We start from the raw sequence: 143,493 nt of genomic DNA on the forward strand, positions 1-143,493 counted from the left end.
AAATTAGGATTCAGATTGATAATTTTCAGGGCAGGACTCATGTGGTGGCTCATGCCTGTAATCCCAGCAATTTGGGTGGCTAAGGCAGGAGGATCGCTTGAGAACAGGAGTTCCAGATCAGCCTGGGCAACATAGTGAGAACCCCATCCGTACAAAAAAATTAAAAAAATTAGCCGGGTGTGGTGGTGTGCACCTGTAGTCTCAGCTACTGGGGAGGCTGAGGCAGCAGGACTACTTTCAGTGCAATTCACAGGCTACCAGGTCAGTTACCTAGAGTTCACCTGCCTTGGCCCCACAGCACTTCGCGCCAGGCTTCAACCTCGGGACCCCGGAGTCCTGAGGTCCACAGGGCAGTAGCGAGGGGTACGCGCCCCCTGCTCCTCACGCATGCGCCCTAGCTCCGCAGGGCCCCGAGCTCCTACCCCTGCTCCCAGCGTACCCCGCGGAAACCAGATCCGCAATTCACTTTCCCCTCATTCCCAATTCGGCTTTGCCTGGAGGCGGAAGTGAGTGGGAGGGGCCTGTGGCACGCACCGCCCCGGAAGTGGGCGTGCCCACGGGGCCCCACAATTGCTTCGCCACCTCCCAGTCGGGTTGCAGCCGAGGCCGGTCCTGGCTTTGTAGCTTGCTCAAGATGGCGGCGCAGTCACCCAGCGGGATCCGCCTCAGCGCGGTGAGCAGCCGCGAGGGGTGGAGCGGGCCGTGTCCCAGGAGGGCGGGCAGGCGGGCAAGTGAGGGGGGGCTGGCAGTGGGCGGTGGCGACTCGTGGGCCCGGCACGGCGGCGGGGACCGCAGCGGGGCCCGGGGAGGGGGCCGCCATCTCGCTCCTGTCGGCGGAACGGCTCGGCGGCGGGCAGGGCCAGGGTAGCGCGGGCCGGGCCGCGTTCCGTTGCTTCCGCGTTGGGTTTCTGTTTTGCTCCGGTGGCTTCAGGGCGGGCCGGGGCTGCGGCCCCTCCTCCTATCTCCTTCCTCGCTGCCGGGCGGCTGTAGTCCGAGGGCGAGGCCTCAGCGTTCAGCCCTCCGGCCCCCGGTGCCGCGGGACGGCTGACCCTTGGCTGCCTGCGGGCCAGGAGAGGGAGGGAGCGAGGGTTTCGGGGCCAGGAGTGCCGGCGGCCTTGATCTGCTAGCTGCAGGACTGGTCTCCGGGCTGCCCGTGGCGCGAGCCTGGCCGGGATGAGTCTGTCTGTTTTAGTTTATGCGGCTCGCCTCGCAGGGGAAGCCGTCAGGCTCAAATCACTAGATCACCAAGCTCTGCTCTTCCCCTTCCTTGCGTCTGTTTCAGTGCGTTTCAAGTTCTTGGAAACCCTTCAGGCATATCACGTATCTTAAATCGTAGGGAGCGGTCGCATAATATGACAGAATTTCAATTCCTAAAAATGTGGGCGTGTCTTCCTCACCTGATTATCCTAAAAAAGTTTTATTCTTTGTGAGAGCAGTTGGTATTGTTATGCAACAGTAGTCCTCTCTTGAGGTTGCTGACTCTTGGCAAAGAATGGCTAGCGCAGTGTCTTTAATTTTGTTATTCGAATGGTAACGACTGCTTGTGATCACACCTCTAAGGGTACAGACTATACTTAATTGGTGCATTACTCTCTGACTACACTCATTCCTTTATTTAGCCAGATTCTTATTAATACTAACACCTGGTGTTGTCCGACTTTAACATTTTTACAGTCTGATCTGTGTGAATTGATACTTGGTTTTGTTTGCATTTCCTTGACTATTTGTGAAGTTGAGTGTTTTTTACATGTATTAATCTTTTTTGGTTTTTAGGGGTTTTTTTGTTGCCTATTCATATCCTTTGCCCATTTTCTATTTTCTTTTGAGAGAATCTTTATTTGTTTTTAAGTGTTCTTTAGGTATTCTGGATAAAGGTCCTTGGTTATGTAACTGGTTTATTGAATGAGATAGTCTTTAGTAGTTTGAAAATAGAGAGCAACTTTATTCTTTTTTAACATTGGCTTTAAACACTTATTCTTTGCAACACCTGTGTGAATCAGGGCTGATGCTTTCCAGTTAGCTTCAGGAAATGTAAAAAATGTGGCCTCATCTAATTTAAAATCTCTATTCCATTTAAAGCCCTGTCCCTTCCCCTCAACCTACCCCCTCCCCCCCACCTTTCCTGTCTGCCTGGGGCAAGTTCACACCAGTAGTGGAGAAAAGCGAGTTGCTTTCTTAACTGTTTCTGCCACTTGATTCTCTTCTCCCTTCCCCAACCCTATCCCTTATTATAGTCTTTGGCTCCTCTAGATTGAGGGGAGAAAGGGAGCAGAGATAAGAGTCAAAACAGTCTTAGGGACTAGTGTTGTTAGCTGGCTCTCTGGGAGTAGCAGCTGTCCATGTGCTTGGGCTTTCTTTTGTGGGTAATATGGGCTGTTGGGAACCCCACTGACAGAAATCTCCCATCTGCAGCCTCTTTGCTTTTGCTTTAGGACAGGAGTGGACAAACTACAGCTCATGGGCCAAATCCAGCCTGGCACCTGTTTTTGTATGTCCTGCAAGCTAAGAGTGATTTATGCATTTGTAAATGAAAAAAAAAATCAGAGAAGAATGTTTCCTAACAAAATTATGTAAACTACAAATTTTAGTTTCCATAACATTTTATTGGAATATAGCCATCTGAATTCATTTGCGTATAGCTCTCAAATACTTGCATTAGGAGAGGGTCTAAAAATTAATGAGCTTATGTATTTGTTGAAAGTCATAAAACTTAAGGTACAGAGAGTGTATGCAATTAAAAAAAATCATTTAGGAGATCGGGAGATACCAGGATGGAATGCAGAGTGACAAAAACTTTTTACTCCTATATTTCTAATGAAGTAAGATTCTTATATCATTTTTTTGTTGAGAGAGATGTATATATACATTAGAAATCTTGCTGTGGATTTAGCTAAACATACACACTTTTCACGACCTCCTATCCTTCCAATGTTTATATCACTTTTTTTGGTTGAATTACTATACAGTTTGTTATTACTCTTAACCTTTATTCACAAATGAGCCAACCAGTGTACTATGATTGCATTTTCTTTTGTATAAACTTTTATTTTCCCTAAAGTTAATAATTGATGTATTTTTTGTTTGCTTAGTTTTTCTCTGTACTATTTACTAGTTCATCCAAACGTCTAGAGAACTGTGAAATCTTTTCCAGATGTATTCAGACACACCCAATATTTTGTGAGTTGGGAATCTGTTGGGAGTCATTGTTGGCTCAGCTGTGATTTGGGACTTCCTTTTAACATTTTCTGGTAATTTCCTTCCCCTTTTTGTGTGTCTCAATTCCACATATTTCTCTTTCTGGATATATTCCCTTGGCACACATTATAGCTTAGTGACGGACAGCATGGGCTCTGAAGCCCACCTCGGTTCCAATTCTAACTGATAACTGGATGTGTGACCTTGGCCAAGTCATTTAACCTCTTTGTATGAGAGTTTCCAATCTGAATGGTGAGAATAATAATCTCACCTACCTCAAAGGGTTGTTCTAAAAATTAGATCAGCAAACACATACAAAAGTCCTGTGCATTCTGTAGGTGCTCGATAATATTTGCTGTTTTTGTTACTGTTAGTGGTGGAGCATATATCTACCCTTCCAGAAACAGGTGTAGCCTCCTGGAAAAGGGGTACTTGGGAAGAAAAATTTACGTCATTTCTTGAAAATATGTTCATGCTACCCCTGCTTTCTTGCTTTATAATTTGGCTGGGTTTGAATTCTAGATTAGAAATTATTTCTCTCAGAATTTTAGTAGAGTCTATGCATTGTATCGGGCACCTCGCCTGGAAACTCAAGTCTTTTTAAGATCTGGAAAATGTTTTTATTTATATGACAAGCTTCTTCCCTCTATTTTTTCTATTCTCTTTTGTTTTCCTGTTTTCCTTGTTGTTTTTTTTCCCCACTTGTAGGCGATTTCCTCCACTTTATCTCCTACCTTTCTTTTTGCTCTATTGCCTAGGCTAAAGTGTAGTGGCATCATCAAACCTCACTGTAACCTCAAATTCCTGGGCTCAAACAACCCTTCCTCCTGAGCCTCCTGAGTAGCTGGGATTACAGGTCCACACCACCACACCCAACTAATTTTTCTATTTTTTGTAAAGATGGGGATCTCACTCTGTTGTTCAGGCTGGTCTTGAACTCCTGGCCATAAGCTATGCTCCTACCTCAGCTTCCCAAAGTGCTGGGGTTACAGGCATGAGACATTGCACCCGGTCACTTTATTCCTACTTTTTACCATATTTTTAGCTTATAAACACTGTCTTATGTTTTTAATGTCTTTTTGAAATCTCTTGGGACAAAATGTTCTTATTGCTAGATATGTTAACCACAGTAATTTCGAAGTTTTCTTTTGTTCACTGCATTGTCTCTATGTTCTTTATATTTCCTTTCCTGTGTGTTATTTTTGGTTTCTAATTTTAGACATTCCCAAACGTCTGGAGATGGTTAGCCTTCTGCTCCCATTTTCTAGTAAGACGCTAAAAGCTGCCTGGGAGATTTTCATACATGAATACAGCTACTTGACCTTTGGTGGGCTTCACTGTTAGGTGATCAGTTAGGAAGGAGCTATTTTGGGAGGCACCCTATGTCCATATCTATAGGTAGACGCTAAAGAATGGGAAGTGTTTAGCAATAAGATAAATATGTTTTTAAAAACTGAAAAATTTTAAAGAGTAATTTTTTAAAAATGAGAATAACAAAAGTAAGGTGCTATCCAGAAAGGCTAGGTAGAATTGTAAAAGAACCAAACAGAACTTTTTAGAAATCACAGTTTTCCAGGGAGGAATTCTCTATCTAGTCTCCTGCCATGGCATAATCCTGGCTGCTTGCTCTTGGAACTTGGCATGAGAAGGGAGAGAGGAGTGTCACATTGTTCAGTTTGCTGACCTGCTGTTTGTTCGGTTATTTGTTTATTACTTTGGTAAAATACACATAACATAAAATTTATCATCCTAACCGTTTTTAAATTTCAGTATAGTAGTGTTAAGTACATTCACATTGTTGGGCAACCAATCTCCAGAACGTTTTTCCTGTTGCAAAACTAAAATTCTGTATACCCATTAAACGGTAACTCCCCTGTCCTCCCTTCCCCAGCCCCTGACAAACGCTATTCTACTTTCTGTCTAGGAATTTCACTACGGTAGTCTCCTTTTATCTGCAGTTTTGCTTTCCTGAGTTTCTCTTACTGAGGTCAACCATGGTCCGGAAATACTAAATGGAAAATAAAAGAAATAAACAATTTGTAAGTTTTAAATTGAGTGCTGTTCTTGGTAGCCCCAGGAATCTGAATCATTTCTTTGTCTAGTGTATCTGTAACAGAAGGAATGGCCTAGGGGGGGAAATATTTTCTGTCTCTTAAAAATTTCCCCCACTCTTTTTGGAAACTGCGGACTGTATCCCTGTCTCAGGGGCAGGTGGTCCAGAGGGGCAGGGGAATGTCTTTTGTTCTTTGTGTTACGGAAGATAGTTCAGCTGAGCTGTCGGCTGGTGGAGGTCTGGAGGACTGGGCAGGCTTCCCACATTGGGTGGAGGGCGCAGGCTTTGTCTTCATTAGAGATGGGACCATTAGAATCCTTAACTACAGGGCCATACCAGCCTGAGCTGAATGTTGTTTGATCTCAGAAGCTAAGCAGGGTTGGGGCCTGGTTAGTGCTTGGATGGGAGAATCGTTAACTACTATAGCCTAGAACTGAGGGCCCTCCCTTTAAAAGCTCCGTGTTTTTGGTTATGTTCAGGAAATTTGGATTTTGAGACGAGAGTCTGTCATTTTCCCTTCTTTGCCGGCAAAGTAATAAACTTCTCTTTTCTTTTCAACCACTTGTCCTTGTTCTTCTGATGTGGCCTCATGGACAAGTGCTGAGCTTTCAGTAACATGTCCAAGCTGTACATACATGATACCTGCCTCTTCGTCACTTAGTAGCCATGGAGTTGTCAAATTCATTGTTGTAGAGGCTAAGAGGATCGCTTGGCCCTCTGAAGGTTCACTGAAAAATCAACTCATGAAAGATAGACTAATTGGAAAAAAGTCATACAAATATTTTTAACGTTTATATATGGGAGGCTTTAGAATGAAGACCCAACTCCCCAGTGGGGTACAGAAGCTTATATGCCATCTTGAGGTTACAGAAAGATTGGAGGCTTGGATCTTGGCAAAACAGGCAATGGGAGGGGGGACAAGAGGAATTCTGTTGAGGGGCAATAAATGAATTACTGGGGAGAATTTAGTGAGCTTAAAGAACATGCAGTGGTCTGGGGCAAAGTATGGTGGGCCTGCAGACCAGACAGTGGTTCATGACCAAGTTTGTTAACGTTTGTTGATAGACTTTGGTCTTCTGTGATATGGGTTCAGTTCATGAAAACTCAGGGAAGGGACTAGAGGTAATTGTTTTCTACTTTGTTGGGTCTGGACTTTAGGCAGATAAGAAGGACTTTCAGAGAATCTTACGTTTTGGAAGAGATAGGGGATGGTGGTGTCAGAGAGACTTTGAGGCTCCTTCAGTTCAGCATGTCAAATGCCATATTTTGGTGTATCAGTTTGTGAGCCCCAGTATTGTCAACGTATCATTCTATTTTATTATTAAGTTATGGTTGCTAATCTCTTACTGTGCCTCACTTATCAATTGAACTTTGTCATAAGTACATATGTATAGGAAAAAACGTAGCATATATAGGGTTCAATACCGTCTGCAGTTTCAGGCATCCGCTGGGGGTCTTGGAATGTATCTCCTGAGGATATAGGGGGACTTCTGTGCTGGTATCAGTGGACCTGTGCAGTATTTGACATTTTGTGACTGGCTTATTTCACTTAATGTCTTCAAGGTTCATCCATGTTGTAGCATGTATCATAATTTCCTTGTTTAAGACTAATAATTCAACTGTATGTGTCAAAAAGCAAAATTGGCCAACACGGTGGCTCATGCCTGCAATCTCAGCACCTTGGGAGGTCAAGGTGTGGGAGGATCACTTGAGGACAGGAATTTGAGACCAGCCTAGGCAATGTAGTGAGACCCTGAGACCCCGTCTCCACAAAAAATGAAAAAATTAGCCAGGCATGGTGGCGTGTGCTTTAGTCCCAGCTACTTGGGAGACTAAGCCAGGAGGACTACTTGAGCTCGGGAATTCAAAGTTACAATAAGATATGATCGGGCCGCTGCACTCCAGCCTCAGTGACAGAGAGAGACCTTGTCTCTAAGGGGAAAAAAAGACAAAATTACAGCAATTTAAAGATCTTTATTGGCTTTATTTGTGACTGTAGAATCAGGCAACATTTCTTCCATAAAATGTAATAAGTATTCCAATGAGCTGAGCACAGGAGCTTGGTTTTATAGACAGAAAGGGACTGGAGAAAGCAGAAACAAAGAACAAAAAGAGGATCGGTTATTTCAAAATTAAGAACAATAGAAAAATAGCTGGTTAACTTCTGTTACTTCTTATTGTAAAGTAATAAAACAGAGGGAACTATAAAACAGGGGACTTCAATATCATGAAGAGTAAAACTGACCTATTTGGAAAGTTGGCTGTTACCTTTCTCTTCCGGTTTCTCTAAAGATCAGAAAGATGATAACTTAGTTTTAGTTTGGTGACGAATTTTTGCAGGGATGATTCCATTTTGATTTTTAGTCTGGTCTTTTGGGGCCTAGTGCAGGGGCTTAGTCCAAAACAATGGTTTCCTATAATTTTTATTTAATGTGTGTATATACCTGTGATACAATAAGAAAGATATGTTTGTCCGGTTCTTAGCACTATAGTTCCTGAAATCCTTGAAATTCAGGGTGAGGGGAGTATCTTTTCTTATTCATAGTAGCCCCTTTCAACCCTACCAGACTTTATGCTGATGAGGTGATTCTTGATGGGGCTCCTTATATAGCTTCATGTTGGGGGCTGGTTGCCAGAGTTACCAACCAAGTGATCAGATGGTTGGAACTTTCAGTCTTAGCTCCTCCTGCCACCTTCAGGGAGAGGACGGGGCTCGTGATTGAGTTCAGTCACCTATGACCAATGATTTAATACACCATGCCTATATAATGGAAGCTCCATAAAAACCCTAAGTGATGGAGCTGAAAGAGCTTTGAGATTAGTGAACACAGGTGCTAAGAGGGTGGTGCATCCATAGAAGGCATGGAAGCTCCAGGCCCCTCACCTTGCCTTGTGTACCTCTTCATCTGGCTGTTCATCTTTGTAATATCTTTTACAGTGAACCAGTAAATGCAAGTAAATATTTCCTTGAGTTTTGTGAGTGTTATAGCAAATTATCAAACATGAGGAAGGGATCACACGAACTCTCAATTTATAATTGGTCTGTCAGAAGTACCAGAGGTCTAGACTTGCAGTTGGCATTTGAAGCGGGGCAGTCTTATGGAACTTAGCCCTTAACTTGTGAGATCTGCACTAACTCTGGATAGTTAGTGCTAGGATTGAATTGAATCATTCGACACCCAGTTGGTGTCCAGAGAGTTGGAGAATTGGTTGTCAGTGTGTGTGTGTGTGGGGGGGAGCCACACATGTCAGAAATGTTTTTAAAGGGATAGAATATAATTTTTTTCCCCAAAATACCACATTTTGTTTATCCATTAATCCATTGGTGGACATTTGGATTCCTTCCACCCTTTAGTTATTGTGAATAATGCTGCTGTGAACATGGATATACAGATATCTTTTTGAGACCCTGTTTTCAGTTCTTTCCAGTATATACCCAGAAGTGGAACTGCTGGATAGTATAGTGATTCTATTTTTAACTTTTTGAGGAACTACCGTACTGTTTTCTAAAGCTTCTGCTCCATTTTACATTGCTTCTAACAGAGTATAAGAGTTCCAGTCTCTCCACATTCTGAACATCACTTGTTGTTTTCTGGGGGTTTTTGATAGTAGCCATCCTAAATGAGCTGGTATCTCATTGTGGTTTTGATTTGTATTTCCCGTATGGTTAGTGATGAACATCTTTTCTGGTGCTTAGTGGCCATTTGTATGTTTTCTTGGAGAAATATCTATTCAAGTTCTTTGCCCATTTTTTAATCCAGTTGTTTCTTGGTTGTTGAATTGTTTGAGTTCTTTATATATTCTGGATATTGACCCTTTATCAGACATTTGGTTTATAAATATTTTCTCCCATTCTGTAGGTTACCATTTCACTCTGTTGATTGCTCTTTGATGCATAGTTTTAAATTTTGATATAGTTGGATTTATCTATATTCTCTTTTATTATATCTAAGAAGTCATTCCCAAATCCAGTGTTATGGAGTTTTTCTTTTCCTCTGTGCTTTCTTCTAAGAGTTTTATAGTTTTAGCTTTTATGTTTAGGTCTTTGATCCATTTTGAGTTAATTTTTGTATGTGGTATAAGATAAGGGTCCAATTTTATTCTTTTGCACGTGAGTATTCAGTTTTTCCAGCATCATTTGTTGGAAAGACTGTCTTTTTGTCAGATTGTGGTCTGAAATGTTGGCTCTGGGTTCTCTCTTGGCGGAAGAATGACCAGACACACTGAAAGCAAGGTGAGCACAAAAATGAGGTTTATTGAGGAAAGAAAGGAATATAGAGCAAGAGCAAGATAGAGGCTTACAGAGTGAGAGCAAGATACATTTGCCACAGATGACTAACGGACCGTTGTCTTGACAAAAAAGCCTTGATTATGGTCTGGGTTTTGTCTTGCAGTGTCTGGATTGGACCCTCCTGGTGACTCAGATGTCACTATGGAACCACTTTGGACAGTTGGAAGTTATATGAGCTGAGTCTTACTATGTTTGTGGATCTCCCGTGAGCCTCTCTGAAAGTTGGTTGTTCTAGGATACTTTCCAGACTGTATTGTACTATGCTGCTTGGCCGGTGGGCTAGAGTGTCCTCTGCATTCTTTTGCAGTTGGCATACTAAATTCTGACTGGCAGATTCGTGGGGTGTTCCCTTCTCCCCCAGGTATGACTAGCCTTATCCCAGGAGGGGCCAGAGGTCCCTAGTTGTCTACCTAGCAGTTTCTCCCATTGAATGATCTTGGCTCACTTGTGGGAAATCATTTGACCATGTACACAAGTGTTTATTTGTGGGCTCTCTGCTTGCTTTTAACCTGCCTGTTTTCACTTGTCCCTGGAGTTCATAGCCTGCCATCATCAATTTCTGAAAGGAATAGTCTTCTAGTCTTCTGTTGGGTTGATTGCCCAGGGCAATCTGGGGGAGCCTTAACTGCTTCTTTAAAAACTTGCAGCCTATCTTATTTTCATGCATTCTGTTACGTTTAAGTTCAAGGGCACAGAACTCTTAATTCCCAAAAGCCTTCCTGGGGTTCTGCCTGTGTTCTTGTTGGGCTACCCATCTCCTGCAGGCTATGGATTTAACTCTTTCCAGGGTATTAAATCAGTTATCACTATCTGTGCTTTCCAGTTTCCATATGACTTACTACTTTGTTTACTGTTACCCATCACTTCTGTAATACCTTTTTGTTCTTTGGGGTTTATGCCTTTTCCCCCCTTCATCTTAGAGCAGTTTTGGGAGGGAGCAGAGGTACACGCTCTCCTATGTGTTCCATGTTTTAAAAGTTTTATATTTAAACAATTTTTAAAATTTTGTGACTTTGCCTATTGATTTTTTAAAAAATCTGTGTGGACATCATAGCATCTCACTTGTGTGTGTGTTTTGGTAAATTACTTTTAAATGTCTATTTCAAGTATGTCTATTTTGTAAGGTGATTATTTGTTTTACCCCATGTTCTGGAAGAGTATTCCATAATACTAGTATCTTATCCTGTGGTCCTCAAACCCCCCAGATGCTGGGTCCAAGACTCTGTGCCCCCATCCGTGGAAAAATTGTCTTCCATGAAACTTGGGGCGGGCACACAGCAGGAGGTGAGCTTCAGGCAAGCAGGTGAAGCTATCTGTATTCACAGCCGCCTGCATTTAGCTCCCCTCCCCATGGCTCACCAGTCCCTGGGAAAATTGTCTTCCATGAAACTGGGCCCTGGTGCCAAAAACATTGGGGACCCCTGATCTTATCTGTTATCTGTTAGCATTTTCTCCTAGTGGATTGTTTCCTTAAATGTCTTGTTATTTTGGATTGTGTACTCAGATTATTTCCCAAGTAATTACCTGGGGGAATCCTCTGCTGTCTGGTTGAAGCTATGTCTTTATAGTGGTTTTGTAAGTCGTATAATTGAAACCCTTAACCCAAATGAAGATATGCCTCTTTTTACAGAGCTTAATGTTATGCATTTTTGTTTTGGATCTGAATCCAGACCAAAACATATAAACTTCACTTTAGGCAGATCCCTCCTACTCTTAAGTCTACTCTTATTGGGGGTGGGCAATTACTTTCATCCAAGTAAGTGCATGCTTTTCTTCTGCCAAACCTCCTATCTCCAAGTCACCATTAAAGCCAGAACTTTTTTATGGCTGGTTAAATAACCCTATTCTAATCTCTAGTGCATCCCTATTTTCAAATTTTATTTTGGTTTTTAGTTTTTCTTTACCTGAGGCCCTTGAGAATTTTCCTTATTTTGTATAAGCTCAGTCTGCCTTTAAAGACATAACTTTTTAAAAGATAACAAACACTTGTAATGCTTATTATGTTCCAGGCATTCTTCTAAGCACTTAAAAATATTAAGTCATGTAATTCTCTTACCCAGGTAAGCTGATGATGTTATCTCGATTTTTACATATGACAAAACTTGGGACACAGAGTTAAGCTTCTTGCCCAAGATCACATACCATCTAAGTCAATATGTTCCATAGCCTGTCTGGTTCACATGTGTATGTATGTATTACACTACCGTGGCTGTTCAAGAATATTTTTCTTTCTAGCTAAGGACACGTTCTAAGGATGAGTATTAAGAATAGCTTAAAATAATTGCTTGTGTTTAAATACCTGAAAAGCCATTCTTCAGCATTCATTGTTTTCTACTAATGCCCTCTTTGCTTTGCTCTTATTGGTGGGATCAGTGTATCATTAAATGAAAATTGACATTTGTACCAATACACCCTACCTCACATCTAACTTCAGAGCATCCCAATATGGACCAAATATTCCATTTCTAACTCAAAACTTCATCCCTAACAGAAATGCATAAAATGGAGCAAAGGTGGAAGCTCTAAGGGTTTATGGTAGTTGACTAGTCATTTTCTCTTTGTTTGGTAGGCAGAGGTTTTATACCCTACGGCTTTTTGCCTCATAGTAAGATGTAGAATGCTGGAGGAGCATACCATTCTTTTATAAATGGTAGAATTTATAAAAATTTGTTACTAGTCTGTGGGACTAGGGGAGGTGGTGGAACAGGAAGATCTTCCTGATGGCTAGTTTCAAAGGTTTCTTGTACAAGATGAAAATCTGGAAATTGATTTTCATTAAGGACTGTTTGTGATATATGGTTTAGAAAGTCTGAATTACCTATACTCCATATTTCATGGATGTATGCCATATTATGTGATGCACACTATAGAAAGTCCGAATTGTATATACACCAGTTGGAAGACAGTTTTCACAGTGTACTTCAACCTAATGGTAAATGAAGGCTTGGGGATTATCTAAAAGCAAGTGTGGACGGAAGAAAAGCAGACCTTTCTGACACCTTGTGGCAGTAGCTGAGCACTACAAATGCAGTTAGCTTGACTTAGAATCTAATCTTGTTTTTAGGGCTCTTCACACTAAACAATTAATGAAGTGCCCCGCTTTCTTTTTTGTTTCCTTTGAATACGAGAGAATTTGTTCAAAATGAACACCAAAAAAATGCATGCAAATTCTCTTCACATTGAAATTTTTAAGCCTCAGCCTTTTAAAACCATTTCTATATCTTTATATAACATTTGATGTCTGTATCACTCAGGAATTTGGAGAGTTCCTTATAACATGAGGTTGATTGGCATACTCTTCCATACTGTATTTACTGTGAGTAAAATCAGACATAAAAGCCTTGGAAATTAAGGTGGTTTGTTGCATTGTGGTAAAAGGAAAAACGTTGGACAAGTTAAACTTAATAAAGTTTAACTGAGCCAAGAGTGATTCAAGAATTGTACAGCCCTTGGAACTGGAAGAGGTTTTCAGAACTCCGGTCTGCAACGTGGTCAGGCAGTATTTATGGACAAAACCAAATGAGGTACAAAGACAGTTTGGTTATAACCAGGCATTTTGCCTTATTTGAATCAGTTGACAGCCTGCAATTGACTGAGACTCAGCTATTTGTTACTGGAGTGTGCTTATGCTTGTACACTACTCCTCAATTAAGTTTTCAGTTAGTTTTTGTACTAAGTTAGTTTGTAGTTCCTTATGTAAGTACGGGATTATGGAGGCATCCCCAGGCCAAATTTAGCTTAACAATTGGAACTATTATTTGATGTTCTTTGAAGACTTTAGAGATGGATAGTACTCCACTACCACAAGTTCAACTGTGATGAACTTGGAATGAGTTTAGTACAATCAAGTCTAAGTGTCACATACCCAGAAAAGCCTGCCGATCAACCAAAGCTAAGTATTTATTAGGCCTAACACACTAAAGAGAAAACATCTCCTTGACAACGTCTTAGTTGTGTCTCAAATTAGGGAGATTAGGAATTGGTATTTATAGGATTTTAGGGCCTTGCCTGGGTCATTTCAGGGTAGGTCTGGCAAAGCAGACAACTGTTTGGGATTGAGCAGTTTATGATACTGTGGACACAAGGAGGAAAAGGTTTTGAAACACGTCTTGATGAGTATGCCATTTAGTTGGTTCCCAGCCTTATCTTCCAGGAATCTTATGGTTGGTTATATCTTCCAGGTGTATCCTTTTATCCTGGAGCAAGCAGCTAAGTCATTTTTGTGGCTTAATGTTATTTAATACAGGGACAAAAATATTTTATTGGTTTCTGTTCTCAAAAGTAAGACCTGAATTAACTTACATGCATCATTTGTTTCAGCTTTGCCCGAAGTTTTTACATACAAATTCTACTAGTCACACTTGGCCATTCAGTGCAGTTGCTGAATTAATAGGTATGTAAATTGAGATTTCATATACCATCTGTTGCTTGCAATTATAGTTTTAAATACTTTTTATTGAAAATAATATACAAATATACTTAAAAAAAAACAGATGTATCTTGAATGATAACATTAGTGGTAAAGGTTACCTAGCATAAAAACTATTCAAATGGACATCAAATTAATCACTGCTCAACCTTACCCATAATACTACCTAAGTATTTCAAAGTGTTTAGGATTTCATTTGCTAAATTAATAAAGCATTTGTATTGAAAATATTTTTCTTTTCTTTTCTTTTCTTTTTCTTTTTTTTTGAGACCGGGTCTCACTGTGTTGCCCAGGGTGGTTTCAAACACTTGGGCTTACGTGATCCTCTCACTTTAGCCTCCCAAGTGGTTGAGATTACAAACTCAAACCACTGCACCCGGTGGAATTATGTTTTTCAGTAGTGCAAAAGTATGTGTGTAACGTAGAGTAGATTCATTTTTCTGATACTGGTAGGATTAATACTATGTTAGATTAGTGATAACAAATTCTTCTTCCACTAGATAGAATAATCAAAGTTTAAGTTTGTATTTTTGTTGTTGTTGTTGTTGAGACAGAGTCTCACTCTGTTTCCCAGGCTAGAGTGCCATGATGTCAGCCTAGCTCATAGCAACCTCAAACCCCTGGGCTCAAGGGATCCTCCTGCCTCAGCCTCCCGAGTAGCTGGAACTACAGGCATGTGCCACCATGCCCGGCTAGTTTTTTTCTCTATATATTTTTAGTTGTCCATATAATTTCTTTCTATTTTTAGTTAGAGATGAGGTCTTGTTCTTGCTCAGGCTGGTCTCGAACTCCTGAGCTCAAACGATCCTCCCGCCTCGGCCTCCTAGAGTGCTAGGATTACAGGTGTGAGCCACGGTGCCCGGCCTAAGTTTGTATTTTAATAGTGTTTTAATGAACATGAAAAAAGAGGCAAGGTTGTGGTCAGATTTACCTTATGGGTCATGATTTTGTTGTTGTTTTGTTTGGGGATTTTTTTGTTTGTTTTTGAGACAGTCTTGCTCTGTCACGCCAGCCAGAGTGCGGTGGCATAATCATAGCTCACTGCAACCTCAAATTCCTGACCTCAAGCAGTCTTCCCGCCTCAGCCTCCCAAGCAGCTGGGACTACAGGCACGCGCCAGTATGCCTGCCTGTTTTTTCTATTTTTCTATTTTTTGTAGAGACAGGGTCTCATTCTTGCTCAGGCTGGTCTCAAACTCCTGGCCTCAAGTGATCCTCCTGCCTTGGCCTCCCAAAGTGCTAGGATACAGGCATGAGCCAGTATACCCAGCCAAGGGTCATGATTTTTTATGAGAAAATTTATGCATGTGAATATTTTAAAAGTTCAGGCAAATGTGTGAGAAATACCTTAGATTCTTTATCAAGAAAGGGTTCTAAGATGTGAAAGAAAAAAGAAAGAACTTTTGAGGAACCTTCTTTGCTTTAGTATAGTTAGATTTTCCAAAGCATTCCAGCTAACATATGCTATACAGGTGTTATTTTAAACCCCAGAGTAGATGTGCTGTAGCAAACCTAGAAGAACGACCCATGACTTTCATGGTGCTCTTCATGGTATGTCAAATTTTAAGTTTTTTCAAAATGCCATCTTTCCTGAAATGGTTGAAAAAAAAGATTCTTTAATTACAGGCTGCCTTATGGAAGGATAGTTTGAAAAACAATTTTTATATTAATACTATAATAAGGACTTAAATATATCTCAAGGTATTGTCATTCCATTAGGGAATATTCAGATGGATCTTAGATAATTCACAAAGTTGATTTTATTATTGCCACTGTTCAAATATTTTTCATTTTTTAATTTATTTCTACATACTTAACCTATTCTGAGAGAAATGAGTATGCTATATAAGAATGCTGAATGGGGAGGTATACAGAGATAGAAGTGTAAAAGCCACCAGAAACTTCGATTAAATTGAAAAGGGCCACAATTTGAAGAAATAGGTAGAAGGTAAATTTTGCATCTATGTATGCAGCTTAGCAGAAAATGATAGTACCTTCTCGTTTATTCACTAATGTGTACCTTCTGTTTCAACTTGCAGTGCTAGTTGACACTCAACTCTCAGTTTCCCTTATAGTCACACTAGTCTTTTCTCTTAATTATCTCTATAGCATAGTGATATTTTTCTTTTACTTCTTCAGTATGGTGAGGACCAGTCTTTGCTCTCTGTTTAACATGTAAGGCTTTGGAAAGTGTTAATTTTGTAATAGTCAGTTAATACATAGAGGATGCAGTTTAGTTTCGTGTTTTCAAATCTTAGGAATTCCTAGCAATTGCAGCTTTTAAAGTTGTCTTAAAATATGATAGTCTATTGCTTGATACAGGATTGTTCTGAACTAGTTGCTCTTCTTTAAAATGCACGATCAGAATTTCTCAAAACTTTTGTTTCCCAGATAATGCTTACGATCCTGATGTGAATGCTAAACAGATGTGGATTGACAAAACAGTGATAAATGACCATATATGCTTAACATTCACCGATAATGGAAATGGTATGACTTCAGATAAATTACATAAAATGCTAAGGTATGTAAAAATGTGCCATACTTCTTACAATCATTGCCTTTACCTAGTTGAAGGGTTTCATGTGTGATACTTGTTGTTTTTAGTTTTTCTTTTTTAAACGTGAAATGCTGTCCCTTACAGTGTTATCTGTTCTTGAAGAGTCTTCCCATCATTTTCTACTTCTAGATTATTGGACAACCCCCACCATTCTCATTGCCCCCTCCCCATGTCTGACTTACCTAAAATTCTATCACACCTTTAGAGTTGTAGCACATTAATATTAGTGATTTAAACTTTAGTGTAAATTAGTTTTAACATTTCTAAGTAAGTATTTCTAATAAAATTTACCATTTTTTGTGGGGGAGAGGATACTTTAAGAGATTGAGAAAATGAGGAAGCATCATAAAATAGTCATAAGGCCTGAGGCTCCAGGATCACAGAACAGGATGTCGATATGAATTCAAATGTGCCTGAATGGATGCTGAGATAATACACAAGTGCAGGGTAAAGGAAGAATTTAGAGGCAGAGGCTTTTCTACTGTTCTGTAAATATTCTTTATGCTGCCATAAAAAGTCGGTTGACCCCATCATTAATCATACTACAGTAGGCTAGCTGAGAACAAGAGAATCACTCACACTTAGAGGAGGAGATTCACGGGGTGAAATCTGAAGGTCCCAGGAACCTAGATTATAATGCAGTCATTTAGCCAGAGTGTGCCAGGCAGTGAGCTCCTGTGTTAATACATGTGATCCTTATGACCCCATAATGCAGGTTTGGTTTCCTTCATTTCAAAGATTATACAGCTAGGAAGAGAGGCCAGCATCCAAACCTAGGCTTTTTACTTCGTGTTCTACTTGTTGAATGTAAAGGAAAAAAATGAAGATTATAGGTATTTACTTTTGAAATCTTTTCTTTTTAGCTTTGGCTTCAGCGACAAAGTTACCATGAATGGTCATGTACCAGTTGGATTGTATGGAAATGGCTTCAAGTCAGGTTCTATGCGTTTGGGTAAAGATGCAATCGTTTTTACCAAAAATGGAGAAAGCATGAGCGTGGGCTTCTTGTCTCAAACCTACTTGGAAGTCATAAAAGCAGAACATGTTGTTGTCCCAATAGTGTCATTCAACAAGCACCATATCCTTTTGATTGTGAAATGGAGGCTGTGGAACAACTGAGGAAGTATTCTAAACATTCTATCCTTTTGCCTCCCTCCAGATTCTTCTTTTTGAATCACTTGTGTTCTAGTTTTGCCTCTGTCCACTGCCTTTACCCTGCATGTGAGGCTAAGGGTTTGTCCCTTTTTCTATTGGAATTGCACCAGGGGACTCTTCAACATAAAGTGCTTACTTACACTTTATGTTAAGCTTCCCATAGCTCTTCTGTTTATTTCAGGCTTATTCTGAACTAATAAGACTTTGTGATGTGGTTTGAAAATTTTGCTAATAACCATGAAAAGTAGGATAACTTTAGGAAAATGGCTTCTGTATAAATACATTGAAATACTGGAAAGCATTTGATCCTTCTTGAAAGGATCAAACTGTTTACTTGAAATCAAACTGCCATACACACACACACATACACACATACACACACACATTTTTTTTTTTTTTTTAATATGCAGTGGGGAGTGAGGAGGAGGGAAGTGTGGGGTTAAATTTTCTTTTTTTGTTGTTTTTGAGACAGTCTCCTCTGTCACCCTGAGTAGAGTGCAGTGGTGTCATTGTAGCTCACTGCAACCTCAAACTCCTGGGCTCAAGCTATCCTCCTGCCTCAGCCTCCCAAGTGGCTGGGACTACAGGATTGCACCATGACACCTGGCTAATTTTTCTGTTTTTATACAGACTGGGTCTCACTCTCAGGCTGGTCTCAACATCCTGAGCTCAAGCAATCCTCCCATCGAGGCCTCCCAGAGTGCTAGAATTATAGATGTGAGCCACCTTGCCTGGGCCAAACTGCCATTTTAAAACTTAGAAAATAATTTAGAAAGAATTCTTTGTTTTTGGAGAGCGGGTCTTGCTTTGTCACCCAGGCTGGAGTGCAGGGGTGTCATCATAGCTTACTGCAACCTCCAGCACTGAGGCTCAAGGATCCTCTTAGTTCAGCCTCCCAAGTAGCTAGGACTACAGCTGTATGCCACCACACTCAGCTAATTTTTAAGTTTTTTGTGGAGATGGGGTCTCGCTATGTTGCCCAGGCTGGTCTTGAACGCCTGGCCTCAAGTGATCCTCCCACCTCAGCCTTCCACTGTGTTGGGATTATAGAGTGAGCCACTGCACTTGGCCAAGAAATAGTTTTTCTGTTATTTAAGTTTATAGAGTTGGTTTCCATATTGTAATTGTGAAAAACATATTGGCAATCTAAGTCTTTAACTTATAATATACGACAGATGATTAATTTAGCAGAATCAAAAGCCAGTCTTGCTGCAATTCTGGAGCATTCTCTGTTTCCTACGGAACAGGAGTTACTGGCAGAACTTGATGCTATCATGGGTAAGAAGGGGACAAGGATCATCATTTGGAACCTTAGAAGGTAAATAAATATACACCTCAGCTAGATGTTGAACGTTTGGGAAGTAAAGTGCATGTGCAGTGTTGGTTTCATTATGTTCTTCCCTTGTTACACAGAGTAGAAGTATGTGGAAAGGTACTTATTTTTTGGCATAGTTAATGATTTGTCTTTTCCAAGTATATTTTATTGAGGCCATTTTGGCTTCAATTTGAACATTTAATATTGCTAAAAAAAAGTTTTCATCCCTGCCATTCAGTTTCCATTAGCACTCTCTGAATTATTTTACCTGCCATCTCAAAAATAAAAAAATTAAAAAAAATGAAAAAAAGAAATGAAAAGACAAGAGCTGAACTAACAAGTCCAGCTTGTGAAAGTTAGGAAGAAGAATCGTTGTCCATTATGTCTTTTACTTAAAGCTGAGAGTGATGTAGCATCTGGTGAGAAAAGTAATATAGATGGGATTTTTGTGTTGCTAAAATTTACAGTCCTTTATCTTTGTGAGAATAAAATCCTTTGTAAATAAATATTTTAAAATTTAGGATTAATGTGTAATATTGAAAGATTTGAGACATAGTGAAATAAAGGAATAAAGTACAAGTAGTGATAAACCTAAGGAACTTCAAAACTTGTGCTTTTCTGACCTCCTGAATTCCCTTTTTCTTTATTTTTCTTTTCCTTGCTTTCACCTCCCTGCCCCTCCTCCTCCTGGAGGGTTTTTTGTTTTTTCGCTTATGCTTTTTATCTTGAGGTAATTGTAGTTGTAAGAAATAATACAGAGATCTCATGGACTCTTTACTCAATTTCCCCCAATGGTGTAACATCTTAAAAAACTGAACTACAGTAGTACTATTGATACTGACAGCATTTCGACATTGATGTAGTCAAGATACAGGACACTTTTAATCATCACAAGAATCCCTCATGTTGCCCTTTTGTAGCCATACCCACTTCCCTCATACTCCTACTCCCTCTTTAATTACTGGCAATCTCTAATCTGTTCTCTATTTCAATAATTTTGTCATTTTGAGAATGTTATATAAATGGAATCATATTGTGTGAAACCTTTTGGGACTGGCTTTCCTTCCCACTCAGAATAATTCTCTGGTGTTCATCCAGGTTCTCATGTGTATGAGTAGTTTGCTCCTTTTTCTTGCCGAGTAGTATTGCCTCGTATGTATGGACCACAGTGTGTTTAACCATTCACCTGTTAAAGGATATCTAGTTTGTTGTTCATTTTGGGGGGTTTATTACAAATAAAACTATAAACGTTCATCTACAGGTTATCGTGGGAATATAGGCTCATTTTTCTGAAATACACAGGAGTGTGCTTACTGTGTCATATAGTAGTTGCATTTTTAGTTTTTTTTAAGAAACTACCAGACTGTATTCCAGAGTGGTTGTATCATTTTCCATCAGCAATGTATGAGGGATAGGCGTTCTCTGCACCTTCTGAATTCCTTTTCTTTTTTTTTTTCCCCCTTGCTTTTACACCCTATGAGGATGTCATAGGGAGGGGTTTATTTGCTTTTTTTGTTTGAGACAAGGTCTCGCTCTGTAACCTGGGCTAGAGTGCAGTGGCATCATCATAGCTCACTGTAGCATCAAACTCCTGGGCTCAAGCAATTCTCCTGCCTCATCCTCCTGAGTGGCTAGGACTATAGGCGTGTGCCACCACGCCCAGCTAATTTTTTTTACTTTTAGTAGAGACAGGGTCTTGCTTTTGCTCTTGCTCAGGCTGGCCTCACTCCTGACCCCAAGCGATCCTCCCACCTTGGCCTCCCAGAGTGCTAGGATTACAGGCGTGACATCACCTGTCATTTATTTACTTTTTAACAACTTAAAGTAGTATTTGCTTGCTTATCTTGCTGTGAAGTTAAATTTTGGTTCTTTTTAAAAATTATATTTACAGCTACAAAAATTCAACAGAGTTCGACTTTGAAAAGGATAAATATGACATCAGAATTCCTGAGGATTTAGATGAGACAACAGGGAAGAAAGGGTACAAGAAGCAAGAAAGGATGGATCAAATTGCCCCTGAGAGTGACTATTCCCTGAGGGTCTGTATTCACCTCTGTTTTTGGAGATGAGAAAATCATCAAATAATAGCGGTATTAGGAGAGCTTGTGTTACAAGGGCTGCCAGTGATCTCAGAATCAAAGTATCTCAGACATGAACCAACTTACTAATATGTTATTAGTTCACTGGTGATTTTATTTGCTTAAAAACCTTTTTTATTAATAAATTGTGAAGTCATCAGATTTGACAGCGCGTGTAGTTCTTTTACTATGTGCTTAGATTATTTGAATTGATAATGCTGAAATCTGTGTATTGTATGATGGCTATACTAATTAATTCAGCCACAAAACACCAAATTTAAAGTGTCTTTTTAAATTTTAAAATATTCTAGAACACACATACACCTTAATTGTCCTCCTAAAGTAATAAATTATAGACTGTAGATAATGTATATTAATATAATTTTGTGGTAAACATCTCTGAGAAATGGATTGTTTTTAAGATTGAAGAAATTAATATCTTGATATAACAGTGATGATATGCTAATGTCGACTTTTGTATTTGATAAGACATGATACTAACTTTTTGCTTTTATTTTTTCTGCTAGAATTATTCCATAACTGTAAGCTGAGGATATATTTGACATTTACAAATGTATTTGTCACGTAACTTTTTCTGATGTCCTAGCAACTACAATGGCAAATACTATTCCTTTACTTATCCCTAGTATGTTTTGGGGGTATGTGCTAGCACCTAGCTATTAAGAAAATCTTGCTCAAGTATGAAACAGGTCCACAGACAGAGCAAATGGTGTGGTTTTAGTACACTTCAAAAGTACCACTTTTGAAATCAGGAAAAAATGTAAGAGACGTATGCAAATTTTAGTTTTGTGTTGAACCTTTCATCTATCCTTGTTATTGAATGCATTTCCTTCAGAGATTTCTGATAGCTTAGGGGCAGGCCCAGAACAACATGTGATATTTTAGAATGTTTTAGGGTACAAAGTTCAGTCAATTTTCCAAAGTATTAGTATCTCAAGTTTCAATCTATTAAGAAATGAAAACAAGCTGGTCCAAGTGCAGTGGTGTTTGCAATATCACAACCAGTTACAGGTTTCTTTGTTCCTTTTCCACTCCCACTGCTGCACTTGACTAGCTTAAATTTTTTTTTTAAATAAAAAGAAATGAAAACATTTTAATGACTGCAGATTGTTACAGCTCAATTTTGAAAAAGCATTGTTTGTCTACTTTAAATTTTGATGCATAATTTAGAATTTTTTTACTTGTCAAGCTTATATATTCTGTTTATATTAGATCTTGTTCATTATTTTTGCCTAAATGAAATTTATTTCTGCTTTTTAAATTATAATAGCAGTATATGTACTTGACAGAAAAGTCAGAAAATTTCTTTTTGTACATATATACAGTTTTTAAAAATTAAAATGAGATCATACTGTACATACTGCTTTGTAACTTCTATGTATTCAATAATACATTAGCATCTATATATAGGTCAGTAGATTGTATTCTGCAAATCATTTTTACTGGCTATAGTATATTGAATTTATTTTTAATGAAAAATAGAATAACTAATACAGCTCTCCTATAGTCTATATTATTTTATTGAAGTGTCTTCTATCAAAACAAGGTATTAGATTTCTATTTAAATCCACATCTTAATTTTGAGCAAACCTGTCGATAATTATTTAAGAAGGACAAATATTGTTATGTTTCTTTGTAGGCTTACTGCAGTATATTATACCTAAAACCAAGAATGCAGATCATCTTACGTGGACAGAAAGTGAAGACACAGCTTGTTTCGAAGAGTCTTGCCTACATTGAACGTGATGTTTATCGACCCAAATTTTTAGTATCCTTTCATTTCATTTTTATAATTCTGTAGTATAGAGATATGTCAATCAAATGTATCTCCTTTGCCCTTTTCCCCCTTTATCCTAGTATGGATTCTCATCCTCTCAAGCTTTGCCCTTCATTGGGTATCTTTGTATTTACTAAATAATGAAATAGAAAGTATGACTTGAAGTAAGTGAGGTATTATGTTCAGAATTTTCCTTAACATTTTAAGACTAAAACAGTGAGAATTACTTTTGGATTCAACTGCAGAAATAAAGATCATTATGGGATAATGATGTATCACAGAAATAGACTCATCAAAGCTTATGAAAAAGTTGGATGTCAGTTAAGGGTAAGCTTTATATTCGAAAAGAAGATGTCTTTTTTTCTTTTTTACAAAAGTTAGAATAATAAATGCTATTGGGTCAAATATGAAATAATTTTACTGTGCTTTTTTTACCTATGACTTTTAAATGTCAGTCTTTTAAAAATAACTTTAGTATGGCATTTGAACTTTTACATTAATTTTTCAATTGATCCTGGATAATCCCATGGGGTGGGGGCAGAATGTTTCTTTTATCCCCATTTTACAGATAAGGCAATTGAGGCTAATAAATAGGTTAAGCAACTTGCATAAGACCCAACAGTGAGTCTGGATCACAGACACATCTTTTGACTACATTTGGATATGGATCTAGTGATTCATTCAGTGATAATTCTGAGTATCAACTTCGTTTAAATGTTTAAAGGCTAGGCATACTTTTGTTTTACAATTCTGTGGTTTTTATTTTCTATTTGTCTTACTTCATTTTAAATTTTTTATAGAATGATGTGAGCTCTATGCAGTATAATAGTGTGAATTTATCTTGAACACTATTCAACAAAGGTTGTAACTCTGCTTCCCTTATTCTATTAATAGATGGCATGAGCCAGGTGTGGTGGCTCATGCCTATAATCCTAGTACTTTGAGAGGAGGAAGTGGGAGGATCACTTGAGCTCTGGAGTTCAAGATCACCCTGAGCAAGAGTGAGACCCCTGTCTCTACAAAAAAAATAGAAAAATTAGCTGGGCACAGTGGTGTGTGCCTGTAGTTCCAGCTACTTGGGAGGTTGAGGCAGGAGGATTGCCTCAGCCCAGGAGTTTAAAGTTGCAGTGAGCTAGGATGGCACCACTGCACTGTAGCTTGAGCAACAGAGGTGAGACTTTATCTCAATCAATCAATCAATAAATATTTTAAAAAAATACATGGCTTGAGCCCAGAATATGGCATTTTTTGCAAAAGTAAATGAATTTTGTTGGGCTCTTTTTTGCAACCACTAATTTCACTTAGAAAATAAATTTAAAAATCTGACAACCATGATATGAGGTACAATGACATTTATTTTAAATGATATTTTTCATTTATGAATACTAATTTGTGCCAGAAATATTATGTGATGTGCTGTTAAAGTTAATGAATTTCACTGGCAATTAGAAATGCAATTTTGGTAATAGGACTTCTTCAGTGTTTTAGGATTCAAAAGAAACAATGTATCTGCTACAGAATGTAAGTGTTTTTTTTGTTATTTTATGAATCTGACTTAACTGAGATATATAGCCCATTTTTTCAATCCAGTTAAATTTGCATTGTGTACAATTTCTGATTAAGTTCCACCTTATAAAAATAGGCTGTTATAGTAAACTTGTAATACTTGACTTTACCACATGGTGGACTAGGCCTAATATTTGCATTCTGTGGATTCAGTGAGCATTAAATAGTCGTAGATATGATTTGCCATGCTAGATGTTCAGTATAAAAATATGATAAGATACAGAGCATACCATCAGAGCTTAGTTTGGTGAGGGGACTATGGAACATCCTTGGAAGCTTCAGAAAAGCTTTCTTAAAGAAAGTGTTGATTGAGATGAGTGTCAGTTGACTTCACTGTGTTGGAAAGTCTGGAAGGGGCTCTTTCTAGGGAGAGAAAACATCTGCAAAGGAAGGGAAAGAAGCTTCTGAGAGTATATTACAAAGGGAGTAATTTGCTGTGGGTGAACCATATTTTAAGAGGAGAACAGAGGAATGAGAGAGAGGAAGATGAGGTTGGAAAAAAGATGGACAAGAACTACAAATTGAGGGATCTTGTTATTAGCATGGTTTATAAATGGTATGAGGTGAGGAACTACTGATGGTCTTTAAGACAGCAGGATTACAGTTAGATTTGTATGGTTTGGTCTATAGTGTTAATGAAAATTTTCATTTTATAGTTACATATTATTTTCTTTGTATGCAGACTCAGAAGTAAGCTATAGTCATGAATAAAATATACTTGTTAATCACATGAAGATAACCAGAGTATGACTCATATACTTTGAGTTCAATATTTTAGCTAGCAGGGTTTAAAAATAATTAATTCAACTGACCTAGGTTTTAATTTCATCATCATTAGCAACTGGATATGTAACTTTAGATAAACTACTAACTTCTATCTAGGAAACTTAGGGAATATTATGTGCCAGAGCCTTTGCTAGTTACTACGGATATCCAGATGAATTATTTGTGGTTACTACTCTTGAAGAAGTTGTATCCTAGTGGAGGTAGTCCTTTTTCCCTTGTGTAACATTGGGGATGATAATACTGTCTAAATGGATACTTGTCAAGTGTGGTAATGGTTTTGAAGGAAGGCTCTAATGTATTTAGGAATTAACTCAGAAAAATACATCACTTACCAGTGGTTTTTTTCAGTCTAAATTTCATGAGAATCATAATATTTTATACAAATTGTAAGTCTTTAAGGGTGATTATGTCAAGCATCATGTCTTATGCTTAAAATGCTGATTTCATTTTATTTTTTCAGGCCAACAACATGGGTGTTGGAGTAGTTGGAATTATAGAGTGTAATTTCCTTAAGCCAACTCATAATAAACAAGATTTCGACTATACTAATGAGTACAGGTATGTTACCTATTTAAATTATTGACTGAGATTCCTTGGAAATGGATTACCAAGAAAGCAGGAACATACCTTATTTTCTCTGAATCTCAGAAATACCTCATCAGTAAAGATAGGTTAGAATATGCTACTTGTGATGGAGTAGATTACAACTCCTAGAATGGATGAAGACGGTAAAATTAGTTTGCTGTGTAAGGCCCTCACCCACCCATTTTCTTAAAGTTCTATAATGTAATTATACTTTCATAATTAAATATAAAAGTATCCACACAATTGCAAAAAAAAATTAGCTTAGAAAAAGTTATGAGAGTATTCCCAAAATAAACTTTAAAAAGAAGTCAATAATTTAAATAGGTAAATAAAAGGCCTGCCCAGTTCTGGTCTGTAGACATAGCCTACCATTGCCAGAGGGCACGGGAGCTGGTCTGTAGAAAGTGCCCTGTGTTGCTTGAGGTTGTGAGCTTATGGAACCAGCAGAAGAAGACTGCTAGTGGGCAGAGGGTGGCCTGGGGCACAGCTGGGGCTCCTTTGGGAGGTTACTGTGCTCTAGCCAAATAGTAATAGAGTACCAGAACCTGGACTGGATTTGGAGCCAAGAGACAATAAATTAATAACTGACATGATCAAAAAACCAAAAGATTCTTTTATAAGATTCATCAGGAAAAAAAGGAGAAAACACAAATCATCAATATTAGAAATGAAAAGGAGATTACTACAGATCCTACAGAAACTAAAAACATAAGGTGGTAGCGTGAACAATTTTTCACCATTTTAGATGACATGGACACATGCCTTTGAAACTGAATAAATTCAAAACTTCTCACATTAAATTCAAGCATTTAAGGAAGTGGCATTCTTTTTTTAAGTTTTAAATTAAAATTTTTGTGGGTTACATAATGGTTGTACATATTTATGGAGTACATGTACTATTTTTATACAAGGATACAATGTGTAATAATCAAATCAGGGTCATTGGGAAATCCATCACCTCAAGCATTTATCACTTTTTTGTGTTAGGAACATTCCAGTCCCACTCTTCTAATTATTTTGAAATATACAATAAATTACTGTTAATTATAGTTGCCCTATTGTGCTACCGAACAGTAGATCTTATTCCTTCTAACAGTATTTTTGTGCTCACTAACCAACCTCTCTTTATCCCCCTCTCCCTACTACCCTCCCTGGCCTCTGGTAGCCATCATTCTACTCTCTATCTCCATGAGCTCAGTTTTTGTTGCTGTTGTTTTTTTTTTTTTTTTTAATCTCCCACATACAAGTGAGAACATGTGGTATTTGTCTTTCTTCGCCTGGCTTATTTCACTTAAAATAATGTACTCTAGTTCCATCCGTGTTGTTGCAAGTGACAGGGTTTCATTCTTTTTTATGGCTGAAAAATATTCCATGTGTATATATACCATATTTATCTGTTACTGGGTGCTGGCGAGGATATAGAGAAATGGGAACCCTTGCACACCAATGATGGGAATGTAAATTAGTACATCCAGTATGGAGAACAGTATGGAGGTTCCTCAAAAAAACTAAAAATGGAACTACTGTATGATCCAGCAATCCCACTGCTGAGTCTATATTAAAAAGAAAATATAATCAGTATATTAAAGATGTATCTGCATTCCCTATGTTTATTGCAGCACTATTCACAATAGCTAAGGCATCTGTGTTACACAAAACTCTTTTAAAGGTTTTTTGAGGCTACATAACCTTGACAGTAAGCTCAAGAGTGCATTACAAAACAGGAAATTTATGTCAGTCTCTCTCATGATTAGAGATATAAAAGTCTTATTTATTTATTTATTTATTTATTTATTTATTTATTTATTTATTTATTTATTTATTTATTTATTTATTTATTTATTTATTTATGAGATAGAGTCTCACTCTGTTGCCCAGGCTAGAGTGCCGTGGTGTCAGCCTAGCTCACAGCAACCTCAAACTCTTGGGCTCAAGCAATCCTTCTGCCTCAGCCTCCCGAGTAGCTGGGACTACAGGCATGCGCCACCATGCCCGGCTAATTTTTTCTATATATATTTTTAGTTGTTTATATAATTTTTTTCTATTTTTAGTAGAGATGGGGTCTTGCTCTTGCTCAGGCTGGTCTCGAACTCCTGACCTCGAGCGATCCACCCACCTCGGCCTCCCAGAGTGCTAGGATTACAAGCGTGAGCCACCATGCCTGGCCAGATATAAAAGTCTTAATTAAAATAGTATCATCCAGTGACATGTTAAAAGGATAATACCATTAAAGCCAGGTGGGCTGTATTCCAAGATAGCATGTGTAGTTTCAATATTCAAAAATCAGTGTAATCCATCATATTGATGTTAAAATGAAAACTCTTATGGTCGTCTTTATAGACACAGAAAAAGAACTTGATAAATTTCTATACCAATTTGTGATTTTTTTTAAAGAAAAGGAACACTTGGAAAATCATGAATCAAAGGGCATAATTAAACATAGTATTTATAAACAGCAGACATAATTCCTAATGGTGAATTATTGATAGCTTTCCTCCTAAGAGTAGGAATGAGATTAGGATATCAGCTATTCATTATTATTCTTGAGGAAGTAACTAGTACAATAGGGCAAGAAAAAGAAATGAAAATTAAAATGGTTTGAAAGAAAGAAAACTATTACAGAATGAGTATCCCTTATCTGAAATGTGTGGGACTAGAAGTGTTTGGGATTTCGGGTATTTTTGTATTTTGGAATATTTGCATTGTACTTACTGGTCAAACAGCCCAAATCCAAAAATCTGATATCTGAAATGCTTTGATGTGCATTTCCTTTGAGCATCATGTCAGCACTCAAAAAGGTTTGGAGCATTTCAGATTTTTGGATTTGAGATGCTCAGCCTGTACCTGTAGTTGACAATATTAAATTGACCCTTGAACAACACAAAAGTTAGGAGCACTGCCTGTCCCCACCACCACATAGTTGAAAATCAGCATTTAACTAAACTCCCCCCAAATTTAACTACTAATAACGTACTGTTGACCAGAAGCCTTATGACTTACCAATGATATAAACAGTCAATTAACACGTATGTTATATGTATCATATTACTGTATTCTTACAGTAAAGCAAGCTAGACTGTAGGGGGCCCAGACCTATGGTGACTTGCATAATTAATTATTTCATTATATGTTACAATGTAATAATAATAGAGATAAAGTGCACAATAAATGTAATGTGCTTGAACCCCCCCCCCCCCCCCCCGCCTCCATGGAAAAATTATCTTCCATGCAAACAGTCGCTGGTGCCAGAAAGGCTGGGGACCACTAAAGGGAAATGTTAAGAAAATCATAAAGAAGAGAAAATATATTTACTATTCATTAAGTGGAAGTGGATTATCATAAGGTCATCGTCATCATCATCACATTGAGTAGGTGGAGGAGGAGGGGTTGGTCTTGCTTTCTTGGATGGCAGAGGCTTAAGAGGTATAGGATATGGAAGGAAAGGCAGCACACATAGTGCAACTGTATTGAAATAGATGGTAAATTTCTGTCTGACCTTTTTACCTTTTCATTCTCTAAAAATGTTTCTGTCTGGTACCAGTCCATCTTCACCATTTGCTTTAGTCTCCATGCCTGTATCACAGAAGGGTCCATATCATAAAAGGAGTCAAAAGCAGTATTAAATAAATGGAACCCTTCTGCCAGATTTTCTAATGTCAGTTTCTTTTCTGACACTGCTGCTTTTTTGTCGTCTTCCTCATTGTCTGGCACTGCTTTAGAAGCACTCAGCTCCGTCAGGTCATCTCGTTAATTTCTCTGGTGTGGCATCTATTAGCTCTTGAATTTCTGCAAGATTCATTTTGAAACCTTTCACCTCCCACTTTTTTTTTTTCTTCTTCTTTTGGCCATACCCACAATCTCTTGCATGGTTTCTTTAATTGGCTCTGTTGTAAATCCTGTGAAGTCATGCATAATATCTGGACACTAGGCATTTATTGTTTTGGGCTTGATGGCTTTTACAGCTTCTTCTATAACAACAATGGCATCTTCAATGGTGCAGTCCTTCCACACTTTGATGATGTTCTATCGGGGTTCTATTCTCTCCTCCACAGCATTGATGATCCCTTCCATGGAGGGGAATGTGTAATGAGCCTTAAATGTCTTGTGACGCCCCTGGTCTAAAGGCTGAATTAGAAACATGTTTAGGGGCAAGTACCACTTGGATACCTTTGGTGTTGAACTCATGGGGTTCTGGGTCCCAAGGGTATTGTCCAATATTTAAAGAACTTTAAAAGGCAGTCCCTTACTGGCCAGGTACTTCCTGACTTCAGAGACAAAGCATGATGGAACCAGAAAAAGGGTTCTCACTGGGTGCACCAGGGCACATGCCTCCGAGGTGGAAGGATCGCTTGAGGCCAGGAGTTTGTGACTGGGCAATACAGTGAGACCCTGTCCCTATAATAAAACAAAGAAAGAAAAAGGGTTCTTGGGGTCCAGGCCTCCTCTCCATCCACCCCCTTTTTTTTTTTACCATTTAACATAAATTGCTCAGACACAACAACTGGTCTTACTGTACAACCAGAAGACTGGCAGCTGGTGTTTCTTTTCCCTTCAAGGCTATGGTTAGCATCTTTATAGATTAAGATCAGTCCTGATCATAAACCTGACTGCATTTGCACAAAGCAGCAGGGTTAGCCTATCCCTTCCTGGCTTAAATCCTGGCATGCGCTTTTCTTCCTTATTAATGTCCTTTGTAGCTTTTTTTCCCTCCAGGAATAGGGCACTTTCTTCTGCATTAAAAACCCGGTCAGGCACATATCCTTTCTCCTTAATGATTTTCTTATTGGCATCTGGGAACTCCTGCAGAAACTACTATTTTGTTATTGTGACTTTTTTTTTTTTTTTTAAGCCAAACCTGTTTCTAAAATTATTAAAGCATCCTTTACTGGCATAAACTCCCCAGCTTTAGATCCTTCACCTTTCTTTTGCTTGAAGTTGTCATATAATGACTTTCCTTTTTATTGAATCATATCAGAGTCTGTAGGTATGTCTTTCTTATAGTAATCCTGCACGCACAATAAAAGCTGCATTTTCAGTACAAGATAAAAAGGTATTTCAGACAAAGTGCAAGGTTTTTGCACCTGTGCTGGTGTAGCTACAGCAACAACTTCGTGAATTTCCTTTTGGGGTTTTTTTTTTACAATGGTCCGTAATGCTGGATTCATTTATCTTGAAGTGGTGGGCAACCACAACTGCAGACCTCAGTCTACAGCCTTTCCTTGTAATGTCATGATTTTTCTCTGCTTCCTAGGAGCACTTACAGCATCACTAGTGGCATTTTGTGTGGGTCCCATGGTAGTGTTCAAGGTTTACAGTATTGCACAAAACACGATGAAAAATATGTGAGAACTGAGGGAGTTCACGTTTTACTATTTTGAAATTTCCTGAAGAGACAAACGTGGAGGTGATTAGCATCACTTACTAATAAATGTCCTTTGTAGCATTTTTTTCCCCCAGGATGGGGCACTTTCTTCTTAAACCTGGTCAGGCACGTATCCTTTCTCCTTAGTGATTTTCTTAATGGCATCTGGGAACTCCTGCCTCCTGGAGATGATTACTGTCACTTCGTGTTTTAACACATTGATTGCCTCACTAGGAAAAAAAAATGTTTTTTCCTTGGGGCCACGGTGTTTTATTACAAAAATAGAATAAAAACATCGAAAACAAAATGATCCTTTCTAATTTAATGAAAAATTTATTATTTTTTATTGTTTTCTGTGCATGAGTTACGTGCAACTTGAAAAATAGTTCACAAGGCTCCTAGGCAAAGAGATGTGTGAATTACATATGCTTCACAAGGCTCCAGGCTCAAAACTATTAGTAGCATGAGTTAAATACAACTCACATGACAATGTGTTAAGCCACTACTTGAAACACTTGAGCTCACCACAATAGGAGGTGGCTATAAAATTATTACAGTAGTACAGTATGTACTACAGTTAACTTTATGTAGTTATAATTTAATACTGCATCTTTACATTTGTTTGCATTTCTCTCGACTGCGAATGATGCTATGTACAGTTTGTGTACGTTTTGATAAATTTTAACTTTATTGTAGACTTGTGTATACTTACATAAATGATAAGAGAGACTAATATCTGCATATATTGCACATTCATGACACCTTTTTATAATTTTTTTTTTCAATATTTCTAGGCTGTACGGTTCATCTGCAGTTTTTTTTTTCAAATTGTTTTAAATCTCTAAAAAATTTTTCAGTATGTTTATTGAAAAAAATCTGCTTATAAGTGGACCCTTGTAGTTCAAGCCCATATTGTTCAAGGGTCAGTTATACTTTGGATGTTCTTTATTAACTGTACATGTTGGAGTTTTTCCTCCTCACAGTGTCCATCTAATTGTTACTAGATTATTTATGATTTCTCTTGTGCTTGAAAAGATTTAATCATTATTATTGTTTTGAATTTATAATGTACTTTTTTAAGGCTTACAATAGCAGCACTAGGAGAAAAGCTGAATGATTACTGGAATGAAATGAAAGTGAAGAAAAATGCAGAATATCCTCTAAATTTGCCAGTTGAAGATATACAGTAAGTACATTTTAAAAAAAAAGTCAACTCAGAAAGCCAGATGTGGTATTGGAGAGTATAGTGATTTTACAGTGTTACATAAATTTACAACTCTAACTCGTAGTAAGAAATAAATTCTGCAACATGAATCAGCATGCTGCAAAATCTGTGAATGAATATATACATATATACATACACAAAGGATTCATGAAACATTCATTTTAAAAATGGTAATCATGACCTTTTAAATTGATTTCATGATCACTAATGGATTGTATCTCATAGTTTGAAAAACACTGGTTATAATGTAATATTTGTTAGGACTGGGTCTAAAGCCAAACTTGAGTTCAGATTCTAGTTCTGATTAAATACCCATGTGACATTGAACATGTTACTTGGCCTCTTGTGAGCTTGTATAATGAGAACATTAATAACACTTACCTCCTAGAGTTGTAAGAATTTAAACAATATGATGTCTGACAAGCACTTGGTAACACACCTAGCACATAGGGACAATCCTATAAATGAGTGAATGAGTAATATCTGTGTGTACCAATGGAAAAATATCCAAGATATATAATGAAAACAAAAAATGCGACTGATTGTATAAATTTCATGTTTTTTTTACTTATCCATATACATATGCATACTTTTATAAGTAGAAAATTTCTTCCAGGATTCAAGAAATTAACAGTTTTAATTTCCTGAAACAAGGGGTTTATTTTTACTTTATGAACTTCTGGATTGTTAAGTTTTATATAAATGTCTAAATGATTTTTTAAAAACTAGATTTTTAAAGTTATTGGCATTAAGGTGAAGTTTTCATATGTAAAATGGTGTATATAAGTTCTTTATAGGAATCATAATTTTCAAATGAGCAAAATATGAAAGCATTTTATAAACTAAATGTATACAAATTTTAGTTATTCAGAAATATGCTAAAATAGAGGATAAAAATGTAATTATACAATTAAAATTATTTAAATTATAGTAATATAACATTTTCTGTACTTCAGTGGTTTATTGTGCTAGTAAATACACTGCAGATTTGGCATTACAGATGCTAATTTAATATAAATTTCAGGGACAGACATTTGAAATTCTAAGTTGTCATTACAATAGAACAAATTTAACTATTTGCTATTAAACAAGACATTTAAATCACTTTGTTTAAATTGGACTGCAGCCTTTAAACTTTTGAAGGTAACCAGAGTGGTTGTTTTTAAAAATTTAAATTGCTGTACAACAAAAATACTTATGTTACAGAATTTTTAAGAAAGGACTTAAATAATAGAGTGTTTTGTGATAGAAAATCTAATGACGTATTTAGAGTCTGTAATTCCATGTCAATATTTTGTTCTTGTTTTGTTACAGGAAACGTCCTGATCAGACATGGGTTCAATGTGATTCCTGTCTAAAGTGGCGAAAATTACCAGATGGGATAGATCAACTTCCAGAAAAATGGTATTGCTCCAATAACCCTGACCCACAGTTCAGGTATCACATAGTTGATAGTACCCTTTTTGGAAAGGCAGAAAATACTGTTCAAAATGTATGACTAGGCACTAGTGATATGTTAATCCTATGTGGTTTTTCTGACTAGAAATTGCGAGGTTCCAGAAGAACCTGAAGATGAGGATTTGGTGCATCCCACTTATGAAAAAACCTACAAAAAGAAGTAAGTGTTGTATTAATGTATAGTGAGGGAATAGTGCCCAAATTATGAACAGTGATGTGTTGGCAACATTAGTTGATGCTTCTCTGGAGGTAAAGCTAGTGTAACAAGAAAGATTATGACATAGAGTACAAAATATCAAGTATTTTAAAAAAAGATTTATGCTGTGGATACCTGCTGTTTATTTACCTTTTATTTACTGCTGTCCTAGATGTAAGATACTTTGCATAAGAGTATCTTTTCTGAGTTGCATACAGATGAATCATTAGTAAATACTCCCCTTTACAAGCTTTTAAAGAAGGTATAACAGAGAAGGTGAGACACGTATATTACCAATTAGAAGCTGTGAGTGCTGGAGAAGCTACGATCCAGTGCCATAAGGAAGCTCATAAGGGGAGATTTTTTCTGGCTGGGAAGGGGTGGGCAGAAATGGATCAGGAAACTTTATGAAAGATGTCATTTCTGTAATAGGCCTTTGAGGGCCTATTACAAAAGACAAGAGTGTACGGGAAACAGATCATTTGTTTAGCTTAACTAGAGTAAGTATGTGAATGAGAATAATGGGAAATGGAAATGGGATAGATAACCTGGGTAATAATAGCCAGGGTGACTTTAGGCTAATGTACTCTACACAGAAGACCAAGTTCACTAAGAATCTTTCAGATGGCTTTGATTTGTAGTGTACTAAATTTAGTCACAGTATTGGAGGGGAGGAAACCAGTTAGAATCCTACGTGATATTCCGTTCAGTGGTCTGCGATTCATGCCTGCGGGGATGAAAAACTTCAGGCAGACATTAGGGTGCTACTGAGATAAAAGGCAGAAAGCATTCCCCTAAGAGCTTACTACTGATAATAATGCAATTGAAGCACAGTTCAGTGCACAGCTCACAGTAACTCAATAGTGAAATGGCAGGTATGTCGTTGGGAAATGGAATTGAGACATAGTGAAGTAAATATGTTAATTTTTCATCTTTATTTTAAAGCAACAAGGAAAAATACAGGATCAGACCACCAGAAGTGATCACTCGGGTAATTAAGCCTTTCATTTTATAGCTGTGTCTTATATTGGGTAGTACTTAGTTTAACCAATGCTGAATATTGATGTTAAGGGCTTATATAACATATCGAAGGGATCTGGTTTATTCAGTTCCTTGCCCTCCATTCCAACTTTAACTTCTTAACACAACAATGTCATTCAAACTGTTCATTTTTATTGTTTAGTTGGGTATCTTCTGAGGAAAGAGAAACACTCTATTGAAAATCTTATTGTTAGGTAGGCAGTTAAGGAAAAAGTCACAAAGGAATACCCCGGAAGCCATGTGTTAATGCTAACCTGGACAAAAACAACAATGTTTTTCTTCCTCTTTGTTGACTACTCTGTCAGGCCTTTCCATTTCTTTCTTAATGCCTACTAGTGTTAAAGAGCCTTGGTCAAGTATACATGCGCCTTGACTTATGATGGGGTTACAGCCCAATAAGCCCAACATAAGTTGAAAATACTGTTAAGCTGAAAACGCATTTAAAACACCTCACCTACCAAACATCATAGCTTGCCCTAGCCTACCTTCAGGGTGCCCAGAACACTTACATTAGTCTACAGTTGGGCAAAATAATCTAAAACAGTCTATTTTATGATAAAGTGTTGAATATCTCATGTAATTTATTGAATGCTATACTGAAAGTGAAAACCGGAATGGTTATGTGGGTACTCAAAGTTTGGTTTCTGCTGAATGGGTATCGCTTTCTTCACCATCATAAAGTTGAACAGTCATAAGTTGTGGACTGTCTGTGCATTGAGTGGGTAGTTGTGTACTTCTTAAGTAAGAAGTTTTGGTCTGCTGCAGATGTGTTTGTTTGTTTATAATTTCACTGAAGTGTTTTCTAGAATAATGCTGATGGTTTGAGGGTGAGAATAGAACTAGAGGAAAAGAACAGTAGGCTTTGGTTTTTATAGGCAGTGTCTCTGGTTATACTCAATTTCCTTGTCTTAGAAAAATAAGTTTATTATATCTTGATAAGTCCTATAGTTATAGGGATCACAGCATAGTAAATCTTTTTGGTTTAGTGGGCCACACAGTCTCTGTTGCATATTCTTTGCTTTGTTGTTTTGTTTAGTTCACAGCCTTTAAAAATGTAAAACCATTCTTAGCGTACCTGCAGGCTGGATTTGGCTCATTGGTCTATTTGTCAATCCATGGGGGTGTAGTTCAAGGAGTTGACATGTTTAGGATGGTTCTCAGTGTCTTCTGGGATAAGAGGGAGAAGGAAGATTATATCTTCTGTTTGGGTATGTAGAATTAAAATAATTCCTTTAAGTTTTATTCCCCTCTAGCAGATTAATCCTGAACTGTTGTTTCGGACAACCCCTGTTTCAAGTCAGAGCTTTTCTCCTGCAAGGGAAAGTGTTTCAAGAGGACATCTTTCAGAAACAGCAAATTCTTACACAACGAGACTTATAAATAATCATCGAGTTTCATCCCAGTCTGAACCTGAGAGCAACAGGTCAGTAGCTAAGATGTGTTTTTCCATTTGGGGAATATTAAAAAGAGCCTTTACTTGACACTTCTATGGCAGTAATGCAGTTCTAGGGATTTGTAGGTTATGCGAATATAAAAAGTCTTAAGGACAATTTACTTCACTTTTAGGGTCTAAACTTACTCCCACCCCACTTCTGCCACCTATTTAAATTAGCTAAAAAAATAATTGTATTCATGGGAGCTTGATCAGATTTCACCTCTTTGAGCTTCTATATAGTATGAAAATTCCTTTTTTTAAGATGATCAGTATCTAAGTAAAGAAAAAGTTGGCTCACGCCTGTAGTCCTAACACTCTAGGAGGCTGAGGCAGCAAGATTGCTTGAGCTCAGAAGTCTGATACCAGCCTAAGCAAGAGTGAGACCCTGTCTCTACTAAAAATAGAAAAATTTAGCCGGGCGTGGTGGTGCATGCTTGTAGTCCCAGCTACTGGGGAGGCTGAAGTAGGAGGACCACTTGAGCCCAGGAATTTTAGGCACTCTAGCTGGGCAACAGAACAAGACTCCATCTCAAAAAAGAAAAAGTTGAAGCAATTAACAGTACAACACTGTAATGTCAGTTGTGACCCAAAAGTTCTTAGTGTAGGCATACTGTATTTGGTTTGGAGAAGGAAGGGAGAAGGAATGGTATAAGTGACACATATGAATGAATAGTTATCCATCTTGAATGGTCAGGAAAGGCTTTGTGATGAAGCATTACTTAGGTCGGTGCCTGAAGTTCTCAAAACAGTACAGTTCTCTGCATAGGTGGCCTATTCCAAGGTAATAGAATGAACAAACGTAAAGAAGAAGAATGAGCATGATGTCTAGGAACTAGTAGACCAGACCAACCACATCTGATGTTATTGAAAGAGGAACACTGATACAAGGTTCTTTGAGATAGTGGGGTCAGATTTTCATAGAGGTTTTATAATCTTCATCAAATTCTCACAGGAATTTTTGACCTCAAGGAAGATTATAAATAACTAACTGCCTTTATGCATATATAAATGAAGGAACGCATAATCTAAAATAGTTTACTCTTTATAGCCTGTGTATTGGTGACTCATTTTGGAGCTGGATTGATTCTTTTTTTTTTTTTCTTTGAGACAGAGTCTCACTCTGTTGCCCAGGCTAGAGTGTCGTGGCGTCAGCCTAGCTCGCAGCAACCTCAAACTTCTGGGCTCAAGCGATCCTTCTGCCTCAGCCTCCCAAGTAGCTGGGACTACAGGCATGCGCCACCATACCTGATTTTTTTCTATATATATTTTTAGTTGTCCAGATCATTTCTTTCTATTTTTAGTAGAGATGGGGTCTCGCTCTTGCTCAGGCTGGTTTCGAACTCCTGAGCTCAAACGATCCGCCCGCCTCCGCCTCCCAGAGTGCTAGGATTACAGGCGTGAGCCACTGCGCCTGGCCTGGATTGATTCTTAATTAAGAACTTGTGTGATTTTTTTTTTTAATTGGTCTGCATAATCTTGGATTTTCATTTTAAAGATGGTTCTGTAGTTTACAGACAAGAGAAAATATTTTAAAATTTGGCTTCCATCAAAATGGAAGAAGAGAATAAAGAGGGAAATTTTTCCTTAAACAATTTGTAAAGCCTGTATTTATTGTTAAATTTATAAAGCCAAAGTTTGTGGAAAGATGGTACCTAAATTCAGCCTTAGGAAAGACAAATAGGAATTAGCCTGGTAAGAAAAATAATAGGCAAATTAAACGGGGCAGAGTAAATGAGATAACTGATAAAGCAAACCAGAGAAATCTGAAACCTAAGCCCGCTGGACGAGGGTAGAAATACGACAAGAAGCAAACTGATTTACTCCACAGATCCCTAGAAAGTCTCAGAACTTGGAAACATTGGGTACTGCTGCAGGTAGAAGATAGGGGTGAAAACAAGAGGCTTGCTTTGGAAGTTTAAGGAAAAGTTGTTCTCTAGACCTGTGGTCCGTGGCCACCAGGAACCAGGCCGCACAGCAGGAGGACAGCGAGCAGAGCCCCACCTGCGTCCACAGCTGATCCCCATCACCCGAGCCCTGCCCTCCGTCAGATCCGTGGCGACAGCAGACCCTTATAGGAGCACGAACCCCTCCTAAACTGCACATGCAAGGGTTCCCGATTTTGCGCACTCTCTGTGAGAATCCAATGCCTGATGATCTGAGGTGGAGACTAGGCAATGACACTCCCCCTTGGAAAAATTGTCTTTCACAAAACCAGTCCCTGGTGTCATAAAGGTTGGGGACCGCTGCTTAGACCTCTTGCCAGCCTGCAGAGTCTTATACTTCTGCTTTTCTTCCTCTCTTGGAAGATAGGAAATTTCCTTTCTGAAGTAGTTTTTATTGCTGAAGATGTAGGTGAGCCATTGTTTTGGAAAATGGGAGTAAGGGGAAATTTGAATACTGAGTGGTAAGCAATCTACCGTCCCTCTCTTCTTTCAATAGGCTCTCCCTACCAGCCCCACAAAAAGCCCTAGATAATGCAGTTTGAGCACCCTTTCACTCACAGGCTCAGCCCTCACTGCTGCTAGTCAGTTTCACTCTTAAACAGCCGGGGATCACCAGATGTCTGATCTCCAACATGGGACAACAAACTGAAACAAAGGGAGTAGGAGAAAATAATGGGAAATGTATTGGGGGGAAGTGGGGTAGATGTTGGACAAATCTCTTAGAACAAGAAGATAAACAGGCAAGGCGAGGTGGCTCACATCTGTAATCCTAGCACTCTGGGAGGCCGAGGCCGGTGGATCGTTTGAGCTCAGGAGTTCGAGACCAGCCTGAGCAAGAGCAAGACCCCGTCTCTACTAAAAATAGAAAGAAATTAGCCAGGCAACTAAAAAATATATACAGAACAAATTAGCTGGGCATGGTGGCACATGCCTGTAGTCCCAGCTACTTGGGAGGCTGAGGCAGGAGGATTGCTTGAGCCCAGGAGTTGGAGGTTGCTGTGAGCTGGGCTGACGCCACGGCACTCTAGCCTGGGGAGCAGAGTGAGACTCTGTCTCAAAAAAATAAATAAATAAAAGATAAACAGTTGGAAGATAAAGACAAAGTATCAGTACAAGAGGGCCAACATTTGAATAAGGGAGTTAAGAATGGGAAATCAGAAAAAAAGGGAGGGGGAGGAAATCATACCAGAAATACTTAATTTCCCTTAAATACAGAGCATAATGTCTGGAAAAAGATCCATCTCAAGGCCTATCGTCATGATATTTTATTTATTTATTTATTTTGAGACAGAGTCTTGCTCTTTTGCCCTGGCTAGAATGTCGTGGCATCAGCCTAGCTCACAGCAACCTCAAACTCCTGGGTTCAAGCAATCCTTCTGCCTCAGCCTCTCGAGTAGCTGGAACTACAGGCATGTGCCACCATGCCCGGCTAATTTTTTCTATATATTTTTAGCTGTCCAGATCATTTCTTTCTATTTTTAGTAGAGACGGGGTCTCGCTCTTGCTCAGGCTAGTCTCGAACTCCTGACCTCAAGCAATCCACTCGCCTCGGCCTCTCAGAGTGTTAGGATTACAGGCGTGAGCCACCGCGCCAGGCGCGTCATGATATTTTAAAACACAAGGGCAAAGGAAGATTGTTTTCAGAGAGGAAGAACACAGATTACCAGCAAAAGATCAAAAATTAGAATGGCAGAAACACTGAATGATAAATGAAAGTGGAGTGATGCTTTTAAATTTTTGAGAAAATAATTTTCAACTTGGAAGTCCATCTGAAAGCCAAGCCAGCAATAAACTTGAAAGGAGAGTAAGAATGCTTTTCACATTTGTTATGTCCCACGTACCTTTTCTCAAGATGCTATTGGAGGTTGTGCTCCCTCAGTATGAGAGAGTAATTGCAAGAAAGAGGATTGAGATCTTGGAGGAGGCCTCCAAGTATGGACAAACGTAATCCAGTGGTGATAGATAAATTTACAGGAAACTATGCAAATGAAGCAAATGAGACAATTTTTACTTTAGGGAAAATTGTTTTATATAAAAAGGATAGGGAATACTGGTTTGCTTTATGGCTTATCTTTGATCACTGGATATGATGAGCAAATAAAGATGGCAATGCCATTCCCAAAGCTTGAGAATACAAAGAATGGTCCTAGGGTAGGTAATGTTCTTCTTTGGATATGTATACATTGAAATGCCTAGAGGACATCAGATGAAGAAATGTTTAGCAGTTTACAGATCTGGTACTTCAAAGAGATCTCAGTAGTCAATTGATTCTTCATCTGTAAAAGGAGAAAAATCTCTATTTCATTAAATCAATGGTCAGTACTGTACAATGTGTCATTTAAAAAAATGAGCCTGGGCATTTCTTAGAATTTCAAAATAGTTATAAAACTGTTATAATACCTCATTCATTAGAATGATTACTTAAAGGTCTTCTATTTTGTTCATATTCATGTTTTATAACCTTACATATAAAATTTTTTCCAGCCTCAAACGCAGACTTTCTACTCGTTCCTCAATTTTGAATGCTGCAAAGAATCGGAGATTGAGTAATCAAGCATTTGAAAATTCAGTTTATAAAAATGACGATGATGATGAAGATGTCATCATCTTAGAAGAAAACAGTACCCCCAAACCTGCAGTAGATCAAGATGTTGACACGAAATCGGAACAGAGTCACATTGAGCAAAGTAATGTTCAGGTCGAGTTGGTGGGTGATAGTGAACCTTGTGGCCAGGCTAGTTCAACAAGCACTTCGTCATACAAGTGTGATCAGGGAAATACTGCAGCCACCCAGACTGAAGTACCAAATTTAGTTGTTAAAAAGGAAGAAACTATTGAAGATGAGATAGACAGAAGAAATGATACAGTAACACTGCCCTCCTGTGTAGAAGCCGAAGCAAAGATACCTGAAACCCAAGAAACCTTTGATAAATCTGCAGATGATGTTGGGTGCCAATTACAAGAACTGAGAAATGAGCTACTTCTAGTCACCCAAGAAAAAGAAAATTATAAAAGACAGTGTCATATGTTTACTGACCAAATCAATGTGTTACAACAGAGGATACTAGAAATGAATGACAAATATGTGAAGAAGGAAACTTGCCATCAATCTACTGAGACTGATGCTGTATTTTTACTTGAAAGTATTAATGGCAAATCTGAAAGTCCAGACCATATGGCGTATCAGTATCAGCAAGCTTTGGAAGAAATAGAAAGGCTGAAAAAACAATGTAGTGCTTTGCAACATGTAAAGGCTGAGTGTGGTCAGTGTTCCAATAGTGAGAGTAAAAGTGAAATGGATGAAATGGCTGTGCAGCTTGATGATGTATTTAGACAACTGGACAAATGCACTGTTGAGAGGGACCAGTATAAAAGCGAGGTGAGTTATATCATCCTAACATATAGTCATGGGAATCCAGGGTCATTTAAACCTTAAAGAACTGCCAAATGCTAGATTAGAATACTTTCACTTAATAATAATTCTGTTTATTGTTTGTTACTCTACTGGTTCTCAACTGAAGAGTGGGCCTCCTGGGGCCATATGGAAATCTGTAAGGACAGTTTGGGTTCTTTCAGTGTCTTGAGGAAATGTGCATTGCTGGAAAATAATGAGTGGTGGTCAAGTACGGTAAATGGCCCATAGCACACAGAACATTGATATACAATGAAGAATTATCCTGCTTAGAATACCAGTATCCCCATTAAGATAGTTAATATAGTAGGAACTTTACATTCATCATTATTATTATTGTTATTTTAGAGACAAGGTCTTGCTATGTTGCCCAGGCTGGTCTTGAACTCAGCCTCAGCCTCCCAAAGTTCTGGGAACAGGCATGAGCCACTGTGCCCAGCCTATGTTCATTATTAACATGCCTTAAAATAACCATTCGAGGTAGATGGTGGTATCCTCATTTTTTTTTTTTTTTGAGACAGAGTCTCACTCTGTCGCCCTGGGTAGAGTGCCATGGTGTCAGCCTAGCTCACAGCAACCTCAAACTCCTGGGCTCAAGCGATCCTCTTGCCTCAGACTCCCAAGTAGCTGGGACTACAGGCATGTGCCACCACGTCCAGCTAATTTTTGTTTTTCTGTTTTTAGTTGCCCAGCTAATTTCTTTCTATTTTTAGTAGAGATGGGGTCTCACTCTTGCTCAGGCTGGTCTTGAACTCCTGAGCTCAAATGATCCTCCCGCCTCAGCCTCCCAGAGTGCTAGGATTACAGGCGTGAGCCACCATGCCTGGCGTATCCTCATTTTAATCATGCACTCTGTGTTAGGATTAGGTTTGTGTGCAAGTGGCATGATACCCAAATAAAGTGGTAGCTTCCATGGTTATCAGAGATGTAGGACCTTCTGCATTATTGCTTTGCTTCTCAACATGCAGTTGTGGTATGAGATGGCTCTTCAGGTCCAGCCATCATATCTACATTCCAGGCAGCAGGAAAGAGAAGGGGGTGGGGTTTTTGGAAGTTTCTTATATTCCATCTGTCACAAGTTAGTCACCTGGCTAATGGTTGCCTGGAAAATGTAGTCTTTATTCAAGAGTTCTTTTACTGAGGAAGAAGGAGAAAAACAATATCAGGAGATAAGTAACAGGCTCTTCATATGCCCCCACTTCAAATTCAAGTAGCTCCTTTTTTATCTGTTTTATGTATTTTGTATGTGTGTGTGGCCTTTGAAAGAGTTTCCTGCTGAAAGGAGTTTTTTGGAAACCAACAGTGTGGTGTTGTACTCACTCTTCCTGAAAATATAGTGATGTAACTGCTTATTCAAACACAGATTTTGATGTGTTCACTCAGAAGCTAATTCGTAAAATAGAGAGGCTCCTTGACTTACCATGGGGTTACCTCCCAGTAAACCATTGTAAGCTGAAAATATTAAGTCAAAAATGCATTTTATACACATCACCTACCTGACATCATAGCTTAGCTGCAGTGTGCTTGGAACACTGGGATTAGCCTATAGTTGGGCAAAATCATCTAACACAAAATCTATTTTATATAATGTTGAATATCTCATGTAATTTATTGAATACTGTAATAAAAGTGAAAAACAGAATGGTTATATGGGTACTCAAGGTGTGGTTTCTACTGAATGGATATTGCTTCTGCACCATAGTAAAGTTGAATCCTAAGTCAGGGATTGTATATAAAAGTCAGTATAAAGTCACTGTTGTAACTTATAGCTGGTGAGTGTGTAAGACATGAAAGCCACTGTGACATTAACATAATTTGGACATTAGTATCTTGGTTTTTCAGTTTCTAGGTACCACTTATTTTTAGTGAAGTGGTAATTAATATTTTGTGTTCTCTCAGTGTAAAAAGATACAGAAGTAAAACTATAAAGAAAGGAAGCTTTAGGCCGGGCGCGGTGGCTCACACCTGTAATCCTAGCACTCTGGGAGGCCGAGGCAGGTGGATCGCTCGAGGTCAGGAGTTCGAGACCAGCCTGAGCAAGAGTGAGACCCCGTCTCTACTAAAAAAATAGAAAGAAATTATCTGGCCAACTAAAAATATATATAGAAAAAATTAGCTGGGCATGGTGGCGCATGCCTGTAGTCCCAGCTACTCGGGAGGCTGAGGCAGTAGGATCGCTTAAGCCCAGGAGTCTGAGGTTGCTGTGAGCTAGGCTGATGCCATGGCACTCACTCTAGCCCGGGCAACAGAGCGAGACTCTGTCTCAAAAAAAAAAGAAAAGAAAAGAAAGGAAGCTTTGTTTATAGAAAATTATTGACTTTTATGTGTGTTTTAATATGTTTCGATAGTTGGTAATTTTATCAGTCAGGTTCTCTACATTTCTTAGCTTAAATTTGCACTTTGACATTAGTATTTTCAAATTTACAGTTATAAAATTCATTTATATTTTTTGTCAGGTTGAATTATTAGAAGTGGAAAAATCACAAATCCGTTCACAGTGTGAAGAACTCAAAACACAAATTGAACAATTAAAATCTACAAGTCAGCAGACAGCAACAGATGTTTCAACTTCAAGTAACATTGAGGAGTCTGTAAATTACATGGATGGGGAAAGGTAATATGTGAGGCATTTTGCTGGGGCTGCAGTTATGGTTAGCATACTAATTTTATGTGCTAGCACATATCACACAGATAATTTTCTGTCAAAAGAAGTTGTTGATTGTCCACTGTGACCTCAACATTATGAGAGAGGTACAAAAGAAGTAACATGTCACCATCCTTCCCTTCAAGTTGCTGACTGTTTAGGTTCTTAATTAAGTGGAGTGGAAATTTAGAAGGAAATAAGCATTTGATTGGTCAGAGTGGTTTGGAAAGTTTTTGGGGGAAAAGTGAAAATTGAGCTTGGTCTTGAAGAATGGGGTGAATTTGGCCATGACTAGCAGATGGGACTGTTACTGAAACTTACTTTTTCAACTTGATTTGTTTTTTCTTTTGATTTCATACTTGGCACCATTTCTTTATAGATTGCTATCCTTATTTCACTGTTTGTCCTCCCTAATCTTAACTTTTAGGAAACCATAAAATTATTAAAAATTGCCACAATTTAGGTAATATTAGGAGGAAATCCTACTAAAACAAGTCGACAGCAAATGAATGATTATCCTATTTCAGTAAGATATAAAATGGGCCTGGGGTTCTGTTTAGATTCATTTTTAATAGTGGAGGAAGCAGAGGTTCAGGGAATGGCAGTGTGAGTGGCGTGTTGATGGCATACCATTCAAAAATAGTTATTAAAGGCTAAAATTGTGCAGCTCTACCTGCTTATATCATCATATGACTTGAGACCTAAAAGGTCTGTTGCTTAGAAATATCTCCTTGCCACCCTCACTTGACAGTACTCATGTTACTTTGTCTTTTCACTTAACTTTTTCAAGGATTTCGTTAAATCTGTTCATGGAAACAGAAGAGCAGTGCATATAAGCATGGAGGCAAGGGGTAAAAAAAAAAAAAAGAGTCTTGATCAGTGTTTCTGAAAATGAGGACCACAAGCATCTATGGTGCTTATAGAAATGGGTCCTACTGCAATTTATTGAATTAGAAACTGCTTTAAACAAGTTCCCAGATGATTCTCTTGCACACTAAACTCTGAGTAACTAGTAGTCTTTGAGTCCTATATTTTCCAATATGGTAGACAGTAGCCACATGATGCTGTTGACACTTGAAATGTGGCTAGTTTGAATTAGGGTATGCTTTAAGTATAAAACACACACTGGCTTTTGCAGGCCTGGTATGAAAGATGTAAAATACCTTATTAATAAAGTTTATTGTGAGTACATGATGAAATGACAATACTTTGGCTACATTAGGCTAAATAAAATACAGTACTAAAATTCACTTTTTCCTTTTGCTTTTTAATTGGTTGTTAGAATGTTTAAAATTGAATATGGAACTGGCATTATTTCTCCTGGATGGTGCTGATCTAGACATTAAAAATAGGAATCCATGACACGTCCATTAGACAGCAGGAAGCAGCCAGGGACAAAGACTTAAGGGAAAGGATGGGTAAGAGGGTTATACTAGTCATTTGTCTGCTTTTCACGTAGGTAAAAAGTTTTGGTTATAACAGAGGATATTCTTGATAGGACATAGAATGGCTCGTAACTTCTGGAAAGCAAAGCAGAAAGGAATTTGAATCATAGGCCCTTGGTTGAAGATGATTGGAAAGCTTGGATAATAAATGGTTGGCATGGGGAATGATGTAAAGTTTTATCAAAGGCCCAATGGAATCAATCTTACCATGAAAGCTCAAAAAACTAACATGCTCAAAATCACATTTTTCTGCATTGTCAACCAAGGATAAGCATCATGACCCCTTCAGAGATTTATACCCTAGAAAAATAATCAGGATCTGAATTAAATATGGACTTGCAGTATTGTGGGGGGCAGGGAAGAACCACTGTAACACTCATTCCATGTGTCTAACACAATCTTAAAGGCAAAGGCTGCCATATAGTTCAGGTATTTATTGCTTAAGTGCTTTTTGGCAATTTTTTTTTAAAGTATAGAATGTTGACATTCATAGACTTGGAATGAATGTTAATGATCATCTTAGTTTAAGGTTTCCCAGTGTTTTCAACAAAACAGTGTTCTTTGTAAATACAGAATAAAATAGATTGTCAGGAACTTGAGCACATAATAGGTTCAGAGAAGTCCTACAATATAAAAAAGCTTATCTACCATTATTCAACCCAATGTTTTGTAAGCTTATTTGACTACAGAACCATTTTTTTCCTCTTATACAATTATGGATGTTTTATAGAACTGTGGTCCCAAACCCCAGGGTCACAGAGCTCTGCCACCCACACCACTGCCACCTGCACACACACACAACCCACACCACCCCCTCCAGTGGAAAAATTGTCTTCCGTGAAACTTAGGAATGGAGGGGTAGCGGCTGGCATCACTGCTGCCGTGGCACACTGCCCCCCGAAAATGGAAGAATTGTCTTCCATGAAACCAGTCCCTGGCGCCAAAAAGGTTGGGGACCACTTGCTATTCTAGAGGAAGTTTTGCTTTTCTTTTTGTGTAATTGTTTCTCATTCTAAAGAGATTTGATTTTAATATTTCACTTTTAATTTTTAAGTTTTACATGAATATTTACCTGTATTATAATACTCATCTAATATAAATCTAATTTAATATTTGTATTTGCAGCATCAAACTTCGATCTCTTCGAGTTAATGTAGGACAACTGCTGGCTATGATTGTGCCTGATCTTGATCTTCAGCAAGTGAATTATGATGTTGATGTAGTTGATGAGATTTTAGGACAAGTTGTTGAGCAAATGACTGAAATCAGTAGTACTTAAGGTATATTTCATGTAAGATAATAAAATATTTGCTCAGTTCTTTTGATCATACAGCTTTCAAATGGTAAACAATTTTGTTTTTGTAAATATGATAGGTAACAGACTGAAGAACCATAATCTTCCCTGTAATCTATGCATTCAAGTGTGGACACACACACTGTGGACACATTATCATACCTTTTGAAATACCTGTGAATTGTTGGTATTGAGCAGCTGCCGCTAACTCATGATTCTGTTTTGAATGTAAATATTTGTAATTAAGTCTGCACATATTTTTTTATTGCCCTAGAGTACATAAGTGTTTTTCACGAAGAGCTTTTCAGGTTGCCCCTAAGCTTTGTGCAATTTTTTCTGGTACCCCAAAGCGTATTTTTCTCTGAATCGAGAGGGCTGTGCCATAATACAGATGGAAATGTTACCTTTGATTTTCTTATAAAGGAGTTTAAATAGGATTTTTAAATAATGTAATAACACTCCTGATAAGACTCTGTGGTTGTAAGTGAATTGAGCATTAATTTTATTTTCTATAAATTCTTATCTCTTGAAATATTTTATTCATGAAAATAAGGTAAGCAAAAGCCAACTCCATTTTGCCAGGATTTTCTTGTGCTGAGATTTGCAATCATGGCTAAACAACTGTTTTTATAGAACAAAGAAATGGTCTTTAATATAAAAATATTGAAAATATTAAATGACCATCAAGTTTACTTTGAAGCCCATTTTTGGCTGTTTAGTCAGCATGAAGTGGGTGCAATAATTATTTAATATTTCTTTTTGTGAAATTTTCTGTACAGCCTTTTATAGGATTACTACAGGTTAATGTGAGGTGAGGAAGACAGTCTTTCTCGAACAATACTACATTACCTTTTATTATATTACAGACCTAAGTGTTTTATATCCTGGAGTTAAGGAACAAACTTCCTCCCTAGGAATATAGTATTATATGCCATAAAATATTATACTTTATTGGTATCATGTTTTGTGCAATTTTAAAGATGGCTTTCTATTAAGTATAACTGTGTATATATAAGAGTCATATTTTCCACAACTAAAACGTGCATTATTTTTTCCAAAGTTTTATCATTGCTATTTATTTTTACTTTTGTTTTTGAACATTCTGTACGTGTTCATTTTGTATGTATGCTTAATCACATGTCTGTCCTTATATTAAATTTTTATTGTACAATAACTTCTGGAAAGAGCAAATAAATGAAGATTGTTTTTATTTGCTTGATGAAGTAATTGAAAGTGTATTTTTGGTATGAAGCTGGTTTTCTGTCACGATTGTAATTACCCAAATTTTAAGATATCTTGTAATAAAATAAAAATATATGATGGTTAACTCTTCAGATATTACTTTTAAAGAATTCAATATTAATCTCAAATTCTTTTAAAACTAAGAAAGTACCTATTATATCCTCAAGTTGAGCTTATTTTACTATGTTAATTACAAGTTATGTTTCGAAGACTAAGACTTAAGACTCTAAGGCTGAGCTTGTCTTTCTCAAGAGGGAGTATGTGTGTGTTCTGTATTCAAGAAGATATTTCTTTGCATAAATCATTTAATCTAGAGAAACCTTGCCTAAATAGTAATAGCAACTATGTAAGGTATGTACAAGTTTGTTCATATTTAAGTTTAATGGTTCTTTTTAGAATTTTCTATTTTTCCCTTCCTTTTGGTCAGCTTCTATATTCTTGCAAAAATGTATTTTTATGGCTGTTATCTGGCTTGATGGAAATTTTAATCATAGGAGTAGTAAGAGGAACTTGCTTGCTGAATTGATTCTTTGCAAGTACTTACAAATTTTTCACCTTTTAAAAAATATTGAAATAGTCCCAAAATATGAGACTTTGAAAAAGTGGTTAACAATTTCAGACATAGCAACTTTTGTTTAACAGAACAAGAACATGGGCTCTCATGGTATATAAACCTATCTTTGTTGTTAAATTTGTAAAAGGCCAGTGTGGGGACAGTATGGGCGATGTTGCTTAAAGTAACATTTACTACTTTAAAGCAAAAAACATACGAGGAAGTATGCTAAAACAGTCCACGGTCTCTACAAACAGGACTTGCTTTAGTCAGCTAAGGCTACAAAATTAGTGGAAGCCAAGTGAGTGCACGGAGCAGGAGTGGTGTGGCCTGTTCTTCCTTTGGACTTAATTCCTTATGTGGCAGGTCCTGCTGTTGACACTACCCATGGTCTCAGACGCTTGATTCTTGCTATCACACAGCCCCCTTACACTTGGATCATGACATTGAGGAATCATTTAAGTGATCTATACTGCTGATTCCCACCACTGGCTGCATGTTAGAATCACCTGAGGAGTTTTTAGACCTCCCAAAGTGAGGCTGCCCCCATACTATATAAGTCAGTGTTTTTGAGGGTTGGATCCAGATAACAGTATTTTTTAAGGCTTCCCTGGTTAATTCCAGTGTGTCATCCAAGCTGAGAACCATAGATCTGTTTCTTCTGTTGGTGAGTATTTAGAGGCAGTGAATTCAGGTTCATGAGACAAACTCAGGATGGCCCATTTCTCATTTGGACAAGCAGAGATGAGGGGCAGGAAGCAGAGTAGTTCTCCAGTTAGAAATGTCAGTGGAACTATATAAAAGACTGTTCTCCATCACCTCTCTAAGGTTACCTACCACTATTGGTTTTTGTATGTCCTCCCAGAAAATACCGAATCAATATTTACACAAAGATGTTATACCATATATGATTGCTAACTTGACATTTCCATATCATTCTTTCAAAAAGCTTCATAACATTCCATGGTATGAATGTGCTCCTAATCCTCATTTATTTCTAATCTTTTGGCATTATAAAACTATACTGTGGAAATTAATAAATACACACCACACCTACTTTTTCAGATGTATCCACAGTGTAAATTCTTTGCAGTGAGTATTGATAGGTCAAAAGAGTGTATGTTATGTACATTTTAATAAATGTTGCCATCCAAGAAAAGTTGGAGGAATTTATACTGCTATGAGTAATAAAAATATGAGTGTTTTTTTCCTTCAAGATCCCCATCAAATTTATTTTTGCTAATGTAGTATGTGAAAAAATGAAAGCTTGCATTTTTAAAATTTTTATTTATTTTTTGTTTTGTGCTTCAGGTTGACATGTTTTCATATGCTTTTTATTGGTCATTTTAGTTTTTTTCTGAGCCAGGTGCAGGCTTATGCCTGTAATCCCAGCACTTTGGGAGGCGGAGGCAGGAGGATTGCTTGAGGTCAGGACTTTGAGACTGGCCTGGGCAACATAGCAAGACCCTGTCTCTACAAAAAAACAAAAAAAATTAGCCAGGCATGATGATGCACACCTGTAATCCCAGCTACTTGGGAGGCTGAGCTGGAAGGATTGTTTGAGCCCAGGATTTCAAGGTTACAGCAAGCTGGGCTCCAGCCTGGGCAACAGAGCAAAACCCTGTCAAAAAAAAAATTTCTTGGCATACTATATCATATTTTTTGCATATTTTCTGTTGGGTTCTTTGTCTTATTGCTGTAAAGAAGCTAAAAGCTTGTGTTAATTTGGCCACAAACACTACCCAAACAACTCCTATTCATTTTTTGGACATTACCCACAACTCACAAAAGGAGTGCCAGTAATATCTGGTTTACATAGAGGAAAAAATATATATTAATTTTCAGAATTAAATTTATTGGTCACAAAATTAATTTTCATACACTAGCCTGTAAGAAGAAAGTCAAAGCCCAAGGAGACAGAATCTTAGTAAAGTCATTAAAACACAGGTGAAATTATTAAATGAGTAGGTTCATAGAGAATGAATTAACCATTACAAAACTAGAGTGTGAGTTACAACTTAATTTTCTACAACACATTCTGATAAGAATGAGTTGTGAGTAAATGCAGTTTCCCATCTAAAAAGGTAGAACTAGTATAGCCTCAAGGTTCAGTGTTTTCCTTCTGTATTAATTAAAAAGGAACCTTTTGGAGCCATAGAATTCCTTGCAAAGTAGTCAGGACTGTATCATGGTAACAATATACAGTAGAAATTTAAACTTTAAAGAGGACTTTTACCTCAACCTGGCTAATGTTTAGGTTTTGAATGTCTTCAGTATGTAAACATCCAGAATTTGTCTATATCTTCATGACAAATGAAATGGTGCTTTATATTCACAAAGTACTTGAAACAACAGTCTTCCCTAGTCTCCAATGGGATTCCTGTTACATGCTGTTGGAAGTGTGGCCCTTGCTTAGTACTGTGATTTGAACCAAGGCTAAATTGAAGTAATTCAGGTTTATATTTTTCTGTATAGGCAATTGTCCCTTGTTTTTGCGACCCCCCTTGAAGTGGAATATTTCTCAAAATGTTTCGTTCTTGGAGGCAGTTAAGATACTGTAGAGCATTGTTCTCAGGTTGCTGTATGACAGATCAATTCTAGGGGAGAAGTGTTTACAGACTGCAGAATGAAAACTCTGTGAGATATGCCCAGTTTGGAGTTCAGGGAGTAGTGTGAGTTGTCTAACCAGCTGACAGCAAAAGTGACAGAGTCTGACATAACCATACCTCTTCCCTCTTTTTCAAGGTTGAGATACAGGGGCCTAGGACAAGAATAAGTTATATATAATTTTAAATTATATAGTGATATGTAATTATGTTATCTAAAGTATATAATAGAATTACTATACATTGTATTCATTATAATAGTCTTATCTAGTAGTTCATCATTTCCCTTTAGTTGACTATGTTTTTAAGTTGATTTTTTTTCAATATCAGATATTTTAAACATTTTGGGAATTTTCAAACATATATAAAAATAGAGAAATGATTATAATGAACTCCTGTGTACCCATTTTAACAATTTTCAAGTCATGATCAATCTTATTTTATCTACACCCCTATTTATTTACCCCTTCCCATAATATTTTTGTGTGTGTTAAAATCTTTTTTTTTTTGTCATGGTGGTAAAATATACATAAGGAAATGTACCATTTAATCATTTTTAAGTCACAAGTCAGCAGCGTTACGTACAATTCACATTGTTGTGCAGCCATCACCACTGTCCATTTCCAGAACTTTTTCAACATCCCAAAGAGAAATTCTACCCATTAAACAATAACTTCCCGTTTTCCCCTCCCCCCCAGTAACCTTTACTGTCAGTATCTATGCATTTGTTTATTCTAGGTACCTCATATAAATGGAATCACATAATAACCTTTACTGTCAGTGTCTGAATTTGTTTATTCTAGGTACCTCGTATAAATGGAATCACATAATATTTGGCCTTTTGTATCTGGCTTATATCCTTTTGCATGTTTTTAAGTTTCATCCAAGTTGTAGCATGTATCAGAATTTCATTCCTTTTTAGGGCTGAATGATATTCCATTGGTACAACATTTTTATTTATCCATTCATCTGTCCATGGACATTGGGGTTGATTCCATCTTTTGGCAATTATGAAAAATGCTGCTGTGATGGCCAAGCATGGTGGCTCACACCTGTAATCCCAGCACTTTGAGAAGCTGAGGTGGGAGGATCGCTTGAGCCCATGAATTTGAGACCAGCCTGGCAACATAACAAGACCCTATCTCTATAAAAAGCCAGGCATGGTGTGTTGTGCACCTGTAGTCCTAGCTACTCAGGAGGCTGAGTTGGGAGGAATACTTGCACTCACAAGTTCAGGGTAACAGCTATGATCACTCTTTAGCCTGAGTGACAGAGCAAGACCCTGTCTCTTAAAAAAAAAAAAAAATTACAAAAAATTCTGCTGTGAGCATTGTTGTATAAGTATCTGTTCGAGTTCCTGCTTTCAATTCTTATGGGTATATACCTAGAGGCAGAATTGCTGAATTATATGGTAATTCTGTGTTCAATTTTTTGAGGAATCTCTAAACCTTTCCACAGAGGCTACACTATTTTACATACCCACTAGCAATGCAGAAGGATTTCAGCTTCTTCACATTTCCAACACTGTTAACTTCTCTTTATTGATGATAATCCTAAGGGGTGTGAAGTGGTATCTCATTATGGTTTTGATGTGCATTTCTCTAACAGCTACTGATGGTGATCATATTTTAATGTGCTTATTAGCCATTTGTGTATCTTCTTTGGAGAAATATGTATTCAAGTTCTTTGCCCATTTTTGATTTGGGTTGGGTTTTTTTTGTTGAGTTGTAGGAGTTTTAAAAATACATATTCTGGATAAAAATCCCTTATCAGATACATGCTTTGCAAATCTTTTCTCCCGTTTTGTGGATTGGTTTTTTTTTTTTGTTTGTTTGTTTGTTTTTGTTTTTGAGATAGCGTCTCACTCTGTTGCCCAGGCTAGAATGAGTGCCCTTGTGTCAGCCTAGCTCACAGCAACCTCAAACTCCCGGGCTCAAGCAATCCTTCTGCCTCAGCCTCCTGAGTAGCTGGGACTGCAGGCATGCACCACCGTGCCCGGCTAATTTTTTCTATATATATTTTTAGTTGTCCAGATAATTTCTTTCTATTTTTAGTAGAGACGGAGTCTCACTCTTGCTCAGGTTGGTCTCCAACTCCTGACCTTGATCAATCCTCCCACCTCGGCCTCCCAGAGTGCTAGGATTACAGGTGTGAGCCACCACGCCCGGCCCATTTTGTGGGTTGAGTTTGCACTCTTGATAGTGTCCTTTGATACACAATAGTTTTTAGTTTTTGTGAAGTCCTATTTTTTGTTGTTACTGCTTGGGCTTTTGGTGTCATATCCAAGAAGTCATTAACTAATTCAGTGCCATGAAGTGTTTCTCCTGTTTTCTTCTTAAGAGTTTTATAGTTTAGCTCTTATGGTTAGGTCTTTGATCCATTTTGAGTTAATTTTTGTATATGGAGTAAGGTAATATTCCAGCGTCTATTCTGGGAATAAATCCCACTTGGTCATGGTATATAGTCCTTTTAATATGTTACTGAATTCAGTTTGCTAGTATTTTGTTGAGGGTTTTTGCATCAATGTTCAAAAGGGATATTGGTCTTTAGTTTTCTTGTAGTGGCTTTTTGTATGACATTGGTATCAGGATAATGCTGGCCTCATAGAATGAGTTAGGAAGTGTTTTGTCTTAAATTTTTTGGAAGAGTTTTAGAAGCATTGTGGTGTTGATTCTTTTTTAAATGTTTGGTAGAATTTACCAGTGAAGCCAGGGATTTTCTTTGTTGGGAGGTTTTTTTGTTTTGTTTTGTTTTTTGAGACAGAGTCTCGCTCTGTTTCCGGGCTAGAGTGAGTGCCATGGCATCAGCCTAGCTCACAGCAACCTCAAACTCCTGGGCTTAAAACGATGCTACTGTCTCAGCCTCCCGAGTAGCTGGGACTACAGGCATGCCTGGCTAATTTTTTCTATATATATTTTTAGTTGTCCAGATAATTTCTTTCTATTTTTAGTAGAGACGGGGTCTCGCTCTTGCTCAGGCTGGTCTCGAACTCCTGACCTCGAGCGATCCTCCCGCCTCGGCCTCCCAGAGTGCTGGGATTATAGGCTTGAGCCACCGCGCCCGGCCCTCTTATGTTCTTATTACATAATCCTAGTTTTCTTTGATGGTTTTCTTGCTTTCTGGTATAACAAGGTATTTCAGGATTATCTAATAAATTTCCTGTTCTAGACCTGGAGACAGCCATTTCTTCAAGGATCTCTGGTTCTTTCTGTGGGAAATATTTAGGGATAATAATCTAGGCACAGATATATTTACTTACTTTAGTTTGGGCATTTCTTCTAGGCCTTTTTAGTGGACTGAACTGGGAATCTTTCCTTTTTGTTTTTAAAGAGAGAATGTATATTCCTGTCTTTTGCTGAAAATATTGATTCCTAATCACATTATTTGCTCTTCCCAATATATGCATATATACATACATATACATATATGTGTAATAATACCAATATCATTTCTAGCCATAGAGTGACTGAAAACGTAAGCTTTCTTTGGTGTATTATCAAATTTCTGTGTTTGCCAATCACTTGAAACAGTTCCTCCTTGTGCTCATTACAATATTTCTTCATCCATGTTGTTGCATGTGTCAGTGTGTTAGAGTTCTCCAGAAAAACAGAACCAATACAATATATACCACAATATATGAGAAGATTTATTATGGGAAGTGGCTCACATGGTTATGAAAGCTGAGAAGTCCCATGATGTGCCAACGCCATCTGCAAGACAGAGACCCGGGAAAGGCAAGGGTGTCCTACAGTCTAAGTCCAAAGGCCTGAGAACTAGGAGCTCTGATGCCTGAAGGCAGGAGCAGATGGATGCCACAGTTCATGAAGAGAAAGACTCCACCCTTCCTTCCACCCATGTTCTATTCAGGCCCTCAGTGGATTGGATGGAGGCCATGATTCTTGCCCACGTGGGTGAGGGCAGGTATTCTTTACTCAGTCTACGAATTTGTTTACCAGCTGCTGGGCATCCCTTAGCCCACTCAAGCTGACACATAAAATTAACCATCACAGTCAGTATTTCTTTTGGATTGCTGAATACAATTCCATGGTATGAATATACCACATTTTGGTTTACCTTTTCTTCTATTTGATGGGCATTTGGTGTCTTTCTAGTTTGTGCTATTATGAATAAAGCTGCTATAAACATTCCTGTACAAGTTTGTTTTCGTTTTTCTCACATACACACCAAGGAGTGGAATTGCTGGGTCATACGGTAGGTATATTTTGGACTTTATTAGACACTGCTGAACAGTTTCCTAAAGTATTTGCATCATTTTGCACTTTTACCAGCAGTCTACCAAGGGTCCTCTTGTTCCCATTCTCCTATACTGATTTCTCACTGTCATTTTTTCCTATTTTTCTTATTCTGATAAAATTTGGCCAACAGTTTTCCAACCCTGTATTGAATGTTTTATTTCTGTTGTCCAATTTTTTTTGTGTTCTCCTATTTCCTATTCTTTAGTAATATTCTGTTAGCACATATTCTAATTTCAGATTTTGATTTGAGAATTTCCACACTTAGAAAACTTTATAAAGTGGGTTCAGAGATGTCTTACATTTGTTGTTTTTGAAGCCAAATTAAGATTTGTTCCCTTTATATTAATTTTTATTATTAAAAAGTCCTCAGGAACCACATAACATTGGTCCCTTTAAATTGAGGCAGCTGTACTCAAAACTGATGCCTGGGGCCCAAACTGCAGTTCACTGGGTGTTGAGGAATCTAGTTAGATTGACTCCTGTAGGATTTCTTTAGTCTAACATTTGTGGTGCAAACTGAGGTTTCAACCAAATACCTTTTTTTTTTTTTTTTTTTTAATAGAGGAGGCCTCATTACATTGCCCAGGCTGGTCTCAAACTCCTGGCCTCAAGCAATCCCCCTCAGCCTCCTGAGTCACTGGGATTACAGGCATGAGCCACCACGCCCAGCTCTTTTTTTTTTTTTTTTCTTTTTTGAGAAAACATTTAACAGCCCAGGGTCTCACTCTTACTCTGGCCCACCAAATCCTGTATGTGATGGCCCACGAGGCAGCCTTTAAAGTCAGGTCTCTCAAATTTTCCCCAAGAATACCAACTCTTTCATGTACTTTTAGTACCTAAAGTATGTGTTTTATCTTTCTAAACCACAGTCCAGAATCCTGGCACTTCAGGAGGTACACAGAGGATTCATTTGTGAATCAACAGCATTTATCAGAAATTTGGAGAAACCTGGCTCACGCCTGTAATCCTAGCACTCTGGGAGGCCGAGGAGGGCGGATTGTTTGAGCTCAGGAGTTCGAGACCAGCCTGAGCAAGAGTGAGACCCGTCTCTACTAAAAATAGAAAGAAATTATATGGATACCTAAAAATATATATAGAAAAAATTATCCGGGCATGGTGGTGCATGCCTGTAGTCCCAACTACTCAGGAGGCTGAGGCAGAAGGATTGCTTGAGCCCAGGAGTTTGAGGTTGCTATGAGCTAGGCTAACACCACGGCACTCTAGCCTGGGCAACAGAGTAGACTCTGTCTCAAAAAGAAAAGAAAAGAAAAGAAATTTGGAGAAATCTGATGTTTAAGAGAGACAAATGGCCAGGCACTGTTGCTCACGCCTGTAATCCTAGCACTCTGGGAGGCTGAGGTAGGAGGATTGCTTGAGCTCAGGATTTCAAGACCAGCCTGAGCAAGAGCAAGACCCTGTCTCTACTAAAAATAGAAAAATTAGCTGGGGCTGGTGGTGTAAGCCTGTTATCCCAGCTACTTGGGAGGCTGAAGCAGGAGGATAGCTTGAGCCTAGGAGTTTGAGGTTGCATTGAGTTAGGCTGATGCCACTGCACTCTAGCCTGGGCAACAGAGTGAGTCTCTGACTCAAAAAAAAAAAAAAAGACAATCCCATGCTTTCTAAAACAGACTGATTATCAGACTTACCAGGGAGCTTATGAAAATGTAGGCCTATGGACCCCTCTGCTGGGTATTTTGAATCAGGGGGCCAGGATAGAGCCAGGAATCTGTACTTTTAAAACAGCCAGCTTATCTAAAGTATATAGTCATTCCCCAACCAAAGTTCCCTACATCCTAGCCATGACTTAAAAGAAAAGATCTAAAAGCTACATATCCAGATTACATTATTCTAGTTTCCCATAGAAACCGGGCTTCAAGGAGCATACAGCCATTTTTGTCAACATGACACACTGACCTGTAGACAATGTCTATACCTTTGATAAAAACTGGCTGAAAGCATCAACCAGTATTTACATAAGAATCCATGTCCATTTGTTCCAAAAATGCCTGGAAAAGTTGGCTCCTAGAGGAACTTGTGTGTTCCTTTCTGTCAAGCAAAAGCTGTGCATCCTGAGGTATTTGTTTCCTGGCCTTCTTGGAAGTTCACAGATAAATTAGGTGTCATTTGGAAGCTTACCCCATTTAAAAAGGCCTGCTGTATCTCTCTCTGCCGATACTTTAAAATGGCCAATTCTGTTTTTAAAAAGTGTTTATAACCACATCTAGGAATAGAGTTATAATGTAAGCAATCCTGCTTTAGGTCCTGAACAGTTCCACAGCTTTGAACTCTCCAAATGTTCTGGAAGCCAATATATGACAAGCCAATATATGAAAAACAAATCTCAGTTTTTATTTGCAGAAGGAGAAAGAGACCTGGTTGGGTTCGCTCTCCCCTAAGTATCCAGCGCCAGCATAGGGCCTAACATAGAGCAGATGCTCAGCAAATGCTTGCTGAAAAAGAACGAATCAACAAGGGAATGAGTGATTGAAGTAGTGAATCGAAGAACTCGCCCATTCTTGTACCGGGCGCGGGTCTGGCAGGAATCCGTGAGCCGGCGGGAGGCGGCCCGGATTGCACCCGTCGGGGGGCGGGGCGCCCCTGGAACCCCGCCCACACGGGGGCGGGGCCTGCGGCGCGCGGGAAGCTGCGCGCGGGGCGGCCGGAGGTGACGGCGCCGCGGACTGACCGCGTCCCCTCAGGTACGTCTTCCCAGGGATGGCCCCGGCGGCCCCGCGGTTTGCCCAGCTCGGGCGGGAGGGAAAAATAAGGTCTGGCCGCTGAGGCCTGGGACAGCTCCAGAGCGGCGTGGTCCTGGCATCCCGGCAGCCGGCCCCGGCGCGGCCCCGGCCCTGCGCGGCCTCCTCCCGCCAGCTCTTGGCCGGCTTCCTGGGCCCACGCCTAGTCCCTGGGAAGTGGGGCGTCCTTCCCCGCGCGGCTCCCTCCCCCGTGAGACCCCCTCTTCCGGAAGACCCCTCCCGGGGCTGCCCCTCCCCCAGGCGACCCCGCCGTTGGGTACCCCCTCCCTCGGTCAACCGCCTCTTCCGGCTCTCCCCCAACCCCCATTAAGCTGGGGCGGGTCGCACAGCCCGCGGGGGCCCCAGAGTGGTCTCTACCTGGGTGCTTCCTTTGGCCCTTCGGATGTAGCCGGAGAATCATGAAGTCGTGGGAGCCGCTGCTCAACGAGCATTTTAGGTGGAGTTTGCGAGGTGTTCGTGTCAGGTGGCATCATTATCATCCTTTCCCAATGCAGCGTGCATTTTAATGGTTAGCAGGGTTCCTAGCTCATAGTAAGCGCTCAATAACCCTTTGCTGCTGTAATACTGTTATTTAATTCATTACCAGCATTTTGCAGCTTTCCTCTGTCTTTGGAAAAAGAACGCTGCCCGAGGAAATTTTTGCCCCCCTCAAGACTCAGGAGCATGAAAGTCATCACGTGCGAAATAGCCTGGCACAACAAGGAGCCGGTGTACAGCCTGGACTTCCAGCATGGGACCGCCGGGAGGATCCACAGACTGGCGTCTGCAGGCGTGGACACCGCTGTCAGGGTAAATGGGAGCTGAGATAGGCGCCAGGAAGCACTGCCTGAAGCGATACTTCTCATTCCTTTATTTAAAACCGTCAGCAAACTCAAACTACTTTGTCATCTAGCCCAGAATGCTAAATTCTCAGGGCCTCAGGTGAACAGTGAAAGTGAAAGAGAGCCACTTGCTTACTTGACTAATATTCCGGACATTGTCCTAATGGGGTGCCCATTGTTTTAGAATCCTGATCTAGATTCCTACTGGGTAACAGTTTGCTCTAGAAAGAGGTAGGGAGGACAGCAGACAGTGGGACTGTATCGATTTATGTTTGAGATAGGAGAGGTTCCTTCATTTTACATTTCAAAAGAAAAACTAAATTATTTTCCTGAAAATGAGCATGGTGTTATTTTAGTAGGAACAAGATAGTAGATGCTATGTGTTTTTTGAGTGGATGTTTTGGTATCAACAGATCTGGAAGGTAGAAAAAGGACCAGATGGAAAAGCCATAGTGGAATTTTTGTCCAATCTTGTTCGTCATACTAAAGCCGTCAATGTCGTGCGTTTTTCTCCAGCTGGGGACATTTTAGCATCAGGAGGAGATGGTGAGTGTTGCTGTACTTCAGAAATTTTCTAGAAACCACACACCTGTGTGTCTCATGTCAAATTGTGAGACATGATTTGAGCCTGTGCCTTTTATTTTAGGTGTGGCTGACCCTTTCACTCTGTCCTTTAAATAGTTTGGTAAAATACTGTTCTGGGGAGTGTCTCAGAATGAGGGGATGGAGGGCAGAAGATTAAACTGAGAAGACCTGTTTGAAAATAGCTCCTTTCCCACCAGGCTGGTTTGGAGACAAGTAGGAAAGGTGCTTGCCATTCTGTCAGGGTCCCAAAGCAACTGTTCCAGCCTTGTTTGGTTGTTAGTTTAATATCTGTGGTGATCAGAGTTAGTAGCATGTCTCTGTGTAATTAGGTAATGAGTTGGCTTTGGGAGTATCTTTAATGAATGGCCTTGTAATTTATGCTTTGTTTGGTGGGAGTAGATTGATTCATATTTTCTGCCTGTGCTTAAATGGGACAAAACTATATATCCATAAAAAGTAAACCTTTTTACTATACTTTAAAACAGTCTAGAAACCAGTAAATCTCAGTTTCTGTTTGCACGAGGAGAAAGAGACCTGGTTGAGTTCAGTGCCATGATACCTGGGGTGTGTGTGTACATGTGTGTAGAGGGAAAGGTGGGGAGTGGGAGAGTCGCCCAGGGCTGGCCACAAACTGTCTCATATAAGGTAGCAAGTGGCAGCCCTCATTTACAAAGTCCTTTGGCCTTGGAGGCCCAGAAACCATAGAGTGTTCACCTGTCAGAGCCAATCTCATCTTAACCCAGCTCCCATGTTAATATGTGCAGCCAGGACTCTGGTTAATTTAGAATTGAAACACATATGTCCATACAGCCTGTTCATTCACTCTCCTGTGGACATTCCTAAAAGGGAAGCCAAGTCATGGTCAGAAGGCTACATGGTAAGCATGGAGCCAGAATGTGGGGAGTTAGCAGACTCAGACAATTGCTGACATCAGGCTAAAGTATCTAATGTGTCCATAATGATATTAATAGCTAATATTGACATGAGCTTACTGTGTTGTAAGTGCTTTCTGCATATTGATGCACTTAAGCTTCACAACAGCGCTATGAGGAAGTGAGGAAATTGAGGCATCAAGATGTTAAGTGACTTGCTGAAGGTTAGTCAGCTAGAAACAGTTTCCCAACCCTTGCACTGGTGGCTCTTTGCTGTTTTGGGTTTTTTTTCTTTTATTTAGTTATTTTTATGTTATGCCTTTATATTTGTTAATACAGCCAGTCACTTTGCAGTGGTGTTTTGATGGCCTGAGAACCCTTCTGTTCAAGATAACTTTGTGTAGCTCTGATCTGTTACGATTTTGATTTTGGAATTTTAGTTCAGAAGGCCAACCTACTTTTCCCGTTCAAATTCATAGAAGTAAATCATTGTGGCTGTTGTGTCCATTGAACAACATAAATGTTATTTAAAACCCTAAAAATTCAGAAATGATGGGGCATGCAGTGAAGCATGGCTCATTTTTAATTGGGTCACTCCACAGATGCTGTCATCCTATTGTGGAAGGTGAATGACAACAAGGAACCAGAGCAGATTGCCTTTCAGGACGAAGACGAGGCTCAGATGAATAAGGAGAATTGGGCTGTTGTAAAAACTCTGAGGTAACTGGGGGACCATGGGAATGATTTCTTTTTATGGTCGGAATGTGCCCTTTTTCTTGAGACAGAGTCTTGATGTGTTGCCCAGATTGGTCGTGGACTCCTGGTCTCAAGCAATCCTCCTGCCTCAGCCTCCCAAAGTACTGGGATTACAGGAGAGAGCCAACGTGCCCAGTCTGCCTTTTGACTTTTATATCTAACTTAAAACTTTTACTTCTTATGACTGTCAGACAGTCATAAGACAATAGTTAAAAAATTAAAAAATAATGAAAATGGATTTTTTTAGTTTCTGCTATAAAATTTTCCTTAGTAAAAATGAACCAATTTTAAAGATACAGATACCCTTGAGAGTACTTGTTTGTAGCTACAGCTATAGTTCCAGTGGAAATTTCTGTAGTACTATTTAAATGCATGGTCCCTGAGTTTGCCCTTAAATTTTGGGTAATTTTTCCACGTTTGAGTCAATAACTGCTTTTTTCTCCTTTTTCTTTGGATTCTAGGGGCCACTTAGAAGATGTGTATGATATTTGCTGGGCAACTGATGGGAATTTAATGGCTTCTGCCTCTGTGGATAACACAGCCATCATATGGGATGTCAGTAAAGGTAAATGATATGTTTTTGTTATTATCAGCAGGAAGGAATATTCTAAGTATCTAAAAAAGCCTAACCTGCTTTAACTTTAAAAGCAACACAAAAAATTTCTTCAGTGAGCTAAAATAAAATAGGTGGTTGGCTCTACAGGATAGAGATTAGTCCCATATGCCATGGATCCAACTCAGTTTTTAGGGCCTCAGTAGGAATGTAAAAGGCTTAGCAGTGGTGTTGTGAGTTAGTGGTGCTGAGGCAGGCAGATCTCATGTGGGTGGGGATGCAGACGTGGTGACAGGCCTGGTCCCTGCCTTCATGGAGCTTAGGATCTCGGAAAGATTAGCAAGCCGTTTATAATTAATAGGTCATTGTGTGCTAGCTGATGGGGTAGGTGGATCAGGTTTCCATTTTAGGAGACCAAGGAAAGCCAAGGACATTCTGCTGCTAGAACATTCTGTTCTCTAGTTGGGGAGACAGTAGACATATGAGAAGTTAAAGTGATATAAAAATAGCAGCAAAATGCCAAAAGCCAGTAGTGGCTAATTCCTGGCTATTTTTATCCCCTGCAGTCCGTTACTCAAAAATTTTTTCCCCCAAACCAAACCTCTTGCTAATTCCACAACCCAAGTGCCTTGGCTAGGGAGTTGCAGCCAATGTGGTACTGCACTGATCCTATTTCCATTCTCTCTGAAAGTCTCTGTTCTTATTAGTTTCATGCCATCCAGCTAACCTCCCTCTGTCCTGCCTTATCTCTGCCATACTGTTTCTATTCAGTCCCCAGCTTTCCAGCAAGTTGGAGGACCAGTGTCACTGTTTTTCTGTCTATCCCAGATCTGGCTATTGTCCTGGATAATTTCAGTGTCTGTATGGACAGTCCATCCAACACCCCCTTAAACCCCTTGTAACCAACCTTGAACACAGCCAGCGGCCAGCGGGCTGGGTGCTGCTGTGGTGCTGGAAACAACAGGAACAAAATGGTTACATTGTAGTGGGGCCTGCAGACAAAACACCATGGCTGTAACATCAAGTGGGCACTGTGAAGGGGCTCTCAGGGAAAGCTCTGAGCATTTGGTGTTTGAGCAGAGACACAAATGAAGTCAGGGAACAAGCCATGGGTGTTACTCAGGAAGTAGGTTCTGGCCTGTGGGAACAGCAGGTGCAGAGCTCCTGTGGCAGGAGTCGCTTGTGCATCCAAGGATGAGAATGGAATGGAATAAACGAGGGTGGCTGGGAGCACTGAGGTTGGGAGGAGGTGAGGGGCCAGGTCACGCAGGCTGTGGGCCATGGGAAGGAGTTTAGATTTTATCCCAGGAGTGATGGGTTGCCACAGAAGGGTTTTGGACAACTGAGTAACATGATTTTACTTCTGTCTTAAAGGCATGTCTCTGGGTGGCATGTGGCAAATAGACTAGGAGAGGACAGGAGGTGGCAGGGAAGCTGTCCTTGGTGTAACCAAACTCAGGGGAGCGGGGATGAGGCTTGGGCTCAGGGGTGATGACGGGTGGAGAAGGTTCGATTGGGACATATTCTGAAGAAAGAACTGACATGATTGGCTGATGGATTGGCCATAATTCCAGGTGTTTTGGCAAGTAGGTGTATGTTGGTGTTGTATTCTGAGGTTAAGGACACCGTTGGGGGAGCAGTTTTGGCAGGGCGCGTGGAAATGAAGGCCACATCCGAGATCTCTGCCACTTTAACTGCTCTATCAGTGTCAGCCTCAGGCAGACGTGTCACTCTCTGACCAGAACCACACGCAGTGTTCTGACACCTTTACACCTTCTCACGCTCTTCTTCCCAGAGCCCCAAGTGTCCTGAGCCCTGTCTCCTGATCTGTCAGTCCCCTTCTGGCCTATCATGTTTCCTCTCCAGCTTGCTCCCCGCCTGGTCCTCTGCCAACACAGTCCTCTCGGACCCCTGTTCTTCCATTTCACTCACCAGGACAAACTTCAGCCTGGGATCCGTGTCACAGTGGACCTGTAATTTTCTGGCCCTAGGCTGAACACAGCTGGTTAAAAACCTGCCACCCTACTGGTTAGGCCACTGCAAATTCATCCTGTCCAACCTCAAGTGGGGTCTCGGTGACCTCTCCCACCCCCAATTCACTTGTCAGGGTTATACCCTCTTCTCAAGTCCAACCACCTTAATCCTGGCAGATTTCCTGGAATTTTCAAGGGGAGAGGAACACCAGTAAGGACATAGGGAGGGTGGGGGTGGGGGAGTTAGACTGACACGTGTGCGTTGAGTTTTGCACAGGTGGGTCACCGGCAGCTTGAGGGCAGGCAGTTTAGCGGGCTGTGAACAATGACTGCCACATTGCAGTGGGCTGAGGGGACGGAAGGTGAGGGGCTAGGAAGTGAGGAAGGCCCCATCTTAGAGGGGAGGGCTTTGCTGTTTGTTTTTTTAAGAATGGCCAAGGCCTCATAACTCCCTCCTCTTTTTATCCAGGTGCCATCTGTGCTGCTGTTTTTATCTGCTAAATATTTCCCCTGAAATCCCTCTTCCATCCCTGTTAATACCGCGCTAGTTCAGGACCTTGTCATTTCTTGCCTGGTCTACTGTGTCACTTCCTTACTAGTAATCCTTTTTGCCGTCTTTTCTAAACTTCAGCTTCATCTCTAAAATGCAGATCACTTCTTAGCTTCGTGTTCCTTTCCGCCCACACACCTGGAGTACCCAGAGCCTTTGCCCCACACACAGGTCTCCGTAACATTCCTCCTCCCTCCTGACCTTGCTGTTCTTGGCCCTCTGGCTTACCCCGTTACCCCGTAGCAGTGCTGTCACTTCTCACTGTTCCCAATTTGCTGTGCGGAGCTGTCTTTTCACCCCACAGACTTTCTTAGGATACCCTCATCTCCCTGTGCTCTGGTCCCTGCTTCATCTTGTGTGACCTGGGGAAGAGAACTGCGGTCTTCTCTGACCTTCACCCCTGCTTCATCAGCTGCTCTCCCCCTGCAGTCCGGGTTGTGTGGGACTTGCCTGTTGATGAGTCTGATCCTGAGCTCCCTGAGGGTGGGACAGTGTGAAGTCATCTGTCCCAAGGGCCTGACACAGGGTTTGGCACATAAAGAGCTACTCAGTCAGGTACCACCTGCTGAAAATGACAGAACGGTATAAAGGGAACAGTGTCTAAGCCCCACTTTATAGCATTTGTGCTCAAATAGGTTTTGGTAACGCTGTTGTGTGCTTTTTTTGTAGGACAAAAGATATCAATTTTTAATGAACATAAAAGTTATGTACAAGGAGTAACCTGGGATCCTTTGGGTCAATATGTTGCTACTCTGAGCTGTGACAGGTACTTTAGTATTTGGCAAGTTGTCATTGTCTGTATTTACTTGAAATTCTCTGCAGAAGTATATTTATCCCAATTTAACCAAGATGTATCATAGTTTAGATTTGATTCTTTTGTTCTTGTTTTCAACATATGAACATGTGACCATACAACGTATTATAACATAATAAGAAGTGGGAAACTAATGAGGGCAAATGCCTTAAATGAAGTTAGTGCTTAGTAAATCTGTATTGAATGGATAAGTTAAGTGTAGAAAGAGCTTTCTAACATTAAATAAACTTTGAAATACATTTGATTTCACAGGAGACTTAAAAAATCTTTTATGAATGTGACTTAATCAAGAAGAGGTAGTGGGAGTTAGTCCAACTGAAATAGTTAGACTATTTCAGCTTTTGATTATAGTTTACTGATACACTGATTTTAATGACTCTATTTAAATTGATATAAAAATAAATGATTTTTGTCTTTTCTGAAAGGAAGTCTTATTGCTGTGTTACTGTTATAATTGCATTTAATTGTGTTCTTGGAACAGAGTTCAAAAAAATCAAGGGTGGCAGGTATATTACTTAACAGTTAGAATAGTCCTTTGGAATATTTATCCAACTACTTTTAGTTAAAACAAATTGAATTTAAGATGGATCTGAAATAAAAGTAATATGGACGAGTTAGTGTTTATTTTTCAAAGAATCTCCTATTGTATTCGACATGCCATTTATTTTCTGATATGTTTTATTCAGGTAATCAGGAGTAAAACAGTGATTAGTTAGTGGAAGTAATATGACTTATCAACAACCAAATTGACCTGCTGGTGTTTTCCTTAGTCTTACAAATCACAAAATAAACTTCACTGCAATCATGCACATTGCCACTGGGCCAAATGTCCAAGACCTGAAAAGTAAGGCTGGGCCTAAAGTATGTCTTACCTGGGAAGTCAAAACAGTCAATGAAACAGTTTTTTAAAAATTGTCACGTATTTCCCCACTGTAATACCGTTTAGGTTGTTGATAATTGCTTTTGTCATAATTACTCAGTTAAGTCTGAAGTTTTGTGGGCTGAAAATTGTTTAGGCACTCTTCAGTGTTGGTAACAGATTGTTTTCATGTGAAACATAATTAATTTACTAGAAGGGGTAAATCAGACTTTCGTTTTTTATTCAGGGTGCTGCGAGTGTACAGCACGCAGAAGAAACGTGTGGCTTTTAATGTTTCAAAGATGCTGTCTGGAATAGGGGCTGAAGGAGAGGTATGAAATATTTAGACATTCGCTTGCTTTGAGACTAGGAAGTCATGACCTCCTTCTGTACCTCTGCACCTGGGTCACTGGCCTCCAGGACCCGGCGCCTGGACTGGAGGAAGGCTTCCTCCCTGACAGTCAAGGCACAGTTAGTGTGGTGGGCTGGTCTGTGTGGTAAGGGGGTGTGCCCAGGGCCCGGGGACGGGGCGGGGGGCGGGGGGAGCTGATAATGGAGAACAGTGATTTCTAACCCTGTGGAATCACCTGGGAAGCATTAAAAGTGTGGGTGCCTCGGCCTTACTCAGTGGTGTGATTCATTCAGCTTGAGGCATGCAGGGCCTCTGTGAGTTCCAGGCATAGTGAGATCATTCACTACTGATCTGGGAAGATCCCTGCACTGGGCAGCAGAAGGCAGGTGGGTTGAGCATTGCCTGTGTCTGGCAGCAGGCAGTGCCCCGTCTTGACAGGTAGATAGAGAACTCAGGTAGCAGATAGCAAGACCCAGCCAGAGGGCTGGTATTTAGGAATAGAAGGACCTTGCTCTTTGAAAGAATTGGCAAATGGAAATAGGACCCTAGTCCTAGAGGAATCAAGACTACAACTTAGGAATGACCTAAGCGTCTGCCAGTTATGGGGGTGCAAGCCAGTTATTGGAGCAACAAAGGGACTTGGTGCAGATCCACCCCGAGGTGCCAGGGAGAGGCAGTGTGGACCTTGAGGTCACATCTGTCAAGTAAGGATAGTAACTAACAACTGCTGCCTAGTGTTCTTGAGAGTTAAATGCTTAATGTTTATAAAGTATCAATAAATGGTAGTAAGAACTGTTCCACACAGGTGTTCAAGAAATGTTGTTTGAAAAGATTATATGATTATCAGTTTAATAATCCACTATTTTCTTTTTGAAAAGTGTGCATTCAGTTGGAAATTCTAAATATGTACACACAGGTCAAAAGCAAAGGTCTCTTAATCATCTGCCCACTGTCTCCCTAGTCTCGTGCCCCAGACAAACCACTGTTGATATTATGGTGTGTTTTGTTACAGAGTTTTTAAAAATAATTATATATCGCCCGAACACATAGAGAGATACATACACACATACAGCTTTACTTAACAAAAGTGGGTGATCAGTTTTCATGAATGATTACTCTTGCAGTCTTACATGATTATTTGATTTTTAATATGTTTCGGTTTCATTATGTCAATAATAAAGGACAATATGTAAGGAAAAACATGTAGAAACATATAGAAATTGGTAAGCCTTTATCGTAAATGTAAAGATCTGGAATAATGTTTAAACTTTGTATGCAACAGGCAAGAAGTTACCGGATGTTTCATGATGACAGCATGAAGTCATTCTTTCGTAGACTCAGTTTTACTCCGGATGGGTCTTTGCTCCTCACGCCAGGTGTGTTTCAAAGCTTTTGATTTAAGGATGTGATGGCGGAGTGGGAATGTCTCTGCTCTCGTTTTATGTTACATCTTTTCAGCTCAGTGAGTTCTGATCACAGCAGTGGTCCCCAACTTGTCTATACATTGGAACCTCCAGGGAAGCTTCAGAAAAATACCGGTACCCAACGTCCCACCTGAGAGATTCTAGTTCAATTGGTCTGGGGCGGGTGGCCTGGCTTTTGGAATTTGAAAAAGATTTCCAAGTGATTCTAATGTGCCGACAAGTTTGGAAGTCATGAGATTAAAGTGATAGACATTTTCTCTTAGTTAAATTTAACTTTTAAAAAATTTGCTACTTAACCTTTTTAGTGAGTGTTTTTTTGCTAGTTAGACATGTATGTATATGTAGGTCATAGTTCTAAAGCCAAAGATAAAGTACCTTTATTGCTTTTATTCTCCTCAAGAATGAAGCAACCTCTTGTGACAGAAGTAGACACCAGGACAAGTTTGGTTGGACTAACTTGTGGGAGTGGCAGTGGTCAAATCTGAAAAGTCAGCAGAATTAGCAAGGACAAGAGAGGTTTATTGTCTCCAGAGGCTAAGCCCAACAAGATAAAGCTAGGCAGTGTTGTGGCCAGAGTGTTCTCGGAGAAGAATGTCTGCTAATCTCCATGGCTTCTGGACCAGCCTGTGCGTAAAGATGATGGCATAGACCAGGGTTGGGCCAAACAGGGGAGGGAACAGGTCAGCTCTGCCACCGAGACCCCCAGCCAAGCTGGGCCAGGGAGGGCCCAAGCGTGGTGTGGATGACATATTCCTCTGAGTGGGTTCGGCTTTGAAGACCACTGGGGAACATGGGGAATGACACTTGGCTCAGCAGGGAGTCTCAGGACCAAGAACAAGTAGTTATTTACTTAAAGTTTATTATTAAAAGTTGTTTACTAAAACTAGTTGTTTACTAAATCCAGTAACACATTTTTTACCAAATGGCAACTCTAAACATATTTTCAGTTAAAATCTGGTACCAGGTAGGTGTCTGCTATCACTGTTATTGTTCTTAGTGGTGTTAGTAGGTGCAGGAAAATGAAATTACGAAGATTAGAAAAGAAGATAAAAACTGTGGTAGGATTATATTTCTAGAAAATCCAAGAGATGTAAAAAATACTATCAATTTAAAAAATTTGATAAGGTGGCTGGATATCGGGAAATATGTAAATATCTGTCTTTTTTTATATTAGCAGTAAGTACTTAGAAGTGGAAAGAGGAAAAATATTCAGAGTGCAAAGCCGGTAAAATGCATTGAAGTAAATTTAATAAGAAAGGCACAGGGCTTTTATGAAGAGGAGTAGAAAATCTTACTGAAGGTTGTAGAACAAGTTCTGAACAAATGGGAAGATATATCATGTTCTAAAAATTAACATACCAATGTAATTTTTAGTTAGAATCTCATTAAGGGTGTGTATGTTTTTTTAATTAGATGAAATCTCAGCTTTGTTTACTAGAATAAATGCTGATGAACAGTCAAGGAAGTATGAAAAAAAGAATAATATTTGAGAGGGCATTTGCCTCACCACACGTCAGGAACATAATATACTTTTTATCAAATCAATATGGTATCAATACAGGGCTAGACAAATAAATTAGTGGACCAGAACAGAGAATCCAGAAATAGATCTCAAGATGTAAGGCAATCTAATATAGGACCTTAGGTGGTATTTCAGTGAGAAGAATATTTTATTTATTTATTTATAATTGTATATTACTTAAATAATTTTCAAGAAAATTAGACACTCAAGGCAAATAGGACAAAAATGTCATTAAGGAGGCTGGGAAGTATTGAGATGGGACAAGAACCTTTCTTTTTTATTGACAAATAAAATCGTATATATTTATCATGTATATGATGTTTTAAAGTATATATACATTGTGGAATGACTAAATTTAGCTAATTAACATAGCATTATCTCATATAGTTACAATTTTTGTGGTGAGAACACATTATATCCACTCAGCATTTTTCAAGAATATGATGTATTCACATTAACTACAGTCACCATGTTGTACAATAGGTCCCTTGAAGAGACGAACATATTATTGGATGAATGGTACTGGGGTAGCCAGTTGTATGGAAGAAGATGAAATTGGACCCCTCACTTTTAATAAATTCCAAGTGAATTCAGTACCTAAATATGAAAGGTAAAAAATAAAACTCCTACAAGAAGATGTAGGTGGACATTCTAGAAAATGGGGAAGGCCCAAGACTGGAAACTCAGAAGCTTTTGAAGAAATGATACAGCCTTTGAGTGTGTTTGAATGTAGACCTTTTATATGATAAAAGATACAGTGAGCAAGTCAGTGAGTAGACAAATGATAGAACTAGAAAATAATATTTGTGGTACAGGGAAGAGAAGGCTAATGTATATCATATACAATGATCCCTTCCAAATTGATAAGGGGAAAAAAAAAGAGGAAAAGAAAAACTGAGAAGAAAAAAATGAGTGAAGGATATAAAAAGGCAGTTTGTAGAAGAGGAAATCTGCATGTTCAACAGATATAGGAAAAGGTTCACTAGTAGAAAAATACAAATTAAAGTGGTGTAACAAGGCCACAAAGGATCTCTCTGTATTCCCTTCAGACTGGAAAAAGCAATATCCATTGCTGATGGGCTTGCAGAATGTGGGTACTGCTCGTGGGAATGTGAATTGTCACAGCTACGTGGAAAGCAGTCTGGTGACTCATGTACCTCTAATCCATCCATCGCTTGGCTGAGACCCAGTTCCTTACGAAATGAGAGCATAGATGTAAAAGTGTATGTTCAAGGATATTTATTGCAAGCATTGTGTGTAGTGGTAAAAAAAAAAACAAAAACAAAGCATATTCATTGACAGAGTTTGGGTGAATGCATTATGGTATTAATATTTTCAGACCAGTAAATATTACATAGCTACTAAAAAAGAATGCATTTGTGCTATGCAAATTAACTTTCATGAGTAGTTGACTGAGACAGACAAAATATGGAAAAATTAAACACCCTATTTTGTAAAACAAAGGACTAAACTTAAAAACTATCCTATGGGTATATATGATTGAGTAGTGACTGGTAATAATGATTCTGTGAACATGGAGGAAGTATAGAAATGGCATAATGGTTTGTTATTCATAAAATGGACTACCTGGGGATGGAAGTATGAGGTGAGATGGGGAGAGGGTAGCTAGGCAGAAGTATAATAGTAAAAAAAAAAGACTACTGATGCTATCGACTGTTCTCCCCAGTAGATGTGAAATGATCACATGTAAAAATATATGTGTGGGCCGGGCGCGGTGGCTTACCCCTGTAATCCTAGCACTCTGGGAGGCCGAGGTGGGTGGATCATTTGAGCTCAGGAGTTCAAGACCAGCCTGAGCAAGAGCGAGACCCCGTCTCTACTAAAAATAGAAAGAAATTAGCTGGACAACTAAAAATATATAGAAAAAATTAGCCGGGCATGGTGGCGCATGCCTGTAATCCCAGCTACTGAGGAAGCTGAGGCAGGAGGATTGCTTGAGCCCAGGAGTTTGAGGTTGCTGTGAGCTAGGCTGACGCCGGCACTCTAGCCTAGGCAACAAAGCGAGACTCTGTCTCAAAAAAATAAAATAAAATAAAATAAAATTATATGTGTGTATATGTATCAAGAAATACGAACGTAAAACAGGAAGGTGTTCCCAAGAGCAGCTTTGCATGACGATCACTCTGTGATGATCTAACCTGGTTTTAAGTACGTCCTGGAGTAAGTGTAGAAAAGTTCTCAAATGTGGACTGTTCCCAGAGCAAAGCCAGGTTCTGCAGGAGGCTGGAGATTTCAGCAGAGTCCTTGGTCTTCGGGCAGCCCATGGCTGGATCAGGCAGTCTCAGCCACTGGGTGGCACCCAGGTCAGAACTCGGGAAACAGGGATGCAAGGATCCTAGTGGAGGCTGGGCAGCTGGCTCTAGTCCCAGCACTTCAACTGCAGGGACAGAGGTGTCCTGTAGCAGGGGCCTCCTGCTTTAACCTCTCCAAAACCCAAACTGGCTTCCTGGGGGTTGCCCAGGTGGGGATGACAGGTGGGTAGAACAGGAGTGAGAGGTAAGAACAAACACATAGTGATGGAATTTTTGTTTTTGTTGTCAGTGACAAGAACATTGTCCAGAGAATTCATTTTTAGGGAAAATATTTTACAAACCAGAATTGAAGGCTGTTGAGTTTTTGTTGGTGACGAGTTTAATAAAACATTGACTTTCTTTCCTCTCCCTCCCTTTCCCCACTCCCCACCCAGCTGGATGTGTGGAATCTGGTGAAAATGTAATGAATACAACTTACGTTTTTTCCAGGAAAAATCTTAAAAGGTATGCAATTGAGGGAAAATTTGAAACGTGTACCCTTACTTTCTTGCTTTTGCTGAGTAACAGTTCCTTTTTCTAAAACTGTGATTCCTCTGTCAGGCCTATCGCTCACCTTCCGTGTCCTGGAAAAGCAACGCTGGCTGTCCGCTGCTGCCCAGTCTACTTTGAATTGAGGCCGGTGGTGGAAGCAGGTACCCTCAGAACCAGGACTGGTGTTAGGTTTTGTCCCTGAGGCAGGTCACCAGGGTGAGGTGGAGATTTGGATTCTGACAGGCGGGTACGTGGGTTTCATTCAGTTTAGTTACTCTTAAAAGCTGGAGCAAAGATGGATGTTATCAAAATATGTGCCTTTTTTTTTTTTCATTGTTCAGAATACACTTTCTTGCTTAAAGTAACATTAAAAGAATATTAGTACTTGTTTTGTTTTTCCACTGGTTGAATGTAATCCAGTGTCAAGTTTCTATGCGGTAAAATTGTGTATGAATTGGATTTTTTTTTATCCCCCCACCCGCTAGCTGCTTTTAAGATTTTTCTCTTTATCAGTGGCTTTAAGCAGTCTGATTACAATTTGCCTTGGTGGGATTTTCCTCATATTTCTTGTGCTTGGGGTTCATTGAACTTCATAGATACGTAGGTTTGTAGTTTTCAGCAAATTTGGAAAGTTTCAGCCATTATTCTTTCAAATACTTTTTCTGTCATCTCGCTGTTATTCAGATACTCCAATTACACATGTATTAGGCCATTTGGAATTATCCCATGGCTTACTGATACTTTGCTTACTTTTTTCAGTGTTTTTTTTCTTTCAGTGTTTTATTTTAGAAGTTTCTATAGCTGTGTTTTAAGTTTACTAATCTTTTCTTCTGTGTGATCTGCTATTGGTCCCATCCAGTGTATTTTTCATCTGTGACATTGTAGTTTTCATCTCTAGAAGTTCAATTCGGGTCTTTCTTATATATTCCATGTCTCTGCCTAACATGCTCCATCTTTCCTCTTCTTGAACATATAGAATGCAGTTATAATAACTCTTTTAATGTCTTGTGTACAAAAGACTGGTTTTGACTGATTTTTTTTCTCTTCATTTGGGATCTTATTTTCCTGCATCTTTGCATGCCTGGTCATTTTTTGTTAGATACCAGACATTGTGAATTTTACCTTAGTAGAAACTGGATATAGTTTTATTCTTATAAATATTCTTGAAGTTTATTCTGGGATCCAATTAAGTTACTGAGAAACATTTGATTCTTTTGGGTCTTGCTTTTAAGCTTTGTTAGGCAGCATTTACTCTAGGGTAAGTGTCCTCAGTCCTGAGGCAAAACCTTCTGAGTAATGGATGCCCTGTGAAATACGAAGTTTTCCACTGTGGCTGGGGGAGCATGCACTGTTTTTGGCCTTGTGTAAGCTTCAGGGATTGTTCTTTCTAATAGTTCTTGCTCCAGCCTAGGTAGTATCCTCTAACATGTGGGCACTGGTCAGTACTCAGGCATGACCCAAGAGAGACCCGGAAGATCTCTGCAGCTCTTGTCTCTGGTCCTCTGCCTAGGGAACTCCTGCTGCCAAGGCCTTCCAGACTCTCAGCAACATCTTCTCAACCCAGAGAGTCTGCTGGGCTCCCTCTAGCTTAACCGGGCCTGGACACTCCAGGTAGTAATTTGAGGCAGTGGTATAACTTACCTCATTTGCTTCCCATCTCTTGGAGACCACTGTCCTTCATCGCCTAATGGCCAGTATCTTAAAACTATTGTTTCATATATTTTGCCAGTGTTTCAGGGTTTTTTTCAGGTGGGAGGGTAAACCCGGTCCCTGTTACTCCATGGCTGGAAGTGGAGGCTGTTTTTAACTTTGGATCCTATATGTGAATACATAAACATCCCTTGATAAAATGCTTCTAAGTAACAGTGATTTTTTTCCTTATCAGAGACTGACCCTTCTGATTGACTTGTCTCACTCACACGCCTTCTTTATTTTCTCTTCCCTTTTGGACCTCAATGCCCATGATTCTCGGTTCATGATACACTGTCCTCACTGATTTGTGCATAGTTCTCTTGTATTTATATATTCATATGCAAAATAGCAGAAAAAGCTGAATTCTTTTGTAAAGCATATAATAAACTAGTTTTTAGTAAAATTATGTCATTATGTCCCCCAGGAGAGGCCTTTGTTGGGAGAATTAGTTACTAGTTTCCTTCAGGAGCTTTGTTTTTGTTGTTTTACTCTGTCCCTGTTCCGCCTGCAGACAAATCGTCACAGGAGCCGGGTCTGGAGCTAATGTGTCTGCCCTATCGCCTGGTGTTCGCTGTGGCGTCAGAGGACTCCGTGCTCTTTTACGACACCCAGCAGCACTTCCCTTTTGGTTACGTGTCTAACATACATTACCACACTCTGAGTGATGTCTCGTGGTGAGTAGTGAATGCAGACAGTGTGTGTTACCCTGGCCTAGGCCCTGGACTTACGGAGCATTTCGTTACCAAAGAGGGCTTATTTGGCCCTGTTCACCAATTGTTTTTTAAAAGGAATCAACATTAAAAGGAAAGCTCTTTCTAGTTTGCCACGATACTTGGTTCCTGCTTTAGCACCAGTGGGTTTTGATGCCATTCAGGTTGCCCTCCGGGATTATCAAACTCTGATAAGTGGAGAGGGCAGCCCTGTAGACTCCCTGGTCATACTTGGGGACTTGTCAGCCTCTGCAGGAGGAAGCCGTCCCCCTGCAAGTCCCCTGCTGCCCAGAGCAGGGAAGGTGCCCCAGGGCCATGCTTGTCCTGAGAGTGTCGCTCAGCACTCTGCCCTTTGGCTACGTGTGGTCCCCTGGTTCAGCCTCCACTGTCTGTTCGGCCCAGCGAGAGCCCCAGCCGAGGCTTCATCACCTACCATCTATTTCTTGTTCCTTATAACTCTTTTTTTTCTTTTAATTTTCTTTTTATCTTCGGGAAAAAAAGGTCATCTTGCCTTTATTCAAATGGAAAGTTAATAATAGTACAGACAGATTATGATGACTCAGAAAATTGAGGTAGTATTGGAAAAGGGAACTGCATGAGTAAGGAACTCATACAAACCCTTCTTTCCTAGTCAAGCTTGTGATTTTGCTTGAACTTCCATTTTGTAGCTAGTAATGAAAGTGTTAGGCGTGGTCCACAGACTTTGGTTAAGGTCTGTAACTTTTCTCTTTGTTTTGGGAACAAAGGTCCAGCGATGGGGCCTTCCTGGCCATTTCTTCCACGGATGGTTATTGTTCATTTGTGACATTTGAGAAGGATGAACTTGGAATTCCTTTGAAAGAGAAGCCAATTTTGAGCATAAGGACTCCTGATACAGCAAAGAAAACTAAGAGTCAGATGCACCAAGGGTCTTCACCAGGATCTAGACCTGTAGAGGGAACTCCCACCAGCAGAATCCAAGACCCCAGCAGCCCCTGTACAACCCCCCCTCAGGCCAGACAGTCTCCAGCCCCAGCGGTGGTCAAGGACACTCCCTCGATTACTCCTGGTGTCAAAAGCTTCTTGCCAGCGCCTTCAGAGGAGAAGCACCTGCAGCCCAGTAGCCAAAACACAAAAGCCCACCCATCCCGAAGGGTCACTCTGAACACATTGCAAGCCTGGAGCAAGACAACACCCCGGTAAGAACTTTTGATAGTATAAGACTTGTCATTGCACAACGAAAAATGAAATACAAACTGAACACCCTCAACCTGTTATAGGTGAAATTCCATGTAGTGCATACGTCATACCAGTGTGTTGCCAGAGAGAGATTGCTTAAGGTCAAGTCCGAGAACGTCTTTCCTCGCATATAGGCCCCTGTTGGTTCCTCCATTTCCTGCCTGTCGGGTAAAGCCCAGGCTCCTGTGCATGCAGTAGACTGTGATTTGGTTGCAGCCTATTGTCCAGGACTGTGGCCACTCACTCTCCTAAGTCCTGTGCGCCTTAATCTCCAGCCTGGCCTGAGCATCAGGTTCCCAGAGCACACTCTGCCCGTTGAGGCCTCTGTGCCTTACCTTCCTTGGAGAAGCCTGGGCATCTGCTGCCCTTGGTGACAATGCCAGCGTCCTCCTGAAAGACCCATTTGAATGTCCCCTCTCTGTTCCCGGTCTTTGTGGCCTTCAGCCCTTTTTTCATCACTGTACATCACGTTCGACAGCAGGTGCTTTGTTTCTGCTTCTGTTTCTCCTGCTGGATCATGAGCCCTTAAGGGCAGGAGGCATGTCCCCAGTTTTCCTTATGCCTCCTGCCCAGGGTGGTAACAGACGCTTCCTAGGACATGGGAAGTCCAAGGAGCATCTTCTTGAGGCCGAGTTTGATGTTTCCAGCAGACTGGGTCGTGAGAAACATGAGTGTCCTGGTCTCATGATAGTGGTCTCCAGGGCAGCCCTGCTCTCATTTCTTCCCTGTTCATGTCAGTCTGGTGCACGTCCACTGCTCCTGCTGCCGACAGCAGTGTAGCCCTCAGTTTCCTTCCTTCCTTTGTAACTCTGATGTCCACTTATCCCCTCTGACTCTGTACACTCCCTTCTCCACCAGTCCCTCTACCTCCTCACCTTCCAGGTCAGCTGAGCGGGGAGGGATGTTGCCTTAGATTGAAGCTCCATGGGCCTCTCAAATCCCCCACTGTGTTCACATGTCTGCGTCAGCAAGTTCATAATACAGTGTAAGCATAGTGTTTGGCTCTTTGTAAGTCTCTAATTCCTCCCTGCAGACTAGCAAAGTATTTTTGAATTTTTCTATGTGTTTTTAGGTGGGAAAAGGTACTCTTTGAAATGTTTTTGGTAGTAAGTTGCTTTTCCCCTCTTGATTTCTTCTAAACTATTTACCAAGCTTCTTGCGATTATAATTTTTTTAAAATAGTAATAGTTGTTGAAAATTAACTGGATTTTAAAAAAGAATTATCTATATTTTGGCACATTCCACATACAGAAACCATATCTGATAGCCTTCTACATACAGCAGCCAGCAAGCTATTGAGCAGACCATAGGTAATTAAAAACAAACAAACAAAAAAAAAAACATAGGTTTTGTCCAGGCATGGTAACTCAGGCCCATAATCTCAGCACTTTAAGAAGCCAAAGTGGGAGGATCACTTGAACCCAAGAGTTCTAGGCCAGCCTGGGCAATGTAGCAAGACCCTATAAAAAATTTTTAAAAACTCTATAAAAAAAATGTTAGTTGGGAGCTGTGGTATGCACCTGCAGTCCCAGCTACTTGGGTGACTGAGGCAAGAGGATCAGTTGAGCTCAGGAGTTCCAGGCTGCAGTGAGCTATGGTCGCACCACTGCACTCCAGCCTTGGGGACAGAGAAAGACCCTGTCTTAAAAAAAAAAAAATAGGTTTTGAAACTTTCAGAGAGCTGGTTATGGTTTAAGTTAACCATTATAAATGTGATGTTTTAACTTAGTACATGACTGTAATTCTTAGTTACTAAACTAACTAAATTTAAGGCACATTATGATCAGCTGAAAACTTTAAGTATTTCCTTTAATAGTTTTGAAACTTGGTATCAAACATAAATAATTCCTGTGACACTAACAAGCCATCCTTCCCGCTATTTCCTTTTTTTTATATCAAGGAGAATAAATTTAATGCCCTTAAAGACAGATACTCCACCAAATTCTATACCAGCCAGTGAAATTTCCACCTGTTCCATAGAAAAAATTCAGTCAGGTAAGTGATATAGTTACTGGTTTAATATAATTAAAGATAGAATATCTTTTCTTTTGTTCTCTTGGAAATTAATGCCATCTAATTTTAAGTCAGTTCTGAGAAAGCAAGGGTGCGTCTGCTAGAAACATCGTTTAAACTCACCAGTCGCGTGTGTTAAGTCTCAGCAGGGAGACCACCTTGCCGTAAAAAGCACCCTTGTGAGCTAGATCAAGTTTCTCAACCTGATGACTATTGACATTTTGGGCCAGATAATTCTTTGTTGTGGGTGCTGTGGGGTACTTAGCAGTGTCCCTGGATGTCACCCCTTGCCCGTGACATCTCAAATGTCACCTGACATTGCCCATTGTCCCTTGAGAGGCAGAGTCGCCCCTGGTTGGGAACCATTGCTATAGCCCTTGACGTCAGTGAAAGATCTTGCCAGGCAGTTCGGTTCCTTGTCTTGGCTCTGTATCTTGTAAATATCAGCTCTTAACTCTCAGCATGTTCATTTATTTGTCACCTTCTGTTTGCTGGTGTTTCAGAGATGCCTGGAGACCCTCAGGGCAGTCCTCCAGAGCTGAAAAGGCCCAGACTCAATGGAAACAAAGAAAGCATCCAAAGTCTGGACTCTTGATGAAATCTCAACTTTTGCTCGCCTGCCTGCCGGTGTGGGAGCTCCGTGTGCGCAGGGAAGGAGGTAGCCGAAGGCGCGGGAGGCCAGCAGCATCCAGAGAGCAGAACAGACGCTCGTTAAATTGATTTCTGTAACAAAAGTTACATGTGTGCTGATTTTTCTCCAGAAATATGGATGCTGTTGTATTCGGTATCCACTTTTAACTTGGGGATGTGAACATTTTAAAAGACTAAATCCTCCTTTTGATGAATTTCTGAAACTGGAGCAGTTCAGCATTATTTAGCATGAAAATCAGTAAACCCTCCCTTGAATACTCATGAAAGTACAGATACTTTATGGGCAGACTCCTTTTAAAGTTAGAGTTAGAAAGAGGAGAAAGTAATTTGAGAAGATTTATTCTGTTGAATTTTAGAGTGTTTGAAGTGATTATTAGATTTAGCTTCTCAGTTGATTAATTAAACTTTGGAAGGTTGTTGTATTTGTTTTCTGATTTTAAAGATAATAATACTCATTCTGGAAATTTAGTGAACTACAGTGAAGTTAAAAAAAAAAAGTGAGGCTGGAGGTGGGAATCACCGTAATCTTAGCACCAGAAGTAACTCTTGTTGTAGTATGTTTCCTTCTTAGCATTTTTATGGATCTTTTTCTTTTTTTTAAGACAGAATTGAGATTTTACTTCAGATACAGTTTGGTATACAAATAGGTCAACTTAGATTGGTTTTTCAAACAAAAAACTATCTTAGCAATTTATGTCTACTCTTGCTTTTTCTGGGCCTGACGATGATCATATGTTCTCTTGACCTGTGAGGAGTGAGCATGAGAGCTGTGGATGCGACGTGTGGTTGAAGGAGGCAGTCACAAACGCCTGGGGGCTTCTCTGAGCCCCGGGGGCTGCTGGGTGGTGTGATCGAGGGCTTAGTAGTCCTGTGACAGCTGGGATGAAGCCGTGTTTAGAAGCTGGTGCTGCAGCCTCCCTTCAGGAGAGCTGTTACAGTTGAATTTCATAATGTGTGATGCTGTCACTTTGGCATATGAACAGATGAGTCATGCAAATGAAGCGGGTAAACCTAGGGCTTTCTTCCCAGTCTGAAACAGATCAAAGTGTCAAAGAGTTCAGGACAGACAATGAAGTCTGACAGGAGTGGGGCTGAGGAGTGGAAGAATGCACTCTTTTTAACTAGGTCAGCAGCAGCAAAGAAGCATTAATTTTTTGCTTAATCCACAACCTAATAAACCAGGAGTCTGCCTCCCTTTTCAATGGGAAGGTGGTAAACTAGAGATAAATTACAGTGTAGAAAACTGAGAGGTGAACACATGTATACTTGCAATGCAGGTATGGGTCCCATTCACAATGAAAAGTTTTTAAATGTCAAATGGTATCTGTTTGACCAGTGGTTCTCAACTCCAGCTGCACTTTGAAATTGCCCAAAGAGTTGACACACATACCGGGGACCCCCTCCAGAGGATCTGGCCTAACTGATCTGGGGCATTGTGTGAACATCAGGATTTTTAAAAGCTCCTTGAGTAGTTCTGGTACACAGCCAAGATTGAGAAATCATAAAAGAAAAAGCTTTTTCTGGGTATGGTCTGTTCTGGATATGGTTAAATGCATTTTCACTGAAGGCTTTTTCTTGATTCTCTCTGCCCCAGCACTGATTGATGTAAAAACCCCTCCTTTGCCAGTGCTGCCAGATGGAAGGACAGCATGCAGGAGATGCTGCCAGCTCTTGGGAAAAAAGAGTTCTAAATGTCATGCAGCTGGCTTGAGGTATAGTTTGTAGTCATTGGTCCCTGTGCAGACAGATTAGTGACCATGGGTCCCTGTCCTGTGCGGCTTGCTTCCTGGCCACGTCTGGGGGGAACGGTGTTAGGTTTTACAGTTGTCTCTTGTGCTTCGACAATGGGAGTGATGGGGTGGGAGATGGGGTGCACCTGCAGCCTGAAGTGTGTGTTTGTCAGAATGGCCAACTGCCTGTTTGTCAGCCATCATACTTTTTTTTTTTTTTTTTTTTGAGACAGAGTCTCGCTCTTTTGCCTGGGCTAGAATGCTGTGACGTCAGCCTAGCTCACAGCAACCTCAAACTCCTGGGCTCAAGCAATCCTCCGGCCTCAGCCTCCCAAGTATCTGGGGCTACAGGCATGTACCACCATGCCCGGCTAATTTTTTCTATATATATTTTTAGTTGTCCAAATCATTTCTTTCTATTTTTAGTAGAGACAGGGTCTCACTGTTGCTCAGGCTGGTCTTGAACTCCTGAGCTCAAACGATCCACCTGCCTCAGCTTCCCAGAGTGCTAAGATTACAGGCGTGAGCTACCGTGCCCAGCCTGTCAGCCATCATCCTTGAATAGAAATTACAAAATGAGCAGTAAAAGACAAGGTCATGTTACCTCAGGGTTATGGTCTAAAAACTGCCTGTGTCCATCTGGGTAGTTTATTGGGGAAGCCTTTTGCAAAAGGAGCCTAGCCTGGAGGTTAGGCAATATTCCCACTTACAGATGGTCACTGTCTATACGATCGTCCCCACCATCCTGGATCTGTACTTGGATGGGTTTTTGTTTGTTTATTTATTTTTAAGAGATGGGTTCTTGTTCTCTTGCCTAGGCTGGAGTACGGTGGCATGAGCATAGCTCACTGCAACCTTGAAGTCCTGGGCTTAAGCAATCCTCCTGCCTCAGCCTCCCAAGTGGCTAGGACTATAGGTATGTGCCACAGCACCTGGCTAATTATTTAAAAATATTTTGTAGAGGCCAGGCGAGGTGGCTCATTCTGGGAGGCCGAGCTGGGAAGATCGCTTGAGCTCAGGAGTTTGAGACCAGCCTGAGCAAGAGTGATACCCTGTCTCTGCTAAAAATAGGAAAAATTAGCCGGGGGTGGTGGTGAGTGCCTGTAATTCCAGCTGCTCAGGAGGCTGAGGCAGGAGGATTGCTTGAGCTCAGGAGTTGGGTTGCTGTGAGCTAGGCTGATGCCATGGCACTCTAGTGTGGGCAACAGAGTGAGACTCTGTCTCAGAAATAAATAAATAAAATAATAGAAAAGATAAAAAAATATATATTTTGTAGAGACAAGGTCTTGCTATCTTGCCAAGGCTGGTCTCAAATTCCTGAACTCAAGTGATCTCCAGCCTTGGCCTCCCAAAGTGCTGGGATTACAGGTGTGAGCCACCACGCCTGGCCTGTTTATGTTTTGAGCAGTGTTTCCAGGTGTGTCCAGCAACTCTGCTGTTGAACATTAGTCACCGCTGCTAGGTGCCTAGAAGGGAATGAGGCTCGGAGACTGCTTGGGAGAACTGGAGTCTGGGCATGTGACCACAGCTGGAACGTTGGAGGACAGCTGGCAGAGGGCAAAGCCTCCCTTCCATGATGCTGTGTTTATGGCGGGCAAGGGTGTGCAGCGCCTTCTCCGGCTAGAGTGGGTAGCCAGGCCAGCTGTCCTCAGGAGGGGCCCGCAGGGTGAGGGCCTCCAGCAGGAACAATCAGAGGGATGTGCCACGGGGCAGGAGCAGAAGGCTCATGCAGCCCTGGGTCATGCACTTCTGCCCCTTGCAGCCACTTCTGGTGTCTTTGCTGAAAGCTCTCATGTCTGCACTTTCATGGTGCCCTTGGCCCTTTCCACCAAAGTAATTGTCAGTGTCCATTTAGGCAGCGCAGGGCCGGAGTCCTCAGCCCTAGACACGTCAAGTGATGGAGGTTGAGCTGGCCCATTCCCTCTTCCCCAGCTTGGGGTCTCCCAGGCCTCCCACAGCTCTCCTTTTTGTTATTTGGCTGTATTTCAGTCTGCTCCCTCTCACCTGGGGCGGGGGGTGGGGGAGACAGAACTTGGACATACATTTCTGCACCTATCTCTTTACAGCCCTAAAGACATGGGGTTTGCCTCCTTTGATAGGGGCAGGGGTAAGGAAAAGGTAGGGCAGCCATCCAGGCAGAGTGAGAAATTGAATTAAAATGGCTGGGAGACAAACCAGATCACACTCCCCCTCCCTTGTATATGGAAGTGCCAGGCACTTGTGTGCACGCACGAATTCTCTGGCCACTGGAGGTCACTGTGCCACTGAATCTGCCCAGCAGCTGTGCCTCCCAGGCCTGGAGGCCCATCCCTCAGCCCCACCTCCTCTGAGCAAGCTGTGTCCCTGTCCAGTCTTGGGGGCAGCTTGGCCAGAGAGGCCTTAAACACTGGCTGCAGTCACTGGTGGCCAGACCTAGAGCAGAGCGTTGCTCAACAAATAGGGGTCGGAGAGGATCACTAAAGTTATGTGTGAGTGGTCATCCCTCCGTTTGTCTGTTTGGTCACTGGTCCATGTAAGAAATGTTTATCAAACACCTTCCAGGTACCGGAGGAAACAGTATGGACAAATCAGATGAAGATTGTTGCCTTCGTGGAGCGTACATTCTGGTTGGGGGAGACCAACAATAACATAAGTAAATACCTGTTAGAAAGTGACTGTGGAAAAACAGAAAGGTGAGGGGCGTGAGAAGAGCTGGGTTGCAGAGCGGGTTGCAACTTAAAGTCAGGAGGGCCTCCCTGAGAAAGCCAACACAGACCACGGAGAGGGCGAAGAAGAACGTGAGCAGATGAGCTATTCTAGGTTTTTCCATAAGCAGGACATCCTTGTCATCTCAGGTTCCCACTACGTTCTGTGTGCAGGCTGGTTATTGTTTTTGGGGGTTTTATTTTTGAGACAGGGTCTTGTTCTGTTATCCAGGCCAGAGTGCAGTGGCACAGTCAGCTCACTGCAGCCTTGAACTCCTGGCCTCACGCCATCCTCCCACCTTGGCCTTCCAAAGTGCTGGGATTACAGGCGGAGCCACTGTGCCTGGCCAGGCTGGGTGTTTGGGGTCCTCCAGCACCTTCCGCAGTGTGGCTGGAGTTGCCCCATCAGCATCTCGGCCCTCCTCTCCTCCTCTCCTCCTCACACTCGCCTCCAGGAGTTGACCCGACACCTGCCTGTGGGCAGTCTCTGGGGCTGTGGGTCGGGTGGCCCAGAGCAGCTGAGGCTGAGTGTTGCGGTAATTCCGATCAGGGACAGGGGAGCCACCCTGGTGTGTTGCTGAGGGAGTGCGGTATCTCTGGCCCAGCCTTGATTCCAGATTGAAGGCAGAGCCATGTATCATCAGCTGTTATCTTCTAGGTCCTGCTTCTAATCAACTTTGTGGTGGGCGGCATATTCTCTGCAGATTGTGTCCTGCATTACTTGGCACTAACAAAGTCAGCATGGAGAGGAGAATATTTTTATTACTTTGGGTCCCCTGTAGAGTCCTGTTTTTTCCTCAAGTTTTGGCTCTGAGAGATGGTGTGAAGCAACAGCTGTTGCCCCTTTTAAAGATTCGATAACAAATGCTTAGCAACGATTTTGTGATTTTGACACAAAACCACTTGATGCCTCCTATCATAGAACATTCTCTGCGACAGGAATTTGAAGTGTAATCCCAAGTCTTTGTGATGACTCTGGTCTTTCTGTTGTGGACAGAACCCTTGGCAGGTGTGAGAAGTGTGGGTGTAGAGGGAAGTGCGTGCTGGGGCGTCAGCCCCTCCCGCTTGGGGCCTTCTCTGCCCAGTGATCCCCTCTTCTCCCCGTCTCCTCCTGCCCACCAGGTGTGTGGAACCAACTCTAGACCCTCAGGATCAGCCTGTGTGGGTGAGCCGGGCACTTGCATTTTACAGAGCTCTCCAGGAGACTCCGCGGGCCATCAGCGTGGAGAACTGCCTGTCCGGGAGTTGTGAAGTCTGGAAGAGACATCTGCGAAGGGCACTGAAACACTTTGCACCCAGTGGTTTCATGACAGACACCTGTAGTCAGCCACCCAGGAGGCTGACTCTTGGAGAAAAAGCTACCACCCACTGCAGTGTCCCCTGCTCTTACTGAAGGTTATAGGAACGAGTGGGTGCCGGGTCATTGGAGCCACTGCAAAAGCCAGCTCCACGTGGTACTGACCCAACACTTACTATCAACAGCGACTGGGGAAGTGATGAATTCTGGTTTCTAATGTAACGAGTGCTTAAATGAGCCGCCAGGCTCATTCACTTCTCTCTGTCCTGTTTTCCACTCAGCTCTTGCTTGCCTCAAAGAGTCCTGTCTCTGTCTCCTTCCTGGTCTTTTCCCCACCGTCTCTGCCCAGCTTTGCTTGTTGGTAGCAGCTGCGAATTCCCTGGCTGCCCTTACTAAGCAACTGTCCCTGTCACTGCCCCACTCAGAGCTTGAGTGATCCCTGCAGGACTGCCATCTCCGAGGGGGTGGGCCTGGCTGTCCTTGAGGACAGGGGCATTGGAGTGTCATCCGTTTGGTTTCCTCAGAGTCTTCAATGTTCAAGGTGGCCTTAGGCCTGAGCCATCTCTTAATCTTTGTTGTTGCTGGGCCCCTGCTCTGCCCTGCTGGCCAGGTGGCCAGGCTGCCTGTCCATCCCTGAGCAGTGACCCTCCCAGTCCACACATGCCGTGCACCACTGCTGTGTTTTGATCGCTTTTTCGCCCTAGCAGAACACAGGTTCTCAGCGATCACTTTCAGGTTACAGACTCTGGGCCAGCATGCATAGGTTTGAATCCTGGCTCTGCCAATTGCTGTGTGACCAAGGGTGTCACACAGGTGTTGTTTAACCTATCTGAGCCTTGCTTTTCTCATCTATAAAGTGAGATGACAGAGAGCCCCCACCTCTTGGTCTTGCAGTGCGGATTAAATGAGAAGCTGAGTGTGGAGCACCTGGTGCAGGTGCCCAGGTAGTGAGCCTCAAAGCCCGTCAGCCAGTAGAGCTTCTCTGCAGAGCTCCATCACCTTCCGCTGAACGTGACCCCTCTTCTGTGGGTGCATGTGCTATGGGGGTTTAGGTCCAAAACCAATGCTTTTGGGCCCCAGCTCAGGATGAGTTGACCTTGTGCTGTTGGGAACTATCAAATTAACATCTCAAAAGGCTTCTTGGGCCTGGTGGCATGCATGCCCTCCTGCAGTGCCGTACTCCCAGCTACTGGGGAGACTGAGGCAAAGGGATCGCCTGTGAATAGCCACTGTACTCCAGCCTGGGCAATACAGAGAGACCCTGTCTTTGAAAAAACAATAACAAAAAAAGCCCTTCTTGACAATCGGATTCTTCACCATTGAGAAGCAGGTGTCGACAGAACTCACTAAACTGGGAAGGGAGTCCCGTTTCTGGGATGGTGGACTTTGCACTGCTCACTAGCAAAGGAGCGGCTGCCGGTGGAGGGCAGGCAAGGTCCTGGGGCACACTGAGGGGTGGGGAGGGGAACTGATTCTCAAGCTGCAGGCACTGACACCCCGCCCCAGAGGCTGGCTATGAGACACCCGCTGGAGAAGGCCAGGCCAGAGCAGCCTTCGGAGGAGGAGCTGACCTTGGGCAGGGCAGGAGCCGTGAGCCAGTGACAGCTGCAGAAATGCCCAATGATGGCATCATTTACTTCTTCCAGGCTGGTAGGGCTCGATGTGTGGCATGGCATCTACAGCTGTGACAGACTGCTAAGGGAGGCTGTTACATAATTGCAAAAAGGCATTTACAACAGCCAATACTTACAAACTAATGTTAAAAAAGAGTAAGATTCTATCCACCAAGCTGGTGTGAAACAAAATACTGGAACCCATGTGCATTAGTTCCCTAGCACTTAAAACAGCAGGAACTTATTCTCTCTGCTCTGGAGGCTAGAAAAGTCCTAAGTCAAGGTGTCGGCCGTGTGCCCTCTGAAGGCCGCAGGGGAGAATCCTTGCCTCTTCCAGCTTCTGGTGGCTTCTGGTCTTCCCTGGTTTGTGGCCACATCACTCCAACCTCTGCCTCCATCTTCACATGCCCTGCCCTCCTGCTGTCTTCTTCCTTCTCTTCTCTTACAAGGACACTTGCCATTGGTTTTAGGGTCCACCCTGATCCAGGATGATCTCATCTCAAGACCCATTACTAATTACATTTGTAAAAGCTCTATTTCCAGATTAGGTCATATTCTCAGGTTTGGGATGGACATGAAATTTGGATGCATAGGATTCAACCCACGGCACTACCATAAGATGGGCCCGTGAGGAAGGTTGGCTGGAAAATGGAAAGCAGTTTCACAACACATGGTGGCTAAACCCAAACCAGGAGGAAACTACCTTAATTGCTGAAATGTGATGTGTCCTCTGAACTGTCCCCAGCTGGCTGGGCATGGCACCTCCAAGGTTTCCGTCTCCACAGCTAGTGCTGGCTGGAGGAGAGGAGGTGCTGTGTGTGGGCACCCCACGGGGGCTGCTGAGATTAGCCACGTGTCACCTGCACTTGTTCCCTGGAACTCACAATAGGTATGAGGAAACTGAGACACGAGGAACTTAAGAAACTTTCTTGAGATCTTAAAATTATATCTAGTAGCTGGCCAGGAGCCAGCTGGCTCCACAGTCTGTGCTCTCTCCTGCTATGCTACCTGGGCAAAGGAGAAACTCCAGGAGCTCAAGTGAAGCCAAACCAAACTCTCGGTCCATCCCTCCTCAAGCATGGGTTTCCTCCCACTGGTGAAGACAGATCTGCCGCCTGGCAGTCCAGGCAGGATGGCGGGCAACGTGGCTTAGCTTTCCTGAGCTCAGCCCCAACCCACCGGGGACGCTGGAGAGAGGGCCCTGATGCAGGAGGGAAGATGAGGGATTGTGAGATAGAGGTCTCGTGACAGAAAAGGACTTCTGGGCTTGACTGCAGCCCCGCCCTATGCAGCAGGTGGCCCCAAAGGGCAGCACTGGAAGGTGATGATAAGGTAGGGTTGAGGAGGGCAGGCCTGGCCTTAAAAGCCCAGACCTGATATTCAAGGAGGGGTGAAGGGGGTCATTTCAGGCAGAGGAAACAGCAAGAAAGGGCTTGAGGTGGGAAGTCCTGTCCTATTTGAGGAACAGGCAGACAGATACCTGTGTGGCTTGAGCTCTGTGACCCGCAGGCAGGTGGTGCGTGATGAGGGCAGAGAAGAGTTTGAATGGATTCACAGTGCAAGGGGGACTCCTCTCATTTTATTATGTGCAATATAACACCCCCATGTTACACTGGCAAATAAAACTCAAGTGCACAATTCCGCACTTCTGCACAGATAAGCACAAGAAGCACAAGAGACTCTTCACTGGTCTCACTGTCACCCAGGCATGGAGTGCAATGGCACGATCATAGCTCACTGCAGCCTCAAACCCCTGGGCTCAAGTGATCCTCCTGCCTCAGCCTCCACAGTAGCTGGGACTACAGGTGTGGGCCACCATGCCCTGCTAATTTTTTTTTTTTTTTTTTTTCAGAAGCAGGCAGTTCTTCCATATAGGAAATCAAAACCCATTCCTGGTAATGTGCTCTGAGCCACACAAATCAACCTGCACCCTCTTCCCAGTATTTCAGATAATACCAGTGCTCGTTTTGGGCTTGCTTTTTCAGAATAAACACCCCTGAGGAAGAAGGGGGACCTCCAGACCTGTAAGTTGCCAAACCACCAAGCTTCCCTACATGGAAGAAACCTCTTCAGCAGAGGAAATAACAGCTTCATGGAGCATCCTGGCCCCGAGTGACAAGAGGGCATGTCTGGTCTCGGTTCTGGCTCATGAGTCACTGGCTATTTTTTCTCCTAAGGCCAGAGCTTTGGATTAACTGGGGGCTCCTGTTTCCTGGCTAATGAGCAGATGGGAAAAGCGCAATCTGACCATCCAGAGGCCTGTGTAAAACGCAAGACCCTGCTGGGCAAGTGCCCGAGCTCAGCCGGATGGGACCAGAAACCACCTCTGGCCTCTCAGGAGCCACAGATACGACGGAGCCTTTGCTGTCACCTCCTGGTTGGCTTCTTGTGCTTATCTGTGCAGAAGTGCGGAATTGTGCAACTTGAGTTTTATTTTCCAATGTAACATGGGGTTGTTACATTGTGCATAACAAAATGAGAGACTTGGAAATGGAGCCTGGGTGGAAATGTCCCCAGCACCAGCCTTTGGGAGGGAGGGAGTCAGTGTCTGTGGGTGTGGACTTTGCAGGCTGTTCTCAGGGCTCCGCGCTGCCATGCTGGACAGGTCGAGAGTGGCCCTTCTTCACGGGGTCTCCTTTCTGTCCTCTTTGGACCTCAGTGCTGTGGAACGATCCAGGGGAGGTCCTGGGTGACCTCTGCAGAGTCTGTGGAGGGCCTCGGCCACAGCTGGATGACAGGAGGGAGACAGAGCTGGCCACCCCCTGCCTGGCTTAGCCAGAGAACCACCCCAGCTGCTGTTGGCAGAAACGGGCAGGAGAGAGTGGGGGCCGAGCAGGCGATCCTGGGCCCAGAGTACTGGGCTGGAGTCCCCACCCCGCCACCAAGCAGCTGTGGCCTTGGCCCCTCTGGCTTAGCTTCCCACAGGAAAGACGAGGGTGAAGATAGCCCTTCTCTCCTCGGGTTCCTCAGGGGTGAGATGAGCCGGTGCCGAGCCTTCTGCACAGCAAGTGCTCAGTGCGCATCAGTTTGGTTTTGCTTTTAACTCTGGAAACTACTGATAGGAAATCTAAGAGTCATCTTGGTCTCTCTTGGAGCTGGCCGTTGACACCACTGAAGGGTGTCCTCACAGAGCCCCTGCCCAGACCTGGCCTGTCACCAGCAGCAGGGTCTCCCGGGCGCCTGGGAGTCTTCCTCTTCCTGCCGTCAGGGTGGCTGCTGTCACCAAGCCTGCCACCACGGGCGTTTCCAGAGCAGAAGGAGCACCCCCTCTTCAGCTCCCTTTGTCCTTCACCCCCCACTGCAACTACCAGTCTGTGAACTCGTGGAAAGCAGGGACTGGATTTTTTTCTTTTTCTTCTAAATTGTAATAACATATATATAACGTAAAAATTGCCACTTTAACCATATTTAAGTGTACAGTCAGTGGCATTAATTACATCCACAATGTTGTGTAACCATCACCACTATTCATCTGTAGATCTTCATCACCCCAAACAGAAACTCTGTGCCCATTCAGCAGTAGCTCCCTAGCCCCCACCCCAGCCACTGGTGACCTCTCCTCTATTCTCTGTCTCTATGACTCTGCCTGTTCTAGATATTTCACAAAAGTGGAATCATACAATATTTGTCCTTTTGCATCTGGCTTATTTCATTTAACATAATGTTTTCAAGTTGTAGCATGTATCAGAACTTAATTCCTTTTCATGGCCAAGTAATATTCCATTAGGTGGAGATATATATATATATATACCATATTTATCCATCCATTTGTTGATGGACACTAGGTTGTTTCTACTTTTTTGGTTATTGTGAATGATGCTGCTGTGAACATTGGTGTATAAGTATCTGTTTGAGCTTCTGTTTTCAGTTCTTTGGGGTATAAACCCAGGAGTGGAATTGCTGGGTCAAATTGTATAAAGAGTTGAATTATGAACCCCCAAAGGATGTATTGAAGTCCTAATACCCAGTACTTCAGAATGTAATGTTATTTGGAAATAGGGTCTTTACAGATGTGATCAAATTAAGGTGAGGTCATTAGGGTGCACCCTGATGCAGTCTGACTAGTGGTCTTTTTTTTTTTTTTTTTTTTTTTGAGACAGGGTCTCACTGTGTTGCCCTCATAGAGTGCAGTGGCATCATCACAGCTCACTGCAACCTCCAACTCCTGGGCTCAAATGATCCTCTTACCTCAGCCTCCCAAGTAGCTGGGACTACAGGCATGCACCACCATGACACCTGGCTAATTTTACTATTTATTAGTACAGACAGGGTCTCGCTGTTGCTCAAGCTGGTCTCCAACTCGTGAGCTCAAGCGATCCTCCCTCTTCAGCCTCCCAGAGTGCTGGGATTACAGGCGTGAGCCACCACGCCCGGCAGAGTGTTCTTATTTTTCAAAAGGGAAATTTGGACGCAGACACACCTAGAGGGAAGATGCTGTGAACACGCAGGGAGAAGGCGGCCAGATACAAGCCAAGGACACCTGAGACTCCCAGGAGCTAGGAGAGAGCCTGAAACAGACAGAAGGAACCAGCTCTACCGACACATCGACCTTGGACTTCCAGCCTCCAGAACTGAGACAATAACTTTCTTTGTCTAAGCCACTCAGTCTGTGGTACTTTGTCACGGCAGACCTAAGAAACCAATACATGTTTAGGTTTTTGAGGAGCTGCCGAACTGTTTTCTCAACAGCTGCACATTTTACATTCCCACCAACAATGTGAGAGGCCTCTAGTTTCTCTCCATCCTTGTCAAAACATGTGATTTTCCTTTTTGGTTCTTAATTATAGCCGTCCTAGTAAGTATATAGTGGCATTTCCCTGTGGCCTCGGTTGCCACTTCCCTAGTGAGCAATGGCGCAAGCATCATTTCACCCGCCTCCTGGCCATCTGTGTACCTTCTCTTTTTCATTTTTGAATCCCCAGTGTACAGTGTCATGTCTGGTGTGCTCAGTAAGTATGTTTTGATTTATGAGTGGGTGGAAATCCCCGGTCTTGAGCTTCCCAACTGCTTTCATCAGGTGTAGACGGGACCTTGGGAACGTTACAGAAGCCCCATCCAGTTGCTCCTCAGCAGGCTTAGAATAAACTCACAATTCCTCCCGCAGCCTTCGTGGTTGGCTCCTCCGCTCCCCCCTCCTCATTTCTTACTGTTTCTCTCTTGCTTACGATCAGGGTGGCCATGAAATATATTGTCCAAACAGGGACGCTGCACTGGGACAACAGACATCAACTGGACTGTCCCAAGCACACCAGGAGGTGCAGTCAGCCTGGGCATTACCCTCAGCCACGCAGGCCTCTTGGCTGCCCTTGGGCGCCCCAGCTTGTTCCTTGCGCAGGGCCTTTGCACGGGCTGTGTCCTTGCCTGGGGCCCTTTCTCTTGCTTTTATCCTGGCTGGCTCTTCCTGGCCCTCGGGTCTCGGCTCCATTGTCTCCTTCTCGGGATGTCTCTGCTGACCTCCCGCCTAGTTGAGACCTACCCTGTCATTCTCCCTCGTGACTCCAGGCCCGTTTTCTTCATAGCATCGATCACCATTTATGATTATAAATTCATTTTCTTCCATGCTTTTTGTCTGCTTACTCTAGACTGCATTCATCTTTTATTTGAAAAGAAATAGAACCAGCGTGTTGCATGGTGCTTGATAAAAGCTAGACAACGAGTAAATTGCTGTTCAAGGAATGAATTGTTTATAAAGGTAAGAACAACACTGTCATGTGACTATACAAATGACAGCTGGGAGATGATACAACTCGGCTGAAGATCCACATTCTGCAAAGCGTGAACTCATAGGCTAGAAAATATTAAACAAATGAGGAGCTTTTGTCTCTCCCATTACCCCTTAACCAGAGGATGTGTTGGAATCATTGTGAACATTGGTCATTTCTCTCTCAATACCATTATGAAAATGAGTTTTTACAGCTCCTGGCTTCTTTCCTGTGGCCACTGACTCACGCCCCTGCCTATGCACCTACTACCCCAACAGTCCACCCACGCTGACCCACCCAGCCACCACCATTCCAACCAACGTCCATCCACCACGCATCCACCTACCACCCCCCAGTCCCCCACCCCCCACTCATCTTCACTCAACACCCCCCGAAGCCACCACACACCTATCGCCTCTCCTCCACCCGTCCCTCCACCACCATCCTGGGGCTGGGGCATGGTTGTGTGGCCCCTGCAGGGCTCTGAATGTTGCCGGCGGGAAGAGAAATTTGCTTAGAGCAGGTCCCATTGGAGGTGTCGTAAGATGAAGGTTACATGCGTTTGAAACACTGGGGAGAGAGAGCTGAGATTTCCCTTCAGACTTGGTGATTTGGGGACACAGGAAGGCCCAGGCACAGAGGCAGGTTTGGTTATTCCAACGACCAGCCCACGGATTGGTCTGCCTGGACCAAGTGCTTGCGTGCTTGAAAATCTACTTGAGGAGAGAGTAGTAGGGTGTCATAAAGGGCCTTTGAAGCCGCCTCTTGTCCCCGTACCCAGCCCTTGCTGCTTTCTTGTCATCAGAAGATGAAATATAAAGTGTTAGGAGCCTTAGGCTATTGAGGGCCGGCAGGGCCTTCAGCGCTGCTCTGGCCAATCCTCATTTACAGAGCAGGTAACTCAAGCATCTTAAGGTCACTTGAGCCAGGAGCTACTGTTACCCACATCCAGGGGAGCCTCAGGGACATGCCCGGCAGAAGCACAACATCAGAGGGGACACAATTCCGTGGCCTTAAGGGGCTTCCCCTTCCCTGACTCAAAACTCTTTCAGACAGAACACCATGCCTGCATGTCATTTAGCTGGGAGTAAACAGTTATTTTCTCTGTGTCTTAAACACAGGGTGCTGACATGTGTTGAATAAGTCACATCAATGCCTTCTGGGGTTTTAACTTGCACTGGCTTACCTTGTCCCTGGATAGACCTTTCTGGAAAGTGCACAGTCAAATGGCAGCCAGAGCCCTGGGAGAGAGAGAGAGGAGTTTCCAAGAATTAGCCAGGTGTGTTAGGGGCCTGACAGGTCGCAGTACTAGAGAGTGATATATAACCTGGTCTCTCCCTGCAGCCTCTCGGTGTATCACTCACACCTCCTGGCTGTCCTGTCCAGACTTGTGTCTGCACCAAAGCACCCTGCAGAGAGCTGGGCCCCAAATGCTATTAATACCTCTTGCCTGACAAACTCAGACTGCTTCCCAGATTCAAAAGCACACTCAAAAGAGAGATTACTTTATCGACTCCCTGGCAAGTACATTTTCCACCCCCACCCCCTGCCATGTCTCCCATATCCTGCCACGGATTTGCCTTTTCACAGACTTATTTATTTAGTGCATTTAGAAAAACTGTACCTTTGGAGATAAAAAGTGGGGTAAAGAAAGGAAATAACAGCGGGAGTACAAAAACCAAAAGGCAGTGACTGGCATGTGTTAAGTCAATAAAGTGCCTATTTGAAAAGGTTCTTCTTTTGTTCCCTAGTAATGGATAGACCGAGACTCCCCTCTCGGCGGTGCTAATGCTCACGGTCCCAGAAGGCAGCAGCCAGTGCCTGCGTGTGCATGTTTATGAGGGTTATAGCCGGTTGCAGCTGAGGCTTCCCCTGCTTGCATCTGTTATTGGCTCCCTGTTTTCTACTCTGGGGATCAGGGGTTGTATCAACTGTTGGAGGATTGAGGCAACTCTTAGAATTATGAATTTTCTTTTCTCCTTTTAAAAGTCACTCTTGGGCAGGCGTGGCGGCTCATAGCTACAATCCCAGCATTTTGGTTGGGAGGCCTAGATGGGAGGATTGCTTCAGGCCAGGAGTTCATGACCCACCTGGTCAACATATCAAGACCCTGTCCCTACAAAAAATAAAAATATTAGCTGGGTATGAAGGCATGTGCTGGGGAGGGAGGGTCACTTGAGCCCAGGAGTTGGAGGTATGGAGCTATGATTGTGCCACTACACTCCAGCACTCCAGCATGGGTGACACAGATCCTGTCTCTAAAAAAAAAAAAAAAAAAAGGAAGAAAGACAAAGAAAAAGTCACTTTTTGCCAGACTAGCATTCAGGCAGGTTTGGGAACAGGAGAGGAGCCCACAGCTTGCTGGCTTTGGGGACATCTATAAGTCTGTTTGCAAATAACTTTCAATTTAGGAGGAGCCAGAAGCTAGACCTGGAATGCAGTAATGTGAAAATGACGAATATTGGTCTCTTGGATAAATGATAGCTGATCAAATAAACTTCAAGTTGTGGCTTTAAAAAAAAGGCACCTCACCCCACTATGTACATATACATGTATATATATGAATACCAGGTAGTTGACGGATTTGAACATAGAAGTCAACTACTTCATACATGTTGCCTCAAGGTCACAGGTGGCTGCATACTACCTGCATCACATGTGTTCCAGTCATTGTTAAAAAGCTGCTAAACTGAATTCCTGGAAGTCTTAGCATACAGTGCATTGGCCAAACTGTAGCTGTAAGGAAGCTGGGAAATATAAATGTCTTTATCTGGGTACATTTTGCTAACCCTAAACAAAATTAGAGTTTTTTTAAGTAAGAAAAAACATCAGAAAGGGTAGTAGGTACACAACTAGTAGCATCTGGCCAGTGTCTCACTGATGAATTGTAAGATGTCGGAGGAAGAGAGAAGCAAGAATGACACCCGGGTTCTAGGCCTGAGGGACTGAGGGGCCAATGACACCATCTACTGAGCTGGGGGAAGGACAGGGTTGGGGAATTGACCCTTCTCCTTTAGCCACATTCAGCTGGAGACGCCCACGAGACTCTCAAGTGGGGAGATCACGGAGGCAGTGGCGTTCTGGGACATGCAGATTTGAGAGACAGCAGCATCGGAATGAAAGTTTAAAAACCATTTATGAAACCACCATGCAGAGAAGAGGACAAAGTCCAGGACAGAGACTTGGGTCCAGGAGGGAAAAAGAACAAAGAGACTGCATGAAAGCACGCGGTGTCCCCAGGCCCCCGGAAGAAGGTTTCCAGGATGAAGTGGTCCAACACATGACTTGGCTGCTGAGATGGTGAGTAAGATGAAGACAGAAAATTGACTGGTGGTTTTGGCAAAATATGCGCTGTTCGTGACCCCGACAAGAGTTTTTAATCACTATCTAGTGGATTTAGCACAGGATACTTGACCACTCCCCTGACGAGGCACACTTGAGTTGTATCTTTTTTCCCTTCTTTTTTGCTAATGAAGACGCGCTACAATGAATATTTTGTGCATGTATTTTTGCTAACATGTGAAAGTATTTCTTTTGGGTAAGGTCTAGAAACTATTGAGTGAAAAGGTACGCATATGTTAAATTGTAATCCGTGTTGTCAACCCCCTGCTAAATGGCTGTACTGAGGTATACTCTCACCAGTGTGTTTGAGTGTCAGTTTAATACAAAGTTAAACCTTTGCCAATCTGGTAGTTGAAAAACATTGTTGTTTTAATTTGAATTTCTTAAATTTCTCTTTGTCATCGGCTATTTGTAGTCATATCTTTGTCCCATTTTTCTTTTTTTTTTTTTGAATTTTTTTTTTTTTTTTTGGAGACAGAGTCTCACTCTGTTGCCTGAGCTAGAGTGCCGTGGCATCAGCTTAGCTAACAACAACCTCAAACTCCTGGGCTCAAGCAATCCTCCTGCCTCAGCCTCCCGAGTAGCTGGGATTACGGGCATGCACCACCATGCCCGGCTGATTTTTTCCATATATTTTTTAGTTATCCAGCTAATTTTCTTTGTATTTTTAGTAGAGACAGGGTCTCGCTCTTGCTCAGGCTGGTTTCGAGTCCCATTTTTCTTTTCAGTTTTTTTCTCATTGATTTATCAGAGCTCCTTTATACAGATATAATGATTTTTATTCCAGTTTAAGGTTACCTTTTGATTTTTAAGTGGTTTTTCTTGCCAACTTTAAATTCTGTATTTATTACATAGCTAAATTTGTTGGGGTTTTTTTTCCCTTTCTGCTTAGAAAGGCCTTCACCACCCCAAGATTATAAAAATATTCATTCCTTTTCTTCTGGGTTTTATAGTTTCTTTTTAAGATTATATCTTTGATCCTTGTGGAGTTATTTTGGTGTCGAGGTTGAAAGCCAAGCTTTGTTTTCCAAACGGTTAGCCAGATGTTTCAACACCATTTCTTGAGCAAGTTATCTTTCCCCAATTAATTTAAAATCTCTTTTATTATTTAATAAATTTCCATATATTAGCGAATCTATTTTCGTATTCTTTTTTGTTCCAAGAATCTATGCATGCATGTGTCTACGGCCGTGCCAGTACCATGCTGTTTTAATTACTGTAGCTTTGCGTATCAGTTAGGATACCTTTCTGTTGCCAGGGGCAGAAAATTCATCTTAAACTGGTTTAAGCAGCAGGGGAACATACCGACTCAAATGAAAGACTGGGTGGTGCCAAAAGTCTCCAGGACCCTTTCTTTTTCCATCTCTGGACTTTGCTGCCAGCCTAGGCCGAACACACCAAGCCTGTGCCCCATCAGGTTCAACTCTAGCTGCCTCTCGCCAGCCTGGATGAGGTCCAAGGACATCCCCGGGCAGGCCTGGGTCAGTGCCAGGGTGGAGTCAGCTTCACTCAGAGTCCTTGGGCTGACAGGGGAGAATGAGGTTCCACAATGGAAAAATGGGGGTGTGGCCAGAACAGAAGGGTAAGTGCAAGTGGGCGCTGGGCGGTGAGAAAGAGAGATGAGCCCTACGCTGAATCACTTTTCGTACCCTGCAGCCACGTGGCCCTTTGTTTCTCTTCATTTCCGGAAATTCCCTACCTATTCTCTTGTGTTAACTCTTATGGTTGAATTCAAAAATAGTCCCTCCCCATCCCCCCCCACCCCGGCCAAAAAAAAAGTTAAAGCTTGTATTAGATCGCATTGAATTTATAGATTGGTCTCAGGAAAAAGACACTCTCACCATAGTAAGCGCGTTGGGTCATCCTATTCAAACACACGGAATAATCCTCTATTTCCCCAAGTCTTCATTTATTTCTCTCAGGAGGGTTTTAAAACCTTCACACAGGTCCTGTATACCTCCCAGGTTTCTTCCTTGGGTTTTAAAAAAAATTAATAAGCTTTATGTTTTTGAGCAGTGTTAGGGATGCAGAAAGTACGGGCGTCCCTGAGTGCCTCCTCCCGCCCCCTGCCATGGGTGTGGTACGGTTGTCACAACTGATGAGTCAGTACTGACACGTTATCGTTAACCCTAACGTAAAATTTATAGTTTACAGTAGGGTCACTCTTTGTGTTGTATATTCTGGGAGTTTTGACACACGTATAATGACATGTTCCCAACAGTATCATACAGAATAGTTTCACTGCCCCAAAAATCCCAGGAGCCACATATTCGTCCCTTCCTTCGCCTTGAGCCCCTGGCGACCACAGATCTTTTTACTATACCCATAGTTTTGTCTTTTCCAGAATGTCATGTAGTTGGAGTATACAGTGTGAACTAAAATAAAATCTTAAGCCACCCAGCTAGCCGAATGCCCCCCCCCCTCGGCCAAGCTAACCCTCAAGGTGAATTGCTGGCCATGAGAAGGGAGGTCAGAAACGCCTCGTCATACCCCTTTTGGAGTTATTTTTTGTAACAGTATGATACAAAATCATTAAGAAGCCCAAAGCCATGTAAGACAAAGGTTAAACCACACCTGCAGGCCACCAATTTACCTAACAGATCACTTGAATCTCGGTGTGTGTCCGGTATATGTTCGGTGACTTGTCTTTGGTTAACAGAATATCTTAACTTTAAAACGTTGTAAGCCTTTAGACAAAGCTTCATTTCTTTAACAAATTACAAATCAAAGAATCTCTAAACTCACCTATAACCTGTAAGCTCCTGCTTTGAGCTGTCCTGGCTTTTTGGGCCAAAGCAATGTATGCCTTCCATGTATTGATTTATGACTTTATGTGTAATTCCTGTCTCCCTGAAATGTTTAAAACCAAACTATAACCCAACCACGGGGAGACCACCTGCTCAAGGCTTCTTGGGCGTGGCGCTCTGGGCCATGGTCACACATATCTGGCTCAAAATAAATCTCTTTAAATTATTAATATTATACAGAGTTTGGGTTCTATTCTGTTCACAATAGTTTTGCCGATTGGCTTCTTTCCCTATGCATTTAAGGTTCCTCCCTGTCTTTTTGTGGTTTGATAGCTCGTTTCTTTTTACCACTGAATAATGTTCCAGTGTATGGATATACTGCAGTTTATCCATTCCTTGGGATTTAAAAATATATTTTGGGGTTGATATTACAAATGAAAATATTTTTTCAGTAATGACTTTAAGTTGCTATGGCAGTTGTTCACTGTTATCTCTTAGCTCCAGACTCACCCTTCTATACCCTTGTGATGCTGAGAAACTACACTTCTCCTCTGAAAGACGACTGCACGTTGGGTTCCGCCAACACCGAGCCCCTGCGAGGCCGCAGGAGGTGGCTGTGCCCACGTGCACACCCTGAGGCAGCCTCCTCGCACCCTCAGGAACCAGAGCACCAGCCCTTGCTGGACAACACCTTCCTCCGAGGTCTGGGCCAGCGCTGCAGACCTGTGCTCTGAGCTTCCAGACCTCTCGGCCTCTTGGCTTCCCTAGCCCTCAGTGACAGCTGCTTCCTGCCATTACTTTCTCCGTGTTACCCCACTGTCCCCATATGAGTTTCCTGTGGCCGCTGTAACAAACCATCACCAATGCAGCGGCTTAAAACAACGCGAATTTATTATTTTACAGGTCTGGAGGTTAGAAGTTCAACACTCATCTCACTGGGCTCCAATCGAGGTGTCGGCAGGCTCATTCCTTCTGGAGGCTCGAGGGGAGAACCTGTTTCCTGTGTTTTCCAGTTTCACCGGCATTCCTGGGCTCATGGCCCCCTTGTCCACCTTCAAAGCCAGCTATGAGGGGCCAAGTGCATCTCATGCTGCCATCTCTCTGGTTCTCCCGCTCCTGCCTCCTTCCTCCTCTTACAAGGACGTTTGTGATGACATCGGGCCTATCCGGGTATTCCGCGGGCATCTCCTTGTTTTAAGGTCAGTGCCTTAGCTGCCTTAATTCCACGTGCAACCTCAGCTCTCCCTTACCACGTAAGCTCATGTGTTTGCGGGCTCTGGGCATTACCATGTGGGCATTTTAAGGGGGGTCTTTCTTTTGTCCACCACAGTCCCCTTTTCACTTCTTCAATGCCTGTTTGACCAAGACCTTATATCAACTCCTCTCTCTTATGATAACTGGCACAGTTTCTGTTTTCCAAACCCAGATCCTGTCTGATTCTGATACTATTGTTATTGCTTGTTGTATGAAAGCTTTAAAACTACCTGTCTATCCATCCATCCATTCTTTAACCAGTCATCTTATTGAACTAGACTTGCCAGGCATATAACCATATCATCAGGAAATAAGTAGAATTTCCCCTCCTATTTTATTTATTTATTTATGTTTTAAATTTCAGAATATTAAGGGGCTACAAACATTTTGGTTACATATATTGCCTTTGCATCGCCCACGCCAGAGCTGCAAGTGTGCTCACCCCCCATTAGTTATGCGCTCTGCACCCATTAGTTATGAATTTACCCGTCCCCTCCACCCTCCTACCTGCCCCACACCCGATGAATATTACTTCCATCTGTGCACTTAAGTATGGATCAGTTAGTACCAATCTGATGGTGAGTACATGTGGTGCTTGTTTTTCCATTCTTGTGATACTTCTCTTAGTAGAATGGGCTCTACTAAGTGCCCATTCTACTATCCAGGATAATACAAGAGGTACTAGATCATCATTGTTTTTTGTGGCTGAGTAGAACTCCATGGTATATATATAGCACATTTTATTAATCCACTCCTGTATTGATGGGCACTTGGGTAGTTTCCATATCTTTGCAATTGTGAATGGTACTGCCATAAACATTCGAGTGCAGATATCTTTATTGTAAAATGACTTTTTTCTCTGTGGGTAGATGCCTAGTAGTGGGATTGCTGGATCAAATGGTAGTTCTATTTTTAGTTCTTTGAGGTGTCTCCATATTACTTTCCATAGAGGTTGCACTAGTTTGCAGTCCCACCAGCAGTGTAAGAGTGTTCCTTCCCTCCTATTTTCAATGATTTATTTTTCTTATTGATTGTCTTATTTCTTGTTATGGTTCAACACTTCCCAAATAATGTTCAGTTACAGAGGAGGTGGGTGCCCTTGTTTTGTTCCTAATGTGTGTGTGCATGCCCACAAGTGTACATAAGATATATTATCATCTTAAAGAAGTCTTAACCCAATTATATTTTACTAAAAAGCATCTTTCAAAATTTTAAAACATTTTTTACTCTTAGACTTACTTCTTACTTTTTGAATATGAATATAATAAGGTATAGTCTGGGTGCCATGGTTCACGCCTGTAATCCTAGCACTTTGGGAGGTGAGGGTGGGAGGATCGCTTGAGCCCAGGCATTCCAAACCAATAAGGGCAGCATAGTGAGACAACTGTCTCTACAAAAAATTAAAAAAAAAAAATTAACCAGGCATGGTGGCGTGCACCTGTAGTCCCAGCTACTTTGGAGGATAAGGCAGGAGGGTCACTTGAGCCCAGGAGTTCGAGGCTGCAGTGAGCTATGATCATGTCACTGCACTCCAGCCTGGGTGACAGAGTGAGACCCCATCTCTTAAAAAAAAAAGAAGGTATAATTTAAAAACTGTTCTTCTCACACTTGTCCTCTGTGCTCTTTACCCAGAGGCAAACAAAGTTATCAATTTCTTGTGTGGCTTTCCAGAGATACTAATAATTTATGCAAATACAAGCACAAGGAGCTTTCTTCTGACTTCTTCATTGTGGTCTTCTTCCTCCAATTAGAAAAGGCAGTGGAAGTTTATCAAATGTCTCAATGGCTTATCATCTTGTGATGGTCATACTTTTTTTTCCTCCTTTGAACTACTGAGTCCTCTGTGATCTATTTTGAATAAACTCATTCATGGTGTATATTTATCTGTATGTGATCTATTTGCTAGTATTTTATTAAGCATTTGTATCAATATTTGTAACTGAGAATGATCTGGTGTATGTGTGTGTGTAAGAGAGATTTTTAACTGGCCTTGCTATCAGTGTTTGCATTGGTGAGGGTCCACCCAGTAAAACAGAAAGGTACTAATAAGTGTGACAAACAAAAGGGATTTAATACAGGGAGTTTGTGACAGGTATTGATGGACTCAAAGAACAAAGAGAGGACATCTAGGTAACCCAGAGTTAATGACTTAAGGAATTAGCCTCCGCCTCTAGGGCTGAAGAAATAAAAGGGGAACCTGAGAACATAGAGGGCCCTATAGAATTAGTGTGTAGATCAGCCAGGCTGCTGTTGATGTGTCTGAAAGAGTGTGATGAGGCTCCTACAGGGTGACAAAGAGACTGGAGGTTGGGACCAGCTGCAGCTGTGGAAGCTGATCTCCCTTCAGGGCCCCCTATTGCCATCTGAATGGCAGTGGGGTCCCAGTCCCAATATGGAGCTGATTACAGAAGAGTAGTCTTAGGACGAAGAGATAGTAGGTAAAAAAACTAGCACCTGAATGACTCAGGAAGTTTTCCTTCTTTCTCTATGCCCTTGAATAGTTTAAATAGCATAGAAAGCATCCGTTCCTTGACGGTTGAGCAGAATTGCCATCAAACCATCTGAGCGTGAAGCTTTTGTGGGGGAATAGTTCATTGACAGCTTTTTCAATTTCTGCCAAAAATCTTTAAGTTAGCCTTTCCATCCTTTCTTTAGTCAATTTGAGTAAGGTATCCTTCCCTAGAAGACCATTCACTAGCATAGAGTTGCCCACATGTTCTTATAATTGTTTGCCTTACTTTTTTTTTTTTTTTTTTGAGACAGAGTCTCACTTTGTTGCCCGGGCTAGAGTGAGTGCCGTGGCATCAGCCTAGCTCACAGCAACCTCAAACTCCTGGGCTTAAGCGATCCTCCTGCCTCAGCCTCCCGAGTAGCTGGGACTACAGGCATGCGCCACCATGCCCGGCTAATTTTTTCTATATAGATTTTTAGTTGTCCAGATAATTTTTTTTATTTCTATTTTTAGTAGAGACGTGGTCTCGCTCAGGCTGGTCTCGAACTCCTGACCTCGAGCGATCCACCCGCCTCGGCCTCCCAGAGGGCTAGGATTACAGGCGTGAACCACCGTGCCCGGCCTTGTTTGCCTTACTTAATCCTTAATTTATGTATTTGTGCTCTTCTATCCCTGTCTTTTTAAAAAATGATCAAGCTAGTTTGTGGTTTCTCTACTTCATATTTCAAAAAAACCTAAATCTTGAATTCATTATCAATTCTTCTATTTTTTCCCCTTCTGTTTTCTTTAAGTTTTGTATTAATTTTTCTAAGTTCCCCAGAATTCTCGATTAGTTTTTGCATTCCATGACATGTTTAAGGATATGATTATTATTTTGCCTTCAGCATTGACCCTATCCCATGGGGTTTTAACATATAATATCCTTGTTATTGTAATTTCCTAGATAGGCTGCAGTTGTAGTTTGATTTCCTCTTTAAAATAAGGAAAAATGAGATTTTTTTTTACATTTCTAATAGGTTGAGTATTAATTTTTTTTGCTTCGACTTTATTATTTTTAGTTTTATTATAGCTTGAGAATGTGGTTTCTATTTCACTCTTGAAACATATTGAGGTTTCCTTTGTGATCTAATATATTACAAAATTATATAGTCTTCTATTGGTTTTGAAAAGAGAATGTATTATATTTTTCTTTTCAGGACACAGAATTAGATATACATGTACAATTTAAGATACATGTATAGTGTAAGATCTATTATTCAGACATCAATAACTTTTTTTTTCATGAAGATAGGGACTTACTATTAATGTGTTTCTGTCATTTTTTTCTGGTTCACGAGAAATATCTTTTCACTGTGGACTATAAAGTTCATCATGATGAAGTTAGCCTTGTATATAACTTACTGATTTTTCCTTGAATTCAGCTTTCTCTGATATGAATACTATACACTTTCCCTTGCTTTCTTTTTATTTAGGTACCATCATTTTACTTGTTATTTTGTTCATAACTTGACTTTTGGCTCTTCTGAGACACTTTGTTTTTATATATCAGCATATACTTAGAGTTTGCTTTTTTAATCTAATGTGAGAATTTTTACCTTTAAGTTTCTCTGATTATATTATAATTGATTATCTTTATCTGAAAGCTCTCTCTATCGCTCTCTCTCTCTCTTCCTGTGTATGTGTATTTTTAATACTTTCTTGTAAAACAGGTGGCACGTTCCTGTAGTCCCAGCTACTCGGGAGGCTGAGGCAGGAAGATTGCTTGAGTGCAGGAGTTTGAGGTTGCAGTGAGCTATAATGATGCCACTGCACTCTAGCCTGGGCGACAGAGTGCCACCCTGTCTTGAAAATAAAAACAAAAACAAAAACTTTGTTGCTATTTTTTTTGGTTTCTACCTTTTGTTATGTTGAGTTTTTCTTTCCTTTGGATTAGGAAGGCATATAGTCTCTGGGGTTCTACTAGCAGTTACTTTTGCAAACTTTAGATAGTATGCTTAAACCTGTTTTTTAAATAATGTATCAATTTTAGTAACTCAACCATCTTTCTTTATTTTTTTCATATAAAAGATGAGAAAATTAGTACTTTTGGACCACCTATTCCTCTCTTCTCTAACTTTATTCTCTTGTTCTAGAGTTTTTGTTCAACTTTGTCTCATTGTCAATTAAAAATAATGAAATAGTTCTTTCTTTACCAGGAATTTCGATGACTGTATTCTTGTAATTATGATTTCTGCCTTATTTGGATATAATTTATATTTAATAAATTCAATGCTCAGTCCAGATTTTTCATTGCATGACTTCTTCACTCCTGAGTTATTTTTATCTTGTCTTTCAAATAGACTGCATCTTTAAGTAGATTTTTTTCAATTTTATTGAGGTATACTTGAAGTGCACTAAACTGCACGTATATAAAGTGTGCAGTCTGATCCGTTTATGTACACGCATCCCCATGAAACCATCACTGAGTAAAGATAACAAATATTTCCATGTGAGCAAAAAATGATGCTGTATATAGAGGACAATTCCAATATCCAAGGCACAGCTGATTTTGTAGACCTAAACAATACAGTAGGACAAATTGAATAGAAAAAAAAATTTAAAGAGTGGAATAGCATTTCCTGAAATGAAGGAAGACATAAATGTATACATCGAAGGAGTCCTTCATTATCATAAAGAACTATAAAATCAGAGTGAAATTATTAAAAGGCAAACTTAAAAGGAATATGGCAAAAATAAAGTTATGTACTAACAAAATTAGTCTAACTTCAGATTTCTTCTCAGCAATTTTAAATAAAAGAGGAACATGGAACAATGTGTATAGAGGGCTTTGTCTGAAGGATTCTGTATGATCCAGTTTTCCATAACCTGCCAAATTTTCATTCGTGTGACAAGCCCACAGAGAGATGTCATCGTACAGTTAGGGAGTCATGAACTACATCCTTCATTTAGTCTTCCCTAAAAAAACTTGACTACAGCTAACATCATACTACATGGTGAAAGACTAAGTTGTTTACCCCTGAGATTGGCGGTAAGTATGCTCACTTTCAATGCTTCTGTTCCACATGGTTCTGGAGGTTATAGACATTGCAATAGGTAGGAAAAAGAAAAAAAAAGGCATAAACATAAGAAGTGACAAGGTATAATTATCCTTGTTTGTATTTTCTGGAGTTTTATATAACTGGAACCATGCAGTAGTTACTTGGGGTGGAGAGAGGGATAGATTGCAAAAGGGGTATGATAAACTTTTGGAGGTGATAGAAATGTTTGTTATCTTGATTGCTGAAAAATAAAATGGGTGGCCGGGTGCTGTGGCTCACGCCTGTAATCCCAGCACTTATGGGAAGCCAAGGCGGGAGGATCACTTGAGCCCAGGAATTTGAGACCAGCTTGGGTAACATAGTGAGACCCTATCTCTACAAAAAAGAAAAAAGAAAAATAGAAAAATTAGCCAGGTGTGGTAGTGCATGCCTGTAGTCTCAGCTACTCAGGAGGCTGAGGTGGGAGGATCACTTGAGCCCAGAAGTTGGAGGCTGCAGTGAGCTATGATGATGCCACTGCACTCCAGCCTGGGAAACAGAGCAAGACTCTGTCTCTTAAAAAAATAAATGGGTGGAATTTCCCTTTCCTGTGTTCCTGAGCACTGTTTGAATTCTCTCTTTAGATCTTCAGTTGCTTGAGCAGTTGCTTTAGCATTTGGGAGGGGGACTGAGGCTTTGGGCATTCTGGAAATTCTAGCCCTGCGGCTTCTCTCTGAATGTGTCAGCTCCATGGGAAATCAGTTGTTCTGCGCATGTGAGATAAGCTTTGGACTACAGTTTGGTTTTCTGCACTGGTGCGAGGCAGTCGCTCCAGTGAGAAGTGGAGTTGGGGTGATGCCTGGCAGCCTGGCTTGCAGAATTTGTTCTGTGTATGAGCACTTACTTTTGTCCGACAGTCACCACTTGTCTGCAGCTGTGGAGTATGTGTGTCTTCAGATCTCCCCAGCTGGGAAACCAGGCCTCTCTGGGAAGTTGACATGAGAGCAGAAACATGAAGGAAGGAAAGGAGTGAGCCACTGGAAGTTCCAGGGGAAGAGCATTCCAGGCAGAGTGAACAGCAGACACGAAGCCCTGAGCTGGAGAAAGCTTGATGCTGCTTAGTTGTGAACCTTTTCTTTCTGCCTTGCTGATCTGCATAAGCCCACTCAGGGGACGTCTTTGGGTGGGGAGAGCCCTTCAGAATCTCCTTCTTTTCCTTTGCCAACACTCACTGTGCTCACAAGCTCCTGGTGTGTCCGTTCTCACTGACATCTGGCTAGTGGTCTTTGAAGTTTATGATGAGAGGCTGGGGCCTTTCATAACTTCAGATGAAATGGAGTTTCATTTCTCATGGAACTCGGTTATCAATGGTCCTCTTGTCCTTTTGCTCCTGAGTTCATATGTGTGTGTTCCACACTGTGCCAGCCCAGTCATAGAACTTAGTGTTTCTTCAGTTTCCTCCCAAATATTCCCTGTTGCCCAAAGGCATTAGCAATTTTACAAATTTTACTGAAGATTTTGTAGGGAATTACAGCTTATGCTCCATTGCGAACGACTGAAAAATCCTCCCTAGATGTTTTTCTAAGTGGTCCTGCCACTTGGAGATTTCTTTTCCTCTGAGAGTGGCCAGAGAATAGCACAGGGATATCAGTGTCCCTCCCAGCTGCAGCCTCAGACTGTGAACTCCCTTCTTCCTCTCTGGCCACAGCCCTGGAAAACCATTTACTGTTACACTTTTTAAAAATTGAGATGACAGCTGGGTGTGGTGGCTCACACCTATAATCCTAGCACTCTGGGAGGCTGAGGTGGGAGGATTGCTTGAGGCCAGGAGTTCAAGACCAGCCTGGACAGCTACCTCTACAAAAAATTAAAAAGTTATCCAGGCATGGTGGCATGCACCTGTAGTCCCAGCTACTAGGGAGGCTGATGCAGGAGGATCACTTGAGCCCACGAGCTGGAGGTTGCAGTGAGCTATGATGATGCCACTGCACTCCAACCAGGGTGACAGAGCAAGACCCTTTCTAACAACAACAACAACAACAAAAAACATTAAAAAAAAGAATTCTTGGCCACCCTCACCAGAGGAGCTAACCTTGATCCACGAGCAAGGCCTTTCCATTCATAAACATCCAGGAGACACTGTGTACTCTACTTAAAATGGACGAGAAGCCTCAGAAATGTTATTTGCTGCCACATCACAAATCCTCTGCACCCAGAGCAGAGGTGACCTCGTAGTTTCGCCGAGAACCATCAGTGGATAGATGCTTTGCATCATCCGGGTTTCAGCTTGAATGTCACCTCCTCAGCGTCACTTGCTTAGATCACCTTGTTTTATTGTCTTCCTGGTACTTATTCCCACCCTATCTATTTGATTGTTTCTCTCTAGTGTCTAAAATGAAGCACCATCAGTGGAGGGACCTTCACTGCTATATCCCCAGAATACAAAACAGGGCCTGACACACAATAAGTGTTCAAGATATATTTCATGAATGCACACACACACACAAATCTTGGGAGAGGCCTCAGCCGAGAAGCTGCCTTTATAGGTTGGGTTAAATTAGCTCCAAAGTTAACCTGGTTTACTGGAGTATGAGGTCTCGGGGAGGGCGGTTGGGGCACAGGCGTGAGAGAAGTGGGACAAAGAGACTTTGGGAGCCCAAAGAACAGCTGGCTCCACGGTCACCCCATTTGTCTAGACTCCACCCCCTGCACAGGCTCAAGCCCAAGCTTGGAGTTGGCATGGACACTCTCACTGGACCCCTCTACCCGAGCCTGAGGGGCCACAGGCGTTACCACCAACCCTTCTTCCCTGGTGGGGCTGCTCTTGGTCACTGGTCTCGGAGCAATAACGCTGACTCTGCTGACAGGGGAGGGTCCAATGGCAGCTAAAGGATGACAGCTTCATCCAATCTCTCTTACCCTCCACCTTGGCCAAGCCCGTAACAGCAGAGCAATCCTCCTCTTTTAATCACTTTCTCCATTTCACTGCAAAACCAGAGCCGTGTGTGCTCTTGCAGGGGCTGGGAGGGACATCGACAGCTCCGTACTCCCCCCTGACCACCCCCAGAAGAAGAGAAATCTCCAGGGCCTACAGGATTCAGCGCCCCCACAACACACACCTTGGAGTCCAGGAGTAGTTCTCAGGGAGCACTTCAAGTAGGTGAGAATGGAGAATTGAGAAAGTGTGAAATGATGGATAGGAATCCTGAGGAAGCCACAGAAAGTGATTTTACCAACACAACTGGAAGAATAGAGAGTCATTGTAATTAAAATGTGATAATGACCCCACAATCCCACTCCTAGGGATATATGGAAAAGAATCGAAAGCAGGGACTCAAACAAATACTTGCTCATAGCAGCAGCATCCACAATCCTGAAAGGTGGAAACAACTCAAATGTCCATCAACAGATGAATAGATAAACACAGTGTGGTCTACCCACACAGCAGAATACATGCTACGTATGTTCTGATACATGCTACATGTATTCTGATACATGCTACAATATCGATGAACCTCCAAGAAACATTATGCTAAGTGAAGGAAACCAGACACAAAAGGTCACATACTGTGTGCTTGCACTTATATGAAATCGCATAATGCGGAAGGGGAGGCAGTAAACACGTGAGCGCCTGGGTGCGTGGCATTCTGCACTTTGAGCTCCACTCTCTTCCTCCTCTCCTGCTTTCTGAGTGTCCCTAGGGTCTGCCTGCCAGGTCAGCTCTTGCAACTCCAGAGCTTCCACTTGTACTTCATTATACTCCCAACTGTACCTGCTGCCACCCTGATTCAGAAATTATGTTTTTCACATCAGCTTTCTGTCTCCAATGATTAAAAAAAAAAAAAAAAAAAACTGATGGCCTTTCTCCCATTCTCTTTGTTGTTATACTCTTTTATTAATTACTATTATTTTAATGGGTCCTGGGAGGGATGGGCATTTAAACACATGAACTTAGTCTGCTGTCTTGAATTGAAAGCTCCCAATTTAGAAAGATTACTTTGGCTGTTTTATGAGAGGGAAGTAGAAAGGAGAACAGTATTCTAGAACTGTCCAGAATTGTCATGACCCTTTCTTCATTAGAAAATGAACTTCTTTATCCATGATAATATTTTTTGCTCTGAAATCTACTTTGTGTGATATTAATGTAGCCACTTCATCTTTTTAAAAAATTAGTGTTAATATTGCACATTTTTGCATGCTTTTACTTTTAAATCATTGTGTCTTTATTTATTTTATTTTATTTTTTAGAGATAGGATCTTGCTCCGTTGCCCAGGCTGGTGTGCAGTGGCACAATCATAGTTCACTGCAATCTTGAATTCTGGGGCTCATGCAGTCCTCCTGCCTCAGCCTCCTGATTGGCCAGGACTAGAGGTGTACACCACCATGCCCAGCTAGTTTTTAAATTTTTTTGTACAGATAGGGTCTTACTATGTTGCCCAGGCCAGTTTCAAACTCCTAGCCTCGAGTGATCCTCCTATCTTGGCCTCCCCAAATTCTGGGATTACAGGCATAAGCCACTGTACCCAGCCTGTGTCTTTATTTTTAAGGTGGATTTCTATGTAGGCAGCACATAATTGGGTCTTGCTTTTTTGTCCAGTTTGATAATCTCTGCCTTTTTATTGGTATATTTATACCATTTACATTTAATGTGATTATTGATATAGTTAGGTTTAAATCAAGAGGATGTAACAATTCTAGTTTATGCACCTAACAGAGTTTCAAAATACATGACGTAAAAACTTATAGAATTGTAAGGAGAAATACATGAATCCTTAATTTATAGTCAGAGATTTTAATATCCTATCAATAATTGATATAAAAATAGAAAAGCAGGATGGATGTGAAATAATTGAACAAGAAGACAGAGAAAAATGGTCAAGGAGGCAGCCTGGAGAAGTCTGGACTGGTTGGGATCCCTAAGTGTATGAAAGACTGGCTTTTGACTTGGGAGGAGAGCAGAAAGGAAGCAGGAGAAGATGGGATTAAATACGACTAAATTTGAGGACTTGGAGATAGGATAGAGGAAGCTTATCTTTGCTTTCATTAAAAGAATTTTAAGCTGTGTGCAGTGACTTTGACTCAGGAGGCTGAGGTGAGAGGATTGCTTGAGCTTGGGCCTAGGAGTTGGAGGCTGCAGTGAGCTATGAGTATGCCAGCCTGGGTGACAGAGCAAGACTTTGTCTCTAAAAAAAAAAAAAAAAACGCATTTCATAATTTCATACATAGATGAATGGATGACCAGATGGTGCAGACGTTTTAGAGCACTGAGAATCGTACTTCAGAGCTTTGCCTAAAAGATGCTGATTTGACCATAACCTTGACCATATTCAGGCCTGGTGGTGGGGTGTATCTGTTTTTGCTCTCTGTTATTGACTCTCCTAATGAAACCAGGTTCAACCTCCACTTAGGAAAAAGGATGGGCTCTTGGACACAGTACAAAAGGTATTACCTTACATTTTTTCCTCTTTCAGCTTTGGTCACAACCTTACCCTGTTTCTAGCAATGGGATGGCCCATGGCGCCCAGGCCTTGTTCTCTACAGTGTGGGCCTGGGAAGTTCTGTGCAAATGGATTTTTATGTTAAACCAAGTCATATGTCAAATATATTAGACGAGTTGCATATCTAAAGGGATTCAGTGGTGGCATTATTTTGTAAAGCACAAAGCTTTGCATTCAAACACAAATCACTTGTTGAGCAACTACTGTGTGCAAGGCCATGGGAATAAAGAAGTGACTAGGACAGTGAGGTTCACAATCCAGTGAGGAAAAAGATGAACAAAGGCCATGGGAATAAAGAAGTGACTAGGACAGTGAGGTTCACAATCCAGTGAGGAAAAAGATGAACAACATTCGTGTTGTAGAGAAAACGAAAACAAACAAAAATATCCCAATTATGAATGTCCACCTGGATAAATGATCATAGAATGAATACACCTGTGTAACTACCTCCCAGGTCAAGAGATGGAATATTATCAGCAACACAAGCCACCTCGCATTTCATGCTCTCTCTCTCCCGATTGCAAAAGTAATCATACCAATTTACACTCCCCATAGAATGTAAGTAACACTTGATATTCTCAGTCTTTTACATTTTAGCCATACTAGTGGGCATGTAGTTGTATCTTATTGTGGTTTTAATCAGAACCAGATTTGATTTTGGAAAAATAAAGGCATGTGATATTCTTCTCCCTGGGTATAATGGAGCAATTAGTAATAGTTATAAAGATGAATGCTGAATTTCATAACAAATCTATGGAGCTATAGATGGAAAAAGAGGATACCCAACCACTCAGAGGGTTGTCTGGGATGTCCCCACTGTGTGTGTGTGTGTGTGTGTATCTGGAGAGGGCTGAGAATTAGGTCCTGTCCAGGCTCAAGGACTTCCAAGTGCAGCACGGGGTCTCCCCATTCTCACAGCCTCTTCACTATCCTGCCCCGCTGCCTCCAACCCGGGCTTAGCAAGGTCAGGGCAAGCTCCTACCCAAGGCAGGCATCGGCTTCCTCAGACACCTGTTGAAGCCACTAGACCAAAACTCTCCTGTGTTGTCCTGACTGTTAAATCTTACCTTCTTGCTATTTATTATGCTGGATAGGAAACCTATGCAAATGCTTTATTTTGGAAAAATGCCTGGGATGACTTAAAAAAAAAAATCCCAGACCTCCCCAGAGCTGGAGGCAGCTAATGCTCCCGGCAGGAGCTGGTGGGCTGCCCTGGCAGGATGGAAAGCTTGAGCCAGTTAATCATTTCCCCAGCAGGGACAGGGAAGGTGATGAGCTTTTAAATAGAAAGCCCCCCCCCGGATAAAGGAATTAAGTGTACATTGTCCCCGGTTGGTGGGGGTGAAGCGGGCACAGCGGAGGTGAGGTGAGGAAGAGGCAGGTGATTAGCCCCCCGGGGGCGGGCCCTCCCTGATTTATGGGGTGACCTCCACTGGCCTTTACCAGGCAGGAAATGGGCTGTTTACTATGCCTTTCCCCTGCCACACACCTGCAGAAGCCAGTTGGTAGTACTTTAAAATAATTTACTAGAATGAAGTTTCTGTGTTTTCCTTTGGATCGTTGCCCAGTAATTGGCTTTGTGCTTTTGATTCAAGAAATGGCTTAAACTATGCAGGAACTTAGACTTCAGTATTTCTCTTTGACTCTCTCTGTCTCTGTGGCTTACTGTCTGTCCCTGTCTCTGTCCCTGTCCCTTTGTCTCATAAGCGCGAGTGCACACACACACGCGCACACACACACACACCTGTGTCTCTTCTTAGGCAAGAAAGGGGTCCTTGCTACAGGAGGAGGTAAGGGGCAGCTCTTCTTTTAAATCCTCAAAGTCTTAGTTAAGTCTGTTTAGCTCATTTGTCACTCCCCCTGGGGCTTCTCTGTGTTCTCCTCCCTTCCCACAGCGCCCATTAAGCCACAGAGCATTGCCAGTTCTGATTTCATTTGTCCGAAATTGGTGCTTCCGCCAGAAGAAATGTGCAATTGGTTTGCCTTTGCTCTCGGCCTGCCTGGGGCAGCAAGGCCCCTCCCAGGGACTCTACCTTTTTGCTCCCTCCCTCCAGTCTGGGGAGGCTGCAAAGACAGCCGTGGTACCTGCCCAGAGGGCCTGAAGCCGTGCGTGACCCAGGTATCTGATTCTGTTTATAACAGATGGACATTCTGCCTTCCAGGCACTGAGATGGCTCTTACAGTGCACACATGACAAACCACCTTCTAGAGTTGTCATTGTAGTCCTGGACAAACAGGGGCAGGGATGCTTGGAAATGAGTGATGGACCCAGGTTTCTGCCGTCCTCAGGAATGGTGCTCCGCTCCATCGAGACACACACATCTGCTCCCAGACACACACACCTGAGGCCCTTCACTGAACAGTCACTTACGTGCGGGAGGAAACTGGAATTTTCTGTTGCACGAACATCTTCTCATGGTGCAGGGGCTGTAAGTGAATCTTCAAATCTCTTCCAGCAAACTGCTCTCCTCTTCCCTGCCCCAGTGCTCCCACCCGTGCAAGGCAGGTGATAATGATGCTGCTCCCGTGTCACTGTGAAGACTGAAGGACGTAGTGTAGCGCGGTTGATCGTCCCTCCTCCTCGAGACGGGCTCTGCCCTTGGCTTGCAGGACATTCCGGTTCCCGTCGCTCACTGGGCATTCCTGTCTGGCTGGACGCCCCCCCCCCACCCCCGCCGCTAGCCTCGGATGTGGCACTGTCCTGGGCTCTGGCCCTGGTCTCTCTGCTTCCTCATCTGGATTCACTTCTGGCTGCGTGGTTTAAACACCATCCCTGGGCTGACGGCTCCGGAGCTGATCTCTGCAGCTCTGTGCACCTAAGTACTGCTCAGCGTCTCCACCCGAGGCAGCTCAGACCAACCACATGTAAAACAGAAATGATCTACCTCCCCAAAACCTATTCTTTGCAGAACCTTCTTCATTTCAGAAAATGGTAGCCCCCTTCTTCCAGTTCATCCAGTTTCAAATCTTGGAACCATCCTTAAAGCCTCTTTTTTTTTCACTCCCCGCAGTGGCCATCAGTAAATCCCGTCAGCTCTACCGTCAGACACATCCCATCTCTCCTCGCCTCTCCACCCACCGCCTGGTCCAGACCCACACCCACCACCAGCACTGTTGCCCTCCGTGCTGTCCCTCTGTCTGCAGTAAGGGATAGCGGGACCAAGGCAGGGAGAAGCAGGATGGCACCGTGGCCAAGTGTGGGGCTTTGGGGCCAGGCTTTTAGGGTGCAAGTCCTGGTTCCCTCTTTGGTTTCTTACTATCAAGTAATTGACTCAAACATATTTTGAATGTAGTTTTCAAAATATTTCCCCTTAGGGCCACGGTGGGTTACATGAAAGTAGGATCCCTGGGAGATTTCAGAGGCCTTTGATTTCAAAAGGCTAAAGTCCTGAAAGCAATTAGGGTGTGTAGGTGAGGAGGGGAGGCAGTCAGGGGCTTTGAGTACGAGAGGAGAGTGGCATCATCTCGGGAGACGGCTTCCCAGAGACGGGGAAATAGGTTGGCTTTCTCTCCAGGGTTCCACAGGGGGGAACACTCCATTCCCGTGTACAGGATGGATGAGGAGCACTGGGAGCCCCCGGGCTGTGAAGGCTTCGGGGTGGCCAGGGACTGATGACGGGTCTCCCACCCCTTCTGAGTCCAGGCCTCCCCTAGTGCTGGGCCCAGAGAGCTCTTACCTGCAGGAGGAGGGGACCGGAAAACATGGCTGACCTTAGATACACATTTTTTTGATCCAGACTTTAGACCTTTCTGAATCAGAGCCAAATTTCATTTGATTTAGAGAAACAAAGAAATGAAGCATTTCTTAATCCACAAGGGTCATGTTGTAAATTTATACCTAGAGCGGTTTCCTGGAAAACATGAGTCTGACTCTTGTTTACTTTTCATTCTGAAATTCAGGATCGTGTGTTGTGCCTCCAAAAGGAGACCACAGGTTTGCCAAAAGAACCCTGGTTAAGACTTCCTAGTCCCGGTGATTTGGGCAGAAATAGGTATCTACTTGATGGCCATTGCTATCATGTGGCAAAAAAGGGGCTCAGAGGACCTCAGGTTCACGTGAGAGCAGGAGCACAGAGGAAAGCTGGGAACGGCATTCTCACCCATTACCTGGGGGAGGGGGGGATCAAGGTTTATTTGGATCAACTTCTTGTTTTAGCTGGCCAGCTGTAGGATGGAGCCATCGTATGTCACTTCCTGTGTCCCATGGGGATTCAGACTCGGACCTCTGGGTCTAACATCACCTTCCATCCGAGCCAGGACCCAGTTAACAGAAGCTTTGTGGAGTGATGGCTCTAGAAAGAGCCAAATATGGCCATGCAACAATTCTATTATTTGCAAATGGACACAAATGTGATTAGACTATAAGTCATGCCCCTATTTTAGTTAATATACTTTCCCCTTTCTTACCTGTCCGGGTTTGAATCCTGGGTCTTTTACTCACTTTCTCTGTGATCTGTACAAGCAACTCAATCTCTTTGTGCTTTAGTTTCGTCCTTTGCAAAACAAGGTTAAGAATAGTATTTACCCCACTGGGTTCTCATTTATCTCATTGGATCAAATTAACAAATGAAAAGTATGCCTGGCACATAGTAAGTGCTCAATTAATTATAATCACTATTATTACTCTTTCATCTGTGTAGGAAAGAGAGATGTATTTCATTTTAGTAGTGATAGAATTCAGAGAACGTTTTTAAAAAGGAATTTTTTCTTTCATTTTTAATAGTTCTATTAACTAGAATAATGTCACTGAACACATTCTAGACTGTGACTATCCAGTAAGGACTGACAGAATGTCATTCTGTTTGTAGAAAGTTTTATTTTTCTTCTTATTGATTCACATTTATTCATTTTTATAATTTAAAGAGTAGATTAAAATTTCTTGTTTCATCATACATAAGTGATGACTTCTCTGATCTCAATGCCTGGCTTAAATGGATGGCAAATCCCAGCCTGTTTAGCTTGTTTGGGGTCAGGTAAATGCCAGGATGTGTGGCACCCACTCCTTCCAGAGGAGTCACACCTCCCTTCCCTACTTACAGTGACAGCTGGGGCCCTGGTGTCCCTACTCCAAGAGCCTTGAGAATGGAGGGATTTCACATAACACCCACTCTGTCTGTGTGTAGCTCTTAGCCCTTCCACAGCCCGGGGTATTTCTTTCCACGTTCAGATCTTGAGAGCTGGGACAGAGGCATGAGCAGGGGGCTGTCAGCAGTGGGGCAAGGATGTGAGCCGGTGTGGACATGAGAGCAGGTCCCAGCTCCCTGGGCTAATGGGCGTGTGTGCCGCCGTGTATAGCTCTCTGACCGTGTGACTCCGGGCACAGCTAGAGAGGTCGTCAGGGCTCTCAGAGCAGTCGGGCCTCCCCCCACCCTCCCGGCCGTTCTTTCCAGCTGAAGGAGTGGCAGCGGGCGCTAGGACCTGCTCTGTGGCGGCAGAACTGGCCTCCCCAGAAACGAGGCCAGTGCAGTCCCGCTGGGGGCCTTGGGGGTGAGCAGCGCTCCTAACCCGGCTTCTTGTCAGTGCCTAGAAAGCCACGCCACTAGGCAAGTTTCTTTGCTTTTTCTTCTGACTCTTGTTTTCTTACTGGTGGGGACCTGTTGCTCATGGGAAGAATACAACATGGTCCTTGTTTTGTGACTTGTGTCAACTATCTTTTTCCAAGGAAGCCCTTCCCTCCTGCCCTGCCTCTGAGCTTAAACCAGGCTACAGCGACTGTTTTTTGTGGGTGTAGCTCAGGCATCTTTTGGAGGAATATTATTCCCACCGTGCGTGGGCGGTGGCCACTCCCTGCGTGTCACGACCCCAGGGCACTAGTGGTCAGCACCGCTGCATGGCCCTGCAACCCTGGGCCCCGCCGGGCTCCGACGGAGGTGACCAGCACCTTAGTAGCCGGAATAAGTGTGGCAACGAAAGGAATGCTGTCCACCTCATAAACAACCACATCCAAAAGGTTTATTCCTGTATCACAAACCCCACCAAGCAAACTCCCAAGTCACTTTTTATTAAGCTGTTATTAAATCACCCACATAAATACATATAATAAATACAAAAACAGAAAGGATTTTTTAAAAAGTCTTTGGTATATAGAGCTTTCTCCTCTTCCTATTTCCCCCCTCCTTCCCTGGGTTCCAAGAACATCTTTTCACTTTCACATTGTTTCCTTGGGTACAAAAATAGCCCGGAAGTCAACTTCGTGCTGGAACCCCTGCCGGGGCCAGCAGTCCCCCAGGGGCGCAGCGCCCTGGCCCTGACGGCGCCCCGGGGAGGCCGGGCTGGGACTCACACGTAGTCGTTCAGCCGGTACCCGCTATACGAGGCCGAGGTCGCCGAGGGGGCCCGGTTGTCCTTGTAGGCGGCCGGTGGCCGGTACTCGGGCGCGGTGGCGGCGGCGGCGGTGGCCGTGGCGGCCCTGGGCTGGGCCGGGTAGGGCCGGTAGGGCGCCTCGTCCTGGCACGACAGGCACAGCAAGGTGCCGCCGATGAGCGACAGGGACGAGGAGATGAAGCCGAGGTACAGGGCCTGGCCGAGCTCGAACTTCATGCCGCTGGGCAGCAGCGGGTTGTAGAAGTTCTGCACCACGTCGTTGGTGGTCCAGGACACGGCCACCATGCAGAGGAGGCCGGCCAGCAGGAAGAGCGCGCCGCCCAGCGCGGCGAACGTGGCCTTGGCGGCCGTGCCCTTGGCGCAGCGCGTGCACTTCATGCCCACCACGGCCGCGGCGCAGGCGGCGCCCGACAGCAGGCAGGAGGTGACCATGAGCGCGCGCGCCGCCTGCAGGTCGCGGGGCAGCGCCAGCAGCGAGCGGTAGATCTGGCACTGGTAGATGCCCGTGCTGTGCCACACGCACTCCATCCACAGTCCCTTCAGGTAGGACACGGCCGTCAGGATGTTGGTGCCCACGTGCGCCGTGCGCCGCCAGTGCGGCAGGATGGTGGTGACGAGCGTGCCCACCATGCCCAGGAAGCTGAGCAGGAAGCCCAGCAGCTGCACGGCCGTGCTGGCCATGGCCGGCCACCGCTAGGCCAGCCGGGTGGCTGCCTGCGCCCCGGGGACCGCGCTCCTCAGGCACCGGCGGGAGGCCTAATGAAGCCGGAGAGAAGGGGGCGGGGAGAGAAAGGAAACGGGTTAAAGATTATCTCGATGCACTTACTTCTGTCCCCGACTGCGAATTTTCAATCGGTGGTTGGTATGGCAATGAGCGTAGTCTAAGAAACCGTTCCTGAGAATTCACTGGGCGGGAGCATGAGCCGCTCTCCCTGGAAACTGAAGGGATGACAGCAGGAATCTGACCTCAGAGAAGGGCACTCCCGAGACCCCATTCCTGGCTTCTCTGAGCACTGACCGGCCACCTGCGGGAAGTCCTACCTCACGTCCACCCTCAAGCCTTTCTGCGGCATTTGAATCTCACGACCTGTGTTCCACCAGTAATCAGTAAGAACAGTTGTTAAACCAGCAAATGTAATTCACACCTTGGGCTGACAGTGCTAAGGTGTGTGCTGCTTGCAGACTTGGAAAGTAGCCTTGGGCTGTCATCAGGGTGAAGTGTTCTCTGAAGTGGGTGTCCTCCTCACTCTGGGGCTCAAGGAGGCACAGGTTTAACTTCACAGGCAGGCTAGACACTGTCTTCAGAATTAGAGAGCTGAATGTGACCTAGAGATCGCTAACTGATGCCAGCGGCAGGAATTACCAAGGTCACCAGCTCCTTAGGAGCTGCGGCCAGGACCAGAGCCCGGCGTCCCTCCCTCTGGCACAGGCCTCCGTTCACACCACGCTGCCCCGTTCACCCCAGCCTGTGATGAGTGAGGACCTTCAGAGGCTGGCTTTGTTATAAAACAGAGACTGCCACCTGGCTTTCAGAGACGGGGAATGTGGAGCCGTGTCAAAGGTTTTCAAAAAATTCTAAGCATAGCAAAATCCAGAACACTTCTTGGGGGTAAAGACATAGCACCCATGTAGTGCCAGGCATATCGGGGACATGCAGGAAATATTGAAGAAAGGAGGGAAGGGGAAGGAGAGATGGAGGGAGGAAAGGAGGGAGGGAGGAAGGAAAGGAGGGAGGGAGGGGCAGTGGGAATCTCCCAGTGGACACCACTAAGCCCTTCTCCCCTGCCTGGGGCCTGGTAACCAGCAAAAGACAGAGAATCAAGAGTCCTGGGCCCTGGCAGTGCCCTCACCCCTGGGCAACTTGGGGCTGATCTCTGGGGTTCAGCTTCCTTTTTTTAATTTTTATTTATTTATTCTTTTTTTTTTTGAGACAGAATCTCACTCTGTCGCCCAGACTGGAGTGCAGTGGCATCATCATAGTTCACAGCAACCTCAAACTTCTGGGCTCAAGCTTCCTGCCTCAGCCTCCCGAGTAGCTGGGACTACAGGTGTGCACCACCTCACCTGGCTAATTTTTCTATTTTTTTGTAGAGACATGGGTCTCACTCTTGCTCAGGCTAGTCTTGAATTCCTGGGCTCGAATGATCCTCCCACCTCGGCCTCCCAAAGTGCTAGGATTACAGGCATGAACCACTGCGCCTTTTTAAAATGAGGGAGCCAGACTTCACTCATGGCCCTACAGTGATTTCTGGTTCTGAAGGGAGAAGAGGGAAGCATCTCTACTGACAATGTCATGTCAGGGTCCCCAAACCGGCAAGAATTCAGTAGGCAAAACCTGTCTCTTTCTTCTTCCTCAGAGCAGAGGAATGTGCTGCAATTAAGCAGTGGAGACTGCAGGCTGGGAGAGAGGGGCTGCGGCGCATGTCCTAGGCCACAGGGACATGTGCTGGCCAGGGGCCATCTGTGAGGTTCCACAGCCCTCTCGGCTTTAATCCTGGGGTGTTAAGGAATCCCCTACTTGATGTAAACCAGCTTGTTCCCAACAACCTAATGAGGCAGCAGCTGTTACCATCCCTGTTTTACACATGGAGAAACCAGGATGCACAGGGGTGACAGTTCTGTGCCTCCTATATATACTCCCTGCCTCAACTAAATAGGACCGAAGTTAGCGTGAGGGCTTCAGGTGGGATCAGCAACAGTTTCTGGGGAGGAGAATGTCCTCCCCAAAGATGTCCCAGAATAGTGGCCTTGGTCTTTTTGCAGTGGTTTAGGTAGCCAGGGTGACCAACTGTCTTGCTTTGCTGGGGACTGAAGGGTTCCTCAGGATAGGGGACTTTCAGTGCTAAAACTGGGACAGTTCCCAGCAAAGCAGGACTGTTGGCCCCTGCAAGCATATCTGAGATGCCTCCTGGCCCTACCTGCAGGCCGTCAGCCACACAGGCTGTCCGTGGTCTGTGCATTCAGCACTTCTCACACCTCTCATTTGTCAAGGTCAACCATTAAGTCTACTGATCCTAAAGAATGTGGCATAAAAACTAAGCCTGGTTTGACCCCGCTAGGCAAGGCAGGTGGACCAGAAGTTCATTGGAGGTCTAAATATTTATGGAGAGCAATGATGGCTAATTTTAGAAACTATTAGGTTGCTATTTTAAAACTTGTGCTATACGGATTTGCTAATTTAAGGAGTGTTAATGAGCCCCCAACTCCCAGACACAAGCTCCCCAGCCCTTTCCCCTGTGGTTACCAGCAGCTGCTACTGGCGTTAGGTAATAATTCAACCTCCCAGCAACCACTTTTCACTTTGGGGCCATTTGTTGGAAAAACAATTTTAACTGAACGCATCTCCCTGGAAACCACATAAAACTCTTCCCTGATGCTCTGGAAGGGCCCCACCCTGCAGGGCTGTTTGTATAGGAAGGAACTGGTCCCAGCCTGACCTCCCGGGAGGATGAGCGTGTGCCAGGCTGAACTGGCCATTCACCTAAGAGCTACCCTTTTCCTGCAGATGCGTGTGTGCACGTGGAAACATCTGCTTGAGAGATACGGGTCCAACACAAATATGATTCCAAGTACCAAGTTCCAAAAAGTCCTTGACCGGCTGGGTGGGCCGGGCAGAGTCTAACAAGATGACACGTTCCAGGAATAAATATTGGGTCTTGCATTGGGTCACAAAGCCCAAAAAGCACAACCCCTGGGTGGGTAGCACGTGGCTTAGCAGCACGTGTGAGCCGGATTGAGGGTGGGGTTTCCCAGTGCCTGTGCCTTGGAATGCTGCATTCGTAGGATGTCTGGTGTTGAGGACGTAAATGTCAAGTGTGTTTGAGAACAGCGGGGTGACTAGGGCTTCTCAAAGCCGGTAATATGCAAATGTGCATCGTGACCCTCCCAGAAAAGGTCTCATGTGCAGCATTTGCTAAACTTATTTGACTAGTGACATCTCCCCACCCCTTTTCCCAAAGAAGAACAACTTGCAGTAACCTCACTTTGGCAAAATCCTTGGACTTAGAGTCCCTTGAAAGTTTAATGGAGGCCATGGGGAGGTAGAGTTGCTAAAAAAAAAAAATAAGATAATTTGATTTTGGGGAGAGCTAGCAGGAAGCCTTGCTCAGTCCCCAGCAGAGAGTACCAGAAACACGGGGCTGGAAGGTGCTGCGGGAATCTGTGATGGCCAGTTGTGGAGACACCAGGGCCATGGCCAGCCCCTCACCCCGGCTCTGGCTTTAGGAGCAGCAGCTCTGGAGGGTGAGGGTTTTCATTTTCTCCGTATGAACTTCTATGTTGTCTCCTTCCTCTATTGTCTGTGAGCTACATTTTCTTTTAAAGAAATTAAAAAAAAAAAAACAAACCCAAAGGCAGGAACCTACGGGACACAGTGGGGTTCCCTCGACTTGCTCACCTCCCAGCCTGCCTGCACCCCAGCTGTGTCAGCGCTGGAGTTTTGGCTCCAATTTAAACGCCATTTCAACAGCGGTGGCCAGTGGGGAAGCCTGGCCAGGACTAAGGGGCAGATGTGTCGTCTGCCAGTCCCGGCTCCTGCGTCTTGACTGGCCGCTGTCCTTCCCTGGGCGTGTCTGTTTCACCCTTCGCCCCATCCATCTCCTGAAACCCTTTCTCGACCCTGCAGGGCCCGTGCTTGGGCCTCCTCCCACCCAGGCTTCTTGGAGCACTGCAGGGGTGGGTCGTAGATGTTTGAGTCCCAGTCCTCATCCCCCCGCAGTCTCACCTTTGGCTACCTGCGGCTGTCACTTCACCCCTGGCAAAGTCGGCCTGTGCTGTGAAGGCTTTCCTACGGACACACGTCGCTGCGTGGGCCTTTCCCGCCCACACTGGGGAAGGAAATGCCAGGCCCAGACAGGCGCGGTGCCGGCCGTAGGCGGGGAGGGGGGCCTGAGCCAGGCGTGCTGGAAGTTTCTTTACCCAGAACTACCCGGACTCTGCTGTCCCAGTGGAGAGTTGGAGAATTTGGCCATTTGTGCCTCGTCTCAGCTTTTCCTGCCGTGTAGTCTGAGTGGATTTAGAGCTCTTTGGGAGAGAACCGCCGCACACGTGTCTGCCCCCAGATGCTCCTGGCACGGTGTTGGGTCCGTTATAGAGACAGCTTACGCCTTGATTTGCTTCCACTAACTTTATAGAGAAAAATGGAGAGCTGCCTTTAAACGAACTCAGTCATTGGCCCTTGAACGTTGCTTCAACTTTGATGTTCAGCAATTTCAGGAAATGTCTGGTTCAAAACCCTGTATGTGCTCCCTGTTCCCTCAACCGAATGGGCTCTTTGGTATTGTTTAGCTATCGCAAAGTGCTCGAATTTGGGAGGTAAGAATAGACTCAAGGGAGATGTGGATTCATCTAAATGAGATGTATTAGCAAAACTACCCAACACGAAAAAAGAAAATAACTTTTGTGTTATTATATATCTAAATGAAATAACTTCAACTAGTATTTCCTAAGGACATGTTGGATACTGTGTTTCTTGTTAATGCACACAGCAAATGAACCTCTTTCCTAGAAGCTTAGGTATACTTCCGAGGTGCTATTTTAGCGCATCTTCTTACACAAATGTATAAGAATTATGAGAAAGTAATCAAGTAATACCTTGGAAAAACCATTTGATATTCATTTAGGATGGGCTGTGCTGTGGGTTTTTTGGCTTTAAAAATGAAGTTTCCTTCCTTGCTATTCCAAACTCTCTGTAACTTTCCTTGGGTTATTTTTCAAACTGGCAGGCTGCTATATTTTAAATTTATGAGGACTTTCTATGCCATCCACACACGGCCTTTCATGCAGTCTTCCCAGGAGAGGCAGAGACAGGAAAATTATGTGACTAGAACTTATTACTATCATGCAAATTAGTGCTTGCTATTGTTATTGAGGAAAACTAGTGTGAAATATGTTACCCAAAATCGTACAGAAATGACAAGCTCTAGATTAAATCCCCCCCATCTCTTTTGGATGAATAAAAAGAAATCTATTTTTCATAACAAGAATTGGTTTTGGTCAAAGTTCATGTTAACACAAATGAAAACCATGGTATGTGGTTAAATGTTTGCAGAGGTCATTTTCAACTCAGTGAGATTGAACCATCTATTAATGCACTGAATATTGCAAACTTAGGTCACTATGACCACAAAAATTCTAGACCCTTTCCCAGGAGGCATTATCTCTCAGCTCACCAAATTTCATTAGAATTCATTAAAAATGAAATAGATCAACATTTTAAAATGAAATGATTGAATTTCATTTAGTAAAATACATCGCTGCCTTTTCATGACTGTTTTTCCCTGACAAGATAGTGTGTAGGTTTGCTGTGTTATACCCGTCTAAAAACCTGCCATATAAGAAAAAATATTAGAAAGGCAAAAAAAAAAAACCGCCCAGGAGGACATAAGGATATTTTCTAAAGACTTAAATGGTTATTAGGTGACTAATTGTTAAGTGTTCTGTGCAAAAGCTTTATGTATGGGATGCCATGGATTGGACTGTGTACCCCAAAAGAGATAGGTTGAAGTCCTCACCCAGAGGACCTTAGAGTGTGAGCTTATTTGGAAACAGTGTCACTGCAGATGTGATTAGTTAAGAAGAAGTCACGCTGGAGTGTGGTGGGCCCCTGAACCAATAAGCCTGGTGTCCTTACTAGACAGTCACGTGAAGATAGGGAGATACGGTGAGAGCGCACGTGAGGAGGGGGGCAGGGGGTGGAGTGACGCGTCTACAAGCCAAGAAATGCCAACGATGCTGGCAGCCGCCGGGAGCTGGAGAGAGGCCTGGACCAGAGTCTCCCTCAGACCTCAGAAGAAACCAACCCTGCTGACACCTTGATTTCAGGCCTCCAGAACTGTGACAGATTAAATTTCTGTTGTTTTGAGCCACCCAGTTTGTGGCACTTTGCTATGGCAGCCCCGGGAACCTTCGACAGTGACCTAGCTGAACGCGGCACAGAGTTTTAGAGAAAACCACGCATGTCTGAATAGGAGAAGTGGATCCCCTTCCAGAACAGGCATTGAGCATGATCTGGTGGCTTCACCTTTGTCACTGAAAAAATAAAAAAGCAGTGGTTAGCTTCAGGTTCCAAAGTGTGGAGGACAAAATCCAAGGAGCAGGTCGAGGACATGGAGAAGGAAGAATCTGGAAAGCCCCCTGTAGATCTGAAAAGTCAAGAGCAAACACTGTCCATAGTAAGTAACGCAGACAGTAAGCAAATGACCCAGCTTCTCCAGATTTAAAAAGCGTGTGACTGCACTTGGCCCACAAAGAGTGTGCAGGGCTCATTTCTCCAGTTTGCATGCGGTGGCCTGGGCTGCACCCAGATTGGTGACTGACCTTTTCAGGCTGGTTGTCTGGTTCTTAAATTCTTAAATCAACAGGCCTTGGTTTCATAGACCATAAAACCCAAATTTGGGGTGCAGGCCAGGTGTGGATAAGATGACTCCGAAGGCCAGTGAGGATTTACCTTGGAAATTCAGTGGAGCTCAGCGGGGCCTCGCTTTAGTGAGGGCTTACATCGAACAGAAAACCCCAAAACAAGCAATAGGACATTGTCACAGCTGGGTGGGAAAGCTCCATGGATGAGACAACTATTTTGTGAATTTTGTAAGCCTCTGAAAATTATCTATTTGAGCATTGAACTGGGAATATATTGCAGTGGTTAAAATGTGGTGTCAAATGAAAACATAAGGCTAAGATTTACTAATGCCAAACAAAATACTAAGAAACATGATGTCTAAAGGCCACTTTTGGTGCTGGGACAACTAGATGGCCACATGCAGAAGAATGAAACAGGATCCATATCTCTCACCACTCACAAAAATTAATTCAAGATGAATAAAAGAAATAAATGTCAGGCATGAAACCATAAGAATTATAGAAGAAAATGTTGGAAAAAACTCTTCTAGATATCAGCCTAGGCAAAGAATTTATAAGAAGACCCCAGTGGCAATCGCAGCAACAACAATAAATAAATGGGACTTAATTAAATTAAAAAGCTCTGCACAGCCAAGGAAATAATCAAGAAAGCAAATAGACAACCTACAGAATGGGAGAAAATATTTACAATCTATACATCTGATAAAGGGCTAATAACCAGAATCTACAAAGAACTCAAGTGAAACAGCAAGAAAAAAAATTAAACAACCTTTTTAAAAAGTGGGCAAAAGACATGAACAGAAGCTCTTCAAAAGAAGATACAAGTGGCCAATAAACACGAAAAAACACTCAAAGTCAGTAACCATCAGGGAAATGCAAAGTAAAACCACAATGTGATATCACCTTACTGCAGTTAGAATAACTTTTATTAAAAAGTCCAAAAATAATAGATGCTGGCATGGATGCAGAGAGAAAGGAAATTTTTACTTTTTTGTAGATGCTGGGTCTCACTGTATTGCCCAGGCTGGTCCCATCATTTATTTAATTCTTAAACAAATCTCAGTGTTCATGCTGTCATCCTTATTTACAGATGGGGAAATTGAGGCTTAGAGCAGTTAAAGTAACGTGTCCAAGGTCACATCCGCACTGAATCAAGGAGACCAACTAGGAGGCTCCCATGATCATCCAGGTCCGAGATGCTGGGAGACTGGGCAGGGTGGTGGTGATAAAGGTGGGTGCTGAGAAGAGGTCAGTTTCTAGATACATTTGGAAGGTGAGGCTGGCAGGATTTGCTGATGGTTTAGCTGTAGGTTGTGACCGACAGGTGCCCAAGGTTATTGTCTTGGGCAACTGGAAGAACGGAGTTGCCATTTACTGAAAGAGTGAAGAGGATGGGAGGTGTGAGGGTCTGGGTTTGGAGTGTGTGATGGTCAATTTTATGTGTCAACTTGGCTGGGCTATAGGCGGCCCAGATATTTGGTCAAACATTATTTGTTGTGTTTCTATGAGGTTAGTTTTTGGATAAGATTAATATTTAAATCAGTAGACTTTGAGTAAAGCAGATTGCCCTCCCTAATGTGGTGGGCCTCACCCAATCAGTTGAAGGCCTGAATAGAGCAAAAAGGCTTAATCTTAGCTCAGGTTGCCATCACAAAATACCATAGGCTTGGTGGCTTAAGCTACAGAAATTTATTTTTTCACAATTCTGGAGTCTGGAAAGTTCAAGATCAAGGTTCTAGCTGATTTGGTTCCTGGTAAGGATGCATGGGACCTCATCTTTGTGTGCCTGCAGAGAAATCATTCTTTTTTTCCTTTTCTTATAAGGCACTAATCCCATCATGAAGGCCTCACCCTCATGACCTCATTTAACCCTAATTACCTCCCAAAGGCCCCATCTCCAAATATTATTAATATTATACGGGGGGCTAGGGCTTCCATATATGAATTTTGGGAGGATACAAACATTCAGTCCATAACATCCATCCTCCCCTAGCAAGAAAGATTTCTCCAGCGGATTGTCTTTGGGCTTTATTTGCCACATCAGCCCTCCCCGGTTCTACAGCAGAATGCCTTCCCACTGGGGCTGCAGCATTGTGTCAACTGGGTCTCCGGCCTGCCGGCCCACCCTGCAGATTTTGGACTTGCCAGTCCCCACAATCACGTGAGCCAATTCCTCATAACAAGTCTCTTTCTCTGTATATGCACAGCCTATTGGTTCTGTTTCTCTGGGGGACCCTGACGAATGCAGAGGTGCAGGACAGACATGGGGAGTTTTGTTCTGGACGTGTTGGTTTGGAGGTGACTATGCCCACCCAGCTAGGGATGACCACGGTTGGAAAAGTAAGTGCAGAGTTTAGGGACTCCACAGCACGGAGATGGGGTTGGACGTGGTGAGACTGGATGGAGGCCCCTAGGGAGTGAGTGTGGACAGAGAAGAGCAGGGGCCCAGGGGCTGACCCAGGAGCCCTCCCCACCGCAGATGGGGCCTGAGGAGGAGGCAGCTGTGGGGTATAAGGCGTGGCCGGGAGTTAGGAATCAACCCAGAGGAGGCTGGTGGGTGAGGACGGGGCTCCGCGTTGAAGAGGGCAAGTGATCAGATGAATCAAGTCATCTGAGCATTGAGCAATGGTCATTGGATTTAGCCACGTGAAGGAAACCGGAGACTTGGGTGAGTGAGGTTTAATGGAGTGACTGGAGTGGGCTAAAGAGAGAATAGGGACCGAGGGATGGGAGAGAATGAGCCCAGGGAACTCTTTCAAGGAGCTGGACCCTGAAAAGGAACCAGGAAATGAGGCAACAGTTGTAGGACAGGGTCCAGGGCCTGTAGAATTCAGGGTATCTGTCAACTCGGATAGGAAAAAAAGTAACATCTTTTATTTCACTGACAACTAGCACTTCCCTCAACCATGAGCGGAGGCAGCCACCTCCAGCAGTTCGATTCGGGCCTGTGACTTAACCAGCAATAGAAATCACCAACGGTTTGCGTCACATTGCAGGTGCCGCAGATACCCGGAAAGAGCATTTGCCATTGTCATTATTTCAAATGGTGGCTATAAGACCCCTGCTAGATCTCGTCATGTGACGCATTACTATGGAAGCCCACACATTCCTATGGACAGAATCGCTTTAAACTAGTTTGGGGACTGTATTTCAATATAACGGGCTTCCTTTATCATCCCGTATATTGTTTTACACATTTGAAAGCATTGTGCTGAGAAGAGATACACAGACTTCACCAGATTTGCCAAAGGAATCCAAGGCAGAACAAATAACCCCCCGAACAATGAAACCAAAATAGTCAGGACCCTCTGCCAGTGGGAGTGTTTTGTTTTGCTGTGGTTTGAAGATGCCCTTGGAGCATGCTTATATGCCTCTGGAAATGACCTGGCGAGAAGGGAAGCATCGATGATGTTGAAGAGATGTCCCTGAGCAGGGCAGCAGGGCCTGGTGCCCATGTGGCGAGACCAGCCCAGACTGGAGGGCACACAGCTCATTCCAGAATGGCGCCAGGTGGGTACAGGGGCCTGGGGACGTGGGCACTAGTGGATGTTCTCAGATTGCTCAACTTTCTCTGAGAAATAGGAAGCAGGACAATGTCTTGAGGAGGAAGATGGGGAGGAGGTGCTGGAGGTCTGAGCACAGGGGAGTGGGCCACGGTCATCCAGGAGAATGAGGGCAGGACCGGATGAGGACAAGCAGGCTGGGGCTGGTCAGTGCCCAGTGCCATGTGGGCAAGTAGTCCTGCCAGTTCCCCGATGCCACCTGGCCAGACAGCCTTCTCCGGTGCTGGTGGCTGCTCTGCACGGGTCCCCAGGGGACAGAGGGCTGGACTGGACTCAGTGGGGGTTTTTCTAAGGGAAGATGAAGGCAGAGGGGGCAAGGGAGATGAGCATTTGCACAAAGGAGTGAGAGCAAAGCTGGGAAGGAGGGAAATGAGGACACAAAGGGGGCGAGGACGGTGCTCAGGTGGTGGGATCAGGGACGGCAGGTTGCAGGAGGCTGGAGGACATTGGGCCACTCCCTGGGAGGAGTGAGCTGCAGGACAGGAGATGGTGTGGCCGGGAGGCTGATGGCAAGTGTAGAGTGAGATACGGGTGGGCAGGACCCCAGGAGGTGGAAGAAAGGCAGGGAGGAGAGGAGTGGGTGGGACCACCAGGAAGCACTCGGGACAACTCGCCACCCAGCCGTTTCACCCACTGCGGGAGAGGTCACGTTTCCCTGCTTACCAGTGGGGGCAAGAGAACCAGGGCTAGAGAGAGAAGCAGAGGCTGCGTGCCCCCAAGTCCTCTTCCTGCTTATGTGGGAATAATGATCTCAACTCCCAGCCTCAGTCTTTGTTCTGCCTTTGTGTCTCGGCTGGCAGGACTGCCACGTGGAATACATCTGTTCCCAGAACTTAGCCTTCAACATCTGTTGTCACACGCCGTCCGCTTTCCAGCCACCCGACACCCTAATGAAGAAGGGCAGCTTTCCACTGTGAGGACAGGGTTTAAGACAGTCCTGGGGGTGGGGAGGTTATACGTGCACTGAGCAGAGAAAGGCACATGCTGCATAACTCACACGTGCGACCCCAGATAGCTGGACAGAGGAAATCAGTTGCAGTTTGGTTTCCTTACTTTTCTCTTCTCCTCTTTCACTCACCCTTGCAGGGCGCATCCTGCCTGGGAAGGGCCCTCCCAGCCTGGGAGCTCCTCTGCTCTGGTTTCGCTCCTCAGCTCCCCCAGCTCTGTGTATTCCAGAAACGTAACCTGAATCACGGGCTTCGCTGAGCGTCCCTGGAGAGCTTCAAACAGATCCGGATGTGCTGGTCACCCCCAGAGAGTCTGATTCATTGATTGGGGTGGGGTCCTCGAGTGGGAACTTCTGAGCCCCCCTCCCCCACCAGGTGACTGGGATGTGCAGACAGGGTTGAGAAGCGCGGTCTTAACTGATGGGACGTTTAAAGGTCCTATCAGGAGATTTAGAGTTTGAAACTGTTTAGCAAAGAGTTACAGTACAAATGTCTGTTCTCTGGGTCGGCCTGGTGACTGTGGGCTCTCTCTGGGCTCTCCTGAGATGGGGACAATTGTGCCCCTCCTGTCCCCTGAAAATTGATCTACACTAGCTTTGGCTCTCACATTTCATCCCTCCGAGACCCTCTTCTCTGCCTACAGTCTTACCTGTGCTCTTCCCCTTCCTTGGCTCTGCACGCCCAGCTACCCCAGCTGGAAAGAGTTCATTTCCTTATTACCTCGCTGCCGTCCTGCTCCCACCCTCCTAGCGCCCCATGGAAACCTGTTCTTGCCACCCCAGTCCTGGTCCTGGGACCCCAGCCCCTCGTGGGCACTCAGCCTCCCTCATGCGTTAATTAATCTTGGCCAGAGGTTACCCACAGACATTTACATTTTCACAAATGACCCCTGAAAAGAAAACTCCTCCTGGCCCTGTTGCCAGAGAACAATCACAGTGGTAAGAACGTGGCTGGATCAGTCCTCAGGGAAGCCAGGGATACTTTGATGTCTGTATTTTTAAAACGTCTCAGAAGTTTAGGCCGGGCGCGGTGGCTCACGCCTGTAATCCTAGCTCTGGGAGGCCGAGGCGGGTGGATCGCTCGAGGTCAGGAGTTCGAGACCAGCCTGAGCAAGAGCAAGACCCCGTCTCTACTAAAAATAGAAAGAAATTATCTGGCCAACTAAAAATATATATACAAAAAAATTAGCCGGGCATGGTGGCTCATGCCTGTAGTCCCAGCTACTCGGGAGGCTGAGGCAGTAGGATCGCTTAAGCCCAGGAGTTTGAGGTTGCTGTGAGCTAGGCTGATGCCACGGCACTCACTCTAGCCCGGGTAACAAAGTGAGACTCTGTCTCAAAAAAAAAAAAAAAAAAAAAGAAGTTTAGAGTTAATTGGAATTCATTAAGAGGGTCAGGTATGAGCTTTCAGATTGCAGAAGTCCTCCTGAAAGCAAAGGCCTTGCCAGTAAAGTAGCGCACAGCGGTTGCTGCTTAGCCTTCAGATACAGGTACACAGTGACTAGGTTATGCATGTTCTCTGCAGAGCCCTGGGCGCTGTAGGCTACCTTTGCCTGCTCTCCAGGCTGGCTACGTAATCTGCAGAACCCAGTGCAAAGTGAAAACGGAGGGCCCCTTGTTCAAAAATTATGAATAATTTCACGATGGTGGCCGCAGTGAAATAACCAAGTCCCTCGGAGCGCGGGGCCCCGTGTGAAGCTGGCCCTGCCTGTTACAGCGTACCAGGAACTGGACACTGGGGTTTACCTGCCTTAAACCGATGAGTACGTCTAGTTAGGATGTGGAAGGGAAAAGGAGACACTCTTGCAGTGTTCAGTAGGTGCAAAAATATGGTTTCCTATGTTTATTTTTTTCTTCATTTAAGTGTAGCCCAGATGCCTCTGTGAATATCTGCCAAGGAGGAGCCTTTCGGACACAAAGCCCTTGCTGGTCTCCCGTGCGCAGAAGTGGCTGCCGGCGGCGGGAACAGACCTGGTGTCCTACACCTCGGGTTCCTTTCTCTCTTGCTCCAGGGGAGCTGTAGGTGCGCGTGTGCGCTTCCAAGTCCAGAGGCAGACAGTCTGAGTGGCTGCTTCTCTGCCCGAGAGACTCAGATCAAAGCCTCCCTGACCCTGGCCGACCTCCCTGACCCTGGCCGGCCTCCCTGACTGCCCTGGGAGTAAAGCAGATGAGGCGAGTGAATGAGTCTCAGCTTCTCCCGTCTTTGTTTCTAGAGTCACCCAACAGGGAGCCATGAGGGCTCAGGCCCTGGGGCCCTCCCAGCAAATAGCCCACAGTGGCAAATGCCCTGTGCGATGTTGCTGTTGGCCACCCAGCAAAAAGCCCGTGGCCCTGGCAGCCGCTCGTCCCACAAACAGTGTGAGTGAGGATAACGCAGATCAGCTGGAAGGAAGAGTGTTTGCGTGTGAAAGCACCAGGACTCACACCTGCACTGGCAAGGCTGGGCATCTGCACTTTCAAAAGGCACTGGTACAAGCCTCAAAAACAGACCTCTAGACTCCTTATTCTGTGTAATGGAAGATCTTTTCTGATATAAGCAAGAAAATGATTTTTTTTTTTTTTTAGTGACAGGGTCTTGCTCTGTTGCCCAGGCTGGAGTGCAATGGCATGATCATAGCTCACTGCAGCCTCAAACTCCTGGGCTCAAGGGCTCCTCCTGCTCCCCAAGTAGCTGGTATTATAGGCACACACCACCACACTCAGATAACTTTTAAATATTTTTGTAGAGACAAGATCTTGCCATGTTGCCCGGGTTGGTCTTGAACTCCTGGCTTCAAGCAATCCTCCCACCTCGGCTTCCCAAAGTGCTGGGATTAACGGGTGTGAGCCACCTCACCTAGCCAGAAAATAATTCTTTAAAAACATAAATGGACATACTCAATCTTTGTCTAAAAAAACTGGAAAACAGAGGAAATTTTTATTAGTGATATTTTTATAGCACTGAAGAATCTGTTTCTCCCTTTTTATAGATATCGCTACAACTGCCTTAAGCATTGAGCCCATTATACAGATGAGTAAACAAAGCAGAGAGTAAGCTAGTAAGCTAGAGATTTGCGAGTCAGATGGAGCCAGATAAGGACGGAGGCTGGTGCTGAGTAATTGTGGATACATGAGTCATCTCGCTGTCCATATTGGGATAGCTCCCTTCCAGAGCCGTCTGGAAGATGTTAAGATATTATACGTAAAAACCTGCAAGCCCTTACAGGACAGCAGCAAATGCAAGGTGTGTGCTACTGTTTTATCGTCTTTACAGATAAGTCTGCCCCGACTCCAGTGAACCGACCAGAGACACAGGCTCAAGCGCTGCGCTGGGAGAATGCCACGATGGAGCTGTCCTCTGGTGTCTCAAGACTCCAAAACTAAACCCAGGGATTAAGAGATTTTTGGCCTTGAAAAATGGAGGAATTAAATCTTTTGGTAGGAACGTACAGCCCAAAGCCAGCATCCCGAGTGGCTCCAGGGTTTGGGGACCCTCTCAGGGCACTAATCCAGGCTCCCTTTCTCCTTTGCCTGGGCCCTCCCAGCAGGCGGGGGCCCTCCTGCTCATCCTGGGAAGACCTCAGCAGCTGTTGGGGCGTGGGGCTCAAGGTCGTCGGGGGATTAACGCACGGATCAGATTGCATGGGATTTCCCCTCTTCAGTACCGTTCTTCACCCTTACTAAGAAAGACCTATAACGTTCCCGCCCCTCCTCCCAAGCCAATGTGTGCGCGCTGGGTGCGGGGCCAGGGGGGCTCGGGTGGGGGTGGGGGAGGATAATGCTCCTAAGTCTGGAAACTGAACACTCCGCCTGGACCTCTTTGCAGAAAAGTGAGCGTCACACAGACAGAAGGGGGCGATGAGGATGGGCTCCCCAAGCCGACGCAGTCTCAAAACACTCAACAGATTCAGTCCCCGCTCCCAAGCTGCGGCCCGGCAGGCAAGGAAGAGTTCTGCCCAAACACTCAGAACCGGATTCCTGTCCTTCCTGTCTCGTTAGGCGCCTGGCCGCCCTTTCACCAGCTGCTGAGGGTCCCCCAGGGCCACCCAGGCCCAGCCTGCAACTGCCTTTCCTACAGGGGCCACAATGACCCCTTCACCTGGAGCGTGCTCTGGCCCCCGGCCACCCCCACACTTGACCCAAAGGGGCTTCCCAGCTTTGAGACAAATGACTGTCAACCCCAGCCCCCACCCCCCCACCCACAGCTTCACCCCAAACTCACATGCAGAGCACCTCGAGTCCCATCTGCCTGGCCAGGTCCCTCGCCAGCCCGGGCTGCTCTGGAGCCTGTCTGGGCGCCAACTCCCGTGTGCACCAGGGACCCAGCAGGGCCGCTGTCACCCTGCTGTCTTCCCTCTTCCTCCGACTGGAAGTCTCAAGCCCAGAGCACTTGAGAGGAAATTGTCCAGACAATTACGGTGCTCTTTGGCGGTGGCCTGCGTGGGCACACGGGCTATTTGGTTGGAAGGTAATTCGCCCGTGGACGAGATGAGGAGGCTTGGCAGAGGCAGACATTCAAGACCAACCAGAAATGTCATGTCTGCACTTTGGGGAAAGAGTACATGGTACCTCTGCACAAGGTCATCTCCCTAAAACGCCCTCCAGCGACTCTCCACGGCTGGCAGGATCAAGGCTTCTGTCCCCAGCCTGGTGCTGAGGGCTGGTGCTGTCAGGCCAGCGCCTGCCCAGGCTCCCGGGCCTGTGGGCTGTTACACGCTCACTTCTCTGCTCCTTGTTCACGGCTTCCCCATGAACTGCCCAATCCCTGTCGATCACCAGAAACCCACGGCTCATCCCCTCCTGCTCCCTGATCACCTGGCCACAGCAACTGTGTACTGTTCTGAACTGTTCACCTGGCAGTTGTCCCCACCCCGCTCTGGACTTTTCTCCTATTGAGCAACTCAGTGTCTCAATCTTCCGGCTGCCTTGGGCCCCAGATGCATGCTGGCCGATTCTCGTCAGTGAATTTTGTTTTGTTTTGTGCTACGACTGCAGCGGTGGGAAGTCAGGTGATGTCTGCTGGGTGGGTCGAGGGGCACCATGTGGAACAGGGACAATTTGCTACAAGTTGGAGATAAAAGAGACACAGCAAAGTGGGAATCCGGCACTGATGGAGGAAGGTGGCTTTCTCAGGAGGTCCAAGACGTTTGCGTCGAGGGTTGGGGAGAGGTCCTGCTGCCAGTTAGGACAGCACCTGAGGGTGCAGGGAACCGGGCCATGCTACTGTCACCTCTAGTCCATTCAGGCGTGCCATGGGTGGTTCTGGAATTCAGAAGTGAGCTGAGAACACGCATTTCTAGCCCCTCCTCACTGATCCCATTGCAGCTGCTCAGGGCCCGGGCTGTGGCATGTCATCCACGGCATGCGTCCGTCTGTGGGGCAAAAAAGTCTCAGCGAAGGAACTGTGGTGCGGGCAGGTGCCCTGGGCGTGGACCAGAAGCCTGGTCCCAGCGTCCCTGGCGATGGGATGGTGATGGACAGAGAGGGGGAGCATCTGGTGGCAGCGCCAGGTGTGTGGAGGAGTTCAGGGTGTTTGTTAAATAGTATCAATCGAGGGTTTATCCACAGCCCACATCTGCACAGCTTTTTTTGTCTCTTCTCTGGAAGTCACAGTCAAATGAAAACATCTTTGGTTCAGGGTCATTCACAGGCCCAGATCCTCTAATATTTAGAGATTTCCCACCTCTAAATATACTATGTCACTATCTGTGCCAGGACACTTAAAACCACAACAGAATTTTACCTGACAGCACCCTCTACCCCACCCAGAGTATGTGTACAGCTGAAATGAGGTTGTTGAAGGTATGAACCGACCTGGAGATAGAAGAATTGCCTTTGCTGAGCAGCAATATCTTAGGAATATTGGCATATGCTAGGGATACTAGAGTAAGATGCAGCCACATTATCTATTATTCTATGCCAGAATTTGTTTTTTGAATTTTTAAAAAATAATTTTGCCTTTGGGATGATTTGGCTCCAAGTACTCCATTTAGCTTACAACTGGCTTTGATTTCTTGGCACTCGTGGGTTCGTGGGAAATCCTGCAGAGAGGGAAAATGTAAGCTCCAAATTGTTTTAAGATATTATGGTATTTTAAGGAACACTGTGTTTAACAATGAATGGGCATAAATGTTATGTTTTGTAGGCATTTCATTAAACCTTTATTAGTCTAGATTTTCTTTGGAACAATTCGTTCCTGTTCTGGGCTGAAGTATGAAAGTCCCAGGCCTGTGACCCTGGCTCCACAGGGATGAAACAGCTTTTCCTGGGCCAGAGGGCAAAGTCACCAGGACATTATGTGATGGAAATCTAAATATAAAAGTATTGATTTGTTTTTCATTCATCAAATAGTTGCTGAGCTGCAGTGTGTGAGCACCGGGGTGCTTGGCGAGAGAGACAGATACCTCCCCTGCCTCGCAGAGAGGGGCGGTCACAGGCACACACAGCGCCAGCCCAAGCCGGGGAAATTGGGAGGCCAGGAAGGCTAGTCTTGGGGGCTCCAGCCCTTCTCTCCCAAACCTCTCCGAGAGTGCAGGGCACTCTCCCAACCAGGGCCCTCCTCCTGGCTCCACCCACCTGCCATCCATGTCTGCCCTTGGATCTTATTTTAAATTCTAAAATGCTAAGGAGGTGTAAATGACTCATGATGCTACTCCTATTAACCTCATTGTGTGGATGGTAAAACAGAGACTATAGGAGGTTCAATAACTTGCCCAAGGTCACATAGCTGTAAATGGGAGAGGCAGGGTTTGAGCCCAGGCAAGTTGGCCTTGCTCTCTGGGCTCATATCACTGCACTGTTCACGTCTCCAAAATGGGCTGGAAGCCGCAAGTTCTCCCCACGCCTTGCTACAGCCTCCCATCTTGGCATCGGCTACTTGCCTCCTCTGCCCCATGGCCAGGTGGTGGTGTTTCTGAGTCAGGGTGGGGTCTGTGTCTCTCTCAGCTGGGTCCAGAGGCCCCAAGGAGGAGGAAGGAGCCTGGTCCAGTGCCGCCTTTGTATCTTATAGTCCCCCGGCAAGTGTCAAAACCAAAGGGCTGCCCACAAGCACAGGTGTGTCACTCACTTTGAAACAGTGGGTCTGTCTGAACAGGGGCCACCAGACTGGGCCTTGGAAAGTTTTTCCAACCTTTGTCTGGAGTTGTGGGGTCTGTCTGTGTCCACCAAGGTCTAGAGGTCACGTGAGGTCCAGAGAGCAAAGCTGCTTCCTCCGAGGCCTCACTGGAGCCGCACAGCGAAGGGACCAGGGTTTCTTCTCTGTCCACGGTGACTGGGAGCACAGTCAGCCTTGGAAAGGGATCCTCCCTCTTTGGTTGAAAGAACAGCGAGCTCGGGGATCAGTAAGGGCGGCGTCGTCGTATGAGCTGATGGATGCAAAGTGCCTGGCTTGGTCCCTTGTCCGCTGTGGGCGTCTCTGAAAGAGAGCTCTCATCACTCCTTCTAGGGGAGGGCTGTCGTGGGCACCAGGTTGCCAAGGTGCTGGTTTGGGGGCTTGCGACATTTTGGGTTCCTGGCATTGATGGTGGCATTGTCTGTGGGGGGGCCGTGTGGTGGAGGGGTCTCTGTCCCTGCCTGTTGGTGACTGGGGCAGGACAGGAGCCAGGATGGGGAACCAGGACCGGGCCAATCACAGTAAATGAGGAAAACCGACCTCAGAGCCTCCCTCGCCCTGTCATGGGCCCAGGGGGATGGGGCAGGTATGTGTCCATTGCAGGGGTGGGTAGTCTCGTTTCTTCACTCAGGAGGACCCGGGACTTATGGCCCCACTAGAGTGGAGGGGCCGGGGGCCTAGACCATCCACGCTCAGACTCGGTCTGGATTCAGAACTGCGGTTCCTGGGCTGTCATGACAGGAAGACACTTTCATAAGGAAAATCCCATGGCAATGCCTCCAAAACCAGGGCGGTAGGAAGAGGGTGCGAATCAGATTCTGCTTAGGCGTGAATGTCAGTTAGATTCTGGATTCGAAAGCCTCATATTCTTGGGTTTAAGCTTGTCCTTTCTGACATAAAGAATGAATTGCAAATTCAGGCGTTTTCACCAAGTAAACAGCCCTGACACTCGGCCAGAGCCTGTGTGTCCTGTGCTGCCCAAACTGGGAGGCCTGGGACGACAGACATTTACTCTCTCACAGTGCCGGAGGCCAGAGTCCAAAGTCACAGTGTCCTCGGGGCCGTGCTCGCTCGGAGACTTGGGGTGGCTCCTCCTTGCCTCTCCCAAGCTCCCGTGTGGCCGCCCTCCTTGGCGCTCGTTGGTTTGCAGCCGTGTCACTCCAGTCTCTGCCTCTTTCACTCCATGTGTCTCCATGCTCCCGTGTGTCTCTCTCTTCACATGGCTCCTTTTGTAAGGACACTCCTCACGCTAGATTAGAGCCCACCCTAATGACCTCATCTTGGCTGGATGACATCAGCAAAGACCCTATTTCCAAAGAAGGTCACATTCACGGCTGCCAGGGGTTAGGGCTTCAACATATCTTTCGGGGGACAGAATTCAACCCCTAACAGTCATATCTGTGGCTCACCAGTTACTACTACTTCCATGACATATAGTGAGACGGTGATTTTCGTTAGGAGCAGAAAGGTTTCATCTGTCACCAGTGACGCCTGAATGCAGGTTAATCAACAGAGCAAAAGATGCTATACTAGTGGTTGCAGCAGTCAAGTTCATTTCCAAATAAAAGCAAAAGGAAGGTGCCTTTCCGTTTTTTTGTTTTCTGAAGCTGCTCCTTTGACTGCCTCTGGACACCCTCTCATCCTGAGATAAGTGACAACGAAGTGACAATAAAGGTAAACCAAGTCACTGTCCAGAAACCGCACAGCCTACTGTGGAGAACCTATTTCCCATCAAATATGAATTAGGATATTTGCCCATTTCTTGAGATAATCCTTCATAAATAACTTGGTTAATAGTGCCTCCTAGTCTACTTGAGAGTAGGAATTTGTTTAGTAAGGAAATTTCCAAATAGAGAATAGAAAGTTAATTGATGGGCAAACATATTTAATAGGGAAGACTAGTGGGGAAATGAAGTAACTAGGTTCTTACTTAGGCTTTTATTCTCAAAGGCTAGATACATCTTAGCTTAGGTTGCAACTTCTTTGGTGCTGTCAGAGCATAAATGTGTTGGCTATGCTGGGCAGTTGGTCTGAAATGGGAAGTTTCTGAAATTCACACAAGACATTTGTGAAAGGCAACCTCACTTTTATTCACCTGCTGCCCATAATTTAGCCGACAACAGTCTCAGCAGCGGACATTTCAACACAGGCCTGTACTTGCTCATTGCTCATCGGTACTCTGGACACTGGAAGGTTTCACCTTTTGGATGAGACAGACACCAGTAACTTCCCAGCTGAGGTTCCCAGGGACCACTTGATGGGAAGTGACATTCAAAAAACTGTGTCTTAAAATATGGAGAGATCAAAAGAATTGAAAGTAAGGACTTAGATATTTGGATAGTCATGTTCCTAACAGCATTGTTCAAATAGCCAAAAGATAGAAACCACTCAAACGGATGAAGGGACAAACAAAATGTGGTGTATGTGTACAATGGAATATTCAGCCTTAAAAAGGAAGGAAATTCCGACACATGCTATGACATGGATGCAGCTTGAGGACATTGTGCTAAGTGCAATAAGCCAGTCACAAAAAGATGAATGCTTTATGACTCCACTTCTATGAGGTCCCCAGAGTAGGCAAATCCACGGGGACAGAAGGTATAATGGCAGTTGCCAGGGGCTGGGATAGGGGGATGGGGAGTTGCTGTTTAATGGGGGCAGAGTTTCAGTTTGGGAAGATGAGAAAGTTCTGGAGGTGAGCGGTGGTGATGGTTGCACGATACGAATGTACTTAATGCCACAGAACTGTACACTTAAAACTATTAAAATGGTAAATTTTATGATATGTGTAAAAAATATTAATATATACAGAGAACATACTGGTCTGACATTAGCCATTCTGAATTCGACTGCCCCACTAAATGTGGACTTGCAGCTGGCCACTAGTATAGAGTCAGGAGTTTTGTTGGAATAAATGTTCTCAGATATTAATCAAAGCAACACTTTCCTCCCATCTCTATTCCAGCTAATGCTGAGAGCCAAGTGGCAAATCCAGATCCTGCCCCCACCCCCTGGGGGGCTGGACAACTGTCAGGATTTAAGGCCACAACACACTGAATGTCCTGCAGTGTGCTCACAAGGAAGGGCGGGGTGGGGGGAGCTGGCTGCAGGGCCTGGGGGGCAGTGTTGGCGTCAGGTGGCCAGGGCGACTGCAGAGTCATCCACCTGTCGTGCTGGACAGAGGCCACACCTGTCCTAGGCACCACCTAATTGCTGCCCCCTTAACATGAACCTCTGGTGTGCCTTATAATTTCCTAAGCATTTTACATGGGCTGGTATTTAATCTTGCTGAGGACTCTACAAGGGGCTGTTATCGTTGCCTGGCACCTTGTCCAGTCTGCCCAGCTGGTCACAGGAAGATCTGGGCCTCACCCTGGGCCCCGGAACCAAGCCCTAAGTTCTTTCCCCCACTGGCCAGCCAGCGTCACCAACCCTCCCGTCAGAGGAGTGGGTTCAGGAAAGCAGGCTCGAGGCGGAGCTGTGTGCAGACTATTTTTTGAGACGTCTTTTTCTGCACTTCCAGGCCAGCTTGTGTCCACTAGGGCTGAGGGGTGGGGAGACTTTGCTGAGGCCTCGCTGGAAACTCTTCAAAATACCACGGTTGTCGCGGATCAGGCAGTACAGGGATGAGGAAGTCGGAGGCTCTAGGGACACTCGACACCAGCCGGTCCTTTTCCAAAGGGAGAGGGATGCTCTGACCACATGGAGTGACGTTTGTTTGCGCCTTCCCCTCCCTCTGCTTCCTTCCCCAAACACATGCACACACAGGAGCACAGTTGACATATGCAGACACATGTGCACATGTATGAACATGTGGGCATGCACAGACACACAGGCACACACGTGCGCACACACGCACACACACACACACACAGCTGGACACACATTTTTTTTTCTTGAAATGACTTTTGGCAGCAGCGAAGCCAAATCTTTCTAAATTCTCTGTAAACAGTTAAAAAGGAGGGTATCCTCAAGGCAGGGAAAAGCCTTTCTTTGCATTAAGTTAAATTTGGATGCAGCATATCCATCATCTTCAGTACAAAACACTGGCCAATAGTTTCCCTAAACCCTGACTCCAGTGAACTAGTTAGGGTCACATGTGGCTGAGGGCACAGATCTGGTGCGTGAACGAGGGTCCCCAGATACCCCAATACCCCTATGAACTTCACTCACAGAGTCTCACTTCTAAGATTTGTGCCCTAAAACAAGGCCCTTAACTCACTCTCTTCAGCTCTTAATAATCAGGAATCTCCCTTCTCAGCAAAGGGCCCCTTCCACAGAGCTTACCAGAAAACAAGGAGCATTGCACGAAGCTTTCAAAGGCAGAACAGCAAGGAACACAATGCATTTCGGTAGACAACAAAATTAAGTAAAGGGGCCCAATGTCAAACTTAACACGATCATTTTAATTTCCAAGTGCTTTTGGGTCTTTTCATGTTGGCTCCTTGGAAATTTATGCTTGCAGAGAAGACTGTGTTTGCTACAGGGTCTCGCTGTGTTCATTTAGCCTGGTAATAAAAACCATCTGCCCGAAATCCTTTTTGGAACAAGGAGGGGTATAAACAAATAAGCAAGTGGCCATAAACGATCTGTGGGAGGGGTGGGGCTCCTTCAGGAAGGGGTGGGGCGGCGGAGCCCGGAGCAGGCTCCGGGGACCAGTGTCTGCAGGAGGCTGGTGACGTCTGAAGGTCGTGCGTGAGGCTGTCAGGAAAATACGGCACCACCCTCCTCTCTAGCAGCCTCTCTGTGCTGGGTCTCTGCACTGGCATAAGAACAGCACATGAAGCAGGACCGCTGAGTTCATGAAGTGGGTTGAATAGTGTTCCCCCAAACTCACGTCCACCCAGAACCTCAGAACGTGACCTTATTTGGAAATAGGGTGTTTGTAGATGTAATGAAGTTAAGATGAGGTCACACTGGCCTGAAATCCAATGGCTGGTGTCCTTGTAAAAGGAGGAGAAGAGACCCATGAGAGAGAGGACAGCGATGTAAGGTGGAGGCAGGGATTGGGGTACTGCGGCTGCCAGCCAGGGAGGCCACGGGGTTCGGAAGCCGGCGGAGGCTGGAAGAGGCGAGGACAGATCCTTCTCTGGAGACTGTGGGGGAGCTCAGCCCTGCTGACACCTTGATTTTGAACTTACTGCTGCCAGACCATGAGAGAATGAAGTTCTGCATATGAGGAAATTCACACAGTCCCCCCTTCCAGCTCAGGGCTCTGAGACACAGTGTCTCCATGGGGAGGGACGGGTCAGATCAGACTCAAGAAGAGCTCTGTCAAGTTCTTGGCCTCTAAGTTGGGAGCTGAGGATGGACTGATCTCGAGAGAATACTTAGCCCGTTTTTTGTTTGCTGGTTTGTTTTCCTGCCACCTGAGAGGAGATTAAGAGGAACCTCCAAGTGAGGTCTGGGCAGGGGCATCATCCTGTCCTAGCCTCGGGGTCAGCTCTGCAGGTGGGGGACGGTCCCCTGAGCCGAGGGCCTGTGAGTAGGGAGGCGGAGCAGGGAGGAGAAATGGCAGGAAAGACTAGGTTTTCGGCTTCTGATATCCAATGTAGATTTTTATGTTCTCAGCAAGACAGTGTTCTTGTAAGTCAGGCTTTGGCAAGAGATAATTTTCAAAATCCTTTTGGCTCCTGTTACCATAATAAAGATCTGTGCCTGGAGATTTGACCTTTGAGGTTCTTATAATCCAGAAAACTCAGGACATTGCATACAAGTGTCTGCCTCGAGGAAGAGGGGAAGCTCCACCCTCCAGTCCTGGTGCATGAAGAGGAGAAGAGAGAGCAGGAAAGGTGACCCGGCATCCACACGTTTGCCCCAAAGTCCCAATGTCCCCCAATGTCTAACACCTTGGAGTGGGAGCCCAGAGACAGTGGGCTTTTCTTCTGCTCCATGTTTGGAATCCTTGGAAGAGGCCCTATCTCAACATGGGGGTGTGGGCAGGTATTGGGGGGCACTGCATGGTTGAAGGAAAGTGGGATGGATGGGCTCAAGTCAGGAGTCCCGACTGCCTTCATCCCCTCTGTGGTTGGGGGGGGACCCAGGGATTCTCATATGTTCCCAAAGCGGGAAGAGTCTGGCTGGGAGCCAATGGCCGCAAAGAGCCCTCGTTGTCCAGGGATGGAATGGGAATCCCACCAGACCTTGGGGGGCTCACCATGGTGGGCCTGGTCACATGTGATAGCTCCCAAGCTCAAACCCCCAGTCCCTGGTCTTCAGCAGGGACACCTGTGCTGGGTGGATACCTGCCAGCACCCGCACAACGGCCAGCACAGCTGCCTGGCACAGACCAGGAGACTGTCCCCTTCCCCGTGGGGTTTCCCATGCCCTGGTCACCATGTAGGATATGGCGGCAGGGAAGACAGAAACAGCACTGATGAGAGTTGAATCTATGAATAAATATTTACCTAATGGAGCCTGTTTCAGTCAAGGGACACTGTTTCAACCAGAGGGGTCAAGAGAGTATTGATGACAAATTAAAGTCCCCTCCGCTACCCACAGGAGAAGGTCTCATGAGGAAGGGAACTGAAGAAGCAGCGTGGCCCCTGCATACCTGAACGCTTCAAGTGAACCTGAGCTCCTGCTGCCTTGCCGTGGCAGGATGACTGTTTCTGGCTGAACTGCCCCCCAGCAACCCCCAGTGACTTAGAATGTGCCTGCCTTTGGGGGTAGGGCCTGAAGGAGGTAATTAAGTTAAAATGAGGTCACTAGAGTGGGCCCTGTCCAGGCTGACCGGTGTCCTTATAAGAAGGGGAGAGTAGGACACAGACACACATGGAGGGGTGACCATGTGAGGACATAGGGAGAAGGTGGCATTTGCAAGCCAAAGAGAGAGACCACAGAAGGAACCAACCCTGCCGACACCTTGATCTTGGACTTCCAGCCTCCAGAACTGTGAGGAAATGATTTTCTGTTGTTTAGTCCCCCCCATCTGTGGCACTTGGCTATAGAATTCCTGGCAAGCTAACACAACGGTTACGCTCCAAGACACAGGAGGCAGAAATCCCTGCCCACATCTGTGTTCCAACTAGGACCACACAGGAGGCCCGGGTGCTGCCTCCACATCCCTGATGCCTGCTGTTCCTGGGTGCCCAGGGCTGAGAACAAATCCCCCACACAGAAAGGGAACCCGCAAGTCTGAGTGGGTCAATTTGATCCTGAATCAACTCAGTTTTGTCGAATTCTCTGGTTTAAGAATTCTGTTACAGGGTGGGATGAAGGCTTGAGAGAGAAATCGTGTTTAGTTATGGAAAAGGGAATTTACAATTTTTGCCTACCTGAGTTTGTAGCCTGAGGAAATCATACCGAAAATGAAAACATGATCTGACTTAAGCAAAGAAGCAGGTGCTACTATGCACATTTTATACATGCAAATGCCAATGCTTTACAATGAGGAGTTGAAGAAGCAGCTTCAGTCTTGCCAGCCTGGAGCTTGGAGCTAGCCCCCCGACCCACAGGTTAAGAGGCAAAGGTGATGTACAACCCACGTGCACTGGGTTGAGTAGTGTCCTCCCAAAGTTCTTGTCTACCTGGAATCCCAGCATGTGACCGTATTTGGACGTAGCGTTGTTGCAGATGTCATTAGTTAAGATGAGGGCGCACTGGGGTAGGGTGGGCCCCTCATCCAACATGAGGGGTGTGCTTACAAGAAGGAGTCACGGAGGGACACAGAGGGCAGATGGCCACAGGAAGACAAGGCAGAGACCGTGGTTATGCTGCCGTAAGCCAAGGCACGATGCAGATGGCTGGCAACGACCGGAAGCTGGAGGAAGCCAGGAAGGAGTCTTCCCCTGAGCCTTCAGGGAGAGTGTGGCCCTCCTGACCACTTCATTCCAGACTTTGAGCTTCCAGAAATGTGAGGGAGTAAATTTCAGCTGTTTTAAGCCACGCTGTTTGTGGAACTTTGTTACGGCAGCCCTAGGAAGCTGATACCCCATGTAATAAAAATTGGAGTTTCTGAAGGACTGTGCTCTATCTTAGATGACTTAGAAGCCTTTCTCCTGGGGCAAATTCCTTCAAATTTAGAA

General features: G+C 43.4%; 3 protein-coding genes across 9 annotated transcripts; 2 read left to right on the top strand and 1 right to left on the bottom strand.

Moving 5' to 3' along the window:
- The first annotated feature begins 441 nt into the window (after positions 1 to 441).
- MORC3 (MORC family CW-type zinc finger 3) lies at positions 442 to 48,588 on the top strand. Of its 5 annotated transcripts, none has more exons than XM_045540640.1 (17): positions 442 to 673; positions 13,860 to 13,932; positions 16,359 to 16,491; positions 17,391 to 17,605; positions 18,853 to 19,000; positions 20,889 to 21,036; positions 22,736 to 22,864; positions 23,081 to 23,200; positions 25,686 to 25,783; positions 32,254 to 32,358; positions 33,712 to 33,834; positions 33,941 to 34,015; positions 34,997 to 35,042; positions 36,346 to 36,515; positions 40,955 to 41,849; positions 44,339 to 44,496; positions 47,097 to 48,588. In XM_045540640.1, the coding sequence occupies exons 1-17, from the start codon at positions 635 to 637 to the stop codon at positions 47,248 to 47,250; spliced, it is 2,829 nt and encodes a 942-aa protein (XP_045396596.1). In that variant the 5' UTR covers positions 442 to 634; the 3' UTR covers positions 47,251 to 48,588. The 5 variants fall into 5 exon arrangements, with proteins under 5 accessions (XP_045396596.1, XP_045396597.1, XP_045396600.1 ...); XM_045540641.1 differs by having other exon boundaries at positions 36,349 to 36,515; XM_045540643.1 differs by lacking the exon at positions 442 to 673 and adding an exon at positions 3,182 to 3,248.
- A 9,964-nt stretch (positions 48,589 to 58,552) lies between these two features.
- On the top strand, positions 58,553 to 79,269 carry CHAF1B (chromatin assembly factor 1 subunit B). 2 transcript variants are annotated; one of them, XM_045540647.1, is made up of 14 exons: positions 58,576 to 58,621; positions 59,265 to 59,467; positions 59,913 to 60,045; positions 61,559 to 61,676; positions 62,174 to 62,277; positions 65,458 to 65,554; positions 66,709 to 66,793; positions 68,096 to 68,189; positions 72,467 to 72,536; positions 72,633 to 72,724; positions 74,767 to 74,929; positions 75,712 to 76,143; positions 78,084 to 78,178; positions 78,700 to 78,884. In XM_045540647.1, exons 2-14 carry the CDS (start codon positions 59,342 to 59,344, stop codon positions 78,789 to 78,791), a joined length of 1,701 nt encoding a protein of 566 aa, XP_045396603.1. In that variant the 5' UTR covers positions 58,576 to 58,621; positions 59,265 to 59,341; the 3' UTR covers positions 78,792 to 78,884. The 2 variants fall into 2 exon arrangements, with proteins under 2 accessions (XP_045396602.1, XP_045396603.1); XM_045540646.1 differs by lacking the exon at positions 78,084 to 78,178 and having other exon boundaries at positions 58,553 to 58,621; positions 78,700 to 79,269.
- A 36,858-nt stretch (positions 79,270 to 116,127) lies between these two features.
- CLDN14 (claudin 14) lies at positions 116,128 to 133,184 on the bottom strand. 2 transcript variants are annotated; one of them, XM_045540648.1, is made up of 2 exons: positions 132,578 to 133,184; positions 116,128 to 117,264 (listed from the first exon to the last, which is right to left on the bottom strand). In XM_045540648.1, exon 2 carries the CDS (start codon positions 117,187 to 117,189, stop codon positions 116,464 to 116,466), a length of 726 nt encoding a protein of 241 aa, XP_045396604.1. In that variant the 5' UTR covers positions 117,190 to 117,264; positions 132,578 to 133,184; the 3' UTR covers positions 116,128 to 116,463. The 2 variants fall into 2 exon arrangements, with proteins under 2 accessions (XP_045396604.1, XP_045396605.1); XM_045540649.1 differs by having other exon boundaries at positions 116,128 to 117,447.
- Positions 133,185 to 143,493: the final 10,309 nt, after the last annotated feature.

This window comes from Lemur catta, chromosome 1, assembly GCF_020740605.2.
Source record: "Lemur catta isolate mLemCat1 chromosome 1, mLemCat1.pri, whole genome shotgun sequence".
NCBI classification, from domain to species: domain Eukaryota; kingdom Metazoa; phylum Chordata; class Mammalia; order Primates; family Lemuridae; genus Lemur; species Lemur catta.

Excerpts from the sequence above, each read along its gene's own strand:
- CHAF1B (XM_045540646.1), top strand. The coding sequence starts at position 59,342 with ATGAAAGTCATCACGTGCGAAATAGCCTGGCACAACAAGGAGCCGGTG. Across the intron at positions 61,677-62,173 it reads GCTGTTGTAAAAACTCTGAG|GGGCCACTTAGAAGATGTGT; the intron begins GTAACTGGGGGA and ends TTTGGATTCTAG. Across the intron at positions 74,930-75,711 it reads ACTCTGAGTGATGTCTCGTG|GTCCAGCGATGGGGCCTTCC; the intron begins GTGAGTAGTGAA and ends TTGGGAACAAAG.
- CLDN14 (XM_045540648.1), bottom strand. The coding sequence starts at position 117,189 with ATGGCCAGCACGGCCGTGCAGCTGCTGGGCTTCCTGCTCAGCTTCCTG.
- MORC3 (XM_045540640.1), top strand. The coding sequence starts at position 635 with ATGGCGGCGCAGTCACCCAGCGGGATCCGCCTCAGCGCG. Across the intron at positions 17,606-18,852 it reads AGTGTCATTCAACAAGCACC|GACAGATGATTAATTTAGCA; the intron begins ATATCCTTTTGA and ends CTTATAATATAC. Across the intron at positions 33,835-33,940 it reads AACCCTGACCCACAGTTCAG|AAATTGCGAGGTTCCAGAAG; the intron begins GTATCACATAGT and ends TTTTCTGACTAG.